General features: G+C 45.0%; 6 protein-coding genes across 11 annotated transcripts in view; 3 read left to right on the top strand and 3 right to left on the bottom strand.

The window, feature by feature from the left end:
- Nucleotides 1–16,241, bottom strand: part of NOTUM (notum, palmitoleoyl-protein carboxylesterase) — a 17,001-nt gene extending 760 nt beyond the window's left edge. The window contains exons 1-11 of the mRNA XM_081184612.1: nt 15,423–16,241; nt 14,159–14,211; nt 12,692–12,787; nt 10,273–10,333; nt 9,240–9,298; nt 4,956–5,058; nt 3,191–3,382; nt 2,763–2,863; nt 1,915–2,062; nt 1,292–1,339; nt 1–446 (exon numbers count right to left, since the gene is read on the bottom strand). The exon at nt 1–446 is cut by the window's left edge and continues 760 nt beyond it. Coding sequence (XP_081040738.1) covers nt 140–446; nt 1,292–1,339; nt 1,915–2,062; nt 2,763–2,863; nt 3,191–3,382; nt 4,956–5,058; nt 9,240–9,298; nt 10,273–10,333; nt 12,692–12,787; nt 14,159–14,211; nt 15,423–15,769 — 1,515 coding nt within the window. The 5' untranslated portion in view covers nt 15,770–16,241 and the 3' untranslated portion in view covers nt 1–139. The remainder of the gene's footprint in view (nt 447–1,291; nt 1,340–1,914; nt 2,063–2,762; nt 2,864–3,190; nt 3,383–4,955; nt 5,059–9,239; nt 9,299–10,272; nt 10,334–12,691; nt 12,788–14,158; nt 14,212–15,422) is intronic.
- Nucleotides 16,242–25,121: 8,880 nt separating this feature from the next.
- ASPSCR1 (ASPSCR1 tether for SLC2A4, UBX domain containing) lies at nt 25,122–92,566 on the top strand. Its single transcript, XM_081184595.1, has 16 exons — nt 25,122–25,402; nt 27,193–27,248; nt 31,714–31,828; nt 40,295–40,395; nt 53,135–53,192; nt 54,244–54,317; nt 55,898–56,300; nt 62,362–62,501; nt 66,176–66,257; nt 66,998–67,064; nt 69,042–69,104; nt 69,328–69,380; nt 89,422–89,473; nt 90,820–90,886; nt 91,375–91,565; nt 92,414–92,566. The coding sequence occupies exons 1-16, from the start codon at nt 25,304–25,306 to the stop codon at nt 92,425–92,427; spliced, it is 1,635 nt and encodes a 544-aa protein (XP_081040721.1). The 5' UTR covers nt 25,122–25,303; the 3' UTR covers nt 92,428–92,566.
- A 5,971-nt stretch (nt 92,567–98,537) lies between these two features.
- On the bottom strand, nt 98,538–108,644 carry CENPX (centromere protein X). 2 transcript variants are annotated; one of them, XM_081184694.1, is made up of 5 exons: nt 108,373–108,512; nt 101,943–101,994; nt 101,716–101,769; nt 100,725–100,813; nt 98,538–100,527 (listed from the first exon to the last, which is right to left on the bottom strand). In XM_081184694.1, exons 1-5 carry the CDS (start codon nt 108,397–108,399, stop codon nt 100,513–100,515), a joined length of 237 nt encoding a protein of 78 aa, XP_081040820.1. In that variant the 5' UTR covers nt 108,400–108,512; the 3' UTR covers nt 98,538–100,512. The 2 variants fall into 2 exon arrangements, with proteins under 2 accessions (XP_081040820.1, XP_081040819.1); XM_081184693.1 differs by lacking the exon at nt 108,373–108,512 and adding an exon at nt 108,527–108,644 and having other exon boundaries at nt 99,778–100,527.
- Nucleotides 108,645–108,665: 21 nt separating this feature from the next.
- LRRC45 (leucine rich repeat containing 45) lies at nt 108,666–127,413 on the top strand. 5 transcript variants are annotated; one of them, XM_081184568.1, is made up of 18 exons: nt 108,666–108,804; nt 112,411–112,723; nt 114,253–114,314; nt 115,195–115,265; nt 115,600–115,778; nt 117,241–117,369; nt 118,058–118,170; nt 119,122–119,180; nt 119,993–120,070; nt 121,510–121,645; nt 122,092–122,169; nt 122,349–122,460; nt 122,588–122,658; nt 123,367–123,459; nt 123,709–123,801; nt 124,464–124,637; nt 125,678–125,825; nt 126,532–127,413. In XM_081184568.1, exons 2-18 carry the CDS (start codon nt 112,486–112,488, stop codon nt 126,726–126,728), a joined length of 2,031 nt encoding a protein of 676 aa, XP_081040694.1. In that variant the 5' UTR covers nt 108,666–108,804; nt 112,411–112,485; the 3' UTR covers nt 126,729–127,413. The 5 variants fall into 5 exon arrangements, with proteins under 5 accessions (XP_081040694.1, XP_081040697.1, XP_081040698.1 ...); XM_081184571.1 differs by lacking the exon at nt 108,666–108,804 and adding an exon at nt 108,817–108,922; XM_081184572.1 differs by lacking the exon at nt 108,666–108,804 and adding an exon at nt 112,191–112,210.
- Nucleotides 127,414–133,104: 5,691 nt separating this feature from the next.
- Nucleotides 133,105–140,578, top strand: RAC3 (Rac family small GTPase 3). Its single transcript, XM_081184671.1, has 6 exons — nt 133,105–133,456; nt 136,415–136,486; nt 138,409–138,526; nt 138,899–138,961; nt 139,253–139,412; nt 139,648–140,578. The coding sequence occupies exons 1-6, from the start codon at nt 133,422–133,424 to the stop codon at nt 139,776–139,778; spliced, it is 579 nt and encodes a 192-aa protein (XP_081040797.1). The 5' UTR covers nt 133,105–133,421; the 3' UTR covers nt 139,779–140,578.
- Nucleotides 140,152–141,350, bottom strand: part of DCXR (dicarbonyl and L-xylulose reductase) — a 4,536-nt gene continuing 3,337 nt past the window's right edge. Inside the window, exon 8 of the mRNA XM_081184655.1 lies at nt 140,152–140,971. Within this exon, the coding sequence (XP_081040781.1) occupies nt 140,868–140,971 (104 nt within the window). The 3' untranslated portion in view covers nt 140,152–140,867. The remainder of the gene's footprint in view (nt 140,972–141,350) is intronic.

The raw sequence follows: 141,350 nt of genomic DNA, 5'->3' as shown, positions 1-141,350 counted from the left end.
TGCATGACTTGTGCCTGTATGTGTCTGTGTAGATGCTTATGTTATGAAAGTGAGCAAGGAGGGTAGGAAGTTTGAGAGGGGAGCTAAAAGGCTCCTGCTCTATACGCAGTCATGCAGTCCTCCTTAGTGGAAAACTCTCCTAGCTACCACTACTCAGCATCCCCAGCAGTTTACTGGGCTCCAGACCCTGCTGCTGCGCCATCTTCTGCACATCAAACCCCATATGCATGAGAAACTGGATCACATTCATCTCTTGTCCTGTGTACTGGTCCCGGATGGTGGGGCATGAGGGGTTGCAGTGTGGCCAGGGACAGCTGTCAATCAGATGGACAGGGCAGCCTTTCAGTGGAGCTTTCCCATTCTTGTTGCTGTCGTGGAGGCTGCGATCCCAGCAGTGCAGGGCGCGGGGTAAAGAGGTCCCTTTCACTTGGATGTCTGTCCAGTGACTGCAGACACAAACCACACAAGTTGCATCATTGCTATTGTTCATGTTCATTAGCGCTTAACCTTTCGCACGCTCCAAAATAGAAAGGCTGTGATCAGAAGAACAGCTGCTCAAAATGGGATTCCGTCGACGAGTTCTGCTAGTGGAAGCTTGCAAAAAGTCTTCCACTAATGGGGTTCCTCCCTTCCCAGGTGCCCCACAAAACTGGATTGGGGAAGTTCAGGAGAACCCCCCCCCCCGAACAACAAATGGGGAGAGGGATGGGGGGATTGTTCCATCTGGCAAGCTGAAATGCTTGTGCTGATGGAACAATTGCCACAGTGCTACATTGATTTCCTCCCACTGGCCACCAAGAACATGGACCTATGTCACATGCAGGCATTATGCCATCGTGATGTGTCTGCAAGGAAGGGGACAGAGTAAGCTCTTGACAGATGCAGCACAGAAATAGTATCGGTGAGAATGTGGGCGCTCTGCAATGCTGCTGAAGTCTCTGCGTCATTCTTTCCAGAATCAAATACGAGATAACACAGGAGCCAACTTACATTGGCTCCTAGAGGGTTAAAGAAGTTCCTCAAGACGTAGGAGCAATTACTTATGCTTATCAGGACCTTTTGCCATTTTCTAGGGAGCCTTCCCAAGTGGGTGGCTGGGGAACTGTCTTCCCTGGTGCTCTCTTCGGTACCAAGGCTGTAATCCTAACCCTACTTCCCTACGAGTACATCCCACTGAATTCAATAGGACTTACTTCTCAGTAGACATGGCTAGGGCTGCACTGTAGCCCCCACAAATAGGAGAAAGTACAAAGCAAGAGGGAGAGTTCATCTCCCCAACCTAGGTACTTACTTGCGTGTGATGATCTCATGAGACAAACAAGCGGGAGCAAAGCTGGCACTGAAGCAGAAAAGAACAAGATATAGAATAGGTGTGATAGGAGCAATGCAAAATATTGATACATTTCCTTCCCAGCAACCCAGTCTTTGGTCATTCCTCACAATACGGCTTTGGGTATCCTTGTGCTTCATTTGTAGGGATAACTGTGACTGGACCTCCAATTATTTTTGGTGGTTTACCAAACAAACCAGATTCCTGACACAGAATGATTGTAGACAGTAAGTCGAGAATTTATCTGACAACGTGTCTTAGGCTAAGTCCACACTATACCTTTAAAGTGCATTCAAAAAACATTATTTCCCACAAAGAATTCTGGGCACCGTAGTTTACCCCTCACAGAGTTACAATTCCCAGCAGCCCTTAACAAACTACAGTGCCCAGAATTCTTTGAGGCAGGGAAAGGTGATTTAAATGTATAGCGTATATGTAGCCTTATTGTTAGGATATTGGAAGTTCTCAATTTAAAAACAAAACAAAAACCACACAGTGATCTTAAAAAGAATGTGGTTTCCAGACCACATATTTAGAAGAACATATCGGAAAGTATTTAGGAAAAGAGAAAAGGCAAGACTAACGTCACATCTTTAAGGGTGTTCCTAAGTTCACGACCCAAATTCTGGATGTATAGCCACTGTCCCTCCTGCACTGGCTGGCCAGTCAAATGTACATTGTCCACGGTGAGCTGGGCTTCATCGAAGAGCCACTGTACTATGAACACAGGACCTGCAGCAAGAAGAATTGAGGAAAGGTTTCCTCATTATCAGGGATGCAAACTTCCATTGGTTTAATCAGCTAAAACTTAAAATGCACAATTTTAGTCAGTGAGACATAAAATTAAGAATACAGTGGTACCTCAGGTTAAGTACTTAATCCGTTCCAGAGTACCGTACTTAACCTGAAACTGTTCTTAACCTGAAGCACCACTTTAACTAATGGGGCCTCCTGCTGCCAACGCACCGCCGGAGCATGATTTCTGTTCTCATCCTGAAGCAAGGTTCTTAACCTGAAGCACTATTTCTGGGTTAGCGAAGTCTGTAACCTGAAGCGTATGTAACCCGAGGTACCACTGTACACTTGCTTATCTTTCAAGGTTATTTTGATTCTGGTGTGTTACTGCAATAGGGAATGGAATCCTTTCTTAATAGTAGGTTTTGTTTATAAAACTAAGTTGTCAGCGTTCCTTCAGCATCTCAAGGAATATCTATTCTGAGTGGTAATATTTATTCAAATCCAACAATTCACTTAGCTATTGCTACTGCTAAGCAACTGGGAGTCAGAAATTCTTCCTGTTAAAAGGCACATGACAACGCATCTTCAATGCGTTGACACTGCTGACCCTTGCTAACACTGATAATGAGGAATCTTCTGAAGCGCATTTCAGATCAGCAAACAGAAAGAAGAAAACTCTCCGTTTCATACTTACATCGCAGTGTGGGATAAATTTTATAGCCAAAGAAACAATTCCATTCCTCTCCCTCTTTAAACTGCATTTTGCAGCGTTCAGGAACAAGTCCGTTCCAATACCTGAAAGATGACATGATAACAAGAGTTAATTACAGAAGCTTGTTCTGCAGCGGAGATCCAAAAATGTGCAAGTTACAAAAATTACAGACAGCAGAGGGCAGCAAATCATACATTTCAGCAAGAAGAAAATTCTACTTCTCTTACTTTCGTGCCAGATTACTATACAGGGGACACCTTCTACTCAGCCACATTTCATTAATATTATTTCTTTTCCAAATAGAACTTCATCAGCTAAAGGTAATAGATACTTCTTATAATTACAAAAAGAAAGGAAGACTAGGTGTCTCTGCCCAGTCTTGAAAAGGATACTTTAGAATACTTCAGTACCTAATTCCTCTCCTGATGGCTTCTGTAGGGGCGCAGGTTATGGTATCAATGCAGTCTGTTCTACGATACTGTTTATTGTCCAAGAACCATCCAGAGTCTGCAAGGCCACGGACCTGAATCCCAGGATACCCCATCTCTTCCAGCTGCTCGGCTACTCGATCTACATTCAGGAGCACCCCCGTTCCACCAGCACTGCAATGACAGCATCAGTCTTTCAAATGAGACTGTAACACAACCACAGACATATTCAGGATTGCTTACAGAAGGGCCATGACTCTCTAAACACCTGACATCCACATCTGAATTCATAGGGTGCTCTTCTAGTGTGCCTTTTGTAAATTGTGCTCATTTGCATTTTTTTATTTAACAAAAATTACTGCTTGATTGTAATTAAACCTTTAAACTTATATATTGGCTATATTCCAAAGATGCTTCGGACAAATAAAACTGTACAGAACACTATGGCCATTTTGATTTGTTAAGGAATGTGGCAAGATAGGAAGCTACTGAATAAAAGAATTGGGATGGTGCCAATCCTGCCTTAGAGGGTTGCATTATCTTAACAGTGCAATCCTATGCATGCAGCTTGCTCCCATGTAAAAGGGTCAGAATTGCAACCTTAATGCACCTTCCAACTCTAGAATCCCATTTTCTAGCCATTAAAGGAGTGGTGGGTGCTTGGAAAACCTAACCCAGGGGTCAGCAACATTTTTCAGCCATGGGCCGGTCCACCGTCCCTCAGACCATGTGGATTATATTTTGGGGAAAAAAATATGAACAAATTCCTATGCCCCACAAATAACCCAGAGATGCATTTTTAATAAAAGCACACATTCTACTCATGTAAAAACACCAGGCAGGCACCCCCAAATAACCCAGAGAGTCTACTAATTTAAAAACACGCTGATTCCTGGACCGTCCGTGGGCCAGATTCAGAAGGTGACTGGGCCGAATCCGGTCCCCGGGCCTTAGGCTGCCTACCCCTGACCTAATCTAACAAGATGACTTCTTGGAAGAGACAGTGGCTGCTTGTGGGATCTACTTTGGATTTCAATAAAATCCTGCTATCACTGGAGACAGGTGCAAAAGATACTCACTTGGACATTTTGTCACTGAACTGCTTATGAGTACAAGATTCTATCCTAGGTATCATAACTGATCTGGACTCACAGTTCCCCCATATAAAAATCCGTTGCTGGTTCTCCCAAGTTTTATTTCAGCATTCTAATTTGATGGGGGAAGGGGGCGGCTCATTTGGTGATTGCTACTATTAAACAATTGAAAGTCTAAAATCCTTGCTGATCTACTGCCATTCAACCCATAGATCTACCACTTTAAGCTAGTGAGCTGTATCACCTGCTGGAAGGTTAATTTGAGGAGAATAAACTCAAGCACCCTGACATCAAAATATTCCACTACCCAAATGTAATAAGCAGTTCAGATACCCCCCCCCCCAGTATACGGCATCGGTTGTGGATATTACTGGAATCTCACACAGAAGTCTTCCTTCTTCCTCACCCAAAAGTGCTGCTGCTGTTCAAGAAGCATATTGAAATGCATCTTCTAACACCACAAAGTAGGACCATCACAAATATGCAGAAATCAAGATAATGGTAGCCTTTGTTAACTTCAGCACTTTTTTCCATCAAGAGGGCAAGGGGGCCTGTGGTATAAAAGTCATGCCCATCACCAACAAGTCAAGCAGCAATCTTCCCCCATACACACACACACACACACTTTCTAGACAGTCCTTGTATATACGCACCTGCTTCCTGCTAGTAGGAGGACTTTGGCATTCCCAAGACCTTTTCCCACCAACTCTTTTACAACCTCTTGAATGATAAGGGCACCCATGAAGACAAATTCATCTGTGGGGAGGAGGAAAAGAAAAAAGAGTTCACAGTAAACAAAATTGCTTAAGCTGCAGTTTAGTTAAAACATTTCCCCATTCCTCTCCACTGAAGGCTTGTGGCTTATATGAATTGGAAGAACAGACAACATCTTTACTGAGTCTCAGACTAGGACCTGGGAGAGCAGGTCACCACTCAGACATGAAGCTCCCTGGGTAACCTTGGGCCACGCAGTATCTCTCAGCCTAACCTTGTTGCAAGGATGAAATGGAGTGGGGAGAACCGTGGGTGCTGCCTTGAACTCCTTGAAGGGGAGGCAGAATTTAAATGTACAGTGGTACCTCGCAAGACGAAAAACATGCAAGACGAAAGAGTTTTCCGTTTTTTGAGTCGTTCCGCAAGTCGAATTTCCCTATGGGCTTGCTTCCCAAGACGAAACATCTTGCGAGTTCTTGCGAGTTTGTTTCCTTTTTCTTAAAGCCGCTAAGCCGTTAATAGCCTCTAAGCCGCTAATAGCCGCTAAGCCTCTAAGCCGCTAATAGCCGTGCTTCGCAAGACGAAAAAACCGCAAGACGAAGAGACTCGCGCAACGGATTAATTTCATCTTGCGAGGCACCACTGTAATTAAATTTTGTTTTTAAAAATAGTTCTGTTGCAAACAAAATTCTGTGGGAACCTGGCTGGTGCTTGTGGGTCTAGCCAGTACCTCAGGTGTACTGAGAGGAATTAACAAAGTGCCACAGCAATTGTTCCATCAGCTTGAGCATTTCAGCTTCCCAGACAGAACCATTTCCCCCTCTCTTTCTCTTGCAAACTGTCCCGGCTTGCCCTTCCGATACGTCTCCGCCAAGGCAATTTCGTGGGAGAGAGGAAAGTCCCACTTCACAAGCAGAGGCTCTTGTGTGGGTTTCTGCTAGCAGAACTCAGTATCTTTCGTTACCTGATGTCTCAGCCCTAAAATCACTAGAACGTAATTTTGCACAAGGTTCTATCTCCCATCTCTGAAATGCTACCACCTCTAGGCAAAAGACAGAACAGCAGCTCAACAACCTTCCATGACATAAGAAGTAAAGATCCATTATTATTGGTTTTTGATTTACCTATGTGGTGAAAGCTTACGCCATAGGGGAACTGTCAAGTTTTTAATGTATCAGAAATCCCTTTGTTGTCTTTAAGGCAAAGAGAAAAGATACACGCACAGCCTAAAACGGTGGCAACCATTCCTGGCTCTCTGAAGTTACACAAGGCCAGCGGAAGCACTAGATGCGCCTGCAGTTCAAATTTATAGCTACCATGGAGCTCACCTGAGGACCAATGCTACAAGATCAGCAGCGTAAGGGGGGAAAAACAATATCCTTTGTTCCTGAAGTATTTCACGAAACTCTTTCTTAAGGAAATACAGATAAGGCAGTTGAATCTGCTCACCCTCTCAATACTGGTGGCTCAAATAACTTCCTCTATCGATGTCTCTGAAGTCAAGGCAGTAGATCTGCTCAACCCACTTCAAAAATGCTGACTGACTGAAATAGTCTGTTGGAATAAAGGATATTGTTTTTTTTCTTCTCTTCTCTGTCCTTTTTTATGTCAGAAATGCTTCATTGAACCAGATGTTAATCTTGTACTGTTATAAGAGGCAGGATTGTGAAATGTTAAGTATTCTCATGCAGGACCATTATGTTGTGATACATTATTAGTAGGGTAAAAGAGACAGCACCCCTGTGCCTCTAAACCAGTGTTTCCCATCCGCTGGGCCATATGGCCTCCTGGGCCCCTCCCAGGATAGTCTACAGGGGCCACAGGTGAAAAATGTGTAAAGGAGGGGCACAGCACAAGGCTAGGGGGCCACAGTAGGAAGTGAGAAATAAAGAATTTTTTATTTTTTATTAATCCTGATTGGCTAGCTATCCGCTTGGCCAATCACAAGCAGGTCAGGTAAGTACGGTGGTGGGGTAGAAATGGGTAAGTCTGGGCATTGCCAGAGCTGCTTGTTGCTGTTGCCAGTGCTGGGCCAGACTCTGCGAGGTGCAGGATGCTATCCACCCCAGCGTCTAGCCGGATCGGGGCCTTTGGATGTTGCCTAGGGGTGCAGGGCCCATCAGCAGTGTTAGCCCAGCTCTGCAAGGCATGGGGTGAAATCCATCCCAGCGCCTAGCCAAGCGGGATTATCTGGTGCTGCTGACTAAAGGTAAAGGTAAAGGGGACCTCTGACCATTAGGTCCAGTCGTGGCCGACTCTGGGGCTGCGGCGCTCATCTCGCTTTATTGGCTGAGGGAGCTGGCGTACAGCTTCTGGGTCATGTGGCCAGCATGACTAAGCCGCTTCTGGTGAATCAGAGCAGCACACGGAAACACCGTTTACCTTCCTGCCGGAGCGGTACCTATTTATCTACTTGCACTTTGACGTGCTTTCGAACTGCTAGGTTGGCAGGAGCAGGGACCGAACGACAGGAACTCACCCCGTTGCAGGGATTCGAACCGCCGACCTGCTGATTGGCAAGTCCTAGGCTATGTGGTTTAACCCACAGCACCACCCGTATCCGTGCTGCTGACTAGCATCTAGTAAATAACTAAGTGTCTACTCAGAAAAAACCCGCACTGAGTTCAGTGGGCCTTACACCCAGGTAAGGGTGTGTGGGACTATAGTGTTTTATCTAGGCAGTCAGAGCTCCTCCAGGTGACAAGATCTTTTTGCACCAGATCAGTGAGGACCACTTGCTTTTTAAAATTCTCCCATATATATATATATATATAGAACTCCCCGTGCACCTTTTGGACTATCTTTAGGTTTCCCCTTCTGTGTCAGATGACTGGGGTCAAATAAATGTTGTTTACTTTTTATAACACATGGAAGATGGATCTCCTTTGGGAGGTTCTGAACTGTCCTTCCTTGGAGGTTTCTAAGCAGAGGTTGGGTGGCCATCTGTCATGGATGCTTTAGCTGAGTTTCCTACGTTGCAGGGGGTTGCACTAGAAAGATGGGGTCCCTTCTAGCTCTATGACACTATGTTTTTCTGCTTCAACAATATTTCATTATGTTCCTATCATTTTATGTACCGGTAATTGTATTTTGTATAAGTCATAAATAATGCATATTCTATTTACAAACAAAACATTTAAATAGCTACCTTTCTACTGGTAGGATGGAGGGGGGCATGGGCGTAGCCAGGGTTTAAGCTGGGGGAGAGAACCTTAGATTTGTAATGATTTTTACTTATTTGGGGGGGCAGCTGCCCCCTGCCCCCCCTCCTTGGCTACACCAGAGGGGGGCGCAGGAAGGAAACAGGATTGGAAACGGGCCACGGTCGGAAAAAGGTTGGGAAACACTGCTCTAAACAACCTTGTAGAAGAGGGAATTTCAGCAGGTGGAACTTGTCATGCCAGCTTCTGAAGCTCCCTCTCCTGCAAGGGTATCCAAAGTTCATGAGGGAGCCCTATCTTTTTACCAGAGGCACCCGAGAAGCCAAGGTATCAGCAGTTGCCACCAAGAGGAAAACAGTCATCCTGAAGAGACCAGTGAATTAATGAGAGGAAAGGACTATAATAGGATTCAGATTTGAACTGCTGCAGCTGTGGGGAAACCATTGCCCTTCCAGATGTTGCTTAACTGCTGCTCCCATTATCCATGGCCATTGACTGCGCTTGCAGGAGCTGATGGGAGTTGCAGATTAGTAACATCTGAAGAGTCAAAGCTTCCCCAAACTTGACCTACTGAGCCAACGATGCTGGTAGCCCCAAACTTTTGAACTGCATTTAGGTCAACATCTATCAAAATAAAGTTTTCTTCTGGCCTCTCTGTCTCTCTGTGTCATATTTTTGTGATAGGTTTAGGTGATCAAGTCCCTCAAACCCATCCTTGGGAGCATTCATGATTCAGTCTGTGAATCCTGGCATTGTTTAGTTCTTCCCTACCAAATCCTGGCTGCTGCGGGGGGAGTGGGGGACATTTAGCTAAACAGACTGGCTGGGCCTCAGACATTCAGGATGCAGCTATTCCCTTCAGGCTACTGCTGCGTGATGGGGCTCTGAACCATGACAAAGCAGAGTTAGCAAGCGGATGTTTTATCCGGAGAATATTTATTATTCCTTCCTGCCCATTGGCAAGAACCATTTCTTCATTTGCATAACTGTAGAGAAGTTGGGCCATATCCCCTTTAATGCATAATGTCTGTCTGGCAGCAGGAGCCTATCAGAAGCACTCACTTTTCTCAATCCTGGCAGAGGCTCCGCTCCAGACATCGCTTGAGCAATAGGGGATGAAACTGCAAGAGACAAGAGATATGTGAGCGCCATTATTCCTCTGACATGCAGTGAGGGGCGAAGCAGGGGTCAAGCAAATTAAACCCAAAGGGAGTCGGAAAGAGAGCAATTCCATGCCCATTCAAATCTCATGGTACCAGCTGGATACTCCCAGAAAGAACTCACTCAAGGAGCACTGTGTTTGTTTAACGGACATTAACAGTGTGTTTTACACTTTGCAAAGCAGGCACATATCCCTGTGTACCACTGTCATGATAAAGGCATAAAGCCTGAAAAGGAAACACACATGCCCCAGTGCAGATATATGTCACAGCCTGCAGCTTGGTGCATGTCCACAGCACGCATGGAGACATGTGCCAGCCCCTTACATACTGCCAGTGTTTGCTACGGCAACCATGTCATACTTTTAAGTAGTCCCAAACCCTTATCTGCCCGCCATGTTCCTACATCGATGAAGAAGCTTTTGGGGGTATTCTTGTTTTCTCCATCTAGTTTCTCTTCCCGAATATAATGCAAATGAAGGCATGGTAGCATCTTTGCTCCACCCAGTACCTCCTGTGTCTACCACTAGGGTTGGGACTGTGAGACACATCAGCTCCAGCCACCCAGTGAAGACTTCCTGGACTATATAGAACTCTAGCTGCTTCAATAGCCAGGAGATTTGACTATATAGGATGCCATTTGCTGGAACATCAGAGAACAAAGGGATGGTGGGCTTTTTGCTTTGCTGTAGTGACATTTGTATCACCATCTCTTTCACTGTGTTTGAAATATATTGTAAGCCGCCTTGAAAACTTTGGTTAGTAGATGGGGTACAAATACCCTCAAATAAACAAACTGAAGTTGTCAATTATGCTATCCTACCCATTTTGACATTTTACAGCCACAAAGGACTTTGATTCCAGTCCCTGTATATTGCTTGCTTCATCACATCCGTTGTGTTCCTCCCAATTCACACAATCATTCCCCTACTTACACCATGTTTGCATTCCACCAGTGTGGATTTTCCTCTGGTTGTGATGACAGAATACCAGTTCCTGTAGATGGGAGAATAAAAATATATTAAAAAAGAAAAACATCTGTCAGATATCAAAGCAGCAATGTGTGGAGAACATTTGAAAGTAACAGAATAGCAAAAGATCCTAAAGAGGCAAGGACTTTGTATACGTATCTCCAAGGACAGGCCTTTAGTCTGGCCCATGTCTTATGTATGTGGGTCTCAGCATTTGCAATAATAAAATGCAGACAATAAATCATTTCCTAGTTTCTCAGAATTTAAAAGAATACAGTGTATCCAATAAATCATCCCCTAATGTATCCATGTTTGTGCCATTAAAAGAATAGAGAAGAGGAAGGGAATCAAGAAAGAGAGGCTGAGGGAAAATGATACAAATTATACACTTCCCAAACTGAAACTCTAAAATTTAAAATAAGAAGCCAATTCCTACTCCAGGCAAATAAGCAGATGCATACACGTAGCATCATAGAGTTGGGCATTTCACTAGAGTATGAAGTACACAAGAATTAAAGATCTAGGATACCTATCTTCTTTTCAAATCTCTCCACCCAAAGAGACAACAGAATTATACAGAATTTTTTTAAGAACAGGAACGGGAACTTGTGATCCTCTGGAAATTGTTGAACTACAATGCTTATCAGCCTGGATAGCTCAGCTGGTTAGAGTGTGGTGCTGATAGTGCCAAGGTTGCAGGTTCGATCCCCGTATGGGACAGCTGCATATTCCTGAATTGCAGGAGGTTGGACCAGATGATCCTCAGAGTCCCTTACAATTCTATGATTCTATGCACCTTTCTCAACCTTGGGTCCCCAGATGTTTTTGGCTTACAACTCCCATCATCCCTGACCACTGGTCCTGTGAGCTAGGGATCATGGGAGTTGTAGGCCAAAAACATATGGGATCATGGGAGTTGTAGGCCAAAAAACATATGGGGACCCAAGGTTGAGAATTGTTGCATCAGATAATCCCTGACCATTGGCCTTGCTGGTTGGGGCTGATGGGAAATTGGAGTTCCACACATCTAGAAGATAACAGGATGTGGAAGACTGAATTAGGCAGTGAGGTCCCAACACCAACCGTAAGTGCTGGCCAAAAACCAATACTCATAGCTGTCAACGTTTCTCTTTTTTTAAAGGGAAATTCCCTTATTCTGAATAGGATTCTTTGCAAGAAAATGGAAAAGTTGACAGCTATGCCAATACCTGATCCCAGCCCCCATGGCTGCCAGCTGTTTTTCTGAACTAGTACTTATTCCTGTGATGATGTAAATGTGCTAAGCAAGGAAAATAACGGACGGCTTTAGCCTTCCTGTGTGTCTGCTCACAATGTGGCATCTACTTCATCCTCCCTGAATGGATGTTTGTGTTTCCTGGAGCCATAGAGATGAATGCAGTCTTGAACAAGCCTCTAGTAGAATTTGCTTAACAGGTCTCTCTACATATCTTGAAGATTTATGACTTATTTATGAGATTTACAACTCATTGCAATCCCTACAGGCAACTGATGAGGGAGTCACTATCATTGCTGCCCACTTTACTGAAGGTACGGACACAGAAAGTGTTCATGGGTCGCTATTCCCAGGTGTGCTCTTCCCCCAGGTGTCCAATACACTTCCAGTAAGGTGGCTTTTCACCATTAAAAATAATGATAACTATTTATAAAAGGACAATACAGAGAAAAACAGAAAGAATCAAAACTAAAAGAGGGGGAGAAAACTGATGCAGGACTTAAAAAGAAAAAAGAAATTATCTTCAGTTCTCATTCACATTGTTTGAATATGTGCTGCCCTGCTGTCAGATGCAATATAAATTAGCATTCCTGATTTCTAGAAACAGTTTAAGTCCATTTTTACAACGATTTGAATTTTTAATGCCATTTCCCACACAGAGGTATCCAAGCCAAGAATAGGAAGACAATGAAAGGAGCACTTATCAAAGTATCACCGTAAAAGCCTACTAAAAAATTATTTCAAAATGCGACATAGCAGTCCAGATAAAAACTTCATTTCAATAATACTCACACTGTAACAACATCTCATTACAATATGTTAACTGCCCTTATATCAGGTCTGGGCAGCATACCCTCTGATAAGTGCACCCTCAGATCTGCAAAGAAAGCTCTGTTCCATGATCCTTCCTTAAGTGTAGATAAGTCAGCAATGCTAGGGCACAGGGCTGGACTTTCTCCACAGTGGCAACTGCACCATAAAGTGTCTCCTCTGTTTGATTTAAAATGGCATTATGGAATGCTGCTTCACTGCTGTCATGGTTTTGACTTAATGGAGCAGGAAGGCACTCCAGTAAAATGAAACATAGAAAGTAGAAGCAATATATAATTAATAGAGTAAATCCCAGGTTGGTGAGAATAAAGAATTTACCAGTTCTGGTCGTGGGCCACTCCTTGGAGCTCATAAGTCTCCTCATTGTTTCATACCGGGTGTTGCAGTTCTCTCTGTTGAAGCAGTACCAGCCTCCTGATTCAGAAAAGAAACAAAGCAAGAATCGGATAGTGTCCATTTCTTCCTGTTTCACTTATTACATCTTTTTAGACTGTAATTTGCATAAGAAACTATTAGTGTCATTAAATTAATTGAAGGAATTAATTTTTTTACTCATCCTGGTTCCACAGAGTAGGGTTTATAATGCAGAGGGATTTTTAAAAAGCATAATAACACTTACATAATATCCAGCATAATGTGATAGTGGGATCCTGTTGTGACTTTAAGACTGTGATACTATGCTTGCTTCCCTCCAAGAAACCCAACTGAACATAGTGTTCCTTACTTATGAGTAAGCATGCGCAGGATTGCATTGCACAGTGCTATCTCTGAATATAGTGTAATTTAAAAGCAGTATGTGCTGTAAAATAAAAAGCCACTTACAGCATAAGGCTGTTCAAAAGGTAGGTTGCCATCATTTCCAAAGCATGATCTGCTCCTATGAACATTTTGCTAACTTCCACAAGCCTTTTCAGAAACATCTAACTTTCCTGACAATTAATCTGATGCCTTCCGGTTTTAGATCTAGCCAAACTTATACTTAATCTTCTGAGGAGCCTGAAAAGGCACGTCCAACCTTTCAACCAGGCCTGGATTTGCACTATTATGCAGAAGACCCAAAAATGCTTGTTTCTCTATGTGGATCCATCTACCTCACATGTGTTTAGTACCGATTACCCAAAGAACACTACTTCTGTAAACTGCAGAGAATTCTGTGGCTGAGATGTTTGCATGGTCCAAAGCATGCAAAACGTTTGTTTATTTTAGTAACAAACACTGTAGCAAGAAGTAATTATGTTAATAATGATAAATCTTAGCCACAGTTTCATATGGTCACTTGCAAAATTTCCAAAACACTGTTTCTTGGAGCACAGTACCATCGAATAAAATGGGATATTTCCAAACAGATGATGAGTTCAGGACCGGAATATAAGTACCAGTTAATTTATTTCATATTACGCAGAAGAAAATTAGAGAAAACAGCATATATGTGTAGACCAAAATCTGTTTGGAGACTTACTGCATGTATGCATTGAAACCTAGGAAATACAACGCCAAAAGTAACATTGCAAGCAAACAACAGCAAGAAGTAGATTGACTAAGTAGCTTTGATTAAAGTTTGGTGAGTAGTTAGGCTGCCAGCAAACCTCCAGGTGGCATGGCATATGAAACCGTAAAAAGGGGGAAAGGATGGAGACATTGGTTATAGTGAAGGCAGCCAGCACTCGCTGTAAGTCTTTGAAGAAAGCAGCTGGGAAGCTCTTCCGCCATCCCTCGACTTTTTACAAAAAGAGCCTAAAATGATTGAACTTTGCTTAAATAAATTAAAAGAAAACTCAAGCTCACCTTCCAGGAAAAGCAGCCACCTTCTACTGCCTTTCGATTCTTTGAGGTAGTAGCTAAAATAAAAACAAACAGAAGGCAGCGTGAACTTAATTAGGGAGACTGGCTCACTCAGCCACAAGCCCTTTGATACACCAACTCATTATAATATCAAGAGGGTTACATAAAATACTTGGTTAAAGAACAAGAGAAAGAAACAGGACGGCTGTCAGAGGAGCTCCAAACGAAGTCTGATCAAAGGGCCTTCTCGGGGATCCTGAGCCAGGCTTTCATCTTGCTCCAAAATAAATGCATTAAACAAATTCCTAGCATTCCTAAGTATTTCCAGGCAGGAAAGAGTTATTCCACCTGTTACTGGCTGCGTTCTTAGCAAAGGCCACATGGTGGAAGCAGAGCTTGAACACTAGGAAGGATTGTTTCAGCACTTTTGAAGTACTAAGGAGCAGAGAGGGACCGGCAAATGGTATTAATAGTAAACAGTCGTGTGCGTGCTCTGTCAAGCATCCCCTCGGCAGAAATGGTGCTTTACAAAGAAGCGGGTGATGTTATCCATGTTTGCTCAGCACATACACAGAGCGTCTGCGTGGAGCTAGTTTGAGAACTCACAGAGTTCTTGTTTCAGAAAGCAGCTCCTACTAGAGGGGCTGTGGTAGCTGAACTGAGATCTAAAAGAAACAGGGGCACTGCAGAGCTTCAATGACTATTCTACAGAGTTCCAAGGAACTATACTGCTGGGAGATAACTTTTTTTATCTACTCTGCTTTGCAAAGTCCCTGATTTCTGGACTAGAGCATATTCCTCGGAATAAGGGAGAGCTACTAACTTGAGACTACTGTATAAGGAAATCTAGTAAATACAAGGAACTAAAGTGATGAGGGAGAATAAGAAAAAAAAATAGGTGCATTCAGAAACGTCTTCTCTTCCTACTACCCACTTCTACAGGGGTCTTTTGCTCTGTCTGCCCTTAGGCACAGGTTTAAGAGTAAGTTCATCTCTTAGTGGTATGAACTTGAGAAAAGAAAAACTGTTGGGCACGGAACGGGAGAGCCCAAAAGCACACGCCGATGGAAGTGGCCATGAGTTTGTGTGCACAAATAAAGAGAGAGCAAAGCAGCAGAGAGGATGGAGAAGGGCTCTATTTTCTGAGAAGTTTCTTCGCTTCCTACTAAGCACAGGAGCCACGAAGATAGGCTAAGGGGAGGTGCCTGAAGGGCCAGGGACGAAGCAAGGAGATCGCAGAAGGGTCAGGCATGGAATGTGCACTCACCCGGCGGGGCTGCCGTCGTTGCAGGTGACCGAGCTGTTGAGCAGCATGTGCAGCCTCAGCTCCTGGTGCAGATTCTGCGCCGAGCAAGGGTACAGCGACTGCGCCAGGCTCTTGATCTGAGCCATGAAACTGTCCATGTTGCCCTCCACAGCGGTAAAGTCCAATGGGAAGCTCTCCACCGGCTGCCCAGCCGCCTCGCTCCGCTCCCGAGCCGCTGCTGGTTGTGGTTGTTGTTGTTGCTGCTGCTGCTGCTGCCCACGCCGCCTCCAGCTTTTCCTGCCCTCCCCGCCGGGGCCCCAGTGCAGAAGCCCCAAGAGCAGCAGCATCTGCACGGCCCCTCTGCCCATGGCGACGCGGAGCCACCTGTTGGGAAGGAGGAGAGGGAGCCGGTGAGCGCAGCCCGCCGCTTTGCTGGACGGCCGATTGGCGCTCGCTCGCCTGGCCTCGGGCTGCTGCTGCTGCGACGGCAGAGGCAGCGGAGGGGTGCGCGCTCTGCCCCTGGCGGCGCTTGGCGGGCGGCGCTTGGCGGGCTTTCGGTTGGGGGGCTCCGGCCTGTGCCTGCTCCTCGCCTCGCCTCGCCTCGGGTCTGGCAGCTCTGGACCCGTCTCCCTGGCTCCAAAGAGCGGCGAGCAAAGCGGCGTGGGGAGCGGGAGCCGGTGCTCGGGGCCCGCGCTGTCCGGGGTCTGCGGCGGGGCTGGAGGGCGCGCGGCTTTTCTTGGTGCACGGACTCGCCGCCTCGTCCCAAACCACAAACATGACAAGAGGGGCACGGAGTGCACGGGGAGCCCGCCGGGGGCGCCGCCAGCCCCGGCGCCGCGTGGGGCGGCGGCAGCAGCCGGCCAGTCCCCGCCCCCTCCTCTCCGCCCCCACCCCACCCCACCGCACGAGGAGGACCAGGAACGGGGGGCGGAGGGGTGGGGAGCGTTCCGTGGCTTGACTTTCATTTCCCAGCCGACAGACGTCGCTCCGCCCCCCCGCAACTTCCCCTCCCGTCCCGTCTGAAGAGACGCCCGGCGAGTGCCAAAAACACCTTCGCCACCTCCCGCCCAGCATCGCAGGGCGCCGCTCCAAGGGGCTGGCTGCCGCCGAGGATGGAGGAGGAAAGAGGCAAGCGGGGCTTTGAAGTCCTCCCCTCCGTCCGCCTCTCCCCCCCTCCATCCTCCTGCGAGGACCCCCCCCCCCGCGCCCCAGCTGCGGTGTGCGTACAGGGATGAAAAGACTGGCTGCCTCTTGTTCGCTGCAGGCGGGGGGCTGTGCCGAGGCAGAACAAGGAGCCCTCGCGGCCTGGGGCATTGCCACTGGGGCTGGACGCCCACAACCCGCCCCTTCGCCTGGGGATACCCCGTCCAGCGGGGATCCGGCTCTGAGCCCCCCCCCCCCAGCACTGGGGGGACTCCCCACACAGATCGGGCTCCCCAGCGCTGTGTGGCCTGCTCGCTTCCTTTCCCGGGGCTCCCCAGCCACGTGCTGCGCCAGGCGGCCCGGTCGGCTTTCACGTGCTACCGTGTTTGTGAGGAGGAGCGAGCAAAACTTTGCTCGCGTGAACCACGGAAGGAGAGTAGGGGCTGGGAACGGGTGTCCGTCCAGGCCCAGCAGCTTCCAGGACTCCCTTCCCCAACACGAGGGCACAAGAAGCGGCCTACTGGGGTTAGATGAGTGTCCCTATAGAGTCCCACAGCTTTCCCCTCGCCTTCCAGCAATAGCGAACTGGAGGCCTCTTTCTAGGCCCAGCCCGCCCTCCTTGTTTGTCCTTGTATCTGGTGTTCAGAGCAAGGTTTCTCATGCTACTGGCATTCAGAAGTATTTGCCCCAGAACGTGCAGGTTTCCTTGGGCTTATGGCTAATAATCTGCCCCCTAAGAAAGCCGCTGTGGTGCACGGATTAAAATGTTGCACTAGGGCCTGGGAGACCAAGCTTCAAATCCCCACTCAGCCAAGAAGCTCACTGCCTGATCTCGGGCCAGTCGCAGCCTGCCAGACCGGCCTACCTCACAGAGTTGCTGTGAGGATGAGGAGGGAGAGAATAGTGTCAGGAAAAAGTGGGGATATGAAAGTAACATTAATAAATAAGAGCTGTTGGTGATGGCTAAACTCCCTGACCTGGAAGGGAGTCCTCTAAGCTCTGCTAAAGACTCGTTCGTGTCTCAAGTGCTGGATTGCTGGACAGGCAGCCTACTTGTTTAAGGAGCCAGGCCTAGGCTGTCCCTGATGCTGGAGAGTGGAGCTGTTCAAATGCTGGCACTTATGAAGAACTGCAGGTCTGGGTTTGGAGAAGCAGGATGGAATAAGTCTGTTTAACATCATACTGTATGTGGGTGTTGCTAACTGATACCCAGTTAGAGATATCTTAATTTTATGGGTTCTTGTCAATCAGTTGTTTGCTGAAATGTGCACATATTTTCATATTGGTAAAAGGAATAGATCTGAAGCAGAAGCATCTTTTAGGTTGATGGAGAAGTGTATTTTAGTAGAAGCATTGCCTTCTGTGCACGGGGAAAGGGAGGGAATGTCTTAGAAGACAGCATTTGCTATCTGCAGTTTTTATAAATACTTGTATTGACAATACTTTTTTTCAGAAACCGGTCTACCCAATTCATCAGAGTCAATCAATCAATATTTTTAGTCATTCAAAAGACTTTCACTTGATCAATCTGACTAATATATTAAGGCTGCAATTATCCTCTGCTTGAGTTTTGTCAGCCAAGGGGCTCCAGAAACTGGCAGAAGCCCTGCAACACTGGTGGAATTTAACATACTGGAAGAACTTCTCCCAATAACACCAGTGGAACATCTCACCAGTGAAGATCACTGGTGGAGTGGCCAAAATGGTCTTGTCAAAGCATACCCAACCCATCAATGTGGTAGCCACTTATCCTCCCATTCAGTCTTGAATGTGATACTAAGTCTGAGCTCACATAAATGAGTACAGCCTTGGGTGACGACTGGAATATGCAGGGAGTGTGTATATGAATAAGTTAAGTTTGGTGGGCGTAGGGGTCAACCATAGCACAAACTATTTTATTTGAGGGTCAATGCAACTAAATATCCCCTAAAGGTGACACACCCCTAAAGGTGGCTCTGAAGTATCTATCTATCTATCTATCTATCTATCTATCTATCTATCTATCTAAATATTTTTTACCAACTCCTCATCAATTAGGTATCAGTGGAGTGTACAAAAAAAGACCAAAAATGAATTATGTAGGGTGTATTCATCTTTTCCCTGATGAATTCATCTCTCTTCAGAACTGTAATGAGCTCCAGGTTGTAGTCCCCTTCCCCCTCCTCTGTGCCCCGATGCTTCTAATTTTATACAACTATTTCAAATTAGAAGTGGTGCTGGATATGAAATGTGACCTTTAACCTCTTTATAACAGTTCTGATTATTACATGTCCTTGGAAATTGGAGGCATTTCTTGAATCCTGCAACATGGATAATTCGACTCAAGTTACTTCAAAGAGTGCTGTTCTAACAGAAGTAATACAGTTCTTATAAGGATGTGCCACTTTCTGATGCAAAATAGAAAACAGCTGTATGCTTCAGACAGAAGATGGGGGCCATCCCAAATTCAAAGTGGATGAGGAAACAAGCTCTGGCTGTGCAGGCCTTTTTTATGCAAGCAACCAGTCCTCTTTTAGTTTATTAGAAGAACCAAGTGTTTCCTTTTTTCTGTATAATAGTCTTACGGTGACATCTTACAGTATAATATTAGATGTAATCAGAAGACAAGTCCTCATTGTTTTGGCAGGTTTAAAGTTGTGCTCTTTTAATGTACGGATTACCTTTTGCTGAATCAGACCACTGATTCATCTAGTTCACTGTTGCATATTCTGACGGACAGCAGCGGTTGAGGTGTTCGACTCTTGCATGGTAGGCTCCCCACCCCCACCCTGGTCTAGGACCACTTTCCTTGTAGGGTAATTTTGTGTGTGTGTGTGCTGGTACTGGTAACAGGGTGAGGTCAAAGCCAATTATAAGTGACATTACAGCCAATAATAGAAAGGGCCATCCTTTCCTTCGGACATCCCCTTCTCTCTCCTCCCTTGCAGAAGGCATTCCCCCTCCTTCCATTGCTGCATCCATTTCAACTCCTCCCTCCATTTCCTTCTGGGTCTGCACCCCCTCCCCCTGCATGAAATTAGGCCAAGGACTGCAAGTTGCTCACCTCTGTTTTAATTGATTACATCAGCAATGGAACCCGGGATTTCCCATGTGCACTACAACTTAGCTATGGTAGGAATTAGGAACCTCTGGCTCTCCAACACCCATAACCAACAGCCTTCATTGCCAATGGTTGAGGATGATGGGAGTTGTGGTCTAACAAAACATTTGGAGGGACATAGGTTGCCCATCCCTGAGCTATTGCATCTTCCTTTCCTCCCTTCCTCCCTATATATATCTTTCTAGTGTCTTGCCCAGGGTGTCTCCTATATGATCAGCATTAATTATACCCATGTTCATCACTTACAAGACAGGAATGGGAAAGCTGAGGTTCTCCAGATATTGGACTGCAACTCTTAGAACCTTTGACCATTGGCCATGTTGGCTAAGCTAATTGGCATGGAATCCAACAACAGAGGCCACAGACTAAGCATTCCTGCTGTCAGACAAGAGCTATGGTAGGACATTAATTTTGCATTTGGTGCCCAATACACAGTTTGCTTAACTTCAACAAAAAGTTTCCTTCAATAATTTTTTTAATCAATGTTTACATATGTTTAATCAATGTTTACAAAACAGTTAAACCTACATCCAGTCTAAATGCCTACTTTTCCATGCCTAATACATTCACAATTGAAAAGTTATATAGTCCTAGCTAATAAACAAGTTGGAGAAATAAAGAAGCCATACTTGACCCTTTATTCTCAGAAAATACGTCCAAGATGACCTTGAGCCTTGAAATCCAGAGAAAGTGCAAGGAGGAGGACATTGTAAACAAGATGGAACCTTAAATGTGTCAGTCTAAACTTCAGAAGGTAGAGATAAAGGTACAGGGATAGTCTGGGAATTTGTTCCCAAAGCTGGTATGATGGCACCACTTGTTTCTCACATCATCACTAGAATACTTGCATATGGTCCTATAATAATCTATGTTACTTTAGCAATTCCAAAGTGTTGGCTGTATATGCCAATTTACAAAATAGGTTTAAGCCACATGTAAAAGTACTGATAGGGAAGCTTTTAATATTTGATGAATATTAAATATTAAATAGAGTAGCTGGGGAAACCCAGCCAGGTGGGCGGGGTATAAATATTATTATTATTATTATTATTATTATTATTATTATTATTATTATTACTGATAGGCCTTTTTTGACAATATTGTGGCACTCACATTTGTTCAGACTCTTTCCTTTCAAGCCGTCCCCCCCCCCCCACTTTCTTTTTGTCTCCACTCCACTTCCTCCCACCTACTATCTAGGGATTTCTGATCTACACTTTTGAGAATTCTTTCAGGAAGATTATATAAGTCAGAAGAGACTGTTAAAGGTTTACCATACCACTGCAACCCTAATTGTGTCAGAACTTCAGAAGTATTGAATCCAATGAGGCTTACCTTCAGGTAAATTAGGTTAGGAGTGCAGCCTAAGGTAGAATATGAATAATTTGATGTGCAGGATAGAATGGATGAGATGGTACTTTAAAAAACAGACGTAACTTGCAGTGCAAGCTAAAGGAATCTTAATGGATCCTTTTGGAAACTAGATGGGTGTGAACACACTGAACAAATAGGCTGATGAAGCTCATGTCAAATCTGTTGAGAGTATTTGCACTGGGGAAAGTATTTTTGATTAGTAGGGAGCTTTTTGTTTATCAATAAAGTCTAACTTACTGATGAGAAAATCTTAGCACAGATGGAGTACAATACAGTGGTACCTCTGGTTACATACTTAATTCGTCCTGGAGGTCCATTCTTAACCTGAAACTGTTCTTAACCTGAAGCACCACTTTAGCTAATGGGGCCTCCCGCTGCTGCTGCGCCGCCACCACGCAATTTCTGTTCTCATCCTGAAGCAAAGTTCTTAACCCGAGGTACTATTTTTGGGTTAGCGGAGTCTGTAACCTGAAGCGTATGTAACCTGAAGCATATGTAACCCGAGATACCACTGTAATGTTACATTTATTTAAGTTTAACAATGCATTCTCTTAAACATATTGTTCTAGCAATGTGAAAATTAGGAGCCCAGACTTCAACGTTATATCCCCTCCTTGCTTTCATAATCTATCTGAGAAGAGGTTGGGTCAAGTGGTAGTAGCTTCTTGTTTTTTAATTTATCATGTAGGGGTCAATTACAGGTGATCACTGTATCTTTTATTTTGCTACTGACTGCATAAAAAAGTAGTTTTCTTTGGAATTTCTTATCCTTTTATTTGTCTTGATGGAAAGAAGCTGCTCTGTACTAAAACCATTTTCCGCCCATTTAAACTGGCGTGTCACATAAACAGAAGATGTTAATCCAGTCAATTTAGCATTTGCTAGCACCTACGTGTCATACCTTTTATACAAAATGGAAAAGATAAGATGCAACAGGTATCAGTTACCCTTGGTCTTATCTGTCTCAACCTCACTATCAGCTGGATCTAGAACCTTTCAGAGGCTTAAAGATAAACACATCAGGACCATGAACTGTTTATGCAGGACTGTCAGTTCTCATGTGTTGGACTGACTTGTTTCAACTGATTCTGGCTATATTGCAATGCTGGATAAAAAATTTTAAAAGGCCCCCCCATCCCTCCCAATGATTTCATAAAATAAGCCAACCCAGAGACTGTAGGAAAGGTGGTATGAAATGAACTCTGGGTTGGCCTTGCAGGGTTAATATGTGTTCTGATTTCCAGAGGGATATGTGTTGGTTTCACAGCAAAAACAGAGATTTGCAGCACTGAAAAGTCTACCAAATTTGTTAAGGCATAAGAGTTCATGGACCAATCCCCACAATGTCAGATGCCTGAAGTAAAATCTTAGTTGACAGGTATATAAAGAAGAAATTTGTAAGGAGGGAGTTGAAGGGGAGGGGAATCAAAAGTTACAATCAGTAGTAACTGGACCTTGAATGCATGTCAAATAGGTTTACATTTAACTTTTACAGTAGTAAAGGTAAAGGGACCCCTGACCATTAGGTCCAGTCATGACTGACTCTGGGGTTGCGGCGCTCATCTCGCTTTACTGGCTGAGGGAGCCGGCGTGCAGCTTCCATGTCATGTGGCCAGCATGACTAAGCTGCTTCTGGTGAACCAGAGCAGCGTATGGAAACGCCGTTTACCTTCCCGCTGTAGCGGTACCTATTTATCTACTTGTACTGTGTGCTTTCGAACTGCTAGGTTGGCAGGAGCAGGGACAGAGCAATGGGAGCTCACCCCGTTGTGGGGATTCAAACCGCCAACCTTCTGATCGGCAAGCCCTAGGCTCAGTGGTTTAATCCACAGCGCCACCTGCATCCCTCTTTACAGCAGTAGATTAGTGATAATTTACTCAGAATTGCTGTGGTGATTGTATTATAAACACCTGTAATGGGCAGGGAATTATTCACAAAACACAATAGATAACACAGCTATTCTGTCAATGGTAAGCCAATCAACACATGTAGTATGGATTTTTAAAACCTTCAGTCTTTGTCTTGATGTAATCCACAAGCAATAAAACTGATTTTTTTAAAATTGATCATTGTTTCTGGAATGCTGGCCTTATGATCAGTTAGAATGCCCTGGGAAGTCAAACGTTTTCCTACTAGTTTATGAATATAACCATTTCTGAAATTGGATGTGTGTGAATTTATTCGTTGCACAGGAAGGCCTGTCTCTTGTAAGCAGAATGTAAGAGGAAATTGTTGACAGATTATGGCATAAATGTCATTGGAACAAGTGCAGTGAATGAACCCCTGATGTTGTGTAATCTGGGTCTGCCTCAGTAGAAAAAAAATTTGGGGCAAAGGAATAGTGTTGCAAGTTTGGGAGCTCAGTCTGCATGATGCCCTGAGTCCCTCCCAGTTCTTGTGGTCCTGTATGCAGTGAGGGTCAAAATCTAATGGAAGGTTCTATTGTTGAAATATTTGTGGAAATAACTCATAGGCAAAAGGGGAAGCATCTTACAGGGGTAGTTGGAATAGGTAGGTAAGAATGCCAGTTTTCCTATCCCATTTATCTGGGAGCGGGCCCTACTTTTGAGTAAACATTGACTGCTTTACAGTAGCATCAAATTCACTACCATGTCCTTCTGTTTCCTTTACCATCTTTATCCCTTAGGACATCCTTGTGAGTGAGGCAGATCATTACTATTCTCATGTTACAGATGGGGAACAGAGTCTGAACAATTTGGCAGGGGCCATGTGAGCAGTTATATATGGCAGGAGTCCAGTTCATGGATCCAATCCTATTCATCTAGTAAAGGTAAAGGGACCCCTGACCAGTAGGTCCAGGCGTGACTGACTCTGGGGTTGTGGCGCTCCTCTCGCTTTATTGGTCGAGGGAGCCAGCGTACAGCTTCCAGGTCATGTGGCCAGTATGACTAAGCCGCTTCTGGCGAATCAGAGCAGCACACGGAAACGCCGTTTACCTTCCCGCCGGAGCGGTACCTTTTTATCTGCTTGCAGTTTGATGTGCTTTTGAACTGCTAGGTTGGCAGGAGCAGAGACTGAGCAACAGGAGCTCACCCCGTCATAGGGATTCGAACCGCCAACCTTCTGATTGGCAAGTCCTAGGCTCTGTGGTTTAACCCACAGCGCCACCCGCGTCCCATCTATTACTCTCTGCCAATGGGTTGGCAGATTATACAGGACTCAGGATGCTGCCGCTCCTTCCCTGGCAGGATCCCGGTACATTGCACCTGCTGCGTGCCAGGCAGGCAGAAATTCAACAGAAACATATATGCCTCTGGGATAGAAATGTAGATCTGGGGGACCCTGGCACAGGGACCCTCCCAATATTAAAAGTAGCCGTCTTTGAGCAAACGCTGCAGTGGTACACACGTATTTTTCAAGAGAGAAACCCAGGTGGAAAAGTTGGGTTCCCCCCCCCTTTTCACTACTTCTTTGGCGATCGCTTGTAGCCGAGTAAGATTGACTTCCATAAACCTGGTTTTAACAATGAGTCCGTTAAGTGACTGGGGAGGCCAATTCTGGATCCACACGTCCTTCCACATTGGGGGCATTGGTTTCTGGGCGGAAGTTGATCACGGTGTAGAATAGCCAAGCGTGCCTTCCTCTTAACACATTTCTGCCTTGCGTCCTGAGTTGTCCTGAGTTCGAGTGTCTTCAAAGCCCATATGACACCTTTGGTAAAAGGCTGTTCTCCTATTGTAGCGCTCGCAGGCCAGTGTTTCCCAATTGTTGGTGTTTATACTGTACTACATTTTTTTAGATTTGCCTCGAGACCTCTTGTGTTGACCATCAGCATGATGCTTTCTATTTTTAAGTTAGGAATAAAGTAGTTGCTTTGGAAGACGATAATCAGGCATCCGCACAACATGACCAGTCCAACGAAGTTGATGTTGAAGAATCCAAAAGTTGTGTGTGTGTGTGTGTGTGTGTGTGTGTGTGTGTCCCGCCCCGCTTTTCACTAACAGTGAGGGCACAGCTGCCCCTCAACAACGAACGGAAAGCAAAGCACAGCCGCGCATACTCGGAAGAGATTTCTTTCAGGAACCGGCCGCGAGTCCTTTAAAGAAGGAGGAACCCCTATTGCAGCGAGCGAGCGAGCGGGAGGCGAAGCGTAAGGCGGGGCGGCCTGAGTGGTGGCCGCGCCCCCTTGCCGGGGCCATTGGGCTGAACTACCGAGAAGACTGGCTATAGACAAGTGCCGGGGCGCAGGGGGTGACCCCGGCGGCTGAGGCGCTCGAGGGCCAGCCAAGGGTGGGGCCGGCCGGCGGCTGAAGAGGGGGGACGATGGCGGCAGCTGGCGGCGGCACTTCCGCGGTCTCCGTGCTGGCTCCGAACGGGAGGCGGGTGACTGTGCGAGTAGGCCCAAGCACCGCGCTGCTCCAGGTGGGTCTGGCCCGGCGACGGGGAGGCTGGGCGGATGCAGTCACTCTGATTGGCCCTGGGGCAGGAAAGGGGGGAAAGAGGCTCGTTCTGATTGGATCAGAGGGCACATAATTGCCAAGGGTTTTTCTCTCGGACCCGGCCGGGCCGGGAAGAGTTTCTTGAGTGGTAGAAACGGAATGGGTTGAACACTGATAAAAGCCAGTGACGGGCTTTTTCCTCCTCCCTTTATCTCGGTGTCTGAAAGGAAGTTGTGCAATAATGGAAGGACTCCGGCCTCCTGAAATGGGGGAGGATCGTAGATATTTGCCCCTGGTGGGGAAAAGAAATGGCCCCTGACAGCGCAGTCATCATGGCTGTTGACTTCGAAGTGACTTCTGTCATTCAGCAGGGGCTTACTCGCTAGTAAATGGGTTTAGGATTGCAACCTGAACGGGGTTATGCCGAGAAATGCATTTTCTGTAGGAGAAAAGAACTGAAGGGAGGGATCTCCTGTAAAACCTTAGTAGACCCCTCCGATGTAGGCAGGTGCAAATGGGAAAGGTGAAAGTCCCTTTGAAATGTTAAAAGTTTCTTTTCCAGTCTTATGTAATTTATGGGGGGAAACCAACCCGTAGTCCTGTGGCACCTGAAAGGCTACCAAATGTATTATGGCACATGCTAGTCTTTTAAGTTGCTGCAAGATTCTTTTTTGTGTTTGCCTCTCAGGGAAATGCAATTTATATTTTTTGGGGGTAGATCTTCTATCGCAGTGGTGGGGAACCTCAGGCCTTGGTGCTGAATGTGGCCTTCCAGACCTCTGTCTGTCCCTTGGGACTTTCCCCCAGACCATACGCTTCCCCCGGCCTGTTCTGCACCCTCTTCAGGTGTTTTTGTCTGGCTGGGATGTGCCCTTAATATGATCATGCCTCTTACTTAACTGGATGGAGAACAGAGAATGGTGTCTGTAGAAACTACTCTACCACATAAAGGTAATATTTACATTCACTACTCTGCCTTAACCCAGCCCACCACTGGCATGCGGACCTATGACTTTAAAAAGGTTTTCCACTCTCACTCTATCTGACTTCGTCACAGGTTTTCTTTTTTTTATCGGACCACCAAGATTATGATTTAAGCTTCTTTCATGTAAGGTCTTTTTTCTTTTGTTTCCCAATCTGCATATTCAGTGGTCCATAAATGAGTATTCCATAAGGAGGTTTCCTTGCACTTACTCATGTAAATAATTATCCTCTATAAAATCCCACAAGGATCAATGGGGTACCTAAAAACAACCAGTCAATTTAGCCTTCATTATGAAAAATTAGTCCTGAAACTAATGTAATGTTGAGAGAGATTGCTACTTTCTGTCAGAAATGTATTGTGTTAACATCCTGGAATAGTTTGCAGTGTTACCCCAGAATAAATGTACCGTATTTTTCCTCTGATTGTACTCTCGCATTTGGCCTAAATTCTCTTGCCGGGCTGTGGGGGAGAATCTTCCTCTCCTGCAGGTGGGATTGTTAATGTAAGTTAGAATCACAACTTAAGCCATAAGCATGAGTTGAGAAGGGGGGGAAGGATGCTGACTGAAGTAAATGATAACTCACCTGGTAGAGCATGAGACTCTTCATCTCGAGGTCATGAGTTGAGCCCCATTTTGGGCAAAAGTTTCCTGCATTGCAGGGGGTGGACTAGATGACCCTCATGGTACCTTCTAACTCTATAATTCTATGACTAATCTGCACTGTTATGATACAGAATGAGAGAACTCTCTATTTTATATTAATATCTTGTCTTTTTTCTTTTTTAAGATTCTGGAAGAGGTTTGTAGAAAGCAGAATTTCAGTCCCAATGAATATGATTTGAAGTGAGTCTTACTGTTTTTTCCATACCTTTATGGCTTGACAGTTCGCTGTTTCTTTGCCATTAATTTGGGGGACGGGTGGGAGAGAAGTGTAATATGGAGCCCACAATGGCAGTCCAGAACTATTCGCTTTTGAAGGCTGTGATCCCAAATTTGACATGTCTAGCAGAGTGTTCCTTGGCCAAGGTCAATCTTTCACCTTAATTGGTCAGATGTAGTACCAGTTCTCATGCACCTGCAGCTGGCTGTTGAAAACAGGATGCTGGGCTAGGTAGACCCACTTCCCTGATGTGAAAACACAGTCACTAGTTTATTCAGAATGGAGATGGGGAACGTATGGACCTCCAGATGTTGTTGGACTCTGCCGCTCATCAGCACCAACTAGCATGACCAGCGGTTAGGGATGATGGGCGTTCTACTTCAACAACCTATAAATGGCCACAGGTTCTCCCTCCCTGTTTTAGCAATAATATATCTTAATTCCATGCATACTCACCAACTTCTCTAGGGATTTATGGCCCCAAATTCCAAGTATTTTGGCATAATTCGTCTATGAAATAGGCATGTATTAATATCATTATTAATATTTCTTAGATGTCTTTCTCAGAGAACTCAAGGTGACTAACAAGAATACTAAAATATTTACAGTGCAAAGTAATACCAATAATTTATCTGTATAATACTAAAACCATACCACCCCATGGAAATTAACAAAATCTGGCAACAATAATCAATAATTACAGGTGAATCAGAAAATGATTAATAAGAGCCCAGATTTCAAATTTAGTTTTTTAAAAAAGTGTTTCTCAAGTAAAAAACAACAACTCCACAGTAGATTCCCTTTCATAGTTAGGGCAAGAAGCACCCCATTCTGGTTGGTGCAGGTGATGTTAAGAGGCATGGCAGTCTAAAGGAATATTAAGTTCCAAACTAAATATTCAGTTGCTCAATGGATGCTGGTAAGGCAGAAGGCTCTCTGAGCCTTTGTCACTTCATCAGTTATACTGTAATCCGGCAGTTTCAGCAGGCTTTGATACATGTGGAACCTTTGATGATAAATAGTAAAATATGGTTTGAAAACATCAAAAAAAGAAGATCATGGCCACTGGTCCCATCACCTCCTGGCAAATAGAAGGGGAAGAAATGGAGGCAGTGAGAGATTTTACTTTCTTGGGCACCATGATCACTGCAGATGGTGACAGCAGCTATGAAATTAAAAGACGCCTGCTTCTTGGGAGAAAAGCAATGACAAACCTAGACAGCATCTTAAAAAGCAGAGACATTGCCTTGCCAACAAAGGTCTGTATAGTTAAAGCTATGGTTTTCCCAGTAGTGATGTATGGAAGTGAGAGCTGGACCATAAAGAAGGCTGATCGCCGAAGAATTGATGCTTTTGAATTATGGTCTGGAGGAGACTCTTTAAGAGTCCCATGGACTGCAAGAAGATCAAACCTATCCATTCTTAAGGAAATCAGCCCTGAGCGCCCACTGGAAGGACAGATTGTGAAGCTGAGGCTCCAATACTTTGGCCACCTCATGAGAAGAGAAGACTCCCTGGAAAAGACCCTGATGTTGGGAAAGATGGAGGGCACAAGGAGAAGGGGACGGCAGAGGACGAGATGATTGGATAGTGTTCTTGAAGCTACCAGCATGAGTCTGACTAAACTGCAGGAGGCAGTGGAAGACAGAAGTGCCTGGCGTGCTCTGGTCCATGGGGTCACGAAGAGTCGGACACGACTAAACAACAACAAAACAACAGCAAAACAACAACAACATAGTATCACTGCTATGAGAAGACTGTTCATTCCTCCATGTTTTGGGAAGCAAATGTAGCTGCAGGTAGACCTGCTGTTAATGGTATTGCTAGGGTTGTGTTTTCCTTCAGTTGAGTCACTGAGACAGTTAATACCCTTGTTATTGCAAGATCTCTTGCAATGGTTTTGCAAAGTTTTTTGCAGATAAAGTCACTCAGATTTGGAAGAGGTAGACTCCACCGTGGGAGTGGGGCCAGGGTGGGAGAGTGCTAGAGTCCTGTCTAGTCATGTTACATGGGATCAATTCCAATCTGTTACCTCCGAGGATGTGGACAGGTTGCTTGGACGGGTGAAACTGACCACCTGTGTCCTTGTTTCTTGCCCATCCTGGCTAATAAAAGCAAGCCGGGAAGGGTTGGGCGATGGGCTCTGCGGGGTGGTGAATGCTTTCCTCTGCGAGGGAGCCTTCCCAGACCTGCTGGAAGAGGCAGTCATTAAACCGCTTCTTAAAAAACAACTTTAGACCCGGCCAATATGGCCAACTATCGCCCAGTCTCAAATCTACCATTCTTGGGCAAGGTGACTGAGCGGGTGGTTGCTGAACAACTCCAAGCACGCCTGGAGGATGCGGACGATTTAGATCCCTTCCAGTTGGGATTCAGGCCTCACCATGAGACTGAAACTGCCTTGGTCGCGCTGGTCGATGATCTTTGGGGCGGGATATAAATAATAAATTATTATTATTATTATTATTATTATTATTATTATTATTATTATTATTATTATTATTGTTATTGTTGTTGAAGCTGCAGCTAGGGAGAGCCAAAGCCATTTATGTACCTGGGGTGGAAAATGGAAATGGCATTGCCTTTACTTGAACTAGTTCACAGGTCTAGAGAAAGTCATCTTGTGCATAACTAATGGATATGAATGGGAGCTATTCCAGATCCTGCTCGTTTTAATGGGGCTCATGCAGGAACTGTCCTGGTGGATTGTGCCTTATGGTTTTGACCTGTATGCCTCCCACTCTGCTGTCCTTTGGAACACTAAACATCTGCTGCCCACAGATGCCATCTCACTTTGCCTATGATAGCTATGATGCAGAGTTAACTGTTGTGCTGCTATTTCATACAGGCCTCTAACAAAGGATTCCACTGACTCCCCAGGTCCCTGAACTCTCTGGTGGAAACAGCCCCTCTCATAACCGACATCACACGGCACTATGTGCAACTGGGTCATGCTGCTGTTTTAGACTGTTCTTTTTACAACAAGCTGTTCCTCTATTAAGCAGCTGATTGGGCCTGGGCCGTTCTCTGAAAATAAAAACACTGACAGTAGCGTTGCCTCTGCTTGTCACACGTCTTTCAGCTCTTTCCAAATAGCAACTCCTGCAGTTTTTTTCTATTTTCTATCCAAATGTTTTCCTGATATGAAAATGGTTGCACCTCTTTATATTGCTTTACTCTACAGCTTCTAAGAGTGTGGCCCCTTGTATGAGTTTGTTGAGAGTTGGGTTGCTCCTGTTGTTCCTAGTTACTAAACTGTGTTAAATGAAGCAAGGGAAAGGGGCAAGTAAGTAGCTGACCTAATAGTGTTGGCTTGAATCCAGGGGAGCATAGGGGTGAATGTCATGCAGTGGACCTTTCCTGCCTCTTCCTTCCAGTTACAGTCCTTGTGCCTTCTGAAAAGCAGCCCCTGCAGGTCAGGAAGCCTTCTAGAATGACATGGGATATGGCAAGTGCAGAGATGCTGCTGGAGAGGGACGTTGGTGGATACTGGAACCACCAATTGCACAAGTACAAATACCTCTGGATTCAAGCCATTGTTTCTGTGAGCATCAGCAACTAGTGCTAATTGTTCCATGATATTCTGATTATGTTGGGGATATCTATGTGGAACCTAAAACCTTGGTTGCACAAATCTACATGTTCTGTTTAGTATGCTATAAAATGTGGCAACAGAAAACCATATTTTAGGAGTACCTTTCAAGCATTACTGTGGTGCTGGGGAATTGCTTTTCTGTGGGTCCATCTCACAGCATTGTGGTAACATTTAAAGGCCCATAACCACATGAATGGTGCAAATTGAATAAATCCTTGTTGCCTGACCATGGCTAGGGAATGATGATTTCATGCGAAGGACCTGTGTGGTTAGCACCCATGTGGTTTGGGGCCTTTAAATGTTACCACAGTGCTGTGGGACAAATCCAGGGGAAAATGTCTCACATGTACTGTAGTAACTTAATTTAATTTAAGGAAGATTGTCGCGGGGGGGGGGGTAGATTTAGAGATCACCTGTGTGGGGTGATTAATAGAAGACTTGGCTGGATCCTTAGATCCAGAGTGCGGGCTGAACACATACTCCAGTAGTAAGAGAGCCCCAGCAGAGTTTAAAGATCACAAAATGTTTAGCAACAGTGAAGCATTAGGAATAAAGACTGTTAGACCCTTTTAATATCCAGTCTAGTATGCTTACAGTGCTTCTCCATTTATCCCCCTCTTGTAGTGATCAGACCACACAATTTTGTAGGTTTTAATGGATTTTACTTACAATTCCCAAATGTCAGATTTATGTGTTATTCCATGCAGCAGCCAGAAGACCACAAGTAGAAATTATCGGGTTACAAAATACAGGGGCGGGGGGGGGGAATCACTGATAAGTAGTCTGAATTAGTCTCAGGGCAAAAGGATATCATTAGACTCTTTCTTTTGCAGGTTTCAGAGGACTGTGCTGGATCTCTCTGTACAATGGAGATTTGCCAACCTACCCAACAACGCCAAACTGGAGATGGTGCCAGTCTCTCGTAATAGAGCAGGAATTGAAACTACGGTAGGTTCTTTTCACTTTATAACACACTTCTAGCTCACATTCCAGCTGTGATCATGGCAGGGTTTTGTCAGAGAGACGATGATAACATATCCCCCTTCACAGGATTCTCAGCTTCCTTATGAGCCTATATATGTTGCTTTGTTTTTAAAGCAAAATCTTAAGGCAAAGTGGAGGAACCTGTGACCCTCCAGATGCTGCTGGATTCCATCTAAGGCTTTTTGTACAAGATAAAGACAGGCACGATAAAGAAATCCCTCAGTTTCTCTAGGTACTTTACTGTAAGTTGCCTCTCATTCGCTGTCAACCTCTTCACCTTCTTTCTGTCAACTCATTTATAATCTTAAATGGAGTTGATAAAAGAAAGAGTGAGAGATGGCATAGTAGTAGTAGGACCTCAGTCCTTTTTAGAAAGCATTTCATACACAGTAGTACCTCGGGATAAGAACTTAATTAGTTCTGGAAGTCCGTTCTTAACCTGAAACTGTTCTTAACCTGAAGCACCACTTTAGCTAATAGGGGCTCCCGCTTCTGCTGCGCTGCCCGAGCACGATTTCTGTTCTCATCCTGAAGCAAAGTTCTTAACCCGTGGTACTATTTCTTGGTTAGCGGAGTCTGTAACCTAAAGCATCTGTAAGCCGAGGTATCACTGTATTTCTCCTTAATTTTATTTTTAAAACTCATGTTCTTTGGTAATTACCATCTGACATAAGGCTTAGTCTGACCTGAATAAAGTTGCCAAAAGAGAAAGGGTTTGGCTTTCCTTGTCTGGCATATACTATACTGTACTGCAGTTCTTATCAGTTTTGTAAATGAAATTGGATCTCCTAAAAGAGAGCTCTAAATGGTTGACCTAGCTAATATTGCCATTAGATGCTGTGTGCCACTTAGATTTTCACGTATCAATAATAAAAGTGTTGGAAGAGTGATAAAAAAATGGGAGAATGCACAGAAATTGGTTTGAAAAGGGCATTAATATTGCTTTAAAAGCATAGATTAAGCTTTGCTATGAAATGGTGATATATGTTTGACTTACAATGCAGTCCAATGTGTATTTACCCTGAAATAAATCCCATGGTATTCACTGGGGCTTAATTCTAGCTAAGTGAAACCGAAACATATACTTTTTCAGGGATAGTTTTGCCTTGAAGCAGTTCCGCTCTTAAAATCCCTAAAAGAAGGAAGTTATTTACCAAGGCCAACTATATTTTCTTTAAAAAAGAAGAAGCCCTAAAGACTTACCGAAATTATATATACAACAATGAAGAAATGAAGAACCAAGGCAAATCCTTTTCAGTGGAAATTTGCTGGAGCACACTAAACCAATTAAAGAATCATCAATTTTTGGTCAGTTAGCCAACAACTTTTCATAAAATTAGTTGGCTGAGAATGCAATGGAGAGAAATTGCATTTGTACTGGCAACGTGAGTCGGTTAAGCTTTTGATGAAGAAGTATTTGGAAGGCTCAGCTTTGTTCTCTAGGTAAATATCAAATGTTCTCTCTACTCTCGCCATGATGTTTGGAAATCACACCAACAGGATGGGACAGATGGATTAAATTTACTCCACTTGGCCCAGCACTGTGATGGTGGGGGCAGGGTAGGTGGGTGAGGAAGCCACTCACCTGTTAGGATCCTGACAGACTCATACCCTGGAGAGACCTCTTCAGAGGAAGAGATTTGGGGGTTGCATGCAGCAGCCTGTTCCCACCGAATACTTAAAGAAACGCATACCAGTCCAAAGGCAACCAGAAGAGCCCCTTCTCAACGATGCCTCCTTTGCTTCCCCTTCAACCCTATCCACCTTGATCTGCAGTTCTTCTCCATCATCCCCTGGGCCACAGGAGGAAAGGTGGTGGGAGAGCAGGTGGGAAGGCCTAACTTGCAGGGTTATCTTCTTGCCTTCCAGACAGCTCTGTTGGCAGGGTTCTACATGAGAGGAGGGATCTATTTGGGAGGAGTGGGGAGAAGACCCAACTGCAGGCTGTGACCCAGAAGAGGACCAGGGAGAGACGGGGACTATGTACGTCCCTCAGGCTCCTCTGGACCTTTGCTGGGTATAGAGCTCCCTTCAGAGCTCCTCAGTGCTCCAGTTTCTGTGTTCCAGCTCCAGACTCCTCATTCCTTCGACCTCCACACTGGTTCTGGTTGGAGACATTACCTTGGAATCACACTTCTTCTTCCTCTTGTGAGACACCATTGCTAGAAGCCTTTGGAGGTTGGAGTATCCGTTCTTGTTTCCTGAGCCTAAGACATTCCAGCAATTGTACTGTGCCAGAGGGGAGAAGAGGATCTTCTCAAATTAAGTGGTAGTGCTTGATTTTGGTAAAGGGCTGGCAAGCTGCTAACAGTGGTTTTGCAGGCTGGATTGAGTCATTGGGCTGTGGATTTGTAACCTGTATTTTACGTTGTAGCGTTGGAAAGTTATCCCCCTTGCCTAAGGGTTGTGGGCTACAGACTTGGTAGTGTAGCTTTAGAACATCTGACTTCTAATTTTTTAGCTCTTGAAAAAATTATCAGATACATATTGTAATTGAAAAGAAATAACTCCCTCAGGAAACTAATCAATACTAGCAACTGAAGGATAGAACTAATTTAACAAAGCATATTCTTTATTTATATTTACTTTTAGAGTGGAATGAATGGAACTAGATAGGGAAAATATATGGGGATTGATGTTTGTATATTTCAGAAATGTAAATGAATTATCTGTGTATATCCTTTAAGTGAATCCAGTGTCTAGCCTCCAGTAGTCAGTTGTTGAACTTAAGGAAGATATTGACTAAAACCACACATACATTTTTAGGTGGAGTGTTCAGGGGAAACTACTTCAAAAATAAGATATGTAATCCCAGAAACAGATTTAATTATTGACTCAGATATAAATAGTTAATCAACAGTTTAGTCCAGTTAATCCTAAATTATTAATTACAAAAGGAACATGTTTAATTAATATAAAAATATTGCTATTAAGACTCATTACTAATCCTTTATCAATAATTCATTGAGTTAGATTTTATCTGTTGGAAGTATTGAAATTGTTATCTGCTGCTTTAAACCGAAAAGGGAGACAGGTCATGACTAAATAACTAGTTGCAGAAATCAAGATTTATCAGTTGAGTTAGTAACAAGGCTAAGCAATGCCTAATTCTGTTAATTTCAAACTTTTACTATAAGGAATGTGACTCAGTTCATTAGAAGTGGTTTGTTAAAGTCTGTGAAAGAGCTTCTTGAACCGAAACTGACAATTCCAGAGGGCAGAGACAACTAGTGGGGGAGATGGGCAAGGAGTGGCGTCTTCTCACTGATATTTTTATGTGAGACTGAGGGCATTTTTTGGTTGAAGAATGGGATTTTAACGTGCTTTAAATAAATAAGCCCCTTGTGCCGAGTCTTGGTTTGTTATGTTGTCAGTACTGGTAATTAAATTATAAACCTTGACTGCTTTGTTGTCTGCAACTCCGGAAACCTTGTTGGGCTCCAGTTCCCATCAGCTTCAGCCAGCATAGCAAATAGGGAGGCTGGGAATTCTAGTTAAACTGTATACAGTGATACCTCAGGTTAAGTACTTACCGTATTTTTCGCTCTATAACACGCACCCGACCATAACACGCACATAGTTTTTAGAGGAGGAAAATCCGTAGGCATGCCACCCGTAGGCATTCCCTCCATAACACACACAGACATTTCCCCTTACTTTTTAGGAGGAAAAAAGTGAGTGTTATGGTGCAAAAAATACGGTAATTCGTTCTGGAGGTCCGTTCTTAACCTGAAACTGTTCTTAACCTGAAGCACCACTTTAGTCAATGGGGCCTCCTGCTGCTGCCACGCCGCCACTGCATGATTTCTGTTCTCATCCTGAAGCAAAGTTCTTAACCTGAGGTAATATTTCTGGGTTAGTGGAGTCTGTAACCTGAAGCATATGTAACCTGAAGCGTATGTAACCCGAGGTACCACTGTATGTCATTAAACTACCTTAACTTGAAAATTAGACACCTCAAAGGATGATCTTAAATTGTGTTGGCTGGCAATGGCCTGGGCCTTGCGTGCCATATTAACCCATAGTTTAAAATGAACTATGTTTTAGTGCAGGCCTGAGGAACCTTTGAGCCTCCAGATATTGCCCAGCTCCCATCAACTCCAGCCAGCAAGGTCAATGGTGATGGATTTCAATGATATCTGGAGCGCCCAAGGTTCCCCAGCCCTGGTTTTGAGTAAACCTGTTGGGGTTTGCTGCTTAAAAGCTTCTCTGTGACACTTCTCTCCCTGCTTCTGCTGCACTGTTGTGTCATCTGAACCTCAGCTTCTGGTTTGTTTCTCTCCAAACAAGCCATGAGCGGTAACCAAGGCTTATTCTTGGTTTCCCACTCATAGTTTGGGGGAATTATGAGCCAGAATTCAGTTGATACAACTTGTTTGGCTGTGACATATTTATTATATAGTGTGGCAACAGCGGGAAGATACAGGAATCTCAGCTAATTCTCGTTCCCATTAAACTATAGTTAGCTAAAAACTGTGGCTAAATGTGATGTATGAATTGGGGCAATATATATATTTAACGAACTGAGTATACTGCTTCATTGTAAGCAAACCTCCAAGCAGTTTATGAAAATCTGTTATATGGCATTTGGTTTTGTTGGCTGGTTGGTTGCAAGGACCATAATATCGCATTCCAAAAGAGTTTTTAAATAGCTGCATAATTTCTCAAATTAGTTTTGCTAAATAATAATACCCTTTTAAATTGTTGGTTTTTTGGGGGGCGGGGCGGGGGGTTTATTGGGTTGTTGCTTTTATTATGATTATATATTTTGTGGTTTTATATTTTGATTTTGTTCCGTGAACCACCCTGAGACCTCTGAGTATAGGGCTGTATAGAGATTCAATAAATAAATAATAATAAAGATGTCTTCCTCTGCGGCTGCGATGCTAGGTGAAGTTATTTGCATATTATTTAATTTCTGAGACCCCCCTACTACTGAAAAATAGTCTCAAGGTGAGTTACAACATATACGGTATTGGCCCAAATATAAGCCGCAACCGAATATAAGCCACACCTTTAAAATTCACAGGGAAAAAGAAAAAAAGACAATACCTGAATATAAGCTGACCCTTAAAATTATGCAGGGACTCACACCCGTTCCATTCTACTGTATGTCTGTTTCACCAGCAATATCGTAAAAAAGCCAATTTTTGTAAGGTCGCAAATTTAAGTCGCACTTTAACTTTTCACAGTCGGAATTTCTAAAAAGAGGTGTGGCTTACATTCAGGCCAATATGGTAAATAATATATATTTTGTAGTGTTTATTGTATTTCCCAGTGGCCTTTACATGAGCAAAATCAGCATACTATGTCCTATCTCCCAGTGTTAGTGCCTTCAACTGGTAAATAGTGATAGTGTAACTGAATAATTTGTGGCTTTGATAGCATGATGAAAACACAGGATATGTACATCCTGACTGGAAGCAAGCTGTGAAATTTTCTAGACCACAACTGTTAAGAACTGTCCTCTTTAATTCATGTCCTCTTTATTGAATTTGAGTCCACATCTTCTTTCTTTCTGGCTTTTGAAATACATGTACGTAAGGCAATGAAAGCAGATTCCTCAGTGGTCAGGGGAAGTGTACTGTTACAAAGAACTAACACAGCACTTTAGCCGCTCATCAGTCTTGTACTCGTGTGTTTGTAAACTTAGAAACTAATTGGCATGGCTCTCTGTTTGCTGGATAAAAAGATTAATATTTATACGTAGCTTGGGATTTCTGTGAAGTTTTCATTTAATTGCCTGAATATGACTTTCGTGTCATGACTGGCTTTGAACTGCTGCCTAAAAAACTGATGCAATTGGCAGAGTGGATTTCTGGGCAAAAGGCTTCTAGCCCGGTGATGTCAGTTGTCGGCACCCTTATGCAGCCAAGGATAATCCAGAGGCTGGTCTTGGGCAATGAAGAAACAGGGAAAGCCATGACAGTGATAGGATGAAACTACTTTGGCCCTTGTGCTGAGTGTCTGAAGCTCCGCTTCCTAGGGGCGTGCTGCTGGCTCCAAGCAGGTCACATCTCTCGGTCGTGGTGCAATCATACCCTGCCAACGAAAGCACTAGGCCACGCTGGATTTTATGGTGTATAGGGTTCACTTTAAAAAAAACTCTTGTTAAAATCTTGGAAGGATTTTGTTGTGTCTGTCTCTTTCCCCAGAACCCTTGGATGCTTCGGTGATGAGGCCTATGTGCAGAATGAGTTCAGTGGGATGGTGGTTCAGCGCTCTTGCCCCATTGCCAACTCTGGAGATTTCATTGGTGTTTTCTCAAAGAATCTGCTTGTTAAAAAGAGCGTTTTGCCCTCCCAGTTATGGTGAAAGCTATCATAAAAAGAACACGAATTCTGTGTTTGCAGGAGTTGCTTGTTGTTGAATGTTTATAGACGTCATTGGACCACCCCTGCATGTCATTTACTGGCTCAGGCTTTCAGATTGCAGTTGATAGTGTAGATGGTTCTCAGATCCATGGCTTAGGAGGGGAAAGTTCTGTTCTCCATAAAGGAGATTTTTCTTGCCCATGTCCGTTGCACAGTTGCACAGTTATTTAAGTCAAGCATTATTTTATATCACAAAAATCCAGGGGCTGAGTTGACCATGTGGCGTGTCAGATGAAGAGTGTTCTCAAATGGAAATTAGGTTTGTGCTGGTCAGAAGTGATTGCAGTTTCTGACCAAACTTCCTCCATGATGGCTTCTCCCAAAGGGAACTTTTGATTGACTTTCCCTTTATCGTTTTGTCCATGACTGCCTTCGTCAGACGCAGCCCCTTTTGAACTATGGCTGCTTCCTTCTTCTTTTGGATCTACTAGTTGGCCATTTTTAACATTGTGCAAGTGAAATTCCTTGCTAAAGAGGTAATTAATTTACATTGGAAGCATTCAGCTTTTCTTAATTCTGCTTTCAGAGTGAGAAATAAATCTACCTCTGAATGAACGTGTTTCAGGTCCGGTTTTTGGACGGGTTGTTTTTCCCCAGTGGCTACGAGATTTAAAGTTGCCTGTGACAGGATCCCAGGATCATGTGCAGTGGTGAGAACAGATCTAAAGTGTAAAATAACTTTCCTATAGACATAGGGAAGCTAATTATTCAGTGTTTTTAGACTTCAGATGAGATCTAGCCTAGTGAGAAGAAGAGCTATTTTGAATAAGATACCTTATCATGAGTTCTAAGGAACTTATACATGGGAGAAAACATATCTTATTGTGTGTGCCTGCACACAAACTCCTATGGATATTGGGATATCTCTACAAGGATTTCTTAGTGGCATTCCTTTGTTTGTTATCCCACCCTAATGCTCTTTTTTCCTTAGTTGTGGATCCCTGTGATTATGCCAAATGTCCTCTTGTTTCTGACTTAGCATAGTGAGGCCTAGCTGTCTTTGCCCATGAAAAAGAAAACTTCAGTAACATATATTGTGTCTGCAGCCATGCCTAACTACCAAGCCAATAGAACTAACTGGCAAAAACAGATGTGAACACCAAAAAAATATATATATACTGTTGGCAAAACATGCACATGCTTGCTGTTGTGACTACCTTTTATTTGAAATTATTTTATAGTAGAGTAGACATGCAAACTGGAGGAGCTCTTAAGTCTGCACAACCCTCTATGACAGTTACCCACAAATGTTAATAGTCCAGTTTCATAGCTACCCTAAGGAACTCTGTTTGTGATCCAGTCTTTTTATATCTCCCTGTTTTCTGTGGAGCCAAGGAGGTAATTGCATATACGAAGAAACTCAAACACCTCTGATTATTGCTCATTTGAAGTATGTCAAAGTCCAACCACATCGTGTATACCAGCATTGACCCCAGGCGATGAAACTGATAGCCAAGTACAGTAAGCACCCAAGTTCATATAACTTTCCATTCTGCACTCCTGCTGCAGTTTTTTTCAGGACCGGTCAGGATGCAGTTGAATGCAGATGGGTCAAGACAATTAGGTATTGTAAACAGCCTTTTTTGAATTAGGAACACTTCCAATCATAGAATGATAGAGTTCCCATGGAATAACTTGATTCTCTCCTTGATTCTCCCCAATGTTCTACTTTTCTGCACAGGCGGCCATCGACAAATATCATCCCTCACTTGAAGTGTGAAGTAGTGCAGTCCATGGACTCTGCAGTGTGGTTTTGTTCAAAATATAGTTCTGCCATCTAAGCCTTGTATGCATGTCTCTAGAGAGACAATAATGGAACTGCAATTTGATCCACATGATCTGTTTGGTTTTTTGGGTCACTGTATGTGCTGATATCTATTGGTCTGAAGCATTAGTCAAAATTCTGGATGGGGAGGTCAGGATACAGTTGGCCTGACATGACCCTGGATGGCTGACTTGCCAGATGTGACCTTAAGCAACTTGCCAAATACTGTTCTGCCATTAGTTATTTGGGACATATATATTCTGTTCTAATTCCCTGGGTTCTACCTCCTAGGTACGGATTGTGCTGCAGCTGGATGATTGCTCTAGGCTCCAAGACACGTTTTGCTCCAGTCAGACCTTGTGGGATATTCTTAACCACTTTGCACAGACCAGGTGAGTGCAAACAGAGAGCGATGAGAGAGAAATGTTTCAGAAAGCTGAAGATGAAAAGCACAGACGGTTAAGATGTCAGGAATGAATAGATTCTGTGCTGCTACTTGAATAAGGCTCCACTAATGAATACTTTTCAGATTAATGACTGTATTTAATATGATTGTTATGCTTCATAGCGCTTTGTTCACTATTTGTTCACTAATGACAGTTGCTTTGGGCAGGACTGGGTTATACTGCAAATGGGATCACCTTTCATCATTGTCCTGGAACTTTGATTCATTCAGGGCAAAAACTGCTAGTTTCCTTTAAGGAAGCTGGAATCACTGCTTAAAAGCGGGGGTTCAGCAATGGAAGCGGATGATAGCTCAGTCTGCATTCGAAGAGAATAATGCTGGCAAGAGAGTATTGGTTAAGTACTTTGCCATTTTCAGACTTCTTATCCTCTTTCCTGTTTCGTTTAGCTCCCAGCAGAAAAACGGGAGGATACACCACTAGGTCCAAACTACTCATTACACACAAAGGCATGTAACTGCAGCCCGATGCCCTTTCTGTGAGTTAACAGATACTGTGGAAGGGTTCAGCTGAGAAGTGGTGAGGGAAGGGAGCAGCTAACCCTTTCCTACCTAACCTATCAGTTCCTTGCTTCAAATCACCCCTCCCTGCCCATAGTGTTTAAAATGTAGCCGTCAGTTTTCATGCATTCAGAAGAACATACGAGTACTGAAAATTAGGTAGAGTGTGTGTGCACGCACATTCACACCCCCTACCCAGTTTAAGTCCTCATGTGTTCTTTTGAGCACTTGAAGAGGACTTGTGCCTTTGTCCAAACATACCGTTTTATATCTCATTAGAGTGCCTCTTTTATATCTCATTCAAGTGCCTCTTTTCCTCTGCTTCTTCTTTGCTACCTCTTGCACACTTCCAAAGCAGCTTTTGATACACCCACACACCCTGTTAAGCCGTGTATGTGTGTGTGTTTTCTCCAGGGGTACTTCTTCACAGTCAGTTTATTGTGCCATTAACATGCATTTTGTATATCAATGACTGTACATTGTTCGCGTGTCTGTGTGTGCCTGCCTCAGTATCCTTTGAACTGCCGCTTCAGACACAACATTTTTTATCTAGGATGATGTGATTTTTTTCACCAGGAGGGTACATTTGCTGCTGTTTTGGTTGCTATATGAAATGTGGTTGCACAAGTGCCACGAGCTATTGTGCCATATGACTGGCGAGACAAACACAACTTCCTTTCTCTTCCCACCCCACCCCCAACACAGTGTTTTATTTCAGTCTTCAGTGGTTGTATGCTCCTGCTCTCTCCCCCCCCATTTTTCATTTAAAAAATCATTTATATTCAAAAGTAATAAAACAATAGAAATGACATATTTAACAAAAAGAAAGCAAAGGAAAAGAGAAATTAAAACCCAGTCGTTCTTGTGTACATTTCACAAGTTGAGTAACAGTATCATCATGTTATTCATAGTTATATTTTTAATGATCCCTTTTTTGTTTTTGTTTGTTAGAAGGGTTGTATTGTATGCAATCCCATATGCACAGATGGGATTGAAAGGGGATGTGTAAGAGAATTGTGCCATGGCTAGAACTTGATTGAGCACACTTTTGACTGTGCAGAGAAGTTCCAAGCATGCTTGCAGCTCATGGTGTTGACTGAATGGGCTTTTTCAAACCTTTGCTGAGTTATGGTTATAGTGGAGAAAGGCCTTGTTCTAACCTGGAAGCGGTCTACACTTCCAATATAGCATCTCTGTATTAGAAAGCTTCTGTGAGGGTTTGCCTCCCTCTTGCTGCAGCCTACATTTAGTGCTTTCCTTCTTCCTGAAGAGGATTCAAGAACAAAAGGTGCTCTTTCAAACCAAAATGTCAAACGAATGATCCGTACTCCAAGACAATTTTGTTGCTTAACTTTGTTTCTTTTTTGTGGCATGGAAGGCTGAACTTCATAAATCGAGGGTGATTGCTACAAATTATATTGGAGCGTCTTTAACACATTCTCTCTCTCTCTCTCTCTCTCTCTCTCTCTCTCTCTCTCTCTCTCCCACCCCCCATCACATTCACTTATTAGGCAAATCTTCTAACACTTGGGAAGGGGCTCTCAGCCTCGTACGGTTTCTGTCATCTCTGCTTCTTGAATTCGTTCCAAGTTCTCTTTCTGATCCAGTGGGAGCTCTTGGCTCCCGTTCTATTTAAAGGTCTTTTTCTGTAGTCCACGTGCTGCGTCGTAGGATTGTGTAATTGGCGGTTGTTTCTTTCGGGCTCAGAAACCATTCCAACAATCATCTAGAGGAGTCATCGACCTACTGTCGTACCAGGACTTCTAAAGCTGAAATGATAGAACTACCAGGAAAGGGGTGGGTGGGCCAGCTTGGACTCTGGTATGAATAACAACAAGCAGATGAGTGCTATTTCTTTGCCAGCTAGTGGATTTGCAGTCTCTGTATTCCTGCCCGTCCCCCCTCCTGCCCGACACATTGGAGACATTAACCTCACAAGTAATATTGTTTATGTCTATCTGCATCGTTCTGTGACTGCCACAGAGCACTCCTAATTTCAGACGTTTACAAAAGATATACCTGTTAGCCCTTTCTCCATGTGCTGGCTCACATCTAATGGCTTTATTGTACACAGTGCACACCACACTCTGTAGAAACCCCCAACTAGGGATTACCTCGGATCCACTTGGCAGTCTTCTTCTGTAGTTCAGCCCCTACTGATGGATCTGTGTAAAGATTGCTCTGTTTATTAAAGGTAAAGGGACCCCTGACCATTAGGTCCAGTCATGGCCGACTCTGGGGTTGCGGCACTCATCTCGCTTTATTGGTCCAATTCAGGTTGGTCTTCAAGTGTTGGGTCCTAAAGGTAAAGGACCCTTGACCCCATTAGGTCCAGTCTTGACTGACTCTGGGGTTGTGGCGCTCATCTCGCTTTATTGGCCGAGTGAGCCGGCGTACAGCTTCCGGGTCATGTGGCCAGCATGACTAAGCCGCTTCTGGCGAACCAGAGCAGTGCACGGAAATGCCGTTTACCTTCCTGCCGGAGCGGTACCTATTTATCTACTTGCATTTGATGTGCTCTCGGACTGCTAGGTTGGCAGGAACAGGGACTGAGCAACAGGAGCTCACCCCATCGCGGGGATCCGAACCGCCAACCTTCTGATCGGCAAGTGCTAGGCTCTGTGGTTTAACCCACCGCGCCACCCGCGTCCCATATTCTGTTTATTACCATACACAAATTCCCTCAGGCCTTACTTTGCTGACTCTTATTAGGAATTTACCTGATTATGCAAATGCTCAAAGTGTTGGAAGGGGGCAGGGGGGTGCATGCAAGCCCCGTCCTTAATATCTTCCTGTGCATTGCTCCTCAGTCCCTGGGCTTCCCCATGTTTGTATGGAGAAGATCTGTAGGAAACCTCTGTTTGTGTTTGCTTGATTGTGTGTTTTTGTGAGTAGACTCCTTGCAATCAGGGAGCCTGTTTTATCAGAGGATTCTACTTGTCTTCACGCAAGCATGAGTAAAAGCCTCCTGCAGACCTTCTGCTCTCACTGCCAGGGAAGGTTGAGGACACCGTAGTGTACACTGGGGTGCTGGCGGTGGAGCTTGTAGAGTAGGGGTCAGTGCGTGAGACGAGAAGCAAAGTAGACTTGTTCCTGTCACGATAATCCATGATTTAGTGTGAACTCCAAATGCATCTTGACATGCAGAATTTTTCATGGATTATTCTATGATTATGAAATCTTTAAGCCGTCATCTCCCGTACTTTATCATGGGATATATACTTCTGTTTCCTGAATTAAAATTGAAAATGCAGCTAGTTCTTAAAGCTCTTAGTGAGCACAAGAATAGCCACACTTGGAGGAGTTCCTGAGTTGTTGATCTGGGCCTTCTTCCTGGCCTCCTCTGACTTCAGGTAATTCTGCTATGTGTCTCCATCAGAAGTCACTTCACATGCAAAGACACAGTAAAACTAATCACCTTCAACAGAGGCTGATTGGAAGGAGGTGAGACTGGAGCAGTGAATTATAGAAAAGATGTAGCAGGTCGCTAGTTCTTTTGGTGAAAAGTTGGGCTCACAAAAGTCTTTCATTATTTAATTTGTGTGACATGCTGCCAGTTCTATGGCAGCACATCAGCGTGCCTCAGCACACAAAGCATGAGAGGTACTCCTCAAAGTTCTGAAATTGGGAAACTACCTTATACAGAGTCAGACCATCCAGATGACATTCTATTACATCTTCCATAGTTTCTGTGCTGTAGGGAAGTATTGCAGCTTCTATAGCTTTTTTTATTTTTATTTTTACCCCCACTAGTGTTTAAAGCTTTTCAACTCTTGCTCTACGACTTTTATAGCACATCATACCTATCTTCCTAGAAACTTGTTTTGTCTATTGCATCTGTCAGGTCTCGATGCCACAAAACTGTTCATGTTTCAAAATATTTTTCCTTCCAGAGTTCTGTGACGTATAAGAAATTCACTGGAAGGGCAATACAAAACAAGAAGGGTTTGGTTCATTTGGTAGATTTCCCCCTGCTCTTGGTTTTGTGGCATGCTGTCATCTTATTTCATGAGCTAATGTTATTTTGAAGAACTCTGTGTATGGAAAATCCTACTTCAGTATCAATGATTTTGGGGGTCCTACTAGTTTTTTTAATTTGTTGCTTGAATACTGAATTGATTCCAGGGCATCTGCTCAACTCTTGGGGAGGCTCTAACTGTATTTCAAAAGGCTGCATTTAATTTAAATTTTTTATTGGTTTTTTCCCCTAGCCTAATTTGGTTGGCTTCTGATCATAAAGCAGAATACAAGTTTACTCTGTTCATGCTGCTGGTGTCACATGTTGTTGCTGTCTTTTCTCTTTGGAAGCCTGCTATTTACTTAAATTTATGTTCCCTCCTTTTGCCATAGGCATACGTTTCTTCTTCTGTCCCTTACAAGTGATCCTACTGAAGTTGGGAATCTGCTTGCTTATTTTGGAGGATTTATTGCACACTTCTTATTCCTGTTTCCTTCTCTTAAAGTAGTCTGGAAGTTTCGTCTTCACACTGCTTCCTCTCCCTGCCCTACGTCCTCTCTCTCTTGACCATTTCATGAAGTGGCAGGATGTATATATTTATAAATTTTGGGTCTGGTGTTGCTTTCAGAGAATTTCGGAAGCTCTTAAAATTTGGAGAGTAGTGCTCGCTGCCCAATGATGTGGCTAGGCTGGTGCCACTACTTTGGTCCTTAAACGTGTTTAATAGAGAACTCTCTCTCTAAAAAGAAATACAAGAAATACCAGTGAAACTCACCTTAAGAACTAAAATTGTGGTCTTACCTAGGGGCAGGGCCATGGCAGACTCTTTACATGAATAAGTGTCTCGGTGCCCTAGTGTATCCATTTAAAACAAACTAACAAATTTTGGGTACCATGATCCAGAGATCCTTGGAGAGCTGCTGCCAGTCTGAGTGAGTTAGATAGGCCACTGGTCTGACTTGGTCTTTGGCAGCTTCATATGTTTGCCCAATGAAACTATCGCTTCTGAGATGAGTGCATACCCCCTGAGCATGGCTTCTTGGTCTCTGCAATATCTTTGCTTTGTTTATCAGCTGGCATTTTTCTTTCTCTTTCGCAGACATTTGGCTTATTGTGGTTTAGGTATGACAGTGCTGATGAAGCATCTCTTTTGAAGATGAGAAGCACTAACAGAAGTTCTAATTATTATTAATTTCAGTCCACGACAGACAGCTGGGATATTCTGCCCTCCGGGATGGGAAGGCAGCCATTTGGATGGTATTCTGCTTTTAAAAAATTAGGAACACTAAAAAGCCATACGTGATCTGGCAGAGTAGTGAACTGAGCTGGTGATCTTCCTGGCTGCATTTGGTTGTTGTGTAAGTTGGGGTGCTTCTGAGTTTTGTAAGCCATCTGGCTCAGTAGCTGTTTTAGCATGGATGCTGGTAGCCACAGCTGTTTGTCTAGCTGCTTGACCCTTCTGCATCCTCCTTTGGCAGCCCCATTTGGAGAGTTTACTTGGAGTTCTGAAACTCTTCTTGGAGCACAAGGGGGATAAGTATGGTAAACCCACTGGAATTTCCCCCCAGGTCCCTTGTGTCCATTTCTGCTAATTAGGTCTGAAGAAGGTCTGGAAGCTATTGTGAACTGCTCCACCTCCTCCTCCTCCTCCTTCGGCATGCTCTAGTCCTTACACAAGATGTTTACAGGCCCTGTCAGATCCCTACATGAGGGAATCTAATCTGCCTGCTGTTCCCCTTCTGAAGAACAGCACATCAAAGAAATGGCAGCCTGTTTGATGTGTCTGCTTGCCTCAGAGAATGCACGTAATGGATTAGCAGCAGCTGGAGGAGGGGCCTGCTGGCTCCCAACTATTGCATACAATCTCATCTCTTGGGGCTATGTGTGTGTCATCTTTTGCAGAGGCTTGATCAGGGAGACACAGTCTTGGGATATTAATGCCCGGGCTATCCAGATTTAGAGGGGCGGCCCTTTTAGCTTATCTATCAGATCCCTGCATTCTTGTGTAGCCTTGCATGTTAAACATGTCGGGAGGAATTCAGCAACATGCTGTTACAAATGTTCCATCAGGACATGCATTTCTGCTTGTCCAATGGAATAATCTCCCCTCTCCTCCTCCTCCCTGGGGGCTCCTCTGGGGGTTCTCCTGCCTCCCTCCCCCCAGCAAATTGGGAAGGTGTGGGGTGCGAGGGGAGAGGGAAAAGCCTTGTATTTCTAATGAAGGTCCTTGTATAGGCTTCCGCTAGCAGTGCCAGTTAACTGAATCCCAGCTTCAGACCTGACTTTTGCAGAGAACTGTCACCTGTACGCCATACTGCTCTTGTAGCTTTTTATTTTGGGTTTGAGGAAGTACCCACCATGTCTTTGGTATTCTGAACATATCACGTGGAAGTTATTAGCGTAAGAAGAAAATAACAGGAAAGTGGAGTAAGGCAACTTGAAAAGGAAGGGCCTTAGTTTAGAATGCTTCCTTTGCAAGGTACGGTTCAGGGAAACAGAGTATGGAACATCAATCCAAAGAGTGTTGGAAACCTGTTAGATAGAACTCCTGCTTTGAAAGCAAGAATTTACTTAGGAGACAAATCTGCTGTGGGATGTTTTTTGCCAGAAATCCTCAACGATGGCTAAACATTGGAATAGTTAGCAGTGACACAAGCAACTCCAAGGGTTCCATTAGCAGCAGGTTATTTAAAGCATCCTGAAGAAAATTCTGCTGTGTGACCTTATCCTTAGCTCACCTTTCTGATTTGCACTGCTTCTATAGAATGAAATTGATTATTACACAAATGTCATGCTCAGAGAGAAGGCTTTTTAGGAATCCTGCAGCTCCTCTTCTGTGCTTGCAGGTTTGTCATTGGCAGGGTGCTCTTTTGAGCTTGACCTTGACATTTACTGTTAAGAACTGTTATTGTAGAACTGTCCTGAGTAAGTTCCAGTTTCCAAAGCCTGTAGTTTAGGCATGTGTCATTCTTCTCCTTTTGCAGGAGCATAGCTTCACATCTGCCAACATGAAACACGTTCTGTATTGGAAATATTGGTTAGGTACCACTCAACCCTTAATGTTGGCATGACACTTTTTCTGTTTCACCAAATGCTTACTGGTCAAACAGGAAATGGTTTTCTCCATTTGAGTGAACTGGGCTGCTGCACACTATTCTTCCCCCACTGCTGGAAAAAATTGTGGGTAGAATTATTTTGCTTTAACCATGTAGTTTAACGGAGGTGGAAGGCGGTGAGAGAGTTTGAAGAGACATCTCTACAAAGATTGGGAACTTCCTTATAAAACCCATTTTTTTGTTGGATACTAATGGGAGTCTACAGTATGGTCCATTATGTGTCTTGTTGGCAGTTGCTGTCTTCTTGGAGAATGAACTACGGGTTATTATTTAGGACATTTGCCACATGACTTTATGTAGGAGGTGTGAATCTAAGAAGGTGTGCTATTCTACTAATTCCTGCCCACCCTTCCAAAAAGAAAACCTCCTTAAAATCCAGTCCCACTAGGCTTAAATCTTGTTGGTCCTTTCCTTTCAGCCTTTCAGTGCTAACCATTCATTTTGTGGTGCTGGTGAATATAACATAGAATGCCTTTGAGGCACTCTTATTTTACTGCCTCGACCAAGTATTTTTGTTTGGTGCCTGAAATCTCATAATTCTAAACTGAACTTGGGCATGACAGATTCTGCTTCAGGAAAGAGCAACATTCCATCTTCCCTAGGCCTGATTCAGTCCTAAACAAGAATTGAGTTGGAGTTCGGAATGAAGTCTTCTTGCTGGGTTTTGGATATACTTTTCTCTATTCCTTCTGTATAAATTTGTTAGCAGCAATAGCCTTCTTCCACAGGCAAGTATCCAGTAGGCAGGGGTGCAAAGCATATTCACAAATGCTGGGAGTACCTTTAGGCTTACTAATTTGCCTTAGCCTTTAGCTCTACACCTTTTTTCTACAGTAGGGATGCTAACCAACTAGAAAACACACACATACACACACGGTCTTCCTTTCAATGTCAGTTGCTACCGCACACAGAAATCAACAAATGAATATTTTAATAATATTTATTTAGAACATTTATTAGCCACTCAGTCAACTATGTCTTCTGGTGGTTCACACAGAGTTAAGACAATAAACACTTACATATTAATTAAAATATTAAAGAAAATAGTTTCCTGCCTAAAAAACAGAACAAACATCAAAACATCATTTAAAACCTAAGCAGAAGTAATCTGGTCCAATGTCAAAAAAATGAACTTCTAAAATGCCTGGGAGAATAAAAAGGTGTTCGATTTATGCTGAAAGGACTTTAATATAGGTACCACCAGGCAAGCCTCAATGAGGAGAGAATTTAATATTCAGGGTACTACCACCACAAAGGCCCTCCCCTTAATATCATGGAGAAAAGCTTTATCAGCTTCTAATATATTCAGATAACAATCGAAAAAAGACAGTCACGGAACCGAGAAATTACACAAAACAAATAAAATACCATTAAAATCCCTGAAACGAGAAGTAATCTACTAGAAATATTATCTTATGGAATTAAACTAAATAACATAAATCAAAAAGTTTAAGGAAAAAATTAGAAAAACCTAGAATTGAACAAAGCCTTAATGGGATGCCGGCTACAAACCTCATTTCACTGAACTATTCAGTTTCCTCAGAAGGAGATAGAGAAATCATAAACCTTAAATGATTTTAAACAAACTCAAGAACAGGGCTGAAATGCTCCTTTGGTCTAGATGTTACTGCTGAGTCGCAGAAGCACCGCTCTAGTTGCGGACTTTTCAGGGTGCGAATCGTGTCCGCAACTAGAGGTACCACTGTACCCATAGCCACAGCCATACGCCCCTGTTTGAACAATAAAAAATCCAGAGATTATGAAACCACCAGATTCACTAAAATGCACCCAGACATCAGCGTAACATTCTCCAACACTACCGTAGGGCCTGCTGCAATGTCCTTCCTCCATTCTCCGTCCTTGATGTCTCCTTCCGTCTTTCTCTTTCCTTTCCATCCTCCTCCTCCTGCCTCCCACCATTTTTGTACATTTCCTTCTTTGGCCCTTTCATTTCCTAAGGGAAACGTAAACTGCACTGTGGCAGCCATAGAGTGGTTTCAACTAGCTCCTCCCTCTTTGCAAAAACTGAGGGAAGTTATCCAGAGGAGACTTGTGTGTAGGCACACAGCTGACCCCTGAAGCTCAGCCTTACAAGTTTTCTTTCTTTCCTTCTTTTGTATCTAATTTTTATTAGTTTTCTTTTCTAACAACAAGTATCAAAATCATTTCCAAACATACATTCTACATTTCCCCCCCGCCCCGCTTCCCATTGACTTCCTTCAGCTTCGCCCTCTGGCTTGTTACATTAAATGATACAATCTGCTATTCCTTATCTGTCAAAATGTTATTACAGTGTTATTCCTCATGCATTTTGTTAAGTAAAGTTGTGAATCCTTATTCAAATCCTGCCACCGAGTCCATTTCTTTCAGTTGTTTCTTCAGATAGTTTATGAAAGGTTCCCATTCTTTTTCTAAATCACTATTGTCTTTTTCATGTAGCTTATCCGTTAGCTTTGCTAATTCCATGTAGTTCATCAATTTTTCCTGCCCTTGTGCTTTCGAATGTATTTCTCCAGTCTTCCAGTTTTGTGCTATTAGGATTCTTGCCGCTGTTGTCGCGTACATGAATACAGTGGTACCTCGCAAGACGAACGCCTCGCAAGACGGAAAACCCGCTAGACGAAAGGGTTTTCCGTTTTGGAGGCGCTTCGCAAGATGAATTTCCCTATGGGCTTGCTTCGCAAGACGACAGCCCATAGGGAAATATCCGGGACAGCGGGGAAGCGCAGCACGTCTTCCCCACTGTCCTCGGACCTCCTCCGAAGCCGGGCGGCGGGGCGGGAGCGCCTCCTCCCGCCGCCGCCGGGCTTCGGAACGATGCTCCGAAGCCGGGCGGCGGGGCGGGAACGCCTGCCCCCGCCGCCCGGCTTCGGAACGGTGCTCCGAAGCCGGGCGGCGGGGCGGGAACAATGCTCCGAAGCGTTCCCGCCCCGCCGCCCGGCTTCGGAGCACCGTTCCGAAGCCGGGCGGCGGGGAGGGAACGCCTGCCCCCGCCGCCCGGCTTCGGAGCATCGTTCCGAAGCCGGGCGGCGGGGAGGGAACACCTTCTGAAGGCGGGCGGGGGGCGAAAGTCTTTGCTCCCCCCGCCTGCCTGTCCCGGAGGGCTTTTGAAGGCAGGCGGGGGGGGAGCAAAGACTTTCGCCCCCCGCCCGCCTTCAGAAGAGGTCCAGGACCTCTTCTGAAGGCTGGCGGGGGGCAAAAGTCTTTGTCCCCCCTGCCTGCCTTCCCAGGGGCTTTTAAATCGCCCCGGACAGCGGAGAAGTCCTCCGCTGTCCCGGGGCGATTTTAAAATGCCGCCCGCCAGCATTTTAAGATCGCCCGGACAGCGGAGAAGTCCTCCGCTGTCCCGGGGTTTTTTAAAATGCTGGGGGTGGGAAGAAAAGCCCTTGTTCCCCCCCCCCCAGCCTTCAGAAGAGGTCCGGGGACAGACTGTCCCCGGACCTGGTCTGAAGGCGGTTTCCCTAGGAACGCATTAATTGATTTTCAATGCATTCCTATGGGAAACTGTGCATCGCAAGACGAAAAACTCGCAAGACGAAGAGACTTGCGGAACGAATTAATTTCGTCTTGCGAGGCACCACTGTATTTTCCATTTCTCTTTTGGCAGTCCTTGATCAGAAATACCTAGTAAAAATGCTTCTGGTTTTTTAACAAACATCAATTTTTCAGTTCGTTATGTATCATCTCCCAATTTTTTTTGATAATACTACATTCCCACCACGTATGATAAAAGGCACCCTCCTTATTTTGAATTTGGAGGAGTTTGGATTTGATATCCCGCTTTATCACTACCCTAAGGAGTCTCAAAGTGGCTAACATTCTCCTTTCCCTTCCTCCCTCACAAACACTCTGTGAAGTGAGTGAGGCTGAGAGAAGTGTGACTAGCCCAAGGTCACCCAGCAGCTGCATGTGGAGGAGCGGAGATGCGAACCCGGTTCACCAGATTACGAGTCTACCGCTCTTAACCACTACACCACACTGGCTCTCTTGTGTGCAGAGCCACTCTTTTCTTTTCTTTTCTTTCTTTCTTTCTTTCTTTCTTTCTTTCTTTCTTTCTTTCTTTCTTTCTTTCTTTCTTTCTGGCTTGAACTCAAGTGGGGCTGCAAAGGAAGATCCCCGCCGAAGGCAGGGTTTGCAGACACCACCAGTCAGCTGCAAGCTCCGCTTTCAGTAGGGGTCAGCTCAACTTGAGTTGAGCGAATCCCAGTGGGACTTGCATTGAGCACCAAATTTAAAAGGCACTGAATACAAGTCCCAATTGCCAAGGAACAATAGGCAGTGCACATTAAGGCTCCCAATGTTCCTCCTGATGTCAGGTGTGTGACCTGAGGGAAACTGTCTTTTGGGCCAGATTAGGAAGAGGGTGGTGCTGTGGGTTAAACCACAGAGCCTAGCACTTGCCGATTAGAAGGTCGGCGGTTCGAATTCCTGCGACGGGGTGAGCTCCTGTTGCTCGGTCCCTGCTCCTGCCAACCTAGCAGTTCGAAAGCACGTCAAAGTACAAGTAGATAAATAGGTACCGCTCCGGCAGGAAGGTAAACGGCATTTCCGTGCACTGCTCTGGCTCGCCAGAAGCGGCTTAGTCATGCTGGCCACATGACCCGGAAGCTGTACGCCGGCTCACTCGGCCAATAAAGCGAGATGAGCGCCACAACCCCAGAGTCAATCAAGACTGGACCTAATGGTCAAGGGTCCTTTACCTTTAGGACCCAACACTTGAAGACCAACCTGAATTGGACTTTTTTGCAAGCTGAGTCAGGTTGTATGCTGTGCTTTAAGATTCATTCCCTGGTGCTGTGTAATACAGTTGGTTTCAGTATGACTCTTTTCTGAAGCAAACCTTCCCCCCCCCCCCGAAAGAAAAACTTGAGAGAAAATAGTGGTTTGCAAATTGAGCGTTAATATTGATAGAATTAGACTGGGCTTGGAATATCCACATCCATAGGATATTTGGATTGGGACAGACTTGGAAAATCTCACAAGATATAGATATATATTTTGGATTTGGGTCAGACAGGTTGCTTTTCCAATGGGCTTGAAGCCAGCATAGAATTATCTTAATAGGGCATGCCTGCTTTCCCTTTCCCTTGCAGGGTATACGTGGAGCAGCCCTGTGAGACCTCCCCCGTCTGTATTTACATGCGAGATGAGGTAAGTCAACAAAGCCTCTTCTCAGCCGTCCCCCTTCATCTGCCACTGAAAATAACAAAATATACCCTGCACAGCTTTCCAGCCTGGAAAATGTGTTCCATCTCTGGGCTTGCTGAAGAAGGGAAATGGAAGAGCTTTGGTCTCTTCAAAGCTTGACGTGTTTGTGTGGGGGAGAAAAAAAAAACCTCTGCTGGAACATAATCACGGGTCGCTCGGCACAAGCCTCTGAGCCCATAAAACATTCTCAATGACCTGTCTGTGTGTTTTTTTAAGTTCTTTTAAAGCTCAAGAGTCACAACAGTGGTTTGATTTTAATAAATATTTGCTTTTTCCATGTTTTGATCTCTGCAGCATTTTTGTTTTTGTTTAATACTTTATATGTCAGCATTCTGGAGGCTCCCCCTCCCCCAAATAAATAAACAATATCCTTCCCCTGGGTCTGCATAGATCACCCGTATGCTGAGACTAAGAGGGGGTTGACATTGATTCTGCCATCTTTCAAGGGCACAGGGTGGTTGTTTGCCCTTGCAGGGTGGGTGGCGGAGGCAGTTTATTTTTTCTGAGCTTCCTTCTGGATGAGAAGTTGCCCCCTTGAACATGAATTTGGGAAGTTGTTTAATACCAAGCCAGAACAGTAGTTCATTCAACCCAGATTTGTCTACTCCGACTGGCAGTGGCATCCAATGTCTCAAGCAACACCTGCCTTTCTGAATCTTACGACCCAAGAATCCTTTCTTTCAAGGGTAGCAAACCTGTGGCCCTGCAGATGTTGCTGCACTCCCATCATCTCTATTGGCCATGCTGGCTGGGGCAACATCTGGTCGTGGGTTCCCCATCCCTCTTCAGTTGGAGATGCCAAGAACTGGACATGGGACCTTTTATGCCTGCAAAGCTTCCCTGACTCCACGCTCAACACATTTAAAATAGCATAAAGCAGCTTACAAGTATGACAGAGTATGTGAAGTAGCCCTCAAATTATTCCTCGGTGTCAGTTCTGAGCGTTGAGCCTCTTCATAACTGAGAAGCATGTCTGCCTTCATCTCTTTTGCAGGTAACTGGGAAAACTGCTTTGGAGAAGACAAGTCTGAAGTCGCTTGGTCTGACAGGAGGCAATGCTATCATCAGGTTGGGAGAAATAACAAACTGTCTTCCCTATTAGTGCGCTTTGCTTCCCTCTTTATTTATTTATTTATTTTGCATAAGGGATGCATTTAAGGAAATGTCCAGAGACCAATATTTGTGGTACTTGATAATGATTGGATTTTCCTTTTTAGGAAACAGCTGCTTAGATATACTTTCTGTAGCTCCAGCTGCTGCCACTTACCCCCCAATTTTGCTGGGAGGAATTTCTTCATAATGGCTTGTCTGCTTCACTCAGGAGGAAGCACTGTGAAACTCTGAGCAGAACCTTTAACTGCTTCTAGCAGACCATATATCCATGTTTTGCAGCATTCCAGCTGGCTGGAAAAGTTTGCCTTCACTGGTTCCTGAATATGTTCTCCTGCACCAGGAAATTGGTCACCTGTTGCCCTCCAGATGTGGTCGAGCTCCAATTCCCATCAGCCCCAGCCAGCAGTGCCAGTGGTCAGGGATGGTGGGAGATGTGGTCTCTAAAACATCTGGTTCCCAATCCCTGACTTATACACCCCTCCCTATAAATAGTGATAAGCAAGAGAGGACTAGCTTCACATGAGATGAGATTGATAAGGATGTAGGGCAGGGTTTTCTTAACACCAGTAGCCATATTGTATATGCCCGTGAGTTTTTCCTGGCTCTCTTGCTTTTTTCCTTTTGCCAGCAGTGAAAAACTTAGTCTTCCCATCTTGCTGATTGCTGATGTACTTTTTAACATGAATCTGAAGTTGTTCATTTTGAGTTTACTGTCTTTTAGCTCTTAAAACATACAACACTGACTATTTGTGAACCCTGAAATAACTAATTTGGGGGGTTAGTGGTGGCGGCGGCATTTCTGCCTCTTCCATGCAGCTTCAGGTATTGGAGAATGCAACACCTTAGCATCTGAAATTAAAATTTCAGGCATGACACTCAAACCCTTGATTAGGTCTTCCAGTATTTACCTTAGTCACACACCCTTAGCCTGGGACATGTGGCGTTGCTCCTTACTCATTATCGTTCTGCGAGCCACTTCATCATTAAAGGAAAAGACTGATTCTAGTTTTCCTGCAGTGGGCTGACCACATAGTATGTCTCCTGACTTACTTTCTGGACTGCAAGATAGGGATACTCTTGTTAATTAATAAATCTGTATGTTGTGATTTGTGTTCTGTTAGTTCAGGTCACTTTTATTAGCCGTAGGCTCTGACTCGTTTTCCTCTTTGTCCATTATGCAACTGTTCAAAATGGTGGGATAGTGGGTAGGGCTGGTCTCTTTTCCTATAAGAGGCTCAGTGAACTTGGATTGCGATCTGCAACTTTTTAACCTACTCCTGCTTGTCCAGATCTTATCGTCCCAAAATTGGAGCCCCTGGGACAAAATGCCCGCTTTTGTTCATGTAAAGAGTGGCATTTATTTTTAGGCATTGCTTCTGTGGAGTGTTATGTGCCCAGAGTTTTCGAAGTTGTTGTTTGTTCCTTTCTTGAGGAAATGACTTGGGGAACTTGTTTAGCCTGAGCTGTTTGTGAATAAGAAAAAAGTCAACGTTTCCACTGTCAGCCACTGCTTCACTCTTTCCCTTTATGTCTAGGGTGGTCAAAAAGAAGTCCACCACCTCTGGCCACGCAGAAGCTGGAAGTGGTGAATATCCTTCTGAAGATCTGACAGCAAGGTCACCTTCCAGCGAAGCTGTGCCACATACAGCTGCCTCCCCAGCAACTTCAAGCTGCAGCGATGAGGCTGTGTTTGCCAGCAATAGCACCGATAAGCAGGACAGGAGTGCAGAATCTCAGAGCAGCTCAGGGACCTGCCATTCTCCTTCGATGCCTTCCCCATTTGTCCCTTTTGTAGGTGGTGGCCAACGTCTGAGTGGTGGCTCTTCTGTATTGGATGTGCCATCGCCAAACCTATCAACATCTCTATCCAGTCCTGGAGGGCCTTCCAAGCCAAAGAAGCTAAAAAACAGTCCAGAAAAGCTAAAGGAACAAAAAGAGGTAGTGGTTTGGCTTTCTTACAGTGTTCTGGGGAGGCGGGATTTTCTCTTTGCTTGTCCTCCTTTAGCACTGGCTTTTGAAGAGATGGAGGAAGCTTGTTAGAGTTCCACTCCCGTAATCCTACAGTAAACCTCTGGCCTACAACCTCTGATGTTGACGAACATCACATAGTTTGGGCAGAGTTTGATCTTTGGCCTGCTTGACCTGATGTATTAAGAGTCAAAGTGGAAGAAGTTGGTGGGAAAGCGGGAATTTTTAGCCCTTATCTGGTGCATTTGAAATCCAAGTTGTTAGGAACCAGTGAAGTTAGGTGAAAGTGACAGGGCTGAGTCAAAAGTGCAGCACAGATCTTAGGGATTTGCTGTGCAGACTGAAGGATTAAGCACAGAAACTGAACTGTACATTCACAACCAGTGGCAGAAGACTATGAAGCTAGTTGCACTCTTCTGCTGAAACTGGAATGGATCTTGATTTACTAAAGCTTCCTCTGGTGTTGTCTCCTGTTCTCTGAATGGATTCCATAGTTGAGAGGTTCTTTGACTTCCTTAACTCAGCAGGACTTCTGCTGCTTCACAGCTTTTCTAGCATCCAAATGCATCAGGAGGGGAAAGTAAGCCTGAGATCTTATTGGGGTTGTCCTCCAGAAATGAGAGTCGTGTTGCAGCGACTGCTATTATCCTCTGGTTTACTATAGTTTAATTGACTTTGCTACATTTTTCTTCTGAAACCTTCCTGTTGTGGAATTCCTGAAGTTTTGGTCTCTTGTGACCCTTTTGACTGAGCTAGCTAAGAGAGATGAGTAAAGAAAATGATTAGGAACAGTAAGTGAAACAGCAGTGAAATTTTAGGGAAATTGAGCCAATCCTTCCCTCTGCCCCAATCTAAGCATAACTTTCTGATGTGCTCAGGATATAATTTGCCCTCGGTCTTTTCCCCTGTGTAGCTTCTGATACAGAGAGCAAACGTTTCCCTGGCAAGGTGATACATACCTATGAGCACTCATAACTGTGTGGTCCTTTGTGACCTCTGGTTCTTGAGTGTGTCACTGAATGCTGCCCTACCTTGCTGGCATCCAGGACTAGAAAAGGACCATGATTTAATTCTTGAGGATGCAGCTGAAGGGTTGGCTAGTTTTGTTCAGTTCTGATACTTGGATTGAGGCCAGCCTTAACTCTTCTTACATGGTTTTGCCTGTAGCTAAGGAAACCTCCTGTTCAACAAACTCGTATAACGGTACGTTTTAGAGGAAATTATTAGTTTACAAAGCAACATTCTGCAATCAGATGCTTGGTGTCCTTATATTCCCATAAGCAAAATAAGAACAACTTTGTAAGCGAGTAATATTTGAACAGATTCAACATTAATAGGGATGTGAAGCTAATTTTTTGCCCAGACAGCTTGAGTAACGATTACGTGTTAGGCAAACCTGCCATTAAAAATGCACGAAATGGATGGCTGCCAAAGACCTGAGGTCCTTATATTCATGTGACAACAAATCTGTGGGTCACCATGCATACCAAGTAAATTGGTCTTGTGGATCAACATGCCAAAAAGGTTGGAAAGCAGGGCCGATGGAGCGGTGTCTCGGGAGCAGCTGCAGGTTCTGTTGGAGGCTTCCCTCCCTCCTGCTAAACAGCGTGCGACTCTGACGGCTGCTTTCAGGCCCTTTGATCTCGGGTGCCTCTGCCGCTGATTGATTACGTTGCACTCCCTCCTCCATTCCTTCCATTCCCTTGCCTTGCTCTCATCAGCAGCTCCAGAATGGGGCTGGCCACATGGCATCTGCTTTTTGTCCCTTTTCAGTCCAGAGGGGGAAGAAGAAAAAAAACCCCAAAACAAAACAAATTATTTTTAAACATCAAAGGTCCATTTTAGCAAAAGAATCTTCCCATTAATGTTGTGCCTGTGTGTGGTTTTTTGGATTTGATGGAAGAGGCTGGATAAAATCTGTGCCGGCGTCCCTCCACTTCTGGGCTGGGGATGGTTTACAGACCAGCCATACTTTGATGTCAAAACATTAATTATTAGAAGGTAGCTTAGCTCCAAATTCCCCTAGAGATCAGAGACTTCTGCAGTGTGGGAGAGGAGCTGGTTTTGCCCCACCACCTTGCTTTAACGTCACAGCAATCCCTGCCACCCTTTTGACTGTGGACCGCAGTAATATGTAGGAGTGTAAAGGGTAGGTTTGAGTGACAAGGCCAAAGCACTGAGCTAATGGATGGCCTGTTATACTGTTGGCAAAGGATCTCTTGAGAGTTTTGGTTTGGAAATGCGTACTGAAGAGAGTGAACGAGGGCTAGCAGTTTCACATTTATTACTCCCTTAAGTGCTTTTTGCAGCGGTTTCCAGAATTGAAGAATCATCTCAGACAAAATGACCACTGAAGAACTCTTGTCATGCAACCTGCATGCGAGCATCATAGCTAGTTCTTGACATCCTTCTCTGAAGGCTATGATCAGACCATGGAGCCCCTCCAGGCATTGGCTGATGATGGTGTTGAGAGTTGAGGTGCTGCCCATCAGCCCCTCTGTTGCAACTGTACACCCAAAGCTGAAAGTTGACGTGGTAAATTACATCATATTGAAGATCTACTGGAAGGGCTTGGTATTCAAAAAGTCCTGTTCCCTTGTCTCCATTTTTGGCAGCCCTCCCTAGCCACACTGGAAGTTGCCAATGTCCTGGGTTTGTTTAATAGTCTGTAGAGAGGAATGTGTTGCATTGTTTCTGTCCTCAAGTCAATTACTTGTTTCTAGACAGAGCCCTTCTGGGATTTGCTTCAGTTATTGAGCAGTCAGTGCTGCTGAGAGAAGAGACAAATGTTGACAGTTCAGATTATGGAAGAATTTTATACCAAGCAAGTTGTATTGAGTTGGTGGGAAAAACCTGAAGATCTTAAAGCAGGCATAGAGAACCTCTGGCCTGCAGACCTAATCTGACCCACCAGCCCCCAGTGCTCTCCCTACACGCCCCCCCCCCCAGTTGTTCTGTTCTGCCGAGAGCTGGCAAGGCCAGGAAAAGAGCAAAAATGTGTCTCCCAGGGAATCATCAGACTTTGTTTCGTGCTGTCATGGGAGAATGATATTGGAGTGATGGAGAAGTTAGTGTGCCAGGCTTAAAGAGTTCTTCCATCTTGAAGTAGAGCATTAAATGGGCATTAAAGGATGGAAGAAGAACTGTGGTAAGAGGGATGTGACACTTGTGAAATGTCCCATTATATTATCCCAAATGAACCTTGACTTTAACTCCCAACATTCCTAGCTAGCAGGACCAGTAGTTAGGGATGATAGGAGTTGTAGTCCGACAACTCCTGGAGACCTAAGGTTGAGAGAGGCTGCTGTACCTTGCGTGATCTTGTAATTGGTGCAGTAGTTTGGTGCTCTCGGATTAAGCCAGGAATTTCCACCAGTATGCTAGCTGGCTCTTGATTCTGGGCTCTCTTCTTCACATAGGGAATCTGTGGTGTGGGAGTTAATTTTTCCTCCAGACTTTGCTAAGAGTAGTAGCTGTCTTTGCCACACACAAACACACACCAGTTTTTGATTGGATCTTTCCAGTGTAGAGGTTAGAGGTGTGGAAATAGGACCGTAGGTTTTAGGTGGGGTGTCAAAGGACCCTTTTACATCACTCTATAGTAAATTGCTCCTAGCGGCTGTCCCAGACTGTCAGTACAAGGCGGTTGCTTATCCCATTCTGCTTCTTCTGCCAGTCCCTAAACAGCCAGCGTAAGGCGACAGTAGTCTTTGAAAGAGGACAGATTGGCAGCTCACGGGTACTTCTTGTGCTTTCTGCCCAGAGAAAGCTACAATCAGGCTCCTTCACCCTCTAGTTAGACCCAACTCTCTTCAACTTTCTAAAAGTAGCTGAGGGTCCCACCCACGCAACCTCACTCTTTTAACTTCCCAAATTACCCTCTGGTGCCCACAAATAGAGAAAATCTTGCCTTGTAATTTGTGTTGTCTCTACTGACAATTGAGAGAGACTCCTTCTATTCCCAGAGGGCTTGTTCGGGGTGGGAGGGGTGGTGGTGATGCTGCAGAGAAGTGAGAATAAGATAGGACAGTAGATGGCCAGGGATGTGTGGGTGGGAAAGAGGGCACAGACAGGGATGTGCTAGAGACATTAAGCGTGGGGGGTATGGGCGATTATAAATAGGAACGTCCCAAGTTCACGGAGTCTGGGGCCAGGCTAAGCAGATCATTGATGGTCAAGGATGCTGGTCTTCAAAGCAGCCTATTAACAATACAGACCAAGTGGTGCCATCATTTTTTAGCTCTGGATTTACAGAGTGTCAGCCAGTAGCTCTGCAGTGCAGCACCTTCTCTTTTCTGTCAGAACTAGCAGGACTGTTTGCCAACTGAATGGAATCTTATGCATGCATAGAGGGGAAACTGAAAAGGGAGACTATATCAGCAGTGGCAACAAAGCCTCTTCCCCCCCCCCCCATCCTTCACAAAGTTGCCTGTTTAAATCTCTAATCTGTAGGAATTCTGATGTAGATTGGTACTTGCAGATGCAGGTTATTCCAGTGTGTGGGGTGCAGCTGATAACCAGATCCCACAAGCCCCAAGCCTTTCTGCTTCCAGTCGAACATATAGTGTGGTGTCAATGTCAAGCTCACTGTTCGGTAGTTGCATAGTCTTGATGCTTCTGCTCTATATAATCTGCTATAAGCCACCAGTGCTGGGTTCAGTGAAATCTGTCTCTTGTTCATGCTTGTCACTTCTGCATAACTATTTCCGAGTTCCTTCAGTCTCCCCAAAACTGATGGAGGCTTTCTATAGCAATCTTGACTGAATCAGTTCTCCATGGGCAACATACCTGATGTGGACAAGGAGGAGTGGCAGCAGCTTTCAGACTATAAAGCATGCAGAGATTGCTACTTAACAGACTAATTCTGAAGCTCAGAAGGGCACATTTTGTATCATCTCTGATTTTCACAGAGGAGGATCACTTGCTTGTAAACCATCCCAATCAACAGCAGAACCTGCTTGATTGTGCAAACCTGTTGCATGAGAAAGCTCAGTTGGAAGCCTTCTTTTCAGTGTGCAAGCTGTGCACATTTGAGGAGATTTTGGCATTGTATTCAAGCGAGAATTCTGAGGTGGTGCACTTCCTTGTGTTCTGTGCCTTGTGCCCTTATTAAAGCTTATATTATTGTGTGTCAACTAAGAAGGTTTGCCCAATCCCATTTTCACATGTCGGTCCTATTGTCGTGCGGATTTTTAAAACTGATTGCATTTAAATAATAATTTGGGGAAAATGAAATCAAATAACTTTTAAATTTTTTAAAATTACATAGATTCAGCTGTACTATTTATGAGATCTTTCTTTCTTTCTTTCTTTCTTTCTTTCTTTCTTTCTTTCTTTCTTTCTTTCTTTCTTATGGCTCCTAGCAGCTTTAGTTCAAAGCACAGCTGCTCTGCTGCCCTGGGTAAAAATGCTTTAAAATGCTGCAGAAAGAGGCTTTTTGCCCACTGCTTCCTGTGTAATTGTGTAGGCACAAAGGGACCTTGTACAGTTAAAAAGATGGATACCCCAACAGCACATGGAGGCTTCCATATTTTTTTCCATACAATGTCCCTTTGTTTGTTCCTTTGTGTGCAACCACTTACCGCAGCATTTTAAAAGCACCTTTACCCGGTGCTGTTCTTTGAAGCTGTTCTTAGCGGCTTCACAGTGGGAAGGAGGGAAGGAAAGCAGTCTTCAGACCATCTTGTAAGTGGAATGAGTGAACTGTGTTTCAGAAAGGTTTGCACATCTACAGGTACAGGAGTACTTGTTTATGGGGTATGAACCAGGGGAGCTAACCTCACATTGCAGAGCAGATAAAATCCTTCCCCATTTCTATTTTAAGACCAGGAAAGAGATTCACACGGGGAATGATTAAGCTGAAAGTTACCGTAATTCTGAAGCCTTTTTGTAGTTAAACGAACAAATGCTTTTGGGCAGGATTTTCTGGGCACCCCCAAAAAGCACAATTGTACATATGCAAATATGTTCAGCTGATTCCATGCCTTATTGGATCCAGTCATCTGAACTTCAGTTCCTATATTCTTTACAGCATCTGGAGCGAGAGCCAATTTTGTGCCATCCAGATCTACAGAAGCCACTGGATTTTGGCTCACAAGAACTTCCAGATGAGTTCTTTGAGGTGACTGTAGATGATGTGAGGAAACGTTTGTCTCAGCTCCAGAATGAGAGGTAAGTTTCTTTTTCATTAGTGATGCAGTCACTCCATCTGTAGTATGTTGTGGATGGCCACTGACAATAACAGAATTTTCACCATCTGTATTTTCTACATTTCACTTCCTTCTGACCTTACAATTTATAGTTCTCTCCACCATATGTGTGTGTATATTCCTATAATTTAGGATTATACTTCAGGTGGACTATAGCCCATAAAAGCCTATGGCATAATACATTTGCTAATCTTTAAGTGGCCACAAGTGTCTTTCCTATTTTTCCTGCAATGGACTAACACAGCTAATTCCACCTATAGGCTGTTTCACAATCTTGCTGACACAAAGCATATCACAGTATGGGTCTGCATTGGCCTAATATCTGGGAGAATTATATGCTGCTATAATGTCGCCCACGTTCTTTGAGATTTTGAATCTTTCTCATAGTTTCCCACATAATCAAGTATGTTCACCTGTCCTGGATGGTGTTTTAATATATTTCCCTAAGAGCTGAGGAAATTAGCATAAAATCAGACACCACTTAGCATGATGCTTAGAAGAATTAAAGTACAGTATTCCGAATTTAGTGGGTGTACTCCCAAGTTAGTGTGAAGCTGTAATATGATAAAGAAACTATTTCATTGAAATTGGATAGGGAAGGGTTTTTTTTGCTCAAATTACAGGCATGGGAAAGGTGTCTTCTAATAGAAAGGGCAAAACATTAATTTCTTAGTGAGTGTTGAGATCAGGTTGTAGTAGTTATTCCAGGCACACACCTCTGTTCTAAGGAGCTGACAAATACAGTTGTCTCCTGCAAGGCTGAAGGTTTATCTAGGCTGCTATTTTCCTAGTTGATGTTTCAGTTTCGTAAGCCTTATTGCTTTCCAGTACCTCCAGCCAGTGTGTCTAGGTCACAGAGTTGTTTAGAAATTCTTGATACACTTTATGTCATCTACTATATGCCTCTGTTATAAACACTGGAAAAAAGATAGACGACTGGACAGCAAAGCTCATGATTTCTTTGTTTATATATTGGCAGTCCCATTTAGTTCCCTTTGATCACAATGCAAGTCATCAGGTGCTAAGCCAAAAAGCAAATCCATGTCAGAATTCTATTTCCTCTCATTTTTACACTGTGGCAATATTTTCCAGTTTAAAACTGAAATTTTCATCTGCTGTGGCAACGAAATGGGATTACACAAGACACAGGAACAAAGGAGAATACACCAATTGTGGATCAGGCAATATAAACAAGAGTAGGGATGAGCCCGGTGCCAACTTTATTTTTGTGTTCTTCCACAAACTTCTAGGGTGACCTACTTGGATTCTGCATTTCCCCATCCCTTGACAGTTGCCTTGCCACTCCTGAATAATATTTGGGATAAACATGAGCATGTGTAGTTGTCACATTACTAATATACTCCCCAATACTGTTATGTATTTATAACATAGGCTGTCATTAATAATAATAATAATAATAATAATAATAATAATAATAATAATAATAATTTTTTATTTATACCCCGCCCTCCCCAGCCAAGGCCGGGCTCAGAGCGGCTTACAAGCAATAATAAAAACAAGATGAGTGATTACAACTTAAAAACAAAAATAAAATACAACATTAAAATAATGGAACATTAAAATATTAAAATGGAGCCTCATTGCAGGAGAAGGAAAAGAAAAAAGAAAAAGGGGGCGGAGGGAATCAAATTGGCTCCAATCCAAAGGCCAGGCGGAACAACTCTGTCTTACAGGCCCTGCGGAAAGAGATCAGATCCTGCAGGGCCCTGGTCTCATGAGACAGAGCGTTCCACCAAGTTGGGGCCAGTGCTGAAAAGGCCCTGGCTCTGGTTGAAGCCAATCTAACTTCCTTAGGGCCTGGGACCACTAGGGTGTTGTTATTTATGGACCTTGAGGCTCTCCGTGGGGCATACCAGGCGAGGCGGTCCCGTAGGTACGAGGGTCCTAGGCCGTGAAGGGCTTTAAAGGTCAAAAGCAGCACCTTAAATCTGACCCTGTACTCCACCGGGAGCCAGTGCAGCTTGAAAAGCACTGGATGAATATGCTCCCATGGCAGAGACCCTGTGAGGAGCCTCGCTGCAGCATTCTGTACCCGCTGGAGTTTCTGGAACAGCTTCAAGGGCAGCCCCGCGTAGAGCGAGTTACAGTAGTCAAGCCTGGAGATGACTGTTGCATGGATCACTGTGGCCAGGTCGGGGCGGGAAAGGTAAGGGACCAACTGCTTGGTGCGGCGAAGGTGGAAAAATGTCGCCTTGGCTGTTGCTGTGACTTGCGCCTCCATGGAAAGGGAGGCGTCAAGGATTACACCCAAACTCTTAACGGAAGGCAATGGCACTAATTGGGCCCCCGCAAGAGAAGGGAGTTGGTCCCTCATCCCCATGCTATCCCGACCTAGCCATAGGACCTCTGATCTCTCTGATACTGTACTTGGATTTTGGAAGGAAAAAACTAAATCTGAAGACGAGGTAAACTTTACTGACCATCGCAAAGATAACAGATTGCCCCATTTTAGAAATTGGAACAAAGCCTGCATGTGAACAGAGTGTGCAAAAATGTGAGGGTCACAAAGCAGACAAATGGTATTAAGACAAGTGATGGTAGTCTGGATTGTGATACTTTTCAATACATGTTTTTCATGATTCCCCCCCCCCCAAAAAAAACCCCCTTTTAGATGGAAGGACTAATGGACAAATGGAAGGATTAGCTTGATCTTTCCGTAAGCTTGTAAATATTTGTATGGTTTCACTGGAGGTTTTTCTTTGAAAAACTTTGCAAAGTTTTTTTAAAAAAAATAGTTGGAGAAAGTGAAGAAGTAAAGTAATTTAAATGAAAAGTGCTGTGTCATCTCTTAAAGTAAACAATTAAACTGTGGAGCTGTGAAATCTGTGGAAGAACACCTCTGAGCTGTATCTGCAGTTTTGTTTTTTAACTTCTCTGATTACAGTATATCCTTTACCGCTCATCAGTCTTGGTGAATCAACATTTTGAATTAAATGTCAAATGAATCAAACTTCCCTCTTTAACTTCCAATCATTCCTTTGGTATTGTGGTATGGCATTTGTTGCACCATAGGGAAGGCTGAATTGAGCTTTCTGTTTAAGGCTGAAGCTTCTTGAAGACTGTACAGTCTCTCCCTGCACCTCCCCATGATTTTAGAATAGTTTGGAAATTGCACAGGGGGTACCTGTGTGAGGAGTTTTCAAAATATGAGCACACATATTGCATAGTTTCAGTTTATATGCTTGTCACAACTTCTTTTCTACACCACAAGGGGGAAATGTGGCAAGGCTGTTACCAGCAGACTTTTTTCTAAACCAAGTAAAAATTACAAAATGCATTATTTCAGACATTAATCTTAAATTGTTATAAATGTATAGTGCTGGTGCAAACATTTGAACATAACCAAAAATGTTCAGCCACTTTCAAATATGTTTGAGATTTGTTTGGTTAAAATGATATTCTTGCAGAGTTTCTCAGATCTGCCTCCTTTGCAATCTTGTTTTGGGAGTGTGTAGTAGTGCTTTGTTTTAGACAAACATACACAGAGGTAGAGAGCAGGAAGGAGAATGTATGGAGCTTAAGCAGATAAGATAGTTACTAGATTGTGTGGAGTGGCAGCCCTTGGCTGTATAGATCTGTGACTATACTGGCTTGCTAAGCTTCCCCTCTTCCTAGGAAGCGTTTGGAAGAATCTCCCTTGATGACACAAGCACAGCGAGAAACTCAGCTGAAGAACAAGCTTGAGCGCTATCCAAAGGTAATGTTTTGTTTTGGATCTTTCACAAAGTGAGGAACAGAAAGGTAGTTAGTGGATGGTAAATTCTCAGGTACTGACTTCAGGTGACTGGCATCATCTTCTGTTACATTCTGGGACAACCAAATGAATGGCAGACAGGGCTAGCTGGTTATAGCGGTGCGCTTAGCAGGATTCTTATACCTGAAGGTTTGATGGGAATCCTGCCTGTTCTGCTCCCCTGGTTCTTTGCCCCATTTCTTTCCTTTAATTTGAGATCAGTAGCTCTCTTGGAACAGTGGTAGAGCCCAGAATGAAGCTATAATAGTACTTAGCATTTATATCCTGCGTTAAGTGTGCCGAAAGTTTGCTAAGGTGTCATAATTAGTATTTCCATGTTGCAGGAGGTTGCCGGGGGGGTGGGGGCTGAGTCTGAAAGAGAACGTCTTGCCCTAAGGTCACCAAGTGAGTTAATATCAGAGGTAAGATCTGAACTGGGAGCATCCTGATTCGTGACTCAGTCTTAGCTAGCATGCTACCCAGCTATCCATTGTTGTTCCTGACAACTTCTTGTTGGTGTGGGTTTCTAAAACAGCCCTTTCAAGTATCTTGAAAGCCCCATATATAGTGTCAACCAGTCACAGTTGCTCATTCATGAAAAGGCATCAGTTTCTCAGAATGAGCTAGTCTTGCCCAAAGGCAGAGGTGGTTTGACCATGGTTTAGGTTGACTTGAGTAGGCTCCTGCTCTTTGTTTTCAACTAGGTGGTACTGAGAGTTTACTTCCCAGATCGTCACATTCTGCAGGGCTTCTTCCATCCCAGTGAAACAGGTAAGAGTGTATCTCCTTCCCAGCTTCTGCCTCACCCCCGAGTAAGGTGCAGTGAAATAGAGAAAAGTTCCTTGCTCCCAGGCTAAGGTTTGTGACTTGAGATAGTTACACTGCAATGTCTCTAGTTGTTTTGTTTGGGCGGTGCTTTAAAAGCTTGAAACTCAAGCACTGTGATCTGAATGAAGGAGGGCTGAGATTTGTGCTCTAAAGAGGACAAATCTTCCAGGCCACTTACCGCTGCATTAGTCATGCCCAGATGAGGCCATTGAACAACAGGGTGTTGGTCTAGTGTAGTTTCAACCAGAGCCCAAAAAAGGAGCTGGAAACACTGAAGAGAAGTTGAATCAACCACTCTTCTTAAATGTGCCAGGGGCCAAAAGCAAAACCAGGCTTCCTGCACCTCTAAATAGCAAAAGGCTAGAACTTCCTGCGGCATGGCAGGGCACACACCCAACTATGCTTTCTGCCTTGCATCTGTCCCCATCTACGGAACTAGATGTCCGTTCCTCCTCATGATTTTCTGCTCCTCCTTTGGCCTTAGGCTTGTGAGAGGGAACTCTAAAGTGACAGTTCTTTTGCACAGGCCTGACTAAAGTAAGATCCAGAATCTTCTGCCTTGCTGGCGTGAGATGTGTGCGTCAGCCCCTGTATTCCTAGGATCCTGAGTCGGGGCAGGCAGAACATACCAGATAGGAGGTGTTACACAGTGCTGTACAGATAGCTGGCTGGTTTATCTGCTGTAAACACTTAAACACTACCATTGTTGCCTATACCTTTTGAGGGAAGTGATTTGAATATTGAAGGAGGGGCGGAGAAGGCAGATAGGACCGTGGGTAACTACTGTTTGTGTTGCGCGTTCTTTTGTGTTAGATGGCAATGGTGGTTGCTCGTGAGTAATCAGTCTGGACTCCGACCTGTCTTTTACAGGTTTTATTTTGGTGCAAAGCTATTTACAGTGCAGAACCACAAGTTCATGTCTGCCTCAATCGCCAGCAGAATCTGGGAGTGGTTGTTTCCGGGTCCTCCCCCAACATAATAGCATAGTCACCCCCAGCCTTTTCCTTCCTTCTTTGCGTTTTACACCTCTGCACAGGGTGGGCGATGGAAGAAGCATGCTTCCCTCTTGGCTGGCTTGACCAGGAGCGGTGCTGAGGCTCCCAGCAGCATCCTCTGGTCCCTTCCCCTCTTTCCCACTGGAGGTGTGGCTTTCCCCACCACAGGAAGAGGAACTGCTTCGCAAGATTTCCGGAGGTTCCCTGTAACCCAACTGCCCCTCTGCTTCCCTTCCCTGTTCCAATGGCAGTCCCCTGACATTTTGCTTTGTGTTGAATCTGGGTTTTTGCTCCATTTAGAAGCAGCCATGTTCCTTGCTACGCCATCTATCTTTCAGTCTAGCAAAGCCTGGAAAAATCATTTGTGAGGGTCTCCAATAGCAAAACTGAACACCACTTCAGTTATTCCTTTCAGGGAAGCAAACCCTTTTGAATTGCTCACTAGGGGCAGAGCGGGTTTGTGCTGGCAGTTACTATAAGATGGAAGATTTGTAAGGAAAGTTTCTTCATTTATTCCTGGGCAGAAGAATTGGAACATACTGTTGAGACTTTGCATTGGGGAAACCAAGCCAGATCTTGATTAGGATGATAATTTTTCCCCATCATTGAAGGATGCTGAAGTCTCAGTGTTGGGGTGTTCATAGTGTGGGGAGGAGACTTCCAGCTATAGAGACAGAATGTGCAGTGATGAAGCTTAAAAGCATAGACAGATGTTACAATTCCTTTTGGTGAACCTAAAATAGGTGCTGACCAATCAAGACATCTCCTCTTGCTTTGCCCTCTCCATGTGTCTTTAAAGCAGTGACTACATTGGTTTTCTTTTCTAAGCACTGCAGCAAAGGAGATGTGGTCAGTGCTGTAAAAAGAATGCTGCTCACAATATATCTTTTGATCCACACACCCATTTTCATGCTTTATTTGACAGTTGGTGCTCTGAGGAACTTTGTGAAAAGCCAGCTTGCAGATCCAGAGATGTCGTTCTATCTATGTAAGTTCAGATTTATGTTTTATAACTTTTTAATGTCAGTTCTCCAGGCCTACTGTCACCATCTAGGTCTTTTAATTTTAATTGCCACAGCTAGTGAGCTATGACTGCACCTCTGTCTCTTTCCTCCTCCCTATTCCCTCTCATTCCCCAACCCTTTGCTAAATGAGCGTTATATATTTTTCTTGTTCTCTTTTCCTAATGAGAACTTTGTGTTTTACTTTAGTTACTACACCTCCCAGATGCGTCTTGATTGATGACAGTTTGACCCTCTTTCAGGTAATGGCTGTATGCCTCTTCCTGTTTAGTTTGCTTTTCTTATCACAAAAATGCCCTCTACTCTGGTTTTGCTTTTAAGAGCCTGAATAATTGCCTCCTGTGGGTCTCTATTAAGCCAAAGGTAGGTGAAAATCTGCAGTTGGAGTCTAAAGTGCTTCCCTTTGCTTGTGCACCTGGCATGTTACAAGGGCTTCCCATTGTTGAGCATAAGTGCTTATGGCAAGGCCATTTTTGCCGTGAGTGAAGCCAATAAGCCCCACTGGGTGGAATTCAACTGAGTTGTTACATGTACAGAATAAGGTCAGCTTGCACAATGGGACTTCCCTCCCTTATATTCATATCCCCTAAATCTACTCTGAAGGGTTGGGGGAACCCACAGAACAGGTTTGGGGGGCATGGAAGGGAGGGGAAGTCTTGTTGCACCAGTGGACTTCATTCCCCACACATACCCTACTTAGCACTACATTGAATTCCGCCCACTGTGCTTACTGGGGCTTTCTCTGGAGTTAGTATGCATATAAGCGCAGCTTAAAATTAAATGATTTAGCATAGAAGCCAGCCAGCTGAAATAAAAGGAGAAGGGAGAAGGGGCTACACATGCCCACAGTGTTCACTAGTGTTCTTGTGGGAAGATTCCGAAAGGCCATTGCATCCAAAATTAAAACGTTTTCTCATTGCCTCGTAACACTGACCATACGGAGCACTTTGATTGCAGAAGCTGGGAGGTGATGCTGATGAATTGGGCTGTTTCCTTCCAGCTATACAAGTTTAAGGATTCATGAAAGGGGGTTTCCCCCTCCCTGACTGTTGTGTGTACCTCCTGATAGACGTGGGAATTGTTGTGGTATTGCGATCACCATGCTCCGAATTTTTGGGTAACTGGAAATGTTGCTTATATGAACTGAATTCCTGGAGGCTTTTCCAAATTGGACAACATTGTTGCTGTTTAGTCGTGTCTGACTCTTCGTGACCCCATGGACCAGAGCACGCCAGGCACTCATTGCTTCACTTTAAAAGGGTGCTTGAGTATTGTGATATGGATCCCCTTTTCAGAAGGTATGGATCGTTAGAAAGGGGAATGTGAGCTCCCCATAATGCCTGCATCCCAGGTGTGTGCATCTTAAGGAAAGGCTGTGACTCAATGGTAGGCATGTGGTTTGCATGCAAAAGGTTCTGGGTTCAATCCCCAGGCAGGGCTGGGAAAGACCGCCGTCAGCTATGCTGGAGAGCCCTGCCGGTCAGTGTAGACAATATTGAGCTAGGTGGGGCAGTGGTCTTGAAGGCAACTCCCTGTGTTCCCATGTCTCTGTGACCTGGATCTTGACTCTTGATACCAGTCACTTCTTTCTGTTCATGCAGTGCAAGAAGCTTGTGTTAATTATCAATGTTGAGGATCACTGGAGCGACCTTCCTCCACTTCCCCCTTCTAGGGGAGGTAATTTTGCAAGTTCTCTGAAGTTCCTCCCTCTTACGGGTCTGTGCAACCCTGTTCTGTTTTGCCCCTGCCCCCCTTTCTTTTGATCTCCTTGCCTCCGGGCCCCAGATGAGAGCGCGCACTTGCCAAGCGAACAGTCTGTCTCTGTTTTGGAAGGCCTGAAAATGTGTGCTCTTGATTTTTAGGAAGGCTTACTGTGACGGAGATGAAGAACTCCTTGCACAAAAGGCTTTTTGCCTGAACCTAGCTGCGGAGCTCTGGTTTGTTTTGCTAAATGCCGAGTGGAACTGAAAGGGCCTAGCCAACAAACCTCACCGACTGTAGCTTTCCTGCCCAAAGAAAAGCGAGGCAGGACCAAAACTGTCACTCGCAGGGTATGATATACCAAGGGTCATTTGGAGGTTGACAGGTCACACAGAGTGTAACAGGAATCGGTTTGCGTAGTGTATGTCAGAGCCTCTCAGGCGGCATATTGAATTAGGAAAGGATTAGAGCTCTTCTGAAGTTGTTTATAATGGAGCTTTCCAAATTCCATGACTTCCTGGCCAGGCCATGTGGACGAGACACCAGTGCAGCTGCTGTCAGAGCACTGAATGCGTAAAGAGCCAATACCGATGGCTACCTACGTTCAAGCTCAAGACCTGTCCCCTTTCTGACACACAGTGCCTCACAACTCCTTGCCAAGAAGCTTAAGTTACCCCCCAAAACATGTCTGTCTCTGTATGGTTTACTAATAGTGTTTTGTTTGTTGCCACAATGCTTACTTTGGCCTCGGCCTCCTTGACCCCTGGGAATGTGTCGGGCCTGCGCACTTTTACAGCATGGGTGTGCTTTTATTGTTCATGGCTGGTGACTCCATAGCCAAGACATGATGTAGCGGTTAGTTGTGTTTTCTGCCGTCTTGAGGCCCCTTCGGCATGCTTAATCAAAGTGTGCACAAAGTACATTTTAACTTTCATGAGATACTTCTGTAAATCCCTTTCCAATGCCAGTAGCACTATACTCTGCCTGCATTTAACAGATCGGGGAGGGAGGGTATCTGTGCAACTGTTGGCCTCCTTTTAAAGGCCAGATGTGGCTAGATGTGTTCTCCAGAAGGGGGGGGGAGCATTTAGCCTTTAGAGTTTGTTTGTTTTTTAAGTGTTAATGAAAAAAAATCATCAAATGGTGGGGCGTTGCTGTGGGGAAAGTAGTACTCTTGGGTTTCGCTTATTTTGTTTCATTTCTGCATAGTTTTCCACTCTGTAAAGAAACAAAAACAAAAACAAACTTGTGTGTTCCAGCCCTGGAATTTATAGAGCAGGTACATGCATAACCTCCATATTATTATTTTTTTTAAAAAAAGATGGAAAATATTTACAAAACTGGACTGAGGTGGAAGAGGTGTTTTGCCCGTGACTAGTTACGTCACCAAAATATCAAGCAGGTGCCTGTAACACTTGTGGAAGCATATTCCACACAGCAGTGATCACACCGTCTGGAGGAAGTAGTCATATTTTCTGAGGTACGCTTTATTTGTCCAAAGAAGCATGCAACTAGTTCCGCGAGCCCAACGAAGCTCCAGAGTTGTTTTTCTCAAACTGCAAGCATCCCCCTGTCCCACCACCACAGTTCCCTGGGTGCTATGTGCCAAGCTGCTTTCAAAACTGACAGGGATTTTAAATTCAGATGTTCGAAGGAAAAACCTTAAGAATTCAAAGAGGTTAGCAGAAACCTCTTGTCTGAGCTTGAAGCAGCTCTTTGGATTCTTGGCCAACAGAAGTTTGACCTTGGATTGGGGGCAGAGACATAATGTCTGTGCACAGCAAATGAGAAGCAAACACATATTTATCATACAGTGGTTCAGAATGACCCTGAGAGCCATTTAGCACCTGAGCCTGGCCTCTGCTCGGATGTGCTTGCAGCCCTTCAATGCTGGAACAGAAAGCTCTGTGCCTTTTCTTTCTGAGTCACAATGTCATCTTGGTGGGGAGCAGCCAGTTCAGTGCCTTTTCTTCTTCTCCCCCCCCCCCTTCAAAGCCACTGAAATATTTTAATTAATAGCAGAAGTGCCAGTGGAAAGGTCCCTTGTGCCTTTGAACTGGGCGACTTTCCCACTCATTGGGAAAGCAGCTCCTCCCATCTTCCCTTGTTTTGTGCCATCTTGCCCACAGCTGCCACCCAACACGATCTCCGATTCCCACACACTTGTTGTGGTCGGAAGATAGGAAAATAAGAGAAGTTTTCTGTGGAGTTCTGAGAAGTCTTAGGAGGGAAAGGTCACACTGGGAGTCTGATTAAACTAGTGATTAAAACCTGTATCTGGAAACGGAAGTTTCTCTATACGTTTTGGCCCTCTTTAGCCCAGCCTATAGGGCAAATCAGACCTGTAAAGCAATTGTAACTTGACCTATCCCATTTTAATCAATGTGGGGTATAAAACCTTTGTCCTCTTGAGAAAATAATCAAATTAAAAAGTAACACTGGGGGGGGGGGGGAGACACACACAGAGACATGGAGTTGCAGGGGAGTCACTCCTCATTGTAATGTTACTACTCATCTCTGGGTCTTACATACAATGCACTGGCTGCAATTGAGTTTTATGTGTGTCAGGCTCTTCTAGGTATCTTGAACGCGCAGGAGTACTCATCTCACCCAAACTCCCAAGTTGCCTTTGTCCTTGAACTTTGCTTTCCAACATAGATTTTTGCATCATCACCACCGCATATCTGAATACTTTTTGGCTTTTAAATTCCTCTTTACCTAGGATGCTTTTCTTCACCGCTCTTTTTTGTGCATTTTCTGAATATATTAACCAACAGCTGCAAGAGAAGGTTTAGTACCTTCTCACTCCTTGATCCAGCTATGGCAGTTTTCTGGTCTATATACCCAATTTTGACTATGACTTTTTAGCATTCTAATATGCAGTTTTATTGTTACACATAAAGTAGGGTTTTTGTGTTTTGGGTAAGCAGGCAGGAGGTTTGAATGATACTACAAGCATGATCCCAGACAAATAGATATAGGATTAGAGTCTTAGGCTGCAATCCTAACCCCATTTACCTGAGAGTAATCTTCACTGAATTCAATGGGACTTACTTCTTAGGTTAGTATTACTACCTTAAACTCCCTAGCGAAGTGGTTTCCTTGATATTGCCACCTATAAGATCTCTGAGCAAATATTCCTGTTTTCATAAAGAGAGTTAGCAAAAGGTTAATGGAGAGAAGTTCAGACAATAATTGCTGCAGCGACCATATAAGGACATCTGAAAATAATTCAACACAGATAGAATATCACAAACATTATTACTGTCGAAAATGGTCTTGTTCATAGTGATCTTCCTTTGATGGTCCGTTTAAAATCTCTGCTATCCGAACACTTCATTCACAATCTGGAGTCGGTCTCCAGTTCCTGAGAGACTATAAAGCATCCACGACAAATGGCCATCCAACCTCTGCTTTAAAACTTCCAATGGCTGCGAATACATCACTTTCCAAGGGAGTCCATCCCACTGTCGTACAGCTTTTACCTTCAGAAAGTTAATCCTGATTATGATTAGTTTGCAGTTTTGTTTAGTCATTTAGTCGTGTCCGACTTTCGTTACCCAATGGACCAGAGCACGCCAGGCACTCCTGTCTTCTACTGCCTTCCGCAGTTTGGTCAAACTCATGCTGGTAGCTTCGAGAACACTATCCAACCATCTCGTCCTCTGTCGTCCCCTTCTCCTTGTGCCCTCCATCTTTCCCAACATCAGGGTCTTTTCCAGGGAGTCTTCTCTTCTCATGAGGTGGCCAAAGTATTGGAGCCTCAGCTTCACGATCTGTCCTTCCAGTGAGCACTCAGGGCTAATTTCCTTAAGAATGGATGTTTGATCTTCTTGCAGTCCATGGGACTCTCAAGAGTCTCCTCCAGCACCATAATTCAAAAGCATCAATTCATTGGCGATCAGCCTTCTTTATGGTCCAGCTCTCACTTCCATACATCACTACCGGGAAAACCATGGCTTTAACTATACGGACCTTTGTTGGCAAGGTGATGTCTCTGCTTTTTTGCAGTTTTACATACACACAAACACACACATACATTGTCTATCAGCTTTGTGACCCTTTTTTGAGTATTGCCCTCTTTCACAATAATGAGTTTTGGACTGAATGCATTTCGATGTTCTCTAGAGTAGCTGCACAGCTTTCCCAGGTTGCTCACCATTTATTTTCAGCTGCTTCACAGTTCAGAAGTGCTTCAGTGAAGCATTTTCATTCATCCATTCCAGAATGCCTTGCATCAGCTTCCTCCTCTACTGGTGGCCCCTGACACCTTTTCCAGCACCTGTTCTGTGAAGCCTCTTGCAGATGACAAGCTCAGTCTGTTTCAGCAGCCCCTGCAATCTAGCTGGCTCTCTACATTCCCATTGCCCTCAGATGACTAAGGCAACCACATTTAATTTTATCTGCTAGAGAACATCAATTGCTCTCTGAGAGATGCGAGTTGAGGGTTGGCAGCATAATGTGTGAGCACCTGTGGGCGTTCCCCCCTCGTGCCCATGCAGAGTCTGTTAGTTCCAAATCTTCAAACCTAGTTTCAGGTCAGCCCTCAAAAGTATTCAAGCTTTTCAGCTGCAAAAGAAGTTGGAGGTCAGGGAGCTGGCCAGGATGTTTTGATAAACCTTCCTTTCTATGTTTTTTTTAAAGTATTTTGGAAATCTTCATTTCCAAAACAACAGGAATGCTTCTGTTCAAAACTTCGCTTTTCTTGGAAATTTCTGTACCAAATGTGACTGTTAGAAAAAGCTGGGAGAATGTGAAAGCAGCCCAGGCTTAGACAGCTTGAACATAAATGATGGCGGCCACTCTTCAGAATTAAGTGATTTTAATAGATAGCTTTTGAGGTTCCGGATTTTTTCTTCCCAAACCTCCAAATTTTTAAGGAGAGTGGTGAATAGCAGTGAATTTAATCATGTATCCAGTGCTCTAGTATCACTGGTGTTTGCACAGAAAGCTCTGTAGTTTTCAGCACTATTCAGTTTTGTCACTTCTCCTGGTTGCTAGGTAGGTAAGTCCTAGTATATAGAATTAAAGGTAAAGGTAAAGGGACCCCTGACCATTAAGTCTAGTCGTGACCGACTCTGGGATTGCGGCGATCATCTCGCTTTATTGGCCGAGGGAGCCGGCGTACAGCTTCCGGGTCATGTGGCCAGCATGACTAAGCTGCTTCTGGCGAACCAGAGCAGCACACAGAAACGCCGTTTACCTTCCTGCCAGAGCGGTACCTATTAATCTACTTGCACTTTGATGTGCTTTCGAACAGCTAGGTTGGCAGGAGCAGGGACCGAGCAAAGGGCGCTCACCCCGTCACGGGGATTCGAATCGCCAACCTTCTGATTGGCAAGTCCTAGGCTCTGTGGTTTAACCCACAGCACCACCCACCTCCCAGTATATAGAATTATCGGAGGTTTAATATGATTTACAGGGAAGTGATAGTAGGTATGAGTTGGGCAGGTTCATGGGTAGTAGTAACCTGTGTAAATGAGACCTGGATAAAGACCACCTTACATCCAAATCTGAGTGCGGTGGGAGTATATCAGCAGGGTGTTTAATTAGATTAATGAATCTGTTTCAACAACAAATGGCTGGGCCTGTGTCCCTGAGTGCTGCAGAGCCCAAACAGTGTGAAGTTAGTGGCCACACAGTCCTTGAGCAGAGTTAATGGCAGGTTTTCTAGCTCATGTTTCATTCAAGTACAAGGGTGGGCGGTTGGTCTTTTCTGGTCCCAGTAGGTTCTCCTACTGTGTGCGATCAACATACAGAAAGGAGCGGAATGACCAACAAGACATATCCTAGCCTGCCGATGCAAAGTAGAGCAATCTGCTCATGGATGTACTTGTAAAGGACTCCTGCCTACAAGCAGATCCACTCCTAAGCACCCTAGTCTTCCCTTTTCAAGTAGTTGTCTGGAATGTTTACCCTCCAGTAGAGTTACTCATGAATAAGAACCCTGCATAGTTGTGAGTAAACACAACCTATGAAAACACTGACAAACCTGTGTGTGGACACAGCCAAAGTACTGAAAATTGCAGTGCTTTAACTGCAAATGCCCATGTTGTCTAGAGTATTAGGACTGCACCCAAATTCTCCTTAAAAGGTGAGTAAGCCCCACTCAGGATGACTGCACCGGCTGATCCTAGGGTGTTCCCTAGGAAAACATCCGATGCACATACAGTGCAGCCTAGCATTTTGCAGTACAGCTTAGAAATGAACGTGTGCACTGTTCAGGTGCATCAAAACAGGAGCAGGCAAGCAACTTACTCCTTATTCTCTTCCTTTTTTTGAGGTGGGGGAGATTGAAATCACATTGCTATAACTTCCTAGGTTGCCTCTCCCTTTTCCTAGTTTAGATTGGCTGATTCTAGATGACATTTTGCTCCCTATCACCAGTATAAACATGCATTCATCCATTCGTTCTTTTCCCCTTTTTGCCTTGAGTCAGTGTATGCTCCATGCTGTAATGGCTTCTGCTTGGATAGCCTTTCTCTGCCACCGGAGATCTGAAAGCTTGGCAGAGGCTGAAGGGGGCTTTCTTTTCTGGAGAGAAATGGGTGCGGAAGCTGCTCCAGCTTTCATGTCCCTGGCAACTCTGTTATTGTTGGATGCCCTTTTTATAGGCTGCTGGTCCTAATCGGGCTGTTTTGCCTAAGCCCCTGTGTTCCTGGGAAGGAGGGGTGTGTGTGTGTGTGTGTGTGTGTGTGTGTGTGTGTGTGTGTGTTATTGGACCTGTCTCGGCACTAGCGTGAGGGGCAGTGCTGAGGTGGGGAACCATGCTGTTTGCCTTCTCCAGCATTATTTGCTGAGCGGCAAACTCATGGGCACAGGAGTGGATATGTATTGTGCAGACTCCTGCTTTTGAGTCTGCATGTGACTAATGTGGGAACTGGAACAGAGACTTCTCTTATTTTTGTAAAAAAACAAAAAACTATGTTGGTTTTGTGTACACATGGAGATGGAAGCGAAACGCAAAGAAACACCAACCTTGTTCAGTGGGATGCTCTTAATAGTTTCCGTATTTAATATAGACGAAACCACTCTATAATACTTGAAATAGTCTTCTAAGAGACTTGTAAATTAATTTAACATGGATTAACTGACAAAAAGAAGCTAATTAGACTCATGGAAACGCCAGACAAAGGCCTGCTGGAACAAGTGGGTTATAGCTAGTATGATGAATCTTCAGAAAAAGTCTGTCCTGGGCTTGAATCATCAGATCTCTGTGCTCTTGAGATCTCTGCAGTTTCATGCTGTGTTGTCAGGACATGAGAAGAGGCTAGACCAGGAGTGGAGAACTTCTGGCCCTTGCAACTCCCATCAGCACAAGCCAGCATAGTCAAAGATTATGGGAGTTGTAATTCAATAACAAGGGGCTGCAGGTGCCAACATCCTTGGACTAGACTCTAGAGCATCCAGCCTTAACTTACAGTGGAGAGAAGAAGGACTGTCCCAGTCGATATTACAGTGCAGAAACCCAGGCCAGGCATCGGGCTCGGGAGACCCGTACATACACGGTCACTGTCGTTTCAACAACAGAATATATTGTTTGGAGGCTGGTCCTGAGAATCCTAGCTTTTGCTGCAGACCCTCATGGTTGTAGTGGAGAAAAACTAAACTACAGAAAAGCAGGGAAGGTCTGGAAAGGATTCCAGTGGCTGATGTGGCAGGTATGAGAGTGAAACATCCTCATTTTCCCCAAGTTGGAGAAGGCTGCTTTAAATGCCATTTAATAGTGTGTGGTTCAATGTAGCCTAGATTTGCCACTGTTCCATGAACTCGTTTCTACCTCATGCGGCCGCACTAAAGTCTTGCCAGCAAAAGTAACAACCTTGCAAAAGGGTGCTGACAAGCTTTGGTTGCATTTGTCTGAGCAAAGGAGGTTCGTCTTGATTCCGGGGATGACTTCTGAAAGTTATTGCATGATATTTCTTTTATGCTGAGGACAGAGAGATCAGAAAGTGAGTGGTCCAGCCAGCAGATCTACATCATTCTTTCAGACTCTTTGAAACTGATAAGGCCTGTGGTTCCAGCTATGAACCACTCCATAGCTATTTGTGACCTCCTGAGAGAACTCAAAATGCTTAATGTTAACAGCACCTTCTTACTATTTTTGTGTGAGAACATCCAAAGGGAGCAATCCCAATTGCATCCAAAGTGACAAGTAGGGGAATAACTACACCGGCACATTTTCATAGCATCTCCTCTCTCTGAATTCGGTCCAGTTGGCACCAGTTTTGGTGCATAGCCCACTCACCTTGTATGAATTCCGAGGAGAAGAAAAGTCTTACGTTCTCTTTCTGCCAAACTCAGCAAGGAAGTTGCTGGGGAGGCGGGGGATGAAACAAGTCAAGTGGGAAGGACAGTGTGCAAGGGAGTGGGTAGCAGAGATGGGATGTAGAGAAACCTGCAGTGCTACAGAAACGAGGGTGCTATGGAGTGCAAAGGCAGGGAAAGGAACACAGAATACTGCCTTATACAGAGTCAGACTATTGCAGTAGGTCTCTGAGATTTCAGACAGTCTTTCTCAGCCCTACCTGGAGATACCAGGGATTGAAACTGGAACTTTTCACATGGAAAGTATGTGCTGTTCTCTTTCCCATACTGGTTAGCAGTGGCTGCACATAGACCTAAAGCGGGAGAGAAAGCGAGCTGTAAGATGGAGAGGGATGCAAGGAGATTTCTGGAGGGGGAAAACAGAAAAAGGAAATAGCAGATAAGAGTACGGACCAGTGGCACTTCAGACAGAGAAAAGGAGGCCTAACAGGGATGCAGAGAGCCAGGAACATGCTGTGGGCCATGCAGAGAAAAGAGGCATTAACAAGACATTGTTTTTAAAAAGAGAACACTGAGCAATAAAATAAAATTAATTGGAATAAAATGTTGTTCCTTTGCAAGCCTAACAGAGTAGCCTTGCTAAGTTAATACAACTATAAAAGTGTCTCTTAGTATTTGAGTTGTGCACCCTTGAAACGGACCGATCAATAATACATGCTTTCAGCTTTGCAATCAGCAGTCATTGAGTAAGAACAGTCACTTACTTTTTTTCTAACCGAGATTTTGCTACCTTTCCAATTATCCTGATGTGTTCTGTCCTCAAAGCTTGTGTATCAAGTTGCTATAATAAGTCTTAACATTTTGTCTGCTTTTTTCTGTTCAGACCTTTGGGACCAATACAGCCATTGCTATCTAACAAGCTTTCTTGTCTGAAGATGCAACAAGCTATTCCAGGAATCCCATTATTTGAAACACAGGCAGTGATAAGGGTCACCGGACCCTGAGTCCTTTCTGATTTCTGATACCGTTTGTTTCTAGAAAGTCTTGGGGTGTTGAGTTCCTCCTCTACCCCCACCCCAGGAAGGCTTGGCTCACTGTGATGGGCTGAAAGAATATGGATACCTTAGATGGTTACCCTAGCAGGGGCCTCTGTGAACAAGTGCTGGAATTACAAGGCTATGACTGATGCTTATTTTCCTTACAAGGTTGAAAAGGCATCTAGAGATACTATTGTTAAACCCGATAGCCACCAGAAAGGGGAAGAGACTTCAACTGTGGGATCAAAGCCAGGAAAACAAATGTTGTCAACTTGTCTGCTTTAAGAGAAAAGGGGTTGCATCTGAAGAGAGCGTCCTGCAATGTGTGCCTATTTACTGGAGGGCGAATGTGCAGACTGGCAGCAACATGGAGTTTTTGGAACCCATAAAGACTTCAAGGCATTGCTTTGATATTTTGTTATTGCTGTTTGTGCTGGCTGTATTATCCCCATGTCCCATGAATTATTTTAAAGTGTTCTCGAGGGCAGAACTGATCAACTGCAGGCTTCTCTGCTGAGTACTCCAGCCAAGGGGTCCCTGAAGCTCCAGCTGTGTGTGTGCTTTTTCTTTGCTAGTTGGACTTTCCCCCTCCCCACTCTACCCCAAGGAACACACACTGGCATGACTCAGTCCTGGGGCTTAGGAAAGGCCAGTTCACAGATCTCTGCTTGTGCTGGGAAGCAGTGGAGAGAGGTAAGCATCCCGGAGTCTGGGAAAGGCAGCAGACAACTGTGGTCCCATCTTCAAAGGAGCTGAAGAGGCCCCACATGCTTCCATCTAAATATTTATTCCCCCCTCCAATGTATCTTAACATTTCTCCAAGTGTTGAATCAAGCTATTCTTGGCTTTGTCAACAAGAGGAAAAATACAAACGAGCTGAGGATCTTTTCTCATTGCTGTTCTACTTTCATATTCTTTGGTGCGGTTTTGGTTGCGCTCACATCTTTGAGTCAGTGAATCTGATGCTGGCAAAGCCTATGCAGGTTGAGAATCTTCCAGTAGACTTAGATACAGGTAGGTAGCCGTGTTGGTCTGCCGTAGTCGAAACAAAATAAAAAAAATCCTTCCAGTAGCACCTTAGGGACCAACTAAGTTTGTTATTGGTATGAGCTTTCGTGTGCATTCACACTTCTTCAGATACACACAGACTTGTTATACAGGGACAAACTTGGCAATTGAGTTTCCTGCCGCACAAGGTACCTTTTGAAGACTGAACCTTCATTTCTGTACTTCAGGTGGAATGGGACACCATGGTTTCCCATTGTGTCTGGACAAAGCCTGTGTAACCAATGAGAGAGCAAAAACAGCAAGTACAGTGAATATTGCACCTTTCCAGTTTGTATGTCAAGTTTTAGCCTGTTTACTGTCCCTCTGTGTTGCTCTTAGCAGAGAATATATGCCACTAAACATGTCAGTTTCTGGTATGATTGTCTGTCTTGGGTGGTCCCATGTGCCCAAACAGCACCAGATATGTTCAGTACTAATATTGTTAGTACTCTGTGGTCAGAACTTGCTGTACTTTGGCTTGGGAGTATCTTAAGTAGACTGTCTCCACTTACTTTAAAGGTAAAGGTACCCCTGCCCGTATGGGCCAGTCGTGTCCGACTCTAGGGTTGTGTCTCATCTCACTTAAGAGGCCGGCAGCCAGCGCTGTCTGGAGACACTTTCGGGTCACGTGGCCAGCATGATGAAGCTGCTCTGGCGAGCCAGCACCAGCACAGCACACGGAAACGCCGTTTACCTTCCCGCTATAAAGCGGTACCTATTTATCTACTTGCACTTAGGGGTGCTTTCGAACTGCTAGGTGGGCAGGAGCTGGGACTGAAAGACGGGAGCTCACCCCGCCGCGGGGATTCGAACTGCCGACCATATGATCAGCAAGTCCTAGGCACTGAGGTTTTACCCACAGCGCCACCTGCGTCCCTTCCACTTACTTTACCCTTGTGTAAAAATTCCCCTTTCAGACCATATCTCATAAAAAGTAAAAGACTTAAGCCTCTGTTTTCCGGCTGCCTCACGTTCACTCTCTGTTTGATCATGGTGTCTTCTGCTTTGGAAAGCTTTTTTCTTGGGTATTAAATGAGACAAGGCCATTTAGGCAACGTCCCTTTGACTGTGGTGGTTCTCATGTTTGTTTCCTTTCCGGAGATGCTCTTTGCTGCTTGTCAGGGAAGCTTTTGATCTGCTAGCTTCCCCATTGAATTTTCCAAGTGCTGATTTCTGTGTAGGAGTGTGTGTGTGTGTGTGTGTGTGTGTGTTAGGGGGATGGTGTTGTGAGGTATTTCATGCTGGTAGCTTGGATTTCTGCATTCATGTGCATGTCCCCTTTGAAGCCCTCATTTATTTATTAATCTTTAAACATCAAACTAACAGTGGACCTGTGGCACTCTAATCATTTCAGCTCATGTAACGGAAAGAATGCTTCCTCTTTTGGCAGCTGCAAGTCCCTGTCCCGTCTCCAACTCCCCACCCGCCCCCGCCCCTCCAAACAAAAAGGGGGGGGGGAAGAAAAGAAGAAGACAACAGCCTCTTCCTGATCTCAAGGTCTCTGAACAAACTTGGCAAACTAAGTAGCAGTGCGGTGAATTGCATCCTTTTGCAGCAGCCTTTTGTTGTAGGAGTGTGTGTGTGTGTCTCTCAGTTGTTAGGTAGGAGGATTTATAAAAGAAAGGCTGCTGAAATATTGGAGGGGGTGTGTGGGTGTGTGCAGCCTTTCCACTATAATGTATATACTGTAATGTAAAGATCCAGGGAGAAATATGTTGCTTCAAGTAATTGCCTCTGTTTAACACTCTGACAAAGATCATTGTGACCAATGTGCTTATAGGACTGTGTTCAAGGCTTCTCCAGCATGTCATGCGCTCCCTAGTTGCCTCCCACACTCCCAGCTGCACTTTTTCAATGGCTTCTCATTTGAATCTATGACATGCGACTTCAGATGCCTGTTTCGGTTGTTGCTCACCGGATACTCACCTCACTCCAGTTCATCTAGCATTAGACTCTATGTAGCAAAGTTTGGACCGCTCAGAACTCGCTAAAAGTGCCAAATGATTGGTCTTATTTTTATCCCCACTTAATATAGGCAGTAAGGCTCTTGAAATAGGGGCCTTTCTAAATTAGAACGGCGGGGGAGAATAATGTGGTGTGTACTCCAGGACTGGTGAGGAAACTTCCAGTGCCTTAAAACTTTGAACACTATTTTATTTCCCTTTAAAAAGAAGGCAGCTCTTAAACTTCTTATGTTGGAGGCCTCTTTCTTTTGTGACTGAGAAGTGAGAAGGCTCAGACTGCTGATACCATCAAACAAGAGAGTGTTTCTGAGCTGTGAGATTCTACTTTGCACATGCAGTCCTGATTGATTTATATTAACTCTAGAAATATTTTTCTGGTTTCTGGGGTAGCTAGTGTCTGGCTTGGGTTTTGCCAGTTTTTTTATCCACAAGTTTCTTTTTTTAGACTTGAGATGCCATAAAGAAACAAGACTCTCATCTTTTGATTTCATAGCTTATGAGTGTTTCTCTCTCTGGGGCGGGATTCAGCCTCACACTAAGGCAATTTGGCTTGCTAGATGAATCAGTCCCCCATTTCTTCCACCTGCATTTTGTTTGGGGGTTCTTTTGAGTAGTTATGCATAGAATTACACTGTCAACCACAGTTTCTCAAACTTTGATATCTGGCGAATAGTTCTCCTGCAGCCCCTTCACCCCACATTAAAATGGGAGGCATTGTACTTCAGCATTCTGCAGAACACTGTAGGAGCACCTTTCATTGCAAGATAGCCCAGAACAAGCATGGCGAAACTTGGCCCTCCAGCTGTTTTGGGACTACATTTCCCATCATCCCTGACCACTGGTCCTGTTAGTCTCCCAAAACAGCTGGAGGGCTAAGTTTCGCCATGCCTGGCCCAGACAATATTGCTTCCCATTATCCCTCCCCTTAGCCTTGTGTCAGTCAGGGCCTAGGATTCAGACCATGCTTTCTGGGCAGTGGTGAGCTATCTGGGATTGCCCTGCATCTGTCAGCTCAGAAAGCGGGGGGTGGGGGTGCTGCTTCTGCTTGGGCCTTCCCACTCCAAGAGGCATCAGAGTGTGGTGAATGTGTGTAACACAGTAGCTAACCTTTTCAAGGCATTCTTGAGCTCTCTTGCAGCACACTCTACTTTAACAGCAATTGGCGAAGACCTCTTGAGCTCTTCATAAGAGGAGAAAATGTGTATTGGCATGTTTAACTTTTTAAAAAGGTAAAGGACCCCTGGACGGTTAAGTCCAGTCAAAGGCAACTATGGGGTTGCAGCGCTCAACTTGCTTTCAGGCCAAGGGAGCCAGCGTTTGTCCACAGACAGCTTACCGGGTCATGTGGCCGGCATGACTAAACCGCTTCTGGTGCAACGGAACACCATGACGGAAACCAGAGAGCACGGAAATGCCGTTTACCTTCCCGCCGCAGAGGTCCCTATTTATCTACTTGCACTGGCATGTTTTCGAACTTCTAGGTTGGCAGGAGTTGGGACAGAGCGACAGGAGCTCACCCCATCGTGCAGATTTGAATCGCTGACCTCCCGATCGCCAAGCCCAAGAGTCTCAGTGGTTTAGACCACAGCGCCACCCGCTTTACGTGTACTTTGAGCTAGCTTAAATGAACTGTCTAGTCACCTAAATCCTGTATTTCATGCAGAGATGTCTGTGTTAACATTTTAACATGCTGACTAATTCCATGTCCTGTTTGTAAGCTTTCTGAAACATCTGGCCAGCTGCTGTTGGATATAGAAGTAGATGGACCCCCAGTCTGATCTTGCAAGGCACTTCCTAAGTTCTTTTGTTGTTAATGTGTTGATACCTCCAGGCCAAAGCTGAGATGATGTGATAGCACAGATCTGTCACAGTCTCCCCTTTTAACCAAGACTATCAATATCAGCTTTTAAGAGCATTCAATTTTGCATCTTTTCACGTGTGCCTCTATATTTTACCAACTTAATTTGGTAAGCTGCTTGCATTTGTGTACGAAGATAGATGAATGCTGTGAAAGGACCCTGCAATAGTCCACTAAATTACAAATAGTCGTATATGTTTATATAAAGCTTGGCAGGTTCTTCTGAGAAAGAATGGTACAAATGAGGTTGGACTCCACTCTGCTGGACTACCCTTGGCTCGAGTGTCAAATAACACAAGTTCCTGTATTAGGCACCATCTGTTCTTTCTAAAATCTAGCTTTTGGAAGGCCTGATGCTACTCACCCTCTAACTTGGGTTTTGATTCTGGAGTCTTCTACTCTTTCATGCGTTCCAGAGGCTTTTTCGGCCGTTAATCGAAAATATAACCAAAATGAGAATGTGATCTTCAGAAGAGCTGGAGAATTCCTGATCCTAATGTGTTATCCCGGAAAAGAGGAAGGAGCAGGGCCAATCATTCAAAAGCCAAAGGTATCCATAGCCCAGAGGCAGCATTGAGTGACTCATTCCTTGGAAGTAGTTGCTGCCAGCAGCAAAATCGGAAGTGGCCTCTAGTTTTCTGTTTTCATTTAATATTCTGTCGCATGGCAGAAAAATGAAAATGGCATGGAGATGCCATCAGATGGTGTTATCCCATAGCAGTGAAGTGATAGGAACGTGCAAGAGTTCAGTGGCAAGGTGGATTTAGAGAAGGGAAGCAGAGGTGGAATGAAGTTGTTTTCTCTGTAAATCTTTTTAATGTGTTCAAAAGCTACCCTGAAAGTCCGTGATGATCATTTTGCTGATTTTTGTGCATTGCAGGCGAAAGGATTTAATTGGTCCTATTGAGAGAATATACTTTTCCTTTCCTTCACCCATGGAATGTGTTGTGTCTTTGGGATTCCCATGTAATTTATACAACAGACAGAGGAAAGCAGACAAATGAGCCTTAAAAGTAAAGGAGGGAGCTGTGGAGAAGCCCCTTTGAGGGGAGGTTTTTATTGGCCAAACTCTAGGAAGGGGAAAAGGTGGGCAAGGGATGCAGAGCTGGGAGGGGGAGAGGAAAAACCGAGTCTGGAGGAGGTGGCTGAATGTTGTGTGCTTACGAGCTGCTGTCCCATTCCTTTAAGTCTCTTCCAATTAAAAGAGCTTTGGACTGATGTCTTGCCAGTGGTGGGAATTGGTTGGGAGAGGAGGAGCTCAGAAGTTAAAGCGGGACTTATTTGTCAACCTCTGAGTAAAAATAGGGTAGCGGCTCTTATCGGGGCATGCTGTGTGTGTGTGTGTGTGTGTGTGTTTTGCAGCATTTGTGCCTCGTGTGTCTCTCATTCTTGAACTGTGTTCCTCTGCGCTCTGTCTCTCCCTTCTTTCTTTGTGCCTCACTCACAGGCCCTGCCATGAATTTTCTCTGACCCCTTGGGGCCATTCCCACATGAAGCTTTGATGTGTGTGCCCAGAGCTTGATTGACAAGGAAGTTTTAGTGGCAGCAACTGGAGAATCGAAGAGAAAAGGGCAGGGCTTTGAACTAAAGGGCTTTGAGCTCCGAGATGCTGTGCTTAGTTATCTCCTTCAGAATGTTAATTATTCATCATGATAATTGGGCAGGAGAGGGGAAAAAGAGAGGGGAGGTTATTAAAAAATTCCAACACTAACACGCTACAAAAACCTCATTTTCCAACGTTGTGACTGGCGTGAAAAGGATAGTGTGTATGTGAAGAGGTTTGGGGAGGGGGGCCTTTTTTTTCCTTTTTCTTTTTTAATCCATTCCCTAAATAGTAGGATCCCTTCAGATGAAGGCAGCGGGGACATCAAAGCTTTTGTAAGAGTTTTCTTGGGGGTTTCTTAACTGTGTCTGGTACTTTTTAATTAAAAAGTTTACGGAGAGCCGTCTTTGTGACTGGCTTCTGGTGGAGCTGGCAACCCTGGGTCCTGCTGCTTGAGAAAGAAAATGTTTTTAAGGGGCCTAATAAATATTGTTTCCTACTGCTAGGATGTCAGGTTGGCACTGTGAAAGACCTCGTCGCTAGAAAGAAGGTGAACCCTGGTGTTGAGGAGGGCAGGGAGTGCGGGCTTTTCCTGGGAGCTAGACGTTGTCGGCCACTTTGAGTGCCCATGCCCACATCCGCCCCTCAGGTGCTCATTCCAAGTCTATGGCGAATGGGTCAGGAAGAGACATTCTGCGGTCACTGTTATGCAGGCTTATCCTTAGTATCCTGACATTGTTTCACACCAGTCGCTTCAAATAATGGAAGCAACGTGGTCTCTGTGGCAAGTGACTATAGACCATCCTGTCCTCTTTCATTCCAGTACAGTGGTACCTCTGATTACGTACTTAATTCGTTCCAGAGGTCCGTTCTTAACCTGAAACTGTTCTTAACCTGAAGCACCACTTTAGCTAATGGAGCCTCCCGCTGCTGCCGCGCCGCCGGAGCACGATTTCTGTCTCATCCTGAAGCAAAGTTCTTAACCTGAAGCACTATTTCTGGGTTAGCGGAGACTGTAACCTGAAGCGTATGTAACCTGAAGTGTATGTAACCCGAGGTACCACTGTACATAGCTTTTGGACCCAAACCAGAGGTTCTCCATCAAGAACACTGATAATGGAATGATGTGTTTGGTGGGAAGCATAAGATTTCCAGACTTACGATGCTGGGAATTTTTGCCTCAGTGTGCATCTCACCTTTGTAGGTATTTACATGGAACAGGATTTGCCATGTTGTTGCTCCTTTAGTTTGGAAAGATCCTTGTGGAGCTTGAGTTCTCACCATCCTGAATAACTTAAGAACTCTCAGGTATATTCCATCCAGACCCAGTGAGCTAAGTTTCTAATTTGTCAGTAAGTCCTAGAATGTCATCATCTTCCCCCCTTCATGACTTAGTTCTTCAGATGCCCTCGTTTCCAGGAAAGTGGTTTATTAGCAGATATCCAGTATTATTATTTTTTGCAGATGCAAAAAACTCATCCAGCTTTGCTCCAATCTCCCTATCTTCCTTTTAGCATCCTTTCTCTCCTTTGTCATCTAATGGTCCAACTGCCTCCATGTCCTGCTTCTGACATACTTAAATTTTGTATTGTTTAATACTTTCAGAACATGTTCCTCACTCCCTCTCCCCACCCCACAAGCATTGCTAGGCACTTAAAAGACTTGGGGTACATGCCCATGACACCCGCTTATCCTAATTTATATTTATAGATGTCTCTGGGTGTGAATTAAGATGGTGGGTATCTCTAGAGCAAGGGGTGGCAGGTGGGTCTCAGAAGCACTGTGCTTTGCAAGGCAGCCAGCTGCCCTCTAAGCAAACAAATGTTACCTTTCAACTTCCTATTAAATATAGATACATAGATAGATGGTAACTAAATCTTGTTCATTTGCTGTTGTCGTATATTCATATATAGGATTCTTTTTTAATTGCCCTGTATTATATATTGTTGGCTAACTTGGGTGCTTGATGTAGAAAGTCAAGATATTAAATTTAATTATTTATCCACAAATCCCCATTAAGTTTTCTCTTTTGAAAACAAATGTGACTGTGCTGGATATTCTGGGCAACTTTCCACTTACATATGTATTGAATTTAGGAGCACAGTCAGTTCATCAACACTTAACATCTTACACCAGACTTCTCCAATGTAGTGCCCTCCAGATGTTGTTGGACTCCCAACTCCCATCGGTTCCATCCAGCATGGCCAGCCATCATAGTCCAAAACAGTTGGCAAGCACCAGATTAGGAAAGGCTGGGTTACATTGTGATTGTCTACATATCTAAAGGGCTTTGTTGCCAGCATGGTGGCATTCTCAGTATTCTTGAAAGGCAGTGACCTGGCACTGAGTGGTAAGCCATCATTTGTTTAAAAGTCTACAAGTTAACCACAAGTTGTCCCGCGGACAATTAAGCCAATGATTACTTGGTTTTCCAAAGTTTGGTTTGTTGCTTCTCCTGCTTCTCTTGCCTTGTGCCTTTACAGTTGGGTAAGCATCATCTAGGATGGGGTGGTCAAACAAATCCAGGAAGGATCCTGGGAGTAATGCCAGGTCACTGTTAGAACAAACCAAGGTTCAAACCATTGCTGCAACAAACCATAGCTTCAGAGTGTAGTTTGTTGGCAGTAAGTAAACCATTGTGAAGTTGTTGGGCAGGGTTCACACATAACATTAAGTCAGTTTAGTAAACCATGGTTTAGTGTTATGTATGAAACCAGCCATGTTGTGACAAGCAAGATTTCCCCACTTTTAAGTTTCAAGGAAACAGTACTGTTCTGTGCATGCATGTTCCCAAGGCTGAGAGGAGAGGCATTTCTGGCCCTGGCTGTGTTTCTTCTAACCCTGGATATTTTCTCTTGTTAATAGGCTAACCTCTTCCCTGCTGCCATTGTACATTTTGGATCTGAGATGCAGAAAGGTGAGTCACTTATCTTGTTCCTCTCCATAAGAAACTCTGCATAGTTGTTACATGAGCATCTAGATGAACTGTGTCCATGGTTTCAGCTATGGTGGCTGAACTCTGATTAATGTGTTGGGCATAAATAAGTGGATATTTATAGCTCGGGGCTCTTAGAGGTTCATAAAACCTTTTCGTTTGATACAAATTAAATGATAGCCCAGTATGGAAATGATTGTAAGGGAAGTGCCCACTCTGGTTTAAGGTGAAATGAACTGAATCTTAGTGCCATTCATTGTTTGCTGTAGAAATTTTGGGTCACAAGTGGCTTTCCCCCCCTCAATTTGGAGGTGAGGCCTGTTTTTAGGTGAAAATCTGTGCTTCCTATGTACCACCCCTATGGGGCTATCTGTTTAGCCCATTTTAGTGTTGGCTAAGCTCTAAAATCTTCTTGGATGTTTTAACTGTGTATTGACAAATGTACTTTTTTCTGACTGACGGTCGAATAAAAGGTTGATGATGATGATGATGTACCACCCCTTTCTCAATTCTTTTTTGACTCGGCTAGGGAGTACTCTTTGTCCTATGGTGTGTATCTAGAGTTAGCCAACAGCTATAGAAATCTTAATCATGCAAAATAGGTGAGGTATTATCTTTTTTGAATTGGCCCATCTTCAGTTAGTGTGCAGAATTCCACACTTTTTCAGGGTAGGTATTTAGACCTTAAGTAAAAATTGGGTCCAAAGTATGGCAACTTTATGTATATGTTCTGCATCTAACTTATTTTTTTGGACCAAACACTAATACAGTAAATGTCCATGTGAACATTTCACAGTTGTCTCTCTCCATGGTTCACTGTTAATCTGAGGACAAATGTCTGTGTGGTGCATACTGTTCTGGACATCTTTAAAATGCAGCAGGACTGACCACCATAGTTGGGTGGGCTTTAGGGGGATTTGTCTGCAGGGGAGATCAGAGCAGGGTTGTGCTGCAGGTTGAAGATAACATCTGGTAGTCTCTCCTAACGGTTCAATTTACTAGGAAACTGCCAAGAACTAAATGATAAAAGAAACATATACAAGCAGGGGGAGACACCATCCCTGTCTGGCAGTTCTGTTTTTGTGTAATATTGCCGTCTTTACTCAACTAGTTCACAGAATACGGTCTGATAGACAGATGCGTGTTCTAAAATACACAATCTTGGAAGTTGAGATAAATGTTTCACAGGTTTGGAGAAGAGTACTGAAGAGGATTAGTCCAGCTTGTTGGGGCTATTGGTTTCACAAAATAACAGAGTTGCGTCATGGGGCTTCCTAGCTCTGAAGGACAAGAACTTTGTGTGAGGGGTGTGTGTGTCTGTTTAACAGATTATCTGAGGTCGGACCTCCTGGAATCTGCTGTGTCCCCTTCTGAAGCTGACATCTTAGTAGCTAGGTAAGTAGTGTGAATAATTCTTTTTGAAGCTGTTGTGGATGAGTGAGTTATCATAGAATCATAGAATTGCAGAGTTGGAAGGAATCCCAAGGGTCATCTAGCCCAACCCCCTGCAATGCAGGAATCTCAGCTGAAGCATCCATGACAGATGGCCATCCAACCTCTGCTTAAAAAGCTCCAATGAAGGAGAGTCCACCACCTCCCAAGGGAGACCATTCCATTGAGTTGTTGCCTTGCCCAATGAAGAGTTTGCCAGCAGTTTACAAAGCTTGCTTTTACACGTGTTCTCCCACTGACAGCTTTGCACACCCCCAATGAATGAAGAGAGACCCCTGTAGTATCAAAAGCCATAGGGATTGGGAGGCATTTTTGCTGATACGCAACCTCTGGCTTTTGCAATAGTATTTGCAGTGATTTACATTTCGGAATATGTAAGCTTAGCAACCGGAAGACCATTATGAACATCTAATACTTACCTTTTCTCTCAGGCGGTTGTCTAAATCAGCACCTCCTACTAAGCGGAATTCAGATCCTGTTCTTAGTTCCCTACCTAAACCAAATGAGACTGATGGGAGCTTGGCAAGAGGGCACTCAGAAGCAGCAGTGGCTCCTGAAGCAGCACAGCCACCAGTAAGGAGGACACCATCTGGGAAAGTGCCAAAATGGCTGAAGCTGCCAGGTACCATCTTCAGTATTACAGTGAGATACTTGTTCCTAGCCATTGTACTGCTCCTAAAAGATTCTGTGCGGCAGTCTGGCTCATCAGCTACCGTATTTTTCGCTCTATAGGACACACTTTTCCCCCTCCAAAAATTAAGGGGAAATGTGTGTGCGTCCTATGGAGCGAATGCAGGCTCCTTGGTTTTGCGTTGCTTTTGCTGAAGCCTGGAGAGCGAGAGGGTCGGTGTGCACTGACCTCTCTCGCTCTCCACACTTCAGGGATAGCCGCCTGAAGCCTTTGGAGCGCAGTGGGAACTTGTGCTGCGCTCCGAAGGCTTCGGGTTCCTTTTGCTGAAGCCGGGAGAACAAGACTCTCCTGGCTTCAGCAGAGAGGGAGAGCTGCGCAGCAGGAGGAGAAATGGAAGGGGCTCTGTTTCTCCTGCCGCTTCACTGAAGGGGTGCTGAACAGAGAGGCGGAGAATTTTTTTTTTCCTGTTCTCCTCCTCCTATGGTCCGGTGCGTCCTATAGAGCGAAAAATACAGTAAGTGCATATCTGAATATCCTGATTTAGGGCTGGGAAGGAATTTCCCTCAAGCAGATCAGAGTTTTCCTTTCCTTTCCCACTACCCCCATACGCCTTTCCTACTACCCATCTTAGGCATGGTACGCCATGCTTGTCTCCCCCTGTAAAATGTGGCTCTGCTCAGTCTCCTACCAGCAGAGCCCTAAAATATTCTAATGTACTTTTTAGTTTTCAGGGACCTATCATTTGGGAGGCTCTGGAAAGCTCAGCAGTGTGGAAGCTCCACTATATCAAAGTTTGTAGTAGAGGTTGCTTTCACAGTTGCTTTATGTTTGCATTTCAGGTGGGAAGCGATGAAGGACTTGGGATCTCCACCTTCAGAAAGTTGCCTCACCTGGCTGAGAGGCAAGTTGGATTGCTCTGTTTTCCTTCATCTGAAGCTGCTGAAAGACAGGGCCCAGCAAACGGATTTTTCAGAATAAAATTGCAAGCACCATTTTCTGTTGCCCATTCTGCTGCTCTGTGTGCAACGTTCTGTTTGGGCGGTGGGTAAAGCAGAGACACACTCCAACCACGCTGTCATTTAAATAACATGAAGTAGGCGCTGAAACTTGTAGAACTACTTTGCTGTATTTGTTGTGTAGGTGCAGGGAACTTCAGGACCAGGATGTTGAGGATAATTAAAAACCCAGTTGGGTGGTCATATATAACTCTGTGACACTTACGTCAGTTGTCAGATGATCACCTTTGTGTTGTATAAATTGTCACCAAATCCCCTATGTTGGAGGTTTGCATCTGGTAGCCCATAAGACTCCATGCCTGCCACACGCTGGACACTCCTTTTCCAGTGCTGCAGGCACCATACGTTGCTGCAATATTTTGTAGTTCTCAAAATCTGTTGGTAGATCTGAATGAAGAGATGCCTTAGGACCTGGCAACACTTAGAGAGGTCAGTGAATACTCCTTTGGGGTAATAAAAACACACACATCCCTGCAAAATTGCTTCAGACAACATAGGTTAGTGATAGCCAAAAAGGATGTCATTTCAAAGTCTTCAGTATGTTGCTTTTAATTCTTTAATGCCATTGGCAAGTAGAGGCAAGCCAGAATGCACTTCATGGTCATCTTTAAATTAAAGATATGTGTGATGCACATGCAGAGGATGTAGGCAAGGTCACATGCCAAAACCCTTTTGGAGCTTCAGATCCATAACGAAACTTCCATTGGCTTATCTTTTTAAATATTCCAGTGTTCCCTGAGCCTCTTCCTACTTCCTTTTGAACACTAGCTTACGGTAGTTTCTGTTGATTTCATGCTGTCACTTCTTAAGAAGCACACAGTTCGCTTTGCTTTATGTGCATGTTTGAATCATGTATTTCTACACTGCTTTTCACTGGAAGAAAATATCACAAAGTGGCATCCAAAAAAGCAAATGTAACAAAAAATTGATCATACAATATATAAAGTGATAAAAGAGACAAATCACTAGAAAAATGCACAGATGTATTGCGCTTCAGGCTGAGCCCTACTTAAGGCTTCCATCAATTACTGGGAGCATTTGAGAAACAGCCAAATATAGTGGTACCTCGGGTTAAGTACTTAATTCGTTCCAGAGGTCCGTTCTTAACCTGAAACTGTTCTTAACCTGAAGCACCACTTTGGCTAATGGGGCCTCCCGCTGCCGCCAGAGCACTATTTCTGTTCTCATCCTGAAGCAAAGTTCTTAACCCGAGGTACTATTTCTGGGTTAGCAGAGTCTGTAACCTGAAGCGTATGTAACCTGAAGCATATGTAACCCGAGGTACCACTGTACTGGTTTTTTCCTTCGCTACCCTCAGAGCCTTCAGATGTTCAACTAGTTCATATCTTTGTTGAAGTATTATTCTGTATTCCACCTGTATCTTTTTTTTCCTGAGCTGCCTTTTCTTCAGTTTAAGCTGTCCTCATTTCTGTTTCCTTGGTTGCTTTTTCTAAACCAACTGCTAATATTGTGCTCCCTCCATGTCCAGTCCCTGGCAGCACGAACGAGCACCGGCAACTGCTTCCTGTCAACCCATAGTTCAGATTAGGCCCAGAAAGATCGTAGTGGCAGCAGCTTACGACCCCTGCCCATCAGCAGTTTCAAGGGCTCCGGTTTCTGCGTCCTGGGAACTTCCTAACCATGCCAACTCCTGATACCAGGCTTGCCAGAAGGCTGCCAAAATAGTAGCAAGGTGGAAAATATTTACTCTGGGAGAGAAAAACACCACTGGCTTGCTAGTTGGCATCATTTTGGTCTGAACTGCGATAATATCTGGTAGTTTTCAGAACTTTTGACGTTTGTTCTCAATGAAAACACTGTTATTATATAAAAATACATTACAAAACAGGAAAAAATATGTTATTCTAACTGAGGACTTTTACAATGATTATTCCAATGTGCAGCAAAAGGAACCCATCTGTGCAGCGGTTAATCACAATTTGTTTCCAGTTGGAGTCATATCAATATATAGTTGGCATGTCTGTTTCAGCTGCAAGGAGTGCTTTCCCAGCTCCTCCGCAATATGCCATGGTCTGTTGATTTCTAGTGTGTTATAATTACAAATGCAGTAATTAGCATTTTCAATTAGAGCTTTGTGGTCCATTAGCACTTCTCCCCAACAATATCATAAAAAGGAACAGGTTACAGCTTAATCCAGGTTGTTATCAAATGGATGTTTTCCCCATAAAATTCACTAACCAGAAGGTATTCTCATCACGTATGTATAACTCCCACCCATATATGTTGGCTCATTAAATCATTTAATCTTGTCACTCACTTCTCCCTCCTCCCTGGTTATATTCAAAAATATGAAAGTTTCTCTGGGCCCAGGGGGCCGCTGCATACATCACATTGTAAGCAAGGGATACCTGCTAGCAGATTGCTGTGGATACATGCAGATTGCTCTAAGCTGAGCCATGCAAGGTAGCTCAGCCATATACAGGGCAGCAGTGAGCCAACTGAGCACATTATTCCTCCAGCCCTTATTGAATTCAAACCGTAACCCCTGTTAAATAATCAGTTGCTGAGGAAGGCCATTAAGGGCTCTAGGTCCTTAAATAGCATCTGCACCCGTCTCTTCTCATGACCACAGTATGGTGCTCCCTAAACACTTGTGCAACTTCAAAGGCTTCTGGATCCAAATGTGATGCAATTGCCCCTCTGTAAACAGTTGTGAAGTTAAGCTAATTTTTTTAACCCTGTGCTATGCTATTCAAAGGCCCTGGCTCTTCTACGTAATAGTTGATGAATAAGTGGAGGAGGAGAAATATCTCTGCTGCAGGCTAACAGATCAGGCTAGTTTGATACTAGATGGGTGCTAAGAGTTACACTTTCTTCTGAGAGTGCATAATTTGTAGGTGTATGGAAGCAGGGTGACCATAAGAGGCCTTTCAATTAGTCTCTTTTTGAATTGCACATCCTCTCCACCTACTTGTTCGGGTTCTATATCAGTTCAGAGTAACCTGCTTCCTGTTCAGTGTGCCTGACATGGCCCATTTCCCTCCTGCCCCTGCTTTTCCAACAAAGAAAACAAGAGCATTGTACCATCTGAATGAACTTCAAAGTGGCTGGAAGGGGCACCAAGGGTTCCTGGCACTTGTCATTGTCTCCCAGACTGACCAACATTTCCCTTCAGGTCTAATTACTTCCAAATGCTTCCAGCCGCTTTGAAGAAAACCAGGAGGGGAGGGGGGGAGGGAAAAGGTAGGGAGAAAAGCTTCAGAGCACACAGGGAGCAGAGAGCAGTTAAAATAGCAAAGGCGCAGATCTTTAATGTCACCCAAAAACTGAGCCACCAAAGAAGATGAGTGTATAAGACAACAGCTGACAAAAACTGAATCCTGCTTTAACTGTACTGTTCCACACACACACACTGCTGCCATCTGTGGTACTGGGAGGGTGGCTGCTACAGAAGACAAAGTGGAAACTAAATCCAGGCAAGGTTAGGACAGTGCCAATTCTAGCCTTATTACCCTTACCTGGAAGAATGTGGTCTGTGTGGTTCTTCAGTAAGTCCATTTCTCTGTGCTAGGAGCTTGGCAGATCTCATCTTTCTGCACTCTACGTTGGAGGTTTCTAATTGTTTCCTTTGGGCCGGTTAGTGTTGACACCCAAGTTGCTTTCTGGTTTTCCCTGTGATCTGCCCTTTGTATCTTTATACTGTAAGATCTGTCACATAATCAAGCAGCCAGCATTCTGCGCTGAAATGTTGTTCAAACAGAACACACACACTGCTGTTAGGACAGATCATACGCATTAGCATATGGGTCTCTGGCTGAAAGGTGTATGTGTGTTCTTGAAAAACAGAATTTTGTTTTATTGCTATATTTTTATTACAAGCCCTGCGGATTGAAGCCCCAGACTGAAAATGCCAAGCTGTCTTGTTTCTAAGTTTTGACCATAAAGTTACTTACATTTCAAAGGTTGAGGGTTGTTGTTTTTTTCACTCACAACATTTTCATTAGAAGCTGTTCCTTGAAAAATGTAAAACAATTGGTTGATGCTGCTATAGTTTCTATACTGCAGCAATGCTTGCTGTTAAGACACATGTACCTCATAATCCCTAATTGTGGGTGGTCATTCAGTTCTTGCTTTTGCTCGTGTCTTCCTTCAAAGCGGAGACGAGAGACCTGTGGCCTTCCAGGTGTTGCTGGACTCTCATCAGCTTCAGCCAGCATGGCCAATGGTCAGGGAAGATTGGACGTATAGTCCAACAACATATGGAGAGTGGCAGGTTCCCCCACCTCTTGTTCAGAGAGCCCTTCTTTGCTGTACTTGCACACATCCTGCCCTGTGTCAGATTCAAGATCTGCACTGGTTGCTGACTCACTTGCCTATCCTAAAACAACTGAGCAGGTAAGAGCCCTGGTTTGATTCCTACCTACACTGTCACTTAAAAAAAAATAAATCCCTATGATTGCATGTAGTAGTATTAATTTTCTTCTGCCTTCCTTTCTCCCGGGCAACAAATGCTTTAACACTGATACATATGCAATTGTAAAGTGTAGAGTGTTTCTTCTAGGAGCAATAATCAGTCAGGTGTGCATTAGGCAGACGGATGCACAGGGACTCCGGCTCAGGGCCCATGTTCAAAGGCTGAATTGTGACCAAAGTAGGGCTGTGAATAGATTCAACTGCAGCAGCAATAAAAAGGACCCATCAGATCATAGCTGTCAACGTTTCCCTTTTTTAAAAAGGGAAATTCTCTTATTCCGAATAGGATTCCTCGCAAGAAAAGGGAAAAGTTGACAGCTATGCATCAGATAATCTCTAGAGTCTCAAAATTAAAATCTTGATCATGTTGAAATGAAGAAGATGCAGCTTGACTAGCACTACCAGCTACATTGTATGGTTGAATCACACCTCTCTACTGCCAGAGTTTATATTCCAAATAAATTTGTTTGGTACTGCACGCAAACTCACTGTGCCCTGTTTAAGACCAAGACTTTTAATAGTACATCTCTATCCCACAGAGTTCAATGAGACTTTACACCCAAGTAAGTGTGTACACAGGATTGTAGCATAAACCAGGTAAAAAAGAGAGCCAGTTCCCTCTGTCCCATTCATAGAGTAGGTGGTGGGGAAGGATAGCATATTACCATAATCCCCCCTCCCAATTTTTAGCCCCAGGTTTGGGCCATAATTTGGATTTTCCCTTTAGAAATTTAAACAGAGACATCCTGTTAAGTCAGTGTGCAAGTGTATGCAGAACAGAGACCTACATGTGTTTTAGTTTAGCTTTGCTGTGGGTACATGTGTGTTTAAACCCATATTAAATGTTCTGTAGTACATTCACACCCCTTGCTTAATGGGGGATTAAGCTTTGTGTTTAGTCAAAGCTGCTCAACTCTGGTGAGCGGCCTGTTTTATACAATTCAGAGCTATATAGGAAGCAGCTGCCTGGGCCATTTGCTCGTCCAAGGCCTAGACTACATTAAACCAAATGGAAATGGAGAAGATACTTGCAAATTACGGGAAAAGTTAGCCTTTAAGGCTGTTAACACTTTTGAGCAGATCATTTTGAGCTCAGTGAGACTTGCTTCTGAGTAGACTAAAAGCAAGGTTTTAGGCCGGTACTTTAAGACACTTTGCTTAACAGATGGCTGTAAAAGTTCTGATTGATCAGATACCTTTAACTTCTAGCCTAAGCCCTACAAGTATCCTTAATTTACATGTCAAGAGCAGTGTGGTACACTGGCTAGACTAGTGTGGGTCTGAGAACACACTGGTTCAAATCTGCATTCAACCAGGGTGACTTTGGGCCAGTCGCTATCTCAGCCTATCCTACTTTACAGGGTTGTGGTGAGGATACAAATGGAAAAGAACTATGCACATTAGTTCTTGGGGGACACACACAAAACGAAATACTGTCTTTAGTACTGCCACATCCTCTGAAGTAAAGCCCCACCAACCTTAGATTCCCAATAAACGAGCACAAAGGAGTGCATGCATTATCAGTAGTTTGTAGCATACGTTTTATGATGCAACAGAGCGCAACATTGTTTTCATGCTTTGTCACAATTGAGCAAAATAGCTATAAACATTGCACTACCATATTTGTCTAATACAAACATAGCAAAGAGTTACAAATTCAATTTCTGGTTTAAGGAACCAGGTGGGAAAGAATAATGCCTAAGAGAACAACTCCCAGCTAGAGTAGACTACATGGACAAATACTTTGACCTGATACAAGGAGCGGAGCACCCTAGGGTTTAGTGTTAATACGCACTGATAAATCCACTTCTGTTTTTAAAATCTGATGAAGATGAGAATACTGGAAACGCTAAACCATGGTTAAAAGGCTGCTAAAGCAGGGTAACCTGTAGCGCTCCTAGAATTTGCTGGATTCCTAACAGCTCCTGCCAGAATCGCCACCAGTGTTAAGGGATCATGGGAGTTGTAGACCAGCAAGAGCTTACTCACCCCTCTGCTAAACCATGGTTGAGGCTGACAAAGGCAGAACAGGAGAAAGGGAAGTTGCTTTTGTAACGCTGGTTCCTAATTTATAGGCCATGGGTTTGTAGGAAGACAGCATTATGACAGTTCTGGGAAACGGCAGCATTCCACCTAACCTTCACCCTGTGTTTTTCAGCGTAAACATTACTGGGTATTTGAGAGCCAGCATTCAAAGCCAGCAGTCCTTTGTCCCTGTCATTACCAATACGTAACAACTGGTACCTTAGAAAAGTCATGTGCGTGCTATACCTATCAGGCAGCATGGCTGCTAACCACTAGCTGACAGTATCATTGCTGCCTTGGTCTTGTTCTGCCTCTTGGCGCACTCCTCTCTATATCCATTCGGAAGTAAGCCCCGTTGAGTTCAATGGGGTGTAGGCCCAGATCTGTGGGTATAGGATTGCAGCCTGTCAGTACCTCGAGTGGCAATTGCTTCTCCCTCTGTAGGCCTAGCCTTTATTTTGCAATAGAAAAAAAAGATTCATTAGGCTATGCCCTGCCCCCATGTATACGGTTTACTATTTCACAGCTCTCTTCTCTCCCCCCCGTCCTGCCCCGCTGACACAGAGGGGCTGGGCTGTGCGTGATGTGGGATCCTCACACATGCTGTTTGTTATTCTGCCCCTTTTTGAAAGTTTTTCTTTCGTCCTACAAAGAGGGTGGGGGGGAGGCCAAACGACTCTTTGAAGCTACTTGACTTTCTATGATTAATTGCAACAAGGAGCCCCGCGCAAGGGAGGGAGACTATTTTTGATTTATTGAAGTTTCTTTGTGAGAACAAATTTATAGCAGAGGGAAGCAGCTTCTGAGAGGAATATCAAATGGTTAAAAGGTTCCAAGCACTCTTTGATGTCATGGCCCCAGTGGAATGCTGGAAAGGATTGAGGGACAAGCACTGTTTATTTATAAAATAAAGATCAGGTACCTGATGCTGGCACAGACCTGGGGCTCGGCTCCTGTTTAAGAACTCAGACAGCAGACAGGCCCAGAGCTGGCCTTTAAATGCCTGCTGAGGTGATGAGAGCCCACGGTGTGGGGAGCGCTTCCAGGCATACTCACTCTTTCCACACACCCCTACAGGAAGGCACCTGCTTCTCCCATTGGAAAAGAAAGTGTAGACTCTGCCTGGCTGTGAATCGGAAACAGCAGCAGGCTAGGACGCAGCCTCAGATGGTGAGGTGTCACTGACTCCAGGCATCCCATCACAAAGAGGGAGGGGTGGGGGGGGAGAGAGAAAAGATTCCAGCCCTTAGCAGCCAGCCTTTGACCATCATGGAGTGCCCAGAGAGATAGCAAACAACTGCAACTGCGCCGGCAAGGAAGGAGAGAGGTGATGAGAATATCGTCCGAGCAAGCAGAATAACGGTGGGGCAGATTCCATTTCAAAGCCTGTCTTCCACTTTGCTCCAGAGGTCAGGCCACGATCTTCCCTCTAGCAGGAATGTGGGCTTTGCCCCATTAGGTTTCTAGAAGTCCAAAAGCTGTAAACATTAAGCGTTTTTAAGTTACTGTGAGCAAAGAGTTCTCCCCAAACTGTTTGGCTGATTTGCCTGAGTTCCAGTTGCCCAGTGAGGATATTACTAACCAGCCAAACATCCCCCCAAAGGAAGGGGATTAAGATGCCTTTGCCCACATCCTTATCCTGTTAATTTAGGAATCCAAGCTGTGCGTTACATACCAGCTGCGGCAGCACTTTTTCCACGTGCTCCACATCCACCCTGGTCAGGTCCTCCGTTTGAGCCTGCCGTGCGGCTCGTGCGGCTGCCTCTGCAAGAAACACACAAGGCAGGCAAGGTGCAACAAGTAGGTGCTGGGAAGGGTAACAGAAATGGCCTTTAGGGAGGAATGACATCAGTCAAGTAACAAAAAAGTTACTTTGAGAGGCATTACTTGGGAACAAATAAGTCTGCAATTCACAGTATTAATACTGGACTTTCAGCTCAGGAATTGTTAACTTCTCACCACTCAGCACTTTTTCCTTGCCCAAAATTGTTCTCAACGTTCAGGCAAATGATCCCCAAGCAAAGCATGTGCTACCTTCTGAATGTGCACATGTCCACCTAGCTCCACCTAGCTGCTGAGGCTCCAAACAGTCATGGTTGGGGAGCCTATGGCCCTCCAGGTGCCGCTCAACTCCAATTCCCATCAGCCCCTAAAGGGAAGTTAGCATAGCCGGTGGCTGCAGATGATGGGATATGTAGTCCTGCAACATCTGGAAGGTCCCAGGTTCCCCACCCCTGCAGCAGTTCATGAACTCATTCTGCTGAGAAAGTCCTAAGCTTTATATATCTGATTGAAGCATCATTAAAAATAAGCTTTCAGCATTTAAGCTGTACCCATTCTGTATCAAGCCTGGAAAATCAAACTCTAATGCCCAGCTAAAGTATAAGGTTTCATGAAGAATCTACTAGTTTCTGATAGAAAGATCAGGGTCTTTTTTTCTTCAGGACTTGGTTTTTGTGCTGAACCATGATTTAGCTTGTCCTGCTTTCTTCCTTCTAGTATCTCCTGTTGATTTGTACTGTCTTCTGAACGAGCAGTGAGGTTACACCTTAAAAGAATAAAGAGTTTTTATAGTCTTCTGATTTTTGCACTAATTTTTGTCCTTCTATGTCATTCATCTGTGACTGCCATTCTATGGAAAAAAGGCACAGTCCTTTACAACTTACCTCGCACAAACACTTTGAGCATTTCTGCCATGAGCAACAGAGCATCACCACTGACTGGAAAGAGGGGGAAAAGTAACCATGAGAAGTGCTCAGCCCAGTTATCTGCCCACAACCCAGGAATCATGGTTACCTCTGATATTCCAGGGCATGATCTCTCTACAGAAAAGTTTGGCAAGATTGCGAGCAGGAATTGGCCTCCTTATTGAGACAGAAGGGAAAGCAATTACCTCGTGTTTTGTCATCTTTGAAGTGGAGCTGGAGCAGTTTGTTCACGGTCTCCTGCATGGAAAGGAAATCAGTCAAGGGGTGTTAATGGAGAAAAAGTGAATCTCTCTGTCTTTCCATTTCAAAGAGATATAAAATAGGTAAAGCAATATCTTTTATGAGATCAACTTCTGCCGGTGTAGGAGTACATCAAAAGACACTCAGCCAATAAAGTATATTACCTTACCTGTTTTGCATCTCATTCTCTGGGACCAAGAGAGCAACAACTATTGATGCCAATCTTCCATCCCTGGGCAGGGACCACATAACTGGCTCCATCACCCACCTTCTCTCTGTTGCTGAGGCCCAAACTTTTTTATTAATCGGCGATAATTCTCCTCCCCACCAACTGCCTTATTTGTGCTATCTTATTTATTATAGGGGTTTTTAATTCTGCCTTTCTACTCTGAATACAAGGGTGCCCAAGTTGGCTCTCATCAGGGTAAAAACAATACATAATCAGAACGCTAAATCTCAAAAAGCAGTAGCAGCCAAGGAAACCATACTGGAGATGAAAAAAGGAAAAGAGACATTAAAGTTGGGCCAAAAGCTAGCAAGAAGGTCCTAAACCTGAGGCAGAAGACCAAAAAGCAAGGGGGCTACGTGGCTCTTCCTAGACAGACAGTTCTACAACCTTGGTGCTTCAAACAGAACAGCCCTCTTTTCCTGTTCCCATCTGTAATGGGAATTGGGGTTGTTTGTGCGTAAACTGCAAACTGCTCCAAGCTAGCCGTGTAGCTAAAACTTTCCCCGGTTGACAGCCCTTGAAACGCGACTGTCTTAGTCACTGGCAGAATCCGTCAGTGGGCGGGACCTAAATTTGCGCCAACATAGGAGTTGTTTGACTCCAAGTCTCCGCCTAGATTCCCTGCGTGGAAGCCTTCTGCGCAGCGTGGGCGTGCCAAGCGGAGGTCCTGTGCTCTCTCCGCTGATTTCACTGGAAGAGTCTCTGAGCCTTCCCTCCGCCCTGCTCTCGGCTTCCCCTTTCTCCCTGGTGTCCCCTGGATTTCTTTCCCCCATGGGAACCCTCTCTCTCTCCTTGCTAGTTCCCTCCCCTGCATCACTGGAGCGATTTTCCTCTCCTCTTCCCTCTGATGGCAGTTCCCTGACACCATCCATTGTACCTCAACTGATGGTAGGACATGCAGAAGGAGCCTCTTCAACCCAGCTCAGTGGCTGGATAGAATTGCATGAGAGTAGAATCATGTTAAACTATTTTTAGTTGACTAGTCAGTAACATCCAAATTCACACATGAATTTCTCAGAATAGGTTGCTCGCTTGCACCTTCAAAAATGAAAACAAACATTCACTACCAGATGGAAAGGCCCCTTTTAGCATTTGCTCTTCCGTTCTGTTAGAACCAGAATAAACTAAAGAAATAAGGTGTATGCCCTTAGCTTACAACCCTCCCAATAAAAAAGATGCCCTTCCATTAATTAACTAGGGTTGCATCCAATAAAATCATTGAGCTTAAGGCAAGGACTTCTGCATACACAAAGGGTTTTGTTCTCCACATATACAGTGGTACCTTGGGTTAAGAACTTAATTCGTTCTGGAGGTCTGTTCTTAACCTGGAACTGTTCTTAACCTGAGGTACCACTTTCACTAATGGAGCCTCCTGTTGCTGCTGCAACAACACGCGATTTCTGTTCTCATCCTGAAGCAAAGTTCTTAACTTGAGGTACTATTTCTGGGTTAGCAGAGTCTGTAACCTGAAGCGTCTGTAACCCGAGGTACCACTGTAATCCCTCTCCCAACCACCACTGCACCAATCTGCTCGGAAGGTTTGGGGAAGCCCCAGAAAAGATTAATTTTATTTATTTCATATTTCTTCCATCTTTTCCTCTAAGGTAACTTTCAGTTCTTGGTAGAGATGTTACCACATCAAATCCTGTGAAGTGGGATTTACTAATTTTAGCCCTGGCTTTCTGGACTGGCATATAAAGTAGCACTGCACACTAAGAGAAGAAAGATGTATAAAAATGAGAGTTATGAAAAACTATGCATTACAGTGACTTACAGTTTTAGGAATTAAGAATTGCTCAAGAAAGGGACTGGTATGAACGTAAGTACTAACAGAAGCTGCAGTGACTGTCCCCTGAATCACTTCAGATGAGCCAGAAAACTGCATCTTTGTAAAAGCAAATTTAGCAGCTAGGCCACAAGTGAAGAATGTTTGTGGTGTACTGAAGATATAAAAATATTTCAAGGAAAATGCAGTTGTGTCGTATTAACAGAAACAGTATAAGGAAGACACCAGTGGCAACAACATTATACTGGTTCAGAGGCTTTTGTTTGAAAATTCTGTTCAGGATACCAACAAACACTGAACAACAAAATATGACTAAGTGCTTGGAGTACATAGTATGAGAAAGGATGAAGGAACTCTTGGGAAAGAGACTTGAAGAGATATATTAACAATGGCTAAATAACTTAACAAGTTGTCAGACAAAAGGGTGATCTACAAGAGCAGTTAAAGAATAGAGCACCAGCAAAATAGATTGACTGCTATTAATTTATCTCCAAGCATTTTAATCTTGCTTGTCTGTTTTAAAAAGACACCGAAATCACATCTATATAATACAGTGTAAAAGCTATCAGCAAAAGCTTCCTAATTTTAGGAACAGATGATTAATGGATCAAGTTATTTGTTCTATGGAATTTGTGGTAGTTTAAGTAACTTATGAAATAAGTTTTTGGTTCTGGAGGCGAATTCAAAATATCTTTTTCAACTCCTGATTAAATCAGTATTACCCAACCTGATTCTCTCTAGCTGTTGCTGACTACAATTCCCATAATTCCTATTTGGTGTTTCCCCCTGGGCTGATATGAGTTGGGTTCCAAAACATCAGGAGGACAACAGGTTTGGGAAGGGTTAATTAAAATGTCAAACTCTTTCTTCATCCAAATGGAAAATACTAGCTTGATTAATGTATTCTAAGAAAGCCCTATCCAACACCCCCATGAGGGACTGTCTGTTAAGATAAAATAATAATGACAAATAAGATCTAGGCAGGACCGTGCAGAAATGGCTGTAATCAGGATGCTGGTTGGCAAAACTGGATAAAAAAAAGTCGTCCCCCCCCCCGATTCTGTTACAAAAGGATTTCTAATGATAATTTCATTTTATAAGCGGTTAATCAGCTGTCTGAGCCTTAACTCTGTACCAGAGTCAGGAACATAGGGGCATGCCTTAAAGCAAGTCAGACCATTGCTTTGTCTAGCTCAATATTGTCTATGCCAGGTATGAAGAACCTTTGACATCCCAGATGCTGCCGTACTACAATTCCCATCAGCTCCAAGAAACATGTCCAGGGATCATGGGAGTTGTAGTTCAGCAGCGTGTGGAGGCCAAAGCTTCCCACATCTGGTTGACATTGATGGGAAGTGGCTCTCCAGGATTTCAGACAAAGGTCTTTTCCGACCCTAGCTGGAAATGCTGGGAACTGAACTAGAGATGCTTTGCCACTGACTACAATCTTTCCTCTAAATCTTTTGAAATCAAAGGGTTTGAGCGTGCCTAACTCAGCATAACATCTAGATTAGTATATAAAGAATCCTTTTGCACAAGAAGGAACAGCTTACGGATTTTATCATGTGGGCCTGCTAGAAAATAAAACACAAAATTAACTAGGCTGTAGCGCTACCTGCTGCATATATCTGGAAGTGCTCTGGAGAGTTTCACCAGTTTAGCATATTCCATTAAGAGGGTCAGTAGGAAAGGGACTGAAAGTCTGCCAATATCATAATGCCATTCTACACAGCTATGGCACGTGGAATGCTAGCTACAATTCTGGTTGCCTTGTGTGATCAAAAGACTGAATCAACTACGGTACCTTATGAAGAAAAGTTGCATTTGGGGCTTCTTAGTTTTGAAAGAGTGAGTATTTGGGGGGAGGGCATGACAAAGGGGCATACAATGATGCGATGTGGAGAAAATGAACAGAGAGAAGCTTTTCTCCCTCCTTCCTATTAATTAAACTCATGAGCCAATCCAATGAAATTGAATGTTGGAAGATTCAGGACAGGGAAAAGGGAGTTCTTCACACAGCACACATATGGAATTTGCTCCCACAAAATGTAGTGATGTCTACCAACATGGATTTAGAAGGGGATTAGTCAAATTCACGGGGGATATCATGACTACCAGCCATGACTAAATTCACTATCAAAGCCTGTAGGTGTCTGAACAGCATTTACTGGGAATCAAAAGTTGGGAGAGCGCTGTTGCACTCAAGTCTTGCTTGCGGGCTTCCCATCAGCATTTGGTTGGCCACTTGGAACAGGGTTCTAGATTATATGTGCCTTTGGTCTGATCTAACAGGACTCTCCTCATGCTCTTACCATGAAAGTGCATTTAAAACATTTTTACCATATTCTTTGGCCAAAAAGTCCCCCAGGGCAGCTTACAAGGATCAGTCTTATTACAGGATGAATGGAGAGACATCAGCTCTGATCTCCCAAAAGTTATGGTTCGGTTGTAGTACACCTGCTTTGGAATCAGAAGGACCCAAGTTCAGAAGCCAGTCTGGGAGCATTTTAACTCTTCCTATTCCTTTCCCCTCTTCTGAAATTTAAGTTTGCCCATGTTTGACTTCATGGGCAGCTTTCCACATTCTTGTATGTTTAATTTGATAGGGCCGTGGTCTCTTTTCCCAATCAGTTCAACATCATTTACATCTTGCAACAGGTCCTGGGCTACCACTCAGGTTTCTAGCTACAGTCCTAACTACTACTACAGTGGTACCTTGGGTTACATATGCTTCAGGTTACATACGCTTCAGGTTACAGACTCCGCTAACCCAGAAATAGTGCTTCAGGTTAAGAACTTTGCTTCAGGATAAGAACAGAAATTTTGCTCCGGCGGCGTGGCAGCAGCAGGAGCCCCCATTAGCTAAAGTGGTGCTTCAGGTTAAGAACAGTTTCAGGTTAATAACGGACCTCCAGAACAAATTAAGTACTTAACCCGAGGTACCACTGTACTGTGGCCTGGAGGGGCTAAACAAAGTGGCAGGACTAACACTACATCCACAGCTCTGCCACCATCACCGGGGGGGGGGCGTGCTGGAGCAAGGAAGTACCATATTTTTCGCTCTATAAGACGCACCAGGCCACAAGATGCACCTAGTTTTTGGAAGAGGAAAACAAGAAAAAAAATATTCTGAATCTCAGAAGCCAGAACAGCAAGAGGGATCGCTGCGCAGTGAAAGCAGCAATCCCTCTTGCTGTTCTGGCTTCTGTGATAGCTGCGCAGCCTGCATTCGCTCCATAAGACGCACAAACATTTCCCCTTACTTTTTTTGGGGGGTGAGTGTTATAGAGCAAAAAATACGGTAAGTGTATCACAGCAGTAGCCTGCAGCTGGTGCAGCAATAAGGCCTGGCGCCATAACACAGCATCACTGGGACAAGCTTGGGATCCAACAGCACATCTGACAGGGTGAAGGGGAGCTCCATACTTGTGGCGTGATGCTGGTATCTCCCTGCAGGTAGCAGGGCTGGACAGAGAAACACCTCTGGCCAGTTCAACCCACTCTCCAGCCTGTTGTGAAGGGGATTTAGATTGTTCTGTAATTCCAGGGTCATTCCCATTTATTTGCTTTCTTCCCCACAGTTTCATGGCGCAGTCATTTAGATGTTTTGCTTTGTCACTGCCTGAACGTGAGTTTACCTAAGCAACTTGAAGGCAGCTGAAGTTACCCATTATTACAACATCCATTATTACAATTATTTTCACACTCCCAGCCCTCAGATTTCTATAGCAAATGAAGGCCATTACAAAATGACCTGGAGACAGACATAATATTACAGTGGGTAGGCAGCCCTGGCTAACTTACAAATCCGGACGCCAGGGGCAAAAAAATCCCTCAAGCAAGGGAGGGGAGGCCCCAATGGATAGGGCTTAAACACTACCAATTCATGTCTGTCCCCAACACCACTTTATAGTGGAACCTCCTTGGTCCTTCCCCAACCCCATTCCACATCCAACGCCTATCCTTTAAGGAAACCACCCCAGCTTCTGAGCACCCATCATCTGATTCTCCAGAAGAAGATTAAGCCCAACTCTTGCAGTCCTGAATTGGCCAAGCTGCTCTATCTATCCACTATTCTTTAGTGCCCCCCAAACTAAATAAGACCCTTCCTCTAAACCTGTGTTTCCCAAACTTGGGTCTCCAGCTGCTGTTGGTTTTTTTGACTACAACTCCCATCATCCCTAGCTAGCAAGTCAGGGATGGTGGGAATTGTAGTCCAAAAGCAGATGGAGACCCAAGTTTGGGAAACGCTGGGAGTCTAAGCCAAGAGCCCTCCCCAGACACAGGTCTTCTCTGAGGGAACCTCTCTAGCCTTCACAGCAGGAATTGCAGAACTTGACAAGCCACTGAAACACCTTACATAGAAACCTTCCCAAGTTCCTGCCATAACATTTTAGCGCGTGTGTGCAAACTCTGAACTCTCAGGGCTCCCTTTCACACACACACCCTTTAACCGCCACCCGTCACTTTCCAAGGTGAATTCCGTTCCCTGCTCCCCCCGCCCCCGTCCTGACCTTTTTGAAGCCTTTCGCGCCTTCTTCCCTCTTCTCCATTTTAAAGAGGACCCGCCCTCTTGACTCTCCTCCGCAATCACTGGCCAGAGGAGGTGCCGGAAGTCCCGAGGGCTCAAGGCATCGCGCAATGCATGCTGGAACATGTAGTCGGTCTGAAGTCGGCTCCCGCTCGCGATTTCATCCCACTTCCGGTGGCAGAAGAGGCCTCCTTGGCCGAGCATTGTGGGAGTTGTAGTTGACTCTTCCCCCCGTCTCTTGCGTTGTGCTCTCTTGACTCAGTAAGTAATCCAAGGTAGAGACCTCAACGGGAAGCCTTGTTTTGCAGGGGCAGGCCAGGATCTGAAGGCAAAGCGATATAAGAGGGAGAAAATAGGCGGTGTAAGAGCCGCAGCTCGAGTAAGTTCAGACAGGAAGGGTGGTTTTCTTGCTCATTTGGTAGTGGAAATGGTATTTTTGCCCTCATTGCCACGTGCGCCTGCTCCTGTGCTCCACTGCCATAGCTGATTCTGCTCACATCTATACTGCTCGTAGTAACCATGTTCAGAATAAACTAGTAGCTAGTAGGATAGATTGCAAATGCATTTTCCACCAGCCCTACAGGATCATAATTCTAAAGCCTTTACTTGGAATTAAATTTATATCAGTAGGAATTACTTTTAAAAAAATAATTACGTGCCATTAAGTTCAGTAGGACTTCCTCTCTTGTACATTTGTGCAATCAAAGACTGAGACTTAGTCACACCGAATTCAGTGGGATTTACTAAGTAAACATTTATAGGACTGGATCACACAGTTGCAGTTCCTGAGCTTGCTTAGCTCCCTGGAAGTAGTTCTGTATCCAAAAGGTTTAGGGCCGGGCCGTTAGGCTGCCTTCCTAAGAGAACTTAAGTCATTGAAAGTCTGATTGAATTTAATGCATCTTACCTCTGAGTAAACTTGGCTAGGACCAAGCTTTAAGTCCACATACTAGGCACTGGAGCTACTGACACTGAAATAGTGCTAAAATGCTTCTATACAACTATTGTCACCATCTCTTAACAACTTCGTGCCAATTGCATGATGGGCAATAGAAAATACACAAATAAAGTTGTTTTATTTCTCAGAGTAATTTTAGTCAGAACCTCCCTTGGCATGGACACAACTGACGGGCTGAGAAACAAATAGTGGGTACAGAGCAAGGAAATGTGATGGCATACACTTTCTCTAAATTCCACTAGGGCAGGCAAGGTCTAGCTTTCCCTAGGGGCAACTTTCCAGGGGCTGCATGCCAGTGTTGGCTGGGACCAGAGGCAAATGCAGACAGAGCAATGAATATAAATGTTATTGTGTACAGTACAGTGGTACCTCAGGTTAAGTACTTAATTTGTTCCGGAGGTCCGTTCTTAACCTGAAACTGTTCTTAACCTGAAGCACCACTTTAGCTAATGGGGCCTCCTGCTGCCACCGCGCCTCCAGAGCACGATTTCTGTTCTCCTCCTGAAGCAAAGTTCTTAACACGAGGTACTATTTCTGGGTTAGCGGAGTCTGTAACCTGAAGCATATGTAACCTGAAGCGTATGTAACCCGAGGTACCGCTGTAGGCTATTTTCTACACAAACACACACACACACACACAAATACCCCTATTGTTCTCCATCAGGGCTAGTAGGAATCATTATCAGAGTTCAATGACATATTCCAACCAGGCAAAAACACTCAAAAGGAATGTGAAGCAGGGCCTTTAGTTTGGTGAGGAGCACTACAGTTCCCAGGATGGTTGGGGGGGGGGGTTATGTGCTTTTAGTCTATAGTGTGGATCTGACTGGTTGATACACTTTGCCACCTCTTCCCACAATTCAGCAACTATTGAACATTCCCAGTGCTCATCTTCCTAACGGCTTCCCTGTCTCCATGCTTTCAATAGAGAGCAGCAATTCGTCCTTTAGTAAAACTTTCAAATAGTCTGATGTCTGCAGAATCTGCTGCTGATCCAGCCTTTTAAATTTGAAATCCACACTGATCAGAACTTTTACTTCTCTTTTTCCTCTATCCTACTCTTCTGTTTATTTGATTTTCTCTTCTTTTTTGTCTACTGAGGCATGAATGTGTATGAATGTGTTGCTGAATGTATACAATTAGAATATTCACAACAAGTTTTTTTAAAACCTGCAAGACAGTGTTGAAGGGAAAGTGTAGGGAGAGAATGGGCGAGGCAAGGTAAAAATACATATATGAAGCCGTTTCAACCAATTTCTTATTGCTTTACATATTTTTCTTACAATTAAGACAGTGGGTGGCGCTGTGGGTTAAACCACAGAGCCTAAGGCTTGCTGATCAGAAGGTCGGTGGTTTGAATCCCTGCGACGGGGTGAGCTCCCGTTGCTCGGTCCCTGCTCCTGCCCACCTAGCAGTTCGAAAGCACATCAAGTGCAAGTAGATAAATAGGTACCGCTCTGGCGGGAAAGTAAACGGCGTTTCTGTGTGCTGCTCTGGTTCGCCAGAAGCGGCTTAGTCATGCTGGCCACATGACCCGGAAGCCGTATGCCAGCTCCCTCAGCCAGTAAAGTGAGATGAGCGCCACAACCCCAGAGTCGGCCACGACTAGACATAATGGTCGGGGGTCCCTTTACCTTTAAACTTTTAAAAAGCCAAGTGAGTCTAGTTTTGTTCAGGGGAAGTTTGCAGATTTCAGAGCCAATGTAATTTGACGTTTCACACAGTGACTTGTAGACACAAGAATTAACTGCCTCTATTGAAAAGAACTGTGCTTGGCAGTGTGAGGTGATACATAATGCTTGAAATGTGATAGTGGTTACTTTTGCTGCAGTCACTGAGTGGTTAACTTGTATGTGTGAACTCATCCTGAGACTGAACTGTTACTGTGAACTAATTTACAAGTAAGTGGATTTTTCTCACATAAACATAAAGTGTCTAATTCTCATCCCTGATGGCACACTGTAGTGTCATATTGTACCCCACATCTCTATAACAGTTTCTCACAGAAAACATGTGTGATTCCAAGGCAAACCTCCAGGGATGGAGACAACAACTTGGCATCTTTGTGTGAAAGGCTGGTTTCATCCTTCCCAGTTAAATTAATGCATTAATTTGATAACACGCACACAAAAATAAACAAGTTTTCCTGAAGTCCTGTATTCTGCAGAATGTGCACCCCAGATTTCAGCATCTTACATTTCCACAGAATATGAGAGACTAGCCAGACTTGCATTTTGATTCTGGCTAATCTCTCACATTCAGGAATCTTGTAGAACAGCCACACTATATATTTATTTTTAAAGGGTTCTCTTACACCACACGAAGACCACAGGTGCCTCTTATTTTAGAGAATGGCTGTCCCATAAAACAGGCACTGAAGCTCTCTTGAGTCCTTTTAAAGATGCTTAATCTGCCAACTAGTTCTTGTTAAGTTGCCTTCATTACTTCAGAAACTTAACCTAAAACACTTTATCAGATTCTAATTTGATTTCATATGCATCATTATATGTGTGTTTACCCTGTGTGTTTAAAACCAGAACTCCTTAGCAGAAGGAATGTCCGTGAGAAAGTCAAATATTACTGCTAAACTACAACTCCCAGCATGCCTTACTTCCTAAATAATAGGATTTGGCAGAGGAAGAATTTAACTACATTACCCATCATGCTCCGTTTCCCTTGGTTACTTAGGCTGGCGCTGGCAGTTGAAGGGTGAGGCTGTATTTCTAGCAACCCTCAGTGAGTGTTTGGAAACCTGACTGCTTTGTCTCGGGGTAAAGTTGGCTAGGCTGGTGCCATTCCTAGTGCCCTTATGTGGGGTTTTCTTAAAATCTTAAAAGCATGATTACCTGAGAGAAAGCACTCAGCAGCATGTATCAGGGTGGTAATATCTGACTGTTGCTGTCCCCCAGGCTACCCTCGGCTGCCATTTCATACCGGGACCCCTCTTAATTCCTCATCTACGTGGAGGGGCATGAGTGACACTGATGCCTTCCACAGAGATGGATGACTTCCGACGGTCCTACGTTAGGCTGTGCAAGGAGAGCGGTGCTGAACCCCAGGAAAGTATCCTTCAGCACTTGGAGGAAGCCTCGGGGAAAAGCCGCTTGGATTTAGCTACACACACCCTTTCTGTGGAAACCTGCGGGGTCCTGGGCAAGCTCTTGCAAGATGAACTCCAGTTCACCGAGATCACGCTGAGCAATTGTATGCTGAGTGAAGAAGGTGGGGCTCTGTTTGTTCATAAGGCAATTCTTGATTTCTGTTCTTTCCTGAGAATAGACTGTAAAAGCCAAAGTCCGTGGCCTCTTTTCCTCATGGCCTCTCACCCATCCTTCAGTTGCTGATGTGGCTTTGTCACCCATATGTTTTCGTTGCGTTGTACAAGTGGGAATTTCTTCTCCTCGTAAAAGGGGTTTCCAGTATCACTTGGGAAGGAATAAAACAAAAGATTACAAGTTGCCATGGGAGGCCCAGGGGGAAAAAGGGCTTGGAATGCTTGCAGGTGGCAATTGCCGTAAGGGGATTTGGTCACTATTCAGAACCATGATGGCTCTATGAGGGGTACATTTGAAATCCCATCAAGAGTCAAACAATGATGTGTGAAGTGATGTAAAATTGATTTTTGCAGAAAGTGGATTTTCCTCAGTGCCACAGCAGGGGAGGAAAGGGTTAACACCCCCCCCCCATGCTTGCTAATTACCAGCCACCCAGCCTGGGGCATTTTTTCCATAATGTGAAGACAGCATTTAACAGACTAAGCCCCAGAAAATATTACACTGAAACAGAATTTTCCCAGTTCCCAAATAACATGTTGTTAACAGTGCCAGGCATACACTGCAATTTCTGTGATTGCACTATGTAATAATTGGCAGTGGGGGCAGAATACAGCATTCTGAGAATACAGGCTTATTCCTAACCCTAAAACATGGGTGAAAAGCTTGTTGCCCTCCAGATGCACTTGTTGCACTCCCTGATCACTGGTCATGTGGGCTGGCGATGATGAAAGTCGTAGTCCAAAACATTCAGAAGGCACAGGCTTGAGGGAGACGGCCTTAAAGTATTCAGGTAAAATAACAGGAGCTGTAGGGCAATTAGAGAAGGCCAATGGCCTCTCTAGAATTGCCCCATTTTTCTTTTTTTGAGAGAAGGTGTGCCTTTTGGGACTGCCTTCTACAATATGGATGAGAAACATCCAGGGGTCAAATGCAGCACTTTATCTGCCCCTCAAGGCTTCTCCCCCCCTCCCCCAGACACCTCTCCCCTGCAGACCTCCAAGTGTGGGTCCATTTAGTGTAGGCATTCCATTAAGTACTTGAGCCTAGAGCCAGTAGCAAAGCTTTGGATTGGGCCTGATAGCTCACAACATCCATAAGATGATGCTATAAATGAGTTATGCCTCCCCTTTTTCCAGGCCAGAGTTATGGGTAACACATAATCCCAGAGGAAGACCTTTTGGCACCCATTAGAGCAGGGATAGCCAACATAGTGTGTTCTAGATATTTTGGACTACAACTCATCCATCGTCCGTGACCGTTGGCCATACTGACTGAGGCTGATGGAAATTGTCCACAGCATATATAGGACAACTGTTTGGCCACTCCTGAGTTAGAATCACAGCAAGAAGTTGCTAACTACAGAGCTTGCCTGACTGAAACAAATACCTGCTGACTCTTGCTGCTCATACCCAGGGGTTGAGAGGCCAGACCTGCAGTACAAAAAAAATTAACTGCTCTTTCCTTTTTCCCTTACAGGGGCTAAGCTACTACTTCATGGACTTTGTTCCAACACTGTTGTGAAATCCTTGGATCTGAAGGTGAGTCGGTTCCACTTCCAAATAGTGGGGTCCAGAAATGACTACAATGCAACTTTGGAATTTTGGGAATCCCAGCTATTTTTAAAGGCTGAATTCCTCTTCTTCACGGTTGCAGAGATACAGTTTTAAATGTAAAGGCAGGAATTCAGAATCGTAAGTCCCAGTTAATTGCTTTAAACTCTTACAGGTTCTGTGCATATGGTTTTGCATCCCAGTCCTAAATACATGGGGAACAAAGTGCCAATAAGAAATAGCTAGCCCCTCATTACCCCCCCCACAAGCCAAGAGAGACAGATAATTTGCTTAAGTTGCAGCATATGATTAGCCCAGACCTCAAATGTAAACAGCGTGTGTCTATGTTGCTAGTACAGACTCTCTTTTTTGCAGTTTAAACGCCATGGCTTTCTGCCCAAAGGAATCTTGGAGTCTATTTATGTACTTACTAAATTTCACCCTGCTTTTCAGTTCAAATAACACAAAGTGATGTACAACAGCAGAATCATAAAAATAATAGTTGATAATGAAAATAAAAACATAACACTGAATGTGAACTGTAGTCCACATTCACAAGAGCTAGTCATAACATCTTTACAAGTTTCTGACTCCCAAGAGTCCTTGGGCAAAGCCACGGTACAAAAAGTTATTTTAAAGCAGTGTTGTTTGTAGTGTAGATGTTCTTGTACCTGACGACGAGGCAAAACAAGCAGCTGAATCCCATTTAATGGGGACCATGAGTGGGAGAGGACCATTGTGCTCCTGGCTTGCTTAAGGGCTTCCCACAAGCATCTGAGAACAGGATAACAGACTAAGTGGGCCTTTGGTCTGACCCTGCCGTGCTCATATGTTATCCTGTTAACTGCTGGGGCTTGGTTTGTTTCAGGGAAACAACCTACGATCTGTGGGGGCAGAGGCTCTGGGGAAACTGCTCAGGCAGAACAAGACAATCCGGAGGTGAGCAGCTACAGGGATTTGGGGGTACATCTGCTCCTTTTGGACCTTTCTGGGGGTGCACTGTGTGCATGTGTGCATCAAGTTCTTTGAAATCTGACTGGGAGCAGCTTCTGTTGTTGCTCAACGAAACTGGAAAGACTGAGTGGGTTCTTTCTTGTCTCTACAAAATTATTGATTGTCACACAATATTACCTCATAAAATTGGTACTGAGTGCGAGGAAAATTAAAGGCTCCTTGCTTGGTGTATAGCCCTGTCTTAGCTGTGCCGTTACGTCTCTTGCCTAATGTGGTTTCTCTGCCTTTCTTTTTGACTCTTCCCCGCTCCCAACTCCAGTCTCACTTTGGAATGGAACAACTTGGGTGTGTGGGAAGAAAGCTTTGCCATTTTCTGTGAGGGCCTTGGCGCCAATGGTCACATCCAGTACCTGGATCTGCGCAATAACCAGATCAACCACCAGGGGGCAGGAGAGCTGTCCATGGCGCTGAAAGCCAATTCCAGTCTTCGGGAACTTGGTAAGACTGATGTCTCAGACGTACTTCTCTGGGACACGATTTCAGAATAAAAATCTACTCATGCCACACCAAATCAATCAGCAATACATTGGAAAACACAGCTAGGATTGTCCTTAGTATTACTTGATGCTCTTGCTCTCATTTTAAAAAGATACCTATCCATATTCTAGAAATAAAAATATATTATGTTGACACTATATTATACCACACTGAAATGTTTAAATCTTCCTTTGATGGTCCTTGAATCTTCCCTGCCCGGCTACATCAGTGGGGGGTGCCACACCCTTTGAGAACCACTGCTCTAAGCAGTGAAGCATCTTCCCCTTCTTGTCAGCCCAGTTCCTTTTTCAGGGAAGCGATGACTGCTCTCCTGGCTTGAGTCTTGGACTCTGCCTACATCTGAAGGTATCTGCAGGGCATTGCATGGATGTGTCCAACCCCTGTCTGCACAGTGACCCTCTTTCACCCTGGGATTGTTTGACTCCTGCACTGCAGCCACAAATGCTACTGAGCAGCATCTTCAGAACTGGAGGTGCTGCTGAGGCAGTTGGGCATCTCACTTTGCAGATTTTGATACAGTGGTACCTCTGGCTGCGAACGGGATCCGTTCCGGAGGCCCGTTCGCAACCTGAAAAGAGCGCAACCTGAAGCGCCGTATCTGCGCAGGTGCACTGCATGATTTGGCACTTGTGCGCATGCGCGAAGCGCAATTTGGTTCTTGTGCGCATGCGCGAGCGGTGAAACCCGGAAGTAACCCTTTCCGGTACTTCCGGGTCGTCGCGGGACACAAACTGAAAAGACGTAACCTGAAGCGTTCGTAACATGAGGTATGACTGTACTCTGTTCAGAAAGATATAAATTTGCCCACTCTTGACCAATCAAGCCAGGGCAAGTGAAGCTTAGAACTGTACAGGTGCAGACACGGCCTTAGTGGCCTGTTCTGTGCCTTTTGGCATGAGGCCTTCAGCTGCTGAGCTTTATTGGCTGCCTGGCTGGCACCTGAAGCAACGCATGGCAAAATACTCAAAACTCTCCACACACACAACACACACACAGGGGCAAAGTCTCCCTAGCAGGCAAAGTATCCTTACATAAGCATTTTCAAGTTGCATAATTTGGTGCACACCTAAACCCATAGTAATTAATGGGCTTAAGCACCTCTAATTATGCATAGAATTATACTGTTCGTTTCACACACGTATAATAAAGTATGGATCTGTTGCTTTGCATCAGTTCAGCAAGCATTTATCTCCCTAGTACAAAAAAAGGACATGAAGGGGAATGCCACCAGAAATTAGCCTCCCAGCCCTTTTCACTGGACCCTCGATGAATTGCAGTTATAGGTAACATTCCCCACCCCCCCGAAAGTGGCCTAGTTTCAGCTGCTGGTGTGTGAAAACTTGGAAAAGCGAGATCTTGTGTTTAACTGGTGGTCGTGTGTGGTGCTTTTCTTCTTACTTAGATCTGCGCTGGAATAACATTGGGCTCCTGGGGGGCCGTGCACTCCTGAATTGCCTGCATAGCAACCGGGCACTACGACAACTGGAATTGGCCGGGAACAATGTGCCCAGTGACATCCTGAAGGCTGTTGGTGAGCAGCTGTGCCAACCCTTTACGTGCTTAGAGTTCTGTATTCAGCTGCTGCAGTGGGCTGCCCTGTACCCAACAGTCCTGTACAAGAGGGACAAGGGGTCAACATCCAGCCTGAGACCAAAGAAGATTTTCAGACAGGCTCACAGTTCTTTGAAGTTTACAGTACATCCTGGGCAGGGAGGGAGGGCAGCACATTTGCTGGGGGTTTTTTAGTTTATATTATGTGCATCTCAGAGGTAACCGGTAGGCCCCTGTTGAAAACAGAGTGTTTGGTTTACTCCAGCAAGGCTCTTCATATGTTACACTCCCCATTTTGATGCCAGATGCACAGGGAACATACTAACAGCAATTGTTGGATTTCACATTTGTGACTCTGGGACAAAACTGACCTTATTGGTCATTGGTGTATGATTGATTGATTGATTGATTGATTGCATTTATATCCCGTCCCTTTTCTCCCAAGGAGCTCAAGGTGGTAACAGCCTTATGAGGTTGATTAAGTTGAGAGTTAGTGACTGGCCCCAAGGTCACCCATTGAGTTTCATGACTGAGTGGAGACTAGAACCCCAGACTCCCAGGTCTGGGCCCAACGTTCTATCGACTACACATCACTGGCTGCTCACCCTGAGCAGAATAGTTGGCGAAAAGGTTCATTTATGCACTTTCTCTCTCTCCCTCTGGCCCAGATCAAGCCATGGAACACAACCAAGAACGTCAAAACATCCTCTGCAAGAGTCGGAGCATGACCCAAGTGCTCAGCAAAGAGGTGATAAGCTTGAAGGAGAAGAACTCTAGACAGGTTTGTTGGCTTTGCTTGATAGTTTTTTGGGGGAATGTGCTACGGAGTTGTCCTGTCCTCTTCATCCATGGATTCAATCAGGTTTTCTATGGAGTGGAAGGGTAAATTTGTAATGGTGCTTGATCTTGAGGGCCTTGCATTTCTAACATCACTTGGTAATTCTTCCCAAGTTGCCAGAGGAAGTCGTTCTGATCTACAGAACCCTCTCAACTTCAGATGGCAAACTACTTTGAATATACTAGAAATTGAAGCAAGCCTGGACCAGTTTGTCTTGTCTGGTCTAGGGAAGGTTGTTACTGTAAAATCATCTTGCTGTATCCCTGTGGCCTGGTAGAATTGCTGAAGCCAATAGAAATGGGTAGGAGAATCCCTCTCAGTGCTCTGTGTAACTTTCAGCCTCCCAGACATATCATCTGCACTAGTCCAGCTAATAAAACTTAATTCCTTAAACTCCCTGAAAGTAATCCATTTGATTGAATGAATCCTTGGTCTTCCTATATATACCTGACAAGACACCTGTGGATCTAACCTGTTGCTCTTCAGCATCTTGGTGTTTACCTTCAGCTCTTGTGACTACAGCGGTAACGTTCCCACAACAAAGAAAGACTTGTGGTCTTGTGAATAGAGCTTGAGGCTAGGACTGGGGAAACTCAGGTTCAAGCCATAAAGCTAATTGGATGAGTTTAGGCCACGCTACCTCTCAACTTAACCTGCTCCAGAGGATTGTTGTGTAGTTAAAATGCAGGGAGGAGGCATTGTGCATTTCCTAAAGCTCATTAGTAGAAGGGTGGGGTTAAAAATCTATAGACGTGTTAACTGGAGGGCTGGGAAGTACAGCTGTGGCCTGAGGCTAGAAAAGTTCGACTCTCCTAGTACTCTTGAGTACATTGGCCTGCCTGCTGCTTGAATTTCAAACTCAGGTTACTGATTTTACACATATGTGATTTCCAGTACCTGGATATGATGGACACCATTGACAAGCAGCGAGAGGTGATGAACCACAGCAGTAGGTGAGTGGATTGTGGGCTGCAGATTTTTTCCCCTCATCAGCTGAGTCCAGACCATGGTTCCTCAGTGTTATTTTCAGGTGCTACTAAGGCGTTGCACCAAACAGAAATGGTAGCATGGAACAGGGAGCATCTCAAAAAGAGGATAATTCCACTGTGGAAGTTTAGAGATATTGCTATTTTACTTCGCTTCACTTTGTATGGTACAACCGTGACATCTGTGCTGACCCTAATAGGTCTTATGGACTAGCAGTCAGAATACTGTTTTTATTTATTTTAAAGTTTTTTTTTTCACCCGCCTTTCCTCATATAGTCAAAGGCAGCTTACAAAAATATCAAAACAGGTTATTCAGAGTGCTGAACCCTTGTAAAGCAAAATAAAAAAATTCCTTCCATTAGCACCTTAAAGACCAACTAAGTTAGTTCTTGGTATGAGCTTTCGTGTGCATGCACACTTCTTCAGATACACAGAAGAAGTGTGCATGCACACGAAAGTTCATACCAAGAACTAACTTAGTTGGTCTTTAAGGTGCTACTGGAAGGAATTTTTTTATTTTGACTATGGCAGACCAACACGGCTACCTATCTGTCCTTGTAAAGCATTACTTGTCACATAGGAACTATCTACAAAGTATGCTGTGGGTTTTTTTTTTTTTAAAAAAAGATTTCTAAGAAACTTCCTTCGGCTTGTTACTGTTTGTCCCGTTTTAACCAGTACTTTTGTCACAACTTGGCTGCTCCCTTCCCTGCTCTTGCTACAAAGTTTATTTTGCAGATAGTCCCATACCTGGATATTGCCTCTCTCCTCCATGCAGGGTATCAGCAACACGAATTGGGCAGTTGCAAGAGGCCCTGACGGAGCGACATTCCGTGTTGAACTCGCTACAAGCAAAGTAAGGAGCAGCAACTCTTTGGGAACCTGTTGGGCAAGAGGATCAGAAAAAGCAGGATTTAATTTCCTTTTTAAAAAATAAATATTTATTAAAAATTTCCAATCAAACCAAATTATATATTCCAAATTATACAAATTATCCAACAATCAAACAAAACCCAATGTTATGCCTAATTATAAATTTTTATTATTATTATTTAGCTGACTTCCCATGCTTTGAGATCAGAGGGAATCCTAATCATCTCCTATTTCTACTGCATTTCTAAATATTACAATAATTCCCTTAATACATTCTGATGTTAATCCTTCAGCAGGATTTAATTTCCAACCAGATATCTGGCTCAAGCGGAATCTCTAAAGAGTTACATCCACACCATCCAATTACAGCCCTCTTATACCACTTTAATAGTCACTGCTTCCTCCAAAGAATTCTGGGAACTGTAGTTTGGGTTGCTGAGAGCTGTTAGGCAGCTCCTCACGGAGCTACAGTTCCCAGCGCCCTTAACCAGTTCCCAGGATTCTTTGGGGGAAGCCATGACTGTTAAAATGGTCTAAGAGAGTTTTAAATGGATGGTGTGACCCATCTAATACACCATCTTGTTCTCGCTACTGGGACTCCCTACTGGATCACAATTTTATCTAGACCAAGTCACACCAACCACACTACCACTATGCAGAAATACATAGCTAAAAATTAAGAGGTGGGTCCCCAAATGCATGTCTTGGCAGAAGGTGGTCCCAAGTCTCAAAAGGTGGAGGATTACTGTCGTCGTGTACGCCTGGAGAAATACATTGGACTTGACCTGTGTTGCATGAATGCTGAAATGGTTTTCCAGCATCCAAAATGGATATGCTGTCTCTTTATTTAGTTATCACAATTATTTACATTCCACCAAGGTGGCTTACAGGTAATATTTCAATTAGGTTAGTATTTTTATTGTATTTCTAAAATATCTATCAAAAACACATCCTGATCCTTCACACACAACGTTCACCCTGGGGTGGTGAGGAGATAGTCAAGCAAGAACAGGCCCTGTTTATCATAGAATCATAAAATGATAGAGTTGATGTTGATCTAAGTACATATTTCTCAGAGGCATGGAGAGAATGTGGCCTTCCAGTTGATGTTGGGCACAAACTCCCATCAGCCTCAGCTTGCCTGGCCAGTGGTGAGGGATGATGGGAGTTGTAGTCCAACAAATATCGGGAGGGCACCAAATTCCTTGTCCCTGAAAACCCTGTGAAAGTTTGTTATACTGGGTTAACTCCCCTTGAGAATGTCTCCTCTGTGCGTGAGGTTTTGTGGCTGTAAAGGTCTTCAGGTTGAAAGTGATTATGCAGGACAATTTGGCTCCTCCACCATCTGATTCTGGCCACAAGCACATGGGTGTTTGCTTTGCTGCATGTCCCTAATCTCATGTGACACTTCCTGCCTTGCAGACTCCAAATGACGGAGGCCGCTTTGGCTTTGTCCGAGCAGAAGGTGTGCAACCTGGGAGAGCTGCTGAGTACGGCAAAGCAGGAGCAGGCGAGGCTGGTTGAGAGCCAGGCCAAAGAGTTGCAGCAACACAAAATGGTAGGCTGGGATGATCTGGGCAGACTGGGGCCATCTGTGGCTGAGCAAGTGGCAGGTGGCCAGTGTGGTGTAGTGGTTAAGAGCAGTAGTCTCGTAATCTGGTGAACCGGGTTTGCTTCCCCGCTCCTCCACATGCAGCTGCTGGGTGACCTTGGGCTAGTCACACTTCTCTGAAGTCTCTCAGCCTCACTCACCTCACAGAGTGTTTGTTGTGGGGGAAGAAGGGAAAGGAGATTGTTAGCCGCTTTGAGACCCCTTAGGGTAGTGATAAAGCGGGATATCAAATCCAAACTCTACTTCTTCTTCAGCATGGAAGCCTTTGTTGGGAAAGGTGCCCAGAGCTGATGTGGTGGTATGGGAAGCAGTGCTACATAGGGGGTATGTGAGGAGGATGGAAGAAAAGTAGGGGAAGAAGAACTGATAGTTGCCACTGCCTGCCTTTGTAGGCATCTGCTAATCGAGAGGCAACACTTCAGCGAGAACTTTCAGCAGCCCATGAGAAAAACCTCCTGCTCAAGAATCAGGTAAGAGAATGGCTTGAGTATCTGCAATGGGTAGCTTACCTCACACACACACCAGGAACTCTTGACTGCCCATCTTCTCCTTTTCCTGCCGCCAGGCTCCTGCCTCTCACCCTTGTCCCAGCAGTCCAGGGTGCAGAGACTGGGCTTGCTTGGGTACCATAAGAGTGGCTTCCTTCTAGGTGAGTGACCTGGAAAGAAGGTGCAAAGCACAGCAGGAGCAGCTCTTCCAGGTGAAGGAGGACCTGACCCACACAACTGCAGAAATGAAGCTGCGGGCTGTACAGGCTGAAGGTGAGCAGGATTTGGGGAGTCTGGAGCTGCTGAGTGTAAAGTGGGAGTCTGGATTCCCTAGAGGAGTTGAATGGGTGAAGGACCAAGCAGCTGGCACCTCCTTGTAGTTCTCCCTGCTTTTTCTCAGAACGTTTGGACATGGAGAAGAAGCGGTTCAAGCAGGTCCTTGAAGATGCAGAGTCCCTTCGGCTGAAGGAGGTAAGGTTGAGGGCGGCCATCCCTGGGGAGAGGGGGGGGGCATGATAAGAAGACAAACACAGATCCCTTCTTAAGGAGGCAGAGCTGACTCAAGCTAACTCTCGCGTCTCAGGCGAAAATTTAATTCCTTCATTTAGCATCTTGCTGCATAGGATGTAGGGTCGCAGAGTTTTTCCTACAAGAGGTTTCAGTTCCTTTCCCATTTCACATGACTGAATGAAGAGAAAAGGAAGGGGGTGCCCCCAGGCAGACAGCAAGGCCCTAAGTGGGGGGTGGAAAGGCCTTTTATTCCCTTTTGGGGGGAATTCCCTGATTGCAATCTCCATTTCCCTCTTCTCCATACAAAGGACTGGATGCTTTCCCAATGGTTCCCACATTTCAGATCTTACTTCCCAAGAGTCTGGGACAGGGGAAATATATTTCCCCTTGAGGGATCTCCCAAGTAGCCTGTGTTGCTTGTTGGGTTAGACTGACTCTAAGCAGAAGCTCCATAGTCTGAATTAGTCCTCATTTCTTATCAGGAGGTCAGTTCATTCATGTATCTATATTGAAAGGAAGGCTTTGCTCCCAAACCATTTGGGACGGAGTGGAGCCCAACATCCTTTTCTGAGCTGAGAATGAGAAGGTCCCCATTTGCTGAAGGGGTTACACTAGATGGTGCTCAGATGCTGTTATGTACCCCCTTCCTTTGTGCCATTCATAATGCAGGTAGATCACCTGAGCCATCACATGGAGGCAAGTGAGCGGTCCCTGCAGGAGCGCATCCAGAGACTGGAAGCCATCCGCATAGGGCTTGAGGAGGTGAGTGGAGCGGCAGCAGATCCGCCACAGGGTACGAAGTCCCAGCCATAAGCTGCTTACTGCCATAGCCAACCTTTGCGTGAAAAGCATACCCAGTCCCTATCCTCTGTTGTTTTTCGACCTCCTCTAGGATCTTGGATCCAAATGCAACCTGTTGGATGAGAACACTCAGGAAGGCCAAAGTGACGTCGAGATTCTTAACAACCCAAAGTTGTCACGTAATGCCCTTTTTTTTGCTATTGTAACTAGGAATTGAGCCGAGTGAAAGCTGCTGCCCTTGTAGAGCGAGGCCAGATTGAGGAAGAGCTCATCAAAGCCAAGAACCAAGCCAGGTTGGAAGAGGTGAGCGCGGCTGGGTGCTGAGGGTGGAGCTACATGTTATAAGAAACAATGGGGGTGGTTGCAGAAGCTGCAACAGCAGCAAACCACTTGACTTGTCCCCATTCCATCCATAATGTGTTGTACCGCCTACATCATATCACATCACTGTGTTTCAACAGCCACACGAGTGGCACCCAGTGATGTGGAAACAGTGCCGGGAAACTCTCCATGTCATAGCATCAGGGTGTGAAACCACTTTGAGAGAGGGGGGGGATAACCATTTTCCATGGCAGCTTCATGTTTTCTTGCCTCTGCAGAACAGCAAAATATATGTTGCAGAGCTGCACACGTGGAAGCGAATTCAACATCGCATTGTATTGCTACTTCCAAAAACTGCAGGTGGCAAGCACGGTCTTAGAAATAGGAATTCCCCTTTCTCAAACACACACACACGGCTAACGTGAGCCCACAGTCTATGCTTTTTGCTTCACAACTATGGCTTTTTCAAAAGTTGTGTGCAATTTCAGTCGAATAACTAAAGGATTAAAATTTGCACCAATAATGGGTGGAGGTTTTCCTTAACTGGAAGGCGGCCCTAATTAGTGCATGCCGGTGTCATATATATAATTTCAAGCAGTTGCTTTCCCACCCCCTCCTCTCCCACCCCCTTTTGGGCTTTGCAGCAACAGCGACAGGAGCACCTGGAGGAGAAGCTGCGGCTGATGATGCAGTCCCGTGACGAGGCTCAGAATTACTGCCTGCAGCAGAAGCAAGCAGTGGCTGAGGCCCAGTCTAGGGAGGGCCACCTGAGCCTACAAGTGGAAGGGCTCAAGAGGCGGGTGGAAGAACTTCAGCAGGTGAATGGAGAGTGTGCTTTGGAGGCCATGGTGACTGAGTGGTATATACCGTATTTTTCGCTCTATAGGACGCATTTTTTCCCCATCCAAAAATGAAGGGGAAATGTGTTTTCGTCCTATGGAGCAATGCAGGTTTTCGCTGAAGCCTGGAGAGCGAGAGGGGCAGCTATCCGCAAGCCTTCGGAGCGCTCCCCCAGCCTCTACGCAACCTTGCCTCCGCTCCCGGACCTGTTCTGGGGGCTGGGGTCGGGGGAAGCTCGGGCTTCCCCTGACCCAGCCCCACGGCTAAAAACGAAGCCGCACACAGCCTCTCCCGGCTGGAGAGGTTGTGCGTGGCTAAAGAGGAAGCCAAGACAGCCAGCGGAATGGATCCCGCTGGCTGTCTTGGCTTCTTTGCTCTTTGGGGCTGGGGGGGGGGGAATAAATTTTTTTTCTTTATTTCCCCCCTAAAAACTAAGTGTGCCCTATGGTCTGGTGCACCCTATGGAGCGAAAAATACGGTAAATTGCCTAAGCAGCAATAATAATAATAATAATAATAATAATAATAATAATAATAATAATAAAATAAAGTGGAGAAAACGGGTAGGGCATCCTTCACTGCCAGAAAACCTAAGATTAAATTTTCAAACACATGCAATTTCTACTGACTGAAGTATTGAATTGGTGTAGAATTGGGTGTCTGTAAGACATGGTAGATTACCTCGGGTTACATACGCTTCAGGTTACAGACACTTCAGGTTACAGACTCCGCTAACCCAGAAATAGTACCTCAGAGTAAGAACTTTGCTTCAGGATGAGAACAGAAATTGTGCAGCAGCGGTGCGGTGGCAGTGGGAGGCCCCATTAGCTAAAGTGGTGCTTCAGGTTAAGAACAGTTTGAGGTTAAGAACAGACCTTCGGAACCAATTAAGTACTTAACCCGAGGTACCACTGTACAGGGAAGGGATGGGATGGGCATCTCCTCTGAGCTTTTAAAATGGTTCATACTTAGCCTGCAGCCCTCTTGACTTGCTTTGTCGCCTGTATTTCGGATGGCAGGAGTTGAGCAGCAAGGAACAGGAGAAGGTAACTGAGATCAACAAAGTGCGAGTAGGGCTGCAGGAGCAGATAGGACACCTTGAGGCCGAGAGGACGGCACAGGAAGGGTTGCGGGAGAAGATTGCAGCCCTGGAGCGACAGCTGAAAGGTAGGGAATGGTGTGTCTCTGCTTCCCTGGAAGCTGCAAGAAACAGTGTGGTATGCCATGCCTGTGAGACCAAGGTGATCTGTTTCTAACTCCACCAAGGACTCTTATTGCATCCTTTGATGCCTTGGAGCTGGGTCTGACAAATGGGACCTTTTGCATCCTGCTTCCCTCTTGCTGGCAGATTTGGGACTGAAGGAGGCAGAGATGGCTGACATAGAGTCCCAGCAAAGGAGGAGGAAATGAGAGGGCTGTCTGGAATCCATGTGGCAGCCTCTCTCAAACTGAGAGGAACACATAAAGAGAAATAGAAGCATTTGATGCAGGGCAGGAGTAGAAGATTAAGTGGCTCGTACATGAGCAAGAGGTGTAAAGGTGGGACCTTTGCAGTCTACCAGCTGGGGACAAAGTCACATCCAGCCCACGGGATTGAGAAGATCGGGGCAACCCCTCTTATTTCTGCCTCCCAGCTATCCCAGATGCCAACTCCCCAAACAGCAGTGCAATTGTAGCTCTTGTCCAGTAGCATCTTTGGAGCTGGGGGAGTGACTTGTCACAGTTAGCAAGAGAGAGGGTTGTCCATTTTGACATTCTAGGAGGTTTCCATTCAAAGAAGAAACCTAGATTTCTCCACCAGCAGAGATCGTATGGGCAATGGGGGCTTTCGTATGGGCAATGGTGTGCTGATGCTTTGTTCCTCTTTATGTAGTTCTGTCCAGCAACCACCGGGAGGCGCTACTGGACAAAGAGGGCGAAGTCTCAAGCCTACTGGAGAAGCTGCGGGTTCGTGAGGCTGAGATCTCCAGGATGAGGGAGGAGGAAGCCCAGCGAGTCAGCTTTCTTCAGAACGCCATCATGTCTTACGTGCAGGGCTCCCAGCAAAGCACTCAGAGCCCCAAGAAGTGAGCATGCAGATCCTGGCTTCAAGGAAGGGAGTCTCAGAATTATGACTGTGGACAGGTTGTGGAGTATCATGGAGTCCGTCTTCCTTATGTCGCTGGGAGATCCTGCAAGAGAGACTGCATTGCGTCAGCTTACCTGAGGCTGGGCCTGAGGTATCATTGGAGTGTTTGCCATTGCCTTAGGAACTATTTCAATGGTTCACACCAAAGCCAAGTCTTGTTTTTAAACCTGCAAACTGTGAGGAAGTCTCCAAGGCAAAGCCATCCATTCCAGTTTGTGAGACCACAGAAAGGTCTGGTCGCACGGGCAGGAAATACGATGTCTTCCTACACGACAGGCATTAGCCTCAGCCTTTGGTCTGATGCACGTTACCTCAGCAAAAGCCCCCTCCCAGCAGCAATGTGGTCAACTGTCCTACTGTATCAGGAACAAGTGAAAGCACCCATTTCTCAGATACCCCAGATCATGTAGGCATTTCCCACGCCAGACTTTCACCTGCACAGGGTCTACTGATGCAGACATGGGGGAAATTCTATTCCATGCAGAAGGTTGGGACAGGAATTGCTTTGTATAGCCTGGTCTACATCCATCAGCTCCTTCCACAGAGCATATAATTTGCCTTCCATGCTTGGGAGGAGCCCTCTTGTTGCAGCTTTCGAAAGTAATCATTACAGTGAGCGAACCTCTAGCTGCTGGTGCATTATTTCCTAGGCTTGAAAGTGGTACAGGCTTGAGTGGCCTAATGGGGCAATGATGGGGCGAATTTGCTGTGTTCCTTTCATGGGAGTGGCAAGCTTGGTGTTCATTTATAATTCCAGCTTTAAAAGCAGGATAAAAATGAATGAAATGTTTCTACTTTTGCTCCAGTTCAAGGGCCGGTTTGTGCACAGACCAGTGTTCATTCTATGTGTCTTTTCACATATAACTGTGACGCTGTTGTTTATGTATAATTTGACAATGGCCTGGTGCACAAGACATGCTAAGCCAAACCTTAGCTTAGCGAGACCATGCAGTCTCCCCGGGGAAAAGCTTTCAGCTGCTTTACTTCTCCCTTGTCCTTTATGTTGCCAAACTGCACTGAGCTCAGCTAATGTTTGGTTTAGCATGCCGTCTGAACTGTGGTTAGTGATGAGGCTACTTAACCACAAGCCCCGGTTCAGATGACACATCTTGGCTTAGCTCAGCACAGCAGCTAAAAGCACCAGGGAGGAATACAGCAACTGTGAGCTCCTCTCCAAGAGCTACACACTCTCGCCATCTCTCACTATGCAAAGGTTTGGCTTCCTGTGTCATGCAATCAAGACCCATGTATGTCTACCCACCCTTCATACATGCTACAAAAATGAGGGAGCTCATTTATATACTATTATGAACCACCCTGTGATCTTCAGGTGAAGGATGGTATACAAATTTTAATAATAATAATAATAATAATAATAATAATAATAATAATAATAATAATAATAATAAGTGCTCCAGTGGGTTTTGAGGAGGAGGCAAAATCCCCCTCCTATAGTCTGGAGCCTCCTATAGCCCCCTCCTATAGTACCAAACTTCACGGTAGGGTGTGTGTGTGTGTTTGCAGCTTCCAATAATACAAATTATGTGCGGAAATAATTTTGTTTCTTTTCAGATTGTTGCCACCATTTGTATGGGGAAGCAGTGCCACTCTTACACTTTCCATTTCCCCAAAATTGGCAGAAATCCAAAACTGCTTTCTAAAGGAAATATTTTATCTCTTCTCTTCCAAGCCCCTGTTAAAATATGAAACGCATTGTATGAAGATGGCCTGAACTTAAAGCTTGTTAAGACAGGGTCTTCTAAGAGGTCAAGACAGGCCTGCTTAGTTTTTCTTGGCTTATTAGCCAACGGCAGGTGGCTTCCTTGTGGCAGATGTACTCTATGAGGATATAATTGTAAAGTTTTGTACATCTTCAGTAGCTTTTCAAGTTTCTTATTGTTTTAGGGATGATCTATTGGTGGTGGGTTTAATAGTGCTTGAGAACTGCATGTTCTTGAGGTGGGATTTCAATCATCTGCCCCTTTTTCTGCTTTCACTAACACGGTGTCCTCCTGCCTATACCAAAACAACATAGCTGGTGACAGAAAGGACACAGCTCAGCTAGAGAAGAGTGTTTGCAAAGGCAGCGGGGTGAGAAAAAGGACAAAGCTACCCTAGTTTATTCTTGCTCTTTCAAAGCTTTGTTTATGTGGTTTGGGAGGAAACCTGAGTGCTGTTTGCTCATGTCTGTCTGGAGTAATCAGTGCCCTGCAACCCTCTGCCCAATGGCAAGGACATCCCTTCCCCCATGCACACATCAACAGTGCCCCAGGCGTCAGGTTTTATGAGGCAGACTCTTAAAAAAAATAAAATCCTTGCATGGGTGTTTAATGGGATCTGACTGATTCTGTGGGAAAGCAGAAATTTGTTCCCTCTTAGGCTTGTCCTGCATTTTGGGGAGCTAATCGAAAGGGGCAGCAAATCAGCAACCATCTTCAGCTATTTTACTAAATCTCAGTGCCAATTTGAGGTTTCCGTAATGTGCGGGTGGCAATTGATGAGTAGTCATATATGACTTTGAGCCTCGTGTCACACTTTAAATGCACACTAAAGTTGCCATTACATGATTAAAAACACACAAGATCAAAAAAAAAAATTAAATCAAAGATACTTTCTAACAAATACCTTTGCATTTATTTATTCACTGCCCTAGCAAGGGCTGCAAGAAAAGAACATACAGTTTAAACAATAACAGCATTAAAACAAAGGGTTTTCTACATAATGCAAAATAAACAGGCATAGCTGGTACAAAGGCCTTTCAACTGCGTATAGAACCAGTACATTGACTGGAAATATAATTGCATACGGTCTAAGAGTTATAGGGGGCAACCCCCCCTCCCAAATGGTGCCCCTGGAGAGACATGATTACTTGCCTAGAGACACATGGTTGAAATTAGCTTTGCATCTCTTAGGTCACAGCTTGGCTGCTATCCAGAGAACTACATTGGTTTCCTGAACTTACTCTTGACTGCTAGACCATGACTTTGATAGGAAGTTATATAGCAAAGATCAGAAGAAATGTGCCCCCATGGATGCTGCCTGCAGCAAGCAGCAACTATGGTTGGCAAATCTATTTTCAATCCTAAAGACACAATTCAGCTCCCCCACTCCACCCCCTCAGGCCCTGAGAATGCCATAATTTCATAAGTTCTCTTGGGTGGAGTTTGAGAGAAAACGTTATATGTACACACACATAAAGGTAAGGTAAAGGGACCCCTGACCATTAGGTCCCGTCGTGGCCGACTCTGGGGTTGCAGCGCTCATCTCGCTTTACTGGCCTAGGGAACTGGTGTACAGCTTCCGGGTTATGTGGCCAGCATGACTAAGCTGCTTCTGGCGAACCAGAGCAGCGCACGGAAACGCCGTTTACCTTCCCACCAGAGCGGTACCTATTTATCTACTAGCACTTTGATGTGCTATTGAACTGCTAGGTTGGCAGGAGCAGGGACCGAGCAACGGGAGCTCATCCCGTCGAGGGGATTCGAACCGTCAACCTTCTGATCGCCAAGTCCTAGGCTCTGTGGTTTAACCCACAGCGCCACCCGCAGTGCTATTTTTTCTAGAAAAAGAGGTGCCGGAACTCACTATGAACACTTCCCTTGTTCTCTTATAATGGCAATGGTGCCCACCTGAGAGGTGATGAAACTGAGTTATAATTACATTTCCTCCAAGGAGCTCAAGGTGGTGTGCAGGGCTCTTCCCCTCTCCATTTTATCATCACAATAACCCTGTTAGGTAGGCTAGACTGAGACAGTGGCTGGTCCAAGGTCAAGCCGTGAGTGAGCTTCATGGCCGAGTGGAGATTTGAACCCTGGTCTCCAAGCCCCTAGTCCAACACTATAACCATGACACCATACTGGGTGTCAGTTACCTGTTCTCAGGCACCTGGGTTTCCAGCAGCTTTGTGGAAAGATGGCGATTTGCATAAGCAGTTCCTTGTATTGAGTTAGGGTGCTTGCTTGAGTTGGCCTCCAGGGCAAGGAAAGCTGCTGGGTGTTTCTGCACTCATGCCTGGGAAGCTGCCTCCACTAGGCTGTTCATTTGAGGTTATGTATCAGGGCTTTTGTGGGACATGGGTGGCGCTGTGGGTTAAACCACAGAGCCTAGGGCTAGCCAATCGGAAGGTTGGCGGTTCGGATCCCCGCGATGGGGTGAGCTTCCGTTGCTCGGTCCCTGCTCCTGCCAACCTGGCAGTTCGAAAGCACGTCAAAGTGCAAGTAGATAAATAGGTACCGCTGCAGCGGGAAGGTAAACGGCGTTTCCGTGCGCTGCTCTGGTTCGCCAGAAGCGGCTTAGTCATGCTGGCCACATAACCCGGAAGCTGTACGCCGGCTCCCTTGGCCAATAAAGCGAGATGAGCGCCAAAACCCCAGAGTCAGCCACGACTGGACCTAATGGTCAGGGGTCCCTTTACCTTTATCAGGGCTTTTAACCAACCCCTAATATAGCTGCCAGGTGGAGCACTGAGGCTTCAAATCACAATTCCTCACCAGGTCACAATTTAGGAGGAACCAACAACTGGAAGTACCACTCCAGAGATGCACTGAAAGGCTGGTGGCTGCAGTAATGGGGCATAAGGACTGACCTCGCCTCTTTCATCCCATTTGAGAGAATGCCCTCAAAGTAGCTCTGTAAAACAAGTTACTGACCATAGCCACAGAGTTACACTTGCAGTGCAGGGCTAGGGCTGCCACTTCCCCTCAAGACACTAATGGCTACATGATCCAGTGCTATTTTTCTAGAAAAAGAGGTGCCAGAACTCACCATGGATGCCTCCCTCATTCTATTACACAGTGGTACCTTGGGTTAAGAACTTAATTCGTTCTGGAGGTCTGTTCTTAACCTGAAACTGAGGTACTACTTTAGCTAATGGGGCCGCCGTGCCACCACCGCACAATTTCTGTTCTCATCCTGAAGCAAAGTTCTTAACCCGAGGTACTATCTCTCCAGGAGTTCAGGCAGAAGACATTCCCAGCCCTACCCTGGGGAGGCCAGCGAGTGAATCTTGGACCTTTTCCACACAAAGCCAAAGCAGATCTGAGCCACAGCCCTTTCTGTTGTAGCGGAATGCCTGCATGCTTATTTATTAAGGAATGTCAGCATCACTCTTTATATGCGGCCACAGGGTGGTTCACAACAGAATAACCATACTGTGCACACATAACAAATACTTCAGTCTGACTCAGAAGATAAACAGCAGCATCAGACTGCTGTAGACATTAAAGGCGCAGTGGCCATGCCAGCAGAAAGGTGCCAACCCCCTACGGTAATGTAGTGGTTGCAGTGTTTGACTCCCCACAGGGATAGGGCACTTCTGGTCCTCCAGGTAATGTTGGGATCCAGCTCCCATCAGCAGCAATCTCAGCTAAAACATCTATGACAGATGGTCATCCCACCTCACATATTTGCCCACCTCTTGGAGTTAGGGCCAGAGAAGCCAGGGTTCGAATTTCCATTCAGCCATTAAGTTCTCATGGGGTGACCTTGGGCCAGCCACACTTTCTCAGCCTCACCCACTTCACATGCTTGTTGTGAGGATGACATGGTGCTGGCGGAATAAGAAGTCATGGGAGTAGCCAAGGGGGGCAGGGGGTAAATCAAATAAATTAATACAAAATACTTAACTAACTGAGGTTCCGCTCCCAGTTCCCAAACCTAAATCCTGGCTACACCTATGTTGGAGGTGATGATAATCTGCCACTCGAACACAAGTGGGGCCAATGCTGTTGAGGCCATGCCCTGCTATGGGGCTTCTTATGGGTGCCTAACTGGCCACTGGGAGACCAGAACGAACCTTTGCTGTGACCCAGCTGGGGCTCCACTCCTCTTCTTCCAGGATCTGGAGCACCTTGGCAGAAAAGGCAGGGCATAAATGCAGGCAGCAAATAACTACTAGACTAGAAGAGACTGCCTCTGCAGGCGCCGGGCTCTCCTTCGCTGGAAGTTTCTAAACAGAGGTGAATTGGAGGGGTTCTGTAGCCCTGATTCCTGCATTGCAGGGGGTTGGACTAGACGACTCTCGGGGCGACTTCCCTCCCAATTTGTGTGTGTGTGGGGGGGGTCCTTGCATTTGGCCTCTCGCCTCCCTCCCTACCAGTCCTGCTCTTCCCCTTGACTGACGGGCAGGGGCCATGGCCAACTTAAGCCGCAGGTTCCAACTCCCGGGTTCTGTGACTGCAAAGGACCCGATTCTGACCATCTCTCCCCCCTTTCCCTGTCGCCGACGGTGCTGGCTGCTGCTGTCCCAGGCGCCACCAGGCAGTGCACCAGTCAGTTGCTAAGCTACCGCGGGTTGCTCCCAAGGCGCCTGCTGGGTCCTAAGATCTGGGCATCTCCTGCAAGGTGCCTCTGCTCTGCCCCGCTTCCTTCCACACGGCTCCGCCGACGCGAGTCCAGGGGTGGCAGGGAGGGGCCACAGGACTCCCACGCTGCTGCTGCCTCCTCCTTCCCTGGCCCCGCCCGGGTCTCTCTCTCTCTCTCTCTCTCTCTCTGGCTCGCTCCCTCTCTTCCCTCTCCTCCCTCCCTCCCTCTCTCTCGTTCACTGCGGCTGCGGGCGGCATCCATCGCCAAAGAAGACGAGGCACACGGAGCCCGGCGCCCGCCGCCGCCGCCGCCGCCATCGCAGCCGGGGCTAGATGCAGGCCATCAAGTGTGTGGTCGTGGGAGACGGGTGAGTGCCGCCGGAAGGCATCGCCGTCGGGGGGCGCGGATGGGCGAGGCTGGCGCTCGGCCCAGGCAGCAGGGGACCTCAAGGGTGGGGCTCTGGGCTAGCGGGGAGAGAATGAACGCCGACGCTTCGCGGAGAGGAAGAGGATGGTGCACTGGGAGGGAGAGGGGGGCGCCTGGGGGAAGAGGGGGGTGGGTTTCCACCAGCCTAGGGGACCTGAGCACACGCCCATCTAGCTGCCTCTTGGGGAGGCGCCTGCTTTCCTATGCCTGTCCCCCGCCCCTTACACACGCACCTATTGTTGCCCTACGAACCCCCCATTGCCTTGCTAGCTTTTGCCCCTGATCATAGCTGCCCCTCTCCTCTCATTCTTCTATGCTGCCGCCCCCCCCTTTCTGCTGCAGTCTCCAGCAGGGGTGCCAACTTGAATAAAAATATGGGGGGCAGGTAAGCCCCACCCCACGTATTCAATCACAAGACAAGGCGCACGCATACCATTTGAATGGCAACGCTCGTCAACTTTGGGGGGGCATCAAATATTTTATGGGGGCGGGGGCGAAGGGACCTCGGCCCCCTAGGAGTTGGCTCCTAGGGTCTCCAGGGAAGGCTTCCACCCACCCCATGCTTCTGATCTGCCCCTCTGTTCGTCCTCCGGGTTTCCGCACTTAGCATCGCCATGTGGTTTGGTGGGAGCCTTTATGAAAGCCATTCGCCTTCCCTTTGGCACAATGCCTCCCCGCCTCTCCCGTGCACATACACACAGCTGGATCGAGGAGCGGGGCGGCTGCTTTTATTGTGATAGGGATCTGATACCAATTCAGCTTGGCGGGCTGAGATACGGTGTGTTTCCTTCTTTGAATCCTGAGATGATATGACCACCTTGCAGATTGGCAGAGATGGCCAAATGCCCAGTCTTGATGGAGTGCCATTCTCTCTCTCTCTCTCTCACACACACACACACAGAGATCCATGGCTGTTTCAAATGCTGTGATTCCCCAGCTTGCAGGTTTAAGTGCCACCAGCCAGGAGGATGTGTGAAGATAGCTTGGCAAGCTGACAGCAATAAGCCCTGGTGCACGGTAAATCCCAAGGATGGTTACCAGCCACCTCAAATGTTCGGGCCAGCAAAGGAATACAGTATTGTGCTCAAATAACTATGTTGGTAGATGGATTCAGGGATTTAGGGAACTGTCCTGGTGCCAGGGCGTCAGCATGTAGTGTGCTGTCAAAGGCATGTCAGTCATGGAACACAGAAGCCTGGGTTCAAAGCCCTGCTGGGGGGCGGGTTGGGCAAATCACAGAGTCTCAGCCTATCCTACCCCATAGGGGTAAGAAAGAGGAGGTGATATCAGGCATGCTCCCTTAGCTCCTTAAAAGAAGGGTGCAATACAGATGTGATAAATGGCAGTGTGAAGTCAGGAGCCCCTAGTTCAGACATCACTTTAATGGTGAACTTTGTGACTGGCCCTTCAGCACAGAGGATCTGGTTCAAACACAGTCAGCTATTTTTGTGGCGGTTGTCCGCCCTCTTCTGACTCTCTTTCTCCCCTCCCCACCTCATTGTTGCCCTAGCAAATCAATCTCCCACCACCCCAATCTCTCAGCTTCAGGTTCCCTGGCTTCCCCTTTCAGTAGCACTGACCTATCTTACAGTGGGTTCTTAGTATTGTTTAGGCGATGCACACGAATCACTTTGAATGCTCAAAAAGTATTCTGTAAAAGCCACGTGATATTTATCGCAAGGCATTGGGTGGTCCAACTTCCCTGCCCCCATTGATTTGGGGTATCCCCATTTATGTGCCTCATTGCTCCACTGATATGAGAAGACCGTCTTCCTGCATGCTTACAAAGATAAATTAAAACGTTACAGTGCATAATTCTAACATGGTCAAACTGCACCTCTCACCCAATCTGTTCAGACCTTTACTCAAAGAAAAGTTAAAATAATCTCCCTGTTGGCAGATGTTGGCAATTCCTGCTTTCAATGCTTCCCAGCCACCTAGAAAAATAGGTGCTGGTACTCAGCATGAAGTTGTTACAGTAAGTGCCACGCTTTTTAACAACAACAATGTTGTGCTCTTGAGTACCTCCTGAAGACGAAAAACACACAACAATGCCTGCTTTAAACCATACCCAGTGAGATGGGTAAATGGCTAAGAGTCAGAAGTGCGAGCATGCAAATGAAATTTCCAGCACATGGGAAGGGAATGCTGTGACTGGGTACAAGATGTGTGACCTCTCTCTATGCAATGGCTTGCCATTAGACAATGCTGGTGCTGATCTTAACAGAATCAGTCCACAGACATTATATCACAAGCTTTTATTTTTTTTAATGTGTGCTGCACATAAAGGACAGTAGAGAGCAGTACATTTCTTTCCTACCAAATGGTTTTCACATGTATTCTCATGTACATGAGGTCATATAGGTGAAAATTTGTCCCTTTGGCTTTTGTGCTTGCTGGCTGGGCCATTGAGAGATCCTTGGTATGCAAAAACCAAGCGTAAATGCTGGTTCGTAGAATACCCTTTTTCCTGTTGGAACTCAAAATCCTTGGCTATTAATTGTGTTTTTACTTTTTAACCCAAGTGCACCCTGTTAGTCTCAACAATGAGGGTTGGTTTTTTTAGGTTATTATGAGCCCAGATTAGTAGTGTGTGAAGAATCTCACTATAAGGGATGGGTAGCTTTCTAGTTGTTGCCAGACTACAACTCCAGTTATCTTGCTCATGGCCAAGCTGGCTGGGGCTGATGAGTGTACTACATTGGATACCCCTGCTGTATAAGGTGTGTTTCCTGCCCCATAGAACAAAGTCACTGAAGGAAGAAGTTTGGGTGTGTTAATGATAGATCAAAAATCTATATCTGATCCAGTGGGGGTGCACCCCATTTCCCCCCTCTTAGCCCTACTCCATGCCATCCTGTTGTGTCTATGCTGTACGGCTGTGCTTTCATTTCTTCAGGGCTGTGGGGAAGACCTGTCTGTTGATCAGCTACACGACAAATGCCTTCCCCGGAGAATACATCCCCACTGTGTGAGTATAGAGGTTCTACTACATAGTTGTGAGATAACATGCATGCGAAGATAATATGGCGGTTTGTAGAAGTCCCACTATGGGATGCTGATTCTCTGGGTGTTGAAAGAACTGGGACTCCTAGGGGCACTTGAAGTGGGACAAATTGAGCAATAGTCTACTAAACCGGATAAAGTTAAGCACAAATGACTTTAAAAATAAAAATAAGTATTTTGCTGTAGGCACATCTGCAGGGAAGCTGTAAATAGCCGTTGTTTTCCAGTGTTTTTTTCCCCACACATAGCAAAAAAATCACAGATGATCTATATGCCTGCTTTTCTTATGTGGAATTTTGTTGGGCAAAATAGCCCTGGTTGTGAAGGCTGTAGTATCCCTCAAGGATTGTGCTTAAGAATAATAGTGCTATGGGAAATGTTCACTAGAGTCATATCATTTACATGCTTCTACCATTCTTTCGCTTGGAAAGTAACAGAGAAAGGGTTGGCGTTAAACTTATTCTCCACCTCTGTACAGGTTGCCTGTTGAGTAACTTACTGAAATGTAATATACAGATTAACTCAGGTTACTTCTGCTCTAGCACACTTTAACAGTCCTGAGGCACTGCTTTTCTGCTCTCAACTGGAAGCAGAATTAAAAGGGAAGTTCAACAGATCACTTAATATATTATCCTGCAATGCCCACCACTATGGCTGTGAGCTTTTCTGATTTCCTCAGAAGTAAGTCCCATTCAGCAAATGGCCCTTCTGACATCATTGAAAAGTGTCCTGCTTGCAGGTTGTCCTAATATAGCTTCCACAGTGGGGCTGCTGATGTTAATCACCCCTCTTAAATGCCTCTCATTATTGGTGCCTGTTTCTCCTGAGGGCTTTTTAAATTAATGGGGTTTAACATTAGAAAACAGAGCTATTTCACTATATAAAAACAAAAAGAACAAACGTTATGGGAGGAAAATAATATTTTTAATAAAGACAGCCAGGGGCAGGGGTAGGGAGGTAGAAGAAGAGACTGTGCTACTACTTTTCAGTCACCATTAGGTTAGACAACAGATGTGATTTAAGTGTGGTGGAGGAAGAAATAAAGCTATGCAATTGAGGCGATGCTCTAAAATGTGTAGTGAATAGTTACTGCTTTAGAAGAGAGAAGTAGTTAGTGGGAAGTATTCCAGCACAATTAATCTAGCATGGAATTAAGGTTGCAATCTGAAACCCACCTACAGTGGTGCCCCGCAAGACGAATGCCTCGCAAGACGGAAAACTCGCTAGACGAAAGAGTTTTCCGTTTTGGAGGTGCTTCGCAAAACGAATTTCCTATGGGCTTGCTTCACAAGACGAAAATGTCTTGCGAGTTCCTGCTGGTTTTTTTCCCTTTCCCCCCTTTTTCTAAGCCGCGAAGCCGCTTATCAGCTGATCCGATCAGCAGATAAGCCGCTAATACCGCTAATCCGTCATTGCTTCGCAAGACGAAAAAACCGCTAGATGAAGAGAATCACAGAACGGATTCTTTTCGTCTTGCGAGGCACCACTGTAATTGGGAGTAATCCAAATTGCTCAGTGGGAGTAGATATGTATAGGATTGCACTGTGATACGGAGGGTGTGACCTGTGATGATGGAGTAGAGCATGGGTAGGCAAACTAAGGCCCAGGGGCCAGATCAGGCCCAATTGCCTTCTAAATCCGGCCTGCACAGGGTCCAGGAATCAGTGTGCTTTTACATTAGTAGAATGTGTGTTTTTATTTAAAATGCACCTCTGGGTTATTTGTGGGGCATAGGAATTTCTGCATCCCCCCAAAATATATATATATATATAGTCCAGCCCCACACAAGGTCTGAGGGACAGTGGACTAGCCCCCTGCTGAAAAAGTTTGCTGACCCCTGGAGTAGAGAGTGATTCTCTGTTGCTGATGGAACATTTCCCCTTCCAGGTTTGATAATTATTCTGCCAACGTCATGGTAGATGGGAAGCCAGTAAACCTGGGACTGTGGGATACAGCAGGACAAGAAGACTATGACAGGCTAAGGCCTCTTTCCTACCCACAGACGGTAAGCGATGAGGCTGCCCCTCCACAAGTGGAGTCGGATTATATCTCCTTTTAGAGAAAGGCCCCTCCACATCTACCAAACTAGGCAGTACTCTTGTAGACTATGCACAAATGCATTCCATGTTCTTTCTGCAACAAACAAGTTTGAATTACATGACCATGAGGAAAATCTTCAGTCAGTTCAATAAAAAATTAAGCCAGTATTACACATCCCTTTTGTGAAATCTGCTGTTTTGGGGCGGGGACTAAATTGAGAGAGGACAGTATTGGGACACAAAGAGCTTGCAGATGCACAAGATGCATTTGCTACTCCTGTTGTTTCATCAGAAGTTACACACCACCCTCGTCATCTATCCTGCTTGTATCCTTGCAGGATGTTTTCCTGATTTGCTTCTCACTGGTGAGCCCAGCTTCCTTTGAAAACGTCCGAGCCAAGGTAAGAGGCTTTCTCTTAAGAATGCGGAAGTGACTACTAAGAGGTAGGCCTGTTCGTAGCAGCCTAGCCACAAATTGGCAGAGGGTGCCTTTCATCTTGCTGCCCAAAGCACATGAGTGATGCCTCAAGGACAGGAAGTAGAATCAGGATATTTTCCTAAAGGCCTCTCCCAGGCATCTTTGGCAAAGCAAAGAGCCAGGAAGGGCCGCCCATCCTTGGGTACCATTTTGCTTCTAGCGCAGAGTAACTTCTGCCGTCAAGGAGATTCACTCCCTTGCTTCTCATTTTCAGTGGTACCCAGAAGTTCGACATCACTGCCCCAACACACCAATCATTTTGGTGGGCACCAAGCTGGATCTGAGGGATGACAAGGACACCATTGAGAGGCTGCGTGACAAGAAGCTGGCTCCCATTACCTACCCTCAAGGTCTAGCTATGGCCAGGGAAATTGGTGAGTCTTGGAAGCGGGGGCTACAGGAAGCAATGGTGAACTGAGGGGGACACAGCATTCTCCCAACAATTAGAAGTGTTAGCTTCTGTGGTTTCCCATCTTTTTATCTATCATGTGCACTAGAACCTTGCTTCCCCCCCAAAAAATAATTTTATAATCAAGGTTTAAGGATCTGAGGGGGAAGCAGAGAAATCACAACTCTCCCTAAGTCATGTTGTCTCCTGAATTCCTCCAGGTTCAGTCAAGTACCTAGAGTGTTCTGCCCTTACACAGCGTGGCCTCAAGACTGTCTTTGATGAAGCCATCCGTGCTGTGCTCTGTCCTCCCCCCGTGAAGAAGCCTGGCAAGAAGTGCACCGTGTTCTAAGGGCGTCTGAGTTCAGCATGTTATGGGTGTCTCCTCCTTGTATGTGCCAGGAGGAAGCGTTCGCTGGGTGTTCCCGCAATGGGAGAGGCGGGGCCCTTCATCATGTACGAAGTCAGTGTTTTTTAAATGTCTCTTTGATTTAACGTCTGTGTCGATGTAAAAGGGCCGCATGGGAGGAGGAGGAGCTCAATGCTGTCCCACCCCCAGGGCGGAGCGGTGGGAGGTGCATGCTCCCCGTGTCTCCATGCCAGGGGGGGTAATGCGTGAATGGAAAGACCAGCCCTTTATTACTACTTCTATTGGTGCTAGAGCATTGTGGCAGGAGCAGGTAACAAACCCCAGCTGGGGCAGGGAAAGACAAACGGGACACAGGTTGAAGAAGTAGCCTTTATAGTGCTTTATTTGCACGAGACACTAGCAAAGCTAAATGATCAGTGCAGCTCTGTGCCATCCCAAGCTGCCTTTGCCTTTCAGGAAATCAGCCTGTGTGCTGCTCCTCAGCTGGTTTTACAGACCATCAGCTCTCCCAAAGATGGAGAGTTGGAGGAAGGCCTCTTTACCTTGTCCAGCCTGAGCAGGACAGGGCCAGATGGCAGGAACCTTTCTGTAAGATTAAAGGTGATGCAGGTGGAAAGGGTTATGGCCAACCCCTTCCTTTTACCAGGTGGGATGGACTGGGGGATGGAGCAGGGAGAGCTTTGGAGGGGTTGGGATGGAGACGGGTCCAGTTTTTAATCATCGTGTAGAGTGATGAGCTGAACACCTCTTATTTTATACAATAAACATTTCTCCATAAGTAAGGAAGTGTGATTTCTTCAGGGTCAGCGGCAGAAGCAAGCATCCTACAGCCCTCACTTTCCACATGCACCCACTAATGGAACCTCCCACTTGGTCTCTCTCTCTGTGGCCACAACTTCCGACATCCCTGGTTATTGGCCGGGCTGATGGGAGCTGGGGCCCATGAAGATCTGGAGTTGCGGCAAGTTCCCCATCCATGTTCCACAGAATTTCATTCCACGTCTCAGTCTGTTCCGGATAACTCAGTAGGGGAAAAAATCACACAGGGAAGACGGAAGCAAATGCTGGATTTTAGCAGGCAAGGAATCCCCCGTCAACTGGCAGCATGGCACCTGTCGTCATGTTGCTTTGGTTGCTCAGCAGGAAGAGGATGCTGTTCACCACATCGTCCACCTCTGTAATGATAGATAGACCAGAGGCAGCTCTAGGCAATCAAGTCCACGGAATCCCCTTGGGCTTTCAGAGGTGGATGAAATGCCCCACACTCCAAACAAGATCTTCCCCGTCCTTGCACTTCCACATGCGCTGTAGCCCCGTCCCAAGATTGTTCTCTCTGGCAGATACTAGCTGGAGTCTGTCAACCAGTTATACATGTGATAGGACTCCTGCATGTGATATCTCCCAAGGCAGTTTTCAACGGTTGGTGTGCTTTTCAAGCAAATCCATACAGGACAGGGGTAGTATAGCCCCTGTGTGAAAACTGCACTCTCCTGACTACTGCATGTACTGACTAGTTACATGTCTATCAGGAAAAGGGGAAATAGCAGTTTTGCC

This window comes from Podarcis bocagei, assembly GCF_964188305.1.
Source record: "Podarcis bocagei genome assembly, chromosome: 2".
NCBI classification, from domain to species: domain Eukaryota; kingdom Metazoa; phylum Chordata; class Lepidosauria; order Squamata; family Lacertidae; genus Podarcis; species Podarcis bocagei.
This window is presented reverse-complemented; position numbering and strand designations above follow the sequence as displayed.

What these genes read in the sequence shown, in the direction of transcription:
- LRRC45 (XM_081184568.1), top strand. Translation starts at nt 112,486, where the DNA reads ATGCCTTCCACAGAGATGGATGACTTCCGACGGTCCTACGTTAGGCTG. An exon ending in AGGAGAAGAACTCTAGACAG is followed by an intron (nt 118,171 to 119,121) that starts GTTTGTTGGCTT and finishes TGTGATTTCCAG; the next exon opens with TACCTGGATATGATGGACAC. An exon ending in AGTCCCTTCGGCTGAAGGAG is followed by an intron (nt 122,659 to 123,366) that starts GTAAGGTTGAGG and finishes TTCATAATGCAG; the next exon opens with GTAGATCACCTGAGCCATCA.
- CENPX (XM_081184693.1), bottom strand. Translation starts at nt 108,565, where the DNA reads ATGGAGAAGAGGGAAGAAGGCGCGAAAGGCTTCAAAAAG. An exon ending in GCGCGAAAGGCTTCAAAAAG is followed by an intron (nt 101,995 to 108,526) that starts GTCAGGACGGGG and finishes CTTTCCATGCAG; the next exon opens with GAGACCGTGAACAAACTGCT. An exon ending in GCTCAAAGTGTTTGTGCGAG is followed by an intron (nt 100,814 to 101,715) that starts GTAAGTTGTAAA and finishes TGTTTCTTGCAG; the next exon opens with AGGCAGCCGCACGAGCCGCA.
- ASPSCR1 (XM_081184595.1), top strand. Translation starts at nt 25,304, where the DNA reads ATGGCGGCAGCTGGCGGCGGCACTTCCGCGGTCTCCGTGCTGGCTCCG. An exon ending in CAAGCACCGCGCTGCTCCAG is followed by an intron (nt 25,403 to 27,192) that starts GTGGGTCTGGCC and finishes TTCTTTTTTAAG; the next exon opens with ATTCTGGAAGAGGTTTGTAG. An exon ending in AACCACTTTGCACAGACCAG is followed by an intron (nt 40,396 to 53,134) that starts GTGAGTGCAAAC and finishes TTTCCCTTGCAG; the next exon opens with GGTATACGTGGAGCAGCCCT.
- RAC3 (XM_081184671.1), top strand. Translation starts at nt 133,422, where the DNA reads ATGCAGGCCATCAAGTGTGTGGTCGTGGGAGACGG. An exon ending in TGTGTGGTCGTGGGAGACGG is followed by an intron (nt 133,457 to 136,414) that starts GTGAGTGCCGCC and finishes TCATTTCTTCAG; the next exon opens with GGCTGTGGGGAAGACCTGTC. An exon ending in TTGAAAACGTCCGAGCCAAG is followed by an intron (nt 138,962 to 139,252) that starts GTAAGAGGCTTT and finishes TCTCATTTTCAG; the next exon opens with TGGTACCCAGAAGTTCGACA.